The sequence below is a fragment of the Metopolophium dirhodum genome, chromosome 8, assembly GCF_019925205.1.
Source record: "Metopolophium dirhodum isolate CAU chromosome 8, ASM1992520v1, whole genome shotgun sequence".
Lineage (NCBI taxonomy): Eukaryota > Metazoa > Arthropoda > Insecta > Hemiptera > Aphididae > Metopolophium > Metopolophium dirhodum.
Window position 1 is genome coordinate 30,421,982 of NC_083567.1, and position 132,373 is coordinate 30,554,354.

At 30.1% G+C, this 132,373-nt stretch overlaps 8 protein-coding genes and 1 pseudogene across 18 annotated transcripts; 4 read left to right on the forward strand and 5 right to left on the reverse strand.

Moving 5' to 3' along the window:
- The first annotated feature begins 994 nt into the window (after nt 1-994).
- Nucleotides 995-12,836, forward strand: LOC132951497 (uncharacterized). The gene is made up of 4 exons (XM_061023328.1): nt 995-1,357; nt 7,485-7,607; nt 8,384-8,628; nt 12,309-12,836. Exons 1-4 carry the CDS (start codon nt 1,265-1,267, stop codon nt 12,700-12,702), a joined length of 855 nt encoding a protein of 284 aa, XP_060879311.1. The 5' UTR covers nt 995-1,264; the 3' UTR covers nt 12,703-12,836.
- Nucleotides 12,837-16,794: 3,958 nt separating this feature from the next.
- Nucleotides 16,795-20,886, reverse strand: LOC132951496 (protein KRI1 homolog). Its single transcript, XM_061023327.1, has 10 exons — nt 20,654-20,886; nt 20,336-20,573; nt 20,011-20,159; nt 19,691-19,851; nt 19,485-19,620; nt 18,622-18,834; nt 18,422-18,553; nt 18,061-18,342; nt 17,831-17,994; nt 16,795-17,536 (listed from the first exon to the last, which is right to left on the reverse strand). Exons 1-10 carry the CDS (start codon nt 20,729-20,731, stop codon nt 16,813-16,815), a joined length of 2,277 nt encoding a protein of 758 aa, XP_060879310.1. The 5' UTR covers nt 20,732-20,886; the 3' UTR covers nt 16,795-16,812.
- A 118-nt stretch (nt 20,887-21,004) lies between these two features.
- Nucleotides 21,005-27,171, forward strand: LOC132951495 (regulator of nonsense transcripts 2). 3 transcript variants are annotated; one of them, XR_009665329.1, is made up of 3 exons: nt 21,005-24,762; nt 25,706-25,797; nt 25,852-27,171. XR_009665329.1 is itself a non-coding variant. In XM_061023326.1 (2 exons), exons 1-2 carry the CDS (start codon nt 21,383-21,385, stop codon nt 25,719-25,721), a joined length of 3,396 nt encoding a protein of 1,131 aa, XP_060879309.1. In that variant the 5' UTR covers nt 21,005-21,382; the 3' UTR covers nt 25,722-27,171. The 3 variants fall into 3 exon arrangements, 1 of the variants encoding a protein (XP_060879309.1); XR_009665330.1 differs by having other exon boundaries at nt 25,855-27,171; XM_061023326.1 differs by having other exon boundaries at nt 25,706-27,171.
- A 19,534-nt stretch (nt 27,172-46,705) lies between these two features.
- On the forward strand, nt 46,706-61,175 carry LOC132950363 (O-acyltransferase like protein-like). The gene is made up of 13 exons (XM_061021785.1): nt 46,706-47,387; nt 49,070-49,293; nt 49,570-49,787; nt 51,481-51,572; nt 52,641-52,825; nt 55,239-55,402; nt 55,529-55,697; nt 56,306-56,499; nt 57,919-58,060; nt 58,136-58,325; nt 59,134-59,276; nt 59,414-59,523; nt 60,759-61,175. The coding sequence occupies exons 1-13, from the start codon at nt 47,042-47,044 to the stop codon at nt 60,847-60,849; spliced, it is 2,268 nt and encodes a 755-aa protein (XP_060877768.1). The 5' UTR covers nt 46,706-47,041; the 3' UTR covers nt 60,850-61,175.
- Nucleotides 61,176-73,198: 12,023 nt separating this feature from the next.
- LOC132951249 (tRNA-uridine aminocarboxypropyltransferase 2-like) lies at nt 73,199-83,323 on the reverse strand. Of its 7 annotated transcripts, none has more exons than XM_061023042.1 (7): nt 81,628-81,758; nt 80,264-80,429; nt 79,845-80,030; nt 78,980-79,166; nt 77,848-78,118; nt 77,340-77,412; nt 73,199-73,280 (listed from the first exon to the last, which is right to left on the reverse strand). In XM_061023042.1, exons 2-6 carry the CDS (start codon nt 80,353-80,355, stop codon nt 77,396-77,398), a joined length of 753 nt encoding a protein of 250 aa, XP_060879025.1. In that variant the 5' UTR covers nt 80,356-80,429; nt 81,628-81,758; the 3' UTR covers nt 73,199-73,280; nt 77,340-77,395. The 7 variants fall into 7 exon arrangements, with proteins under 7 accessions (XP_060879025.1, XP_060879027.1, XP_060879026.1 ...); XM_061023044.1 differs by having other exon boundaries at nt 80,264-80,405; nt 81,628-81,755; XM_061023043.1 differs by lacking the exon at nt 81,628-81,758 and adding an exon at nt 80,534-80,620 and having other exon boundaries at nt 80,264-80,405.
- A 437-nt stretch (nt 83,324-83,760) lies between these two features.
- Nucleotides 83,761-95,288, forward strand: LOC132951248 (ring canal kelch homolog). Of its 2 annotated transcripts, XM_061023039.1 has the most exons (11): nt 83,762-84,046; nt 86,921-87,060; nt 87,125-87,347; nt 87,421-87,596; nt 87,677-87,770; nt 93,074-93,230; nt 93,300-93,400; nt 93,462-93,737; nt 93,805-93,945; nt 94,012-94,264; nt 94,341-95,288. In XM_061023039.1, the coding sequence occupies exons 2-11, from the start codon at nt 86,921-86,923 to the stop codon at nt 94,565-94,567; spliced, it is 1,788 nt and encodes a 595-aa protein (XP_060879022.1). In that variant the 5' UTR covers nt 83,762-84,046; the 3' UTR covers nt 94,568-95,288. The 2 variants fall into 2 exon arrangements, with proteins under 2 accessions (XP_060879023.1, XP_060879022.1); XM_061023040.1 differs by lacking the exon at nt 93,462-93,737 and having other exon boundaries at nt 83,761-84,046.
- Nucleotides 95,289-100,871: 5,583 nt separating this feature from the next.
- On the reverse strand, nt 100,872-101,501 carry LOC132951402 (uncharacterized). The gene has a single exon (XM_061023213.1). The coding sequence runs from the start codon at nt 101,499-101,501 to the stop codon at nt 100,872-100,874; it is 630 nt and encodes a 209-aa protein (XP_060879196.1).
- Nucleotides 101,502-109,695: 8,194 nt separating this feature from the next.
- LOC132951250 (uncharacterized) lies at nt 109,696-110,402 on the reverse strand (annotated as a pseudogene).
- Nucleotides 110,403-125,042: 14,640 nt separating this feature from the next.
- On the reverse strand, nt 125,043-130,780 carry LOC132950355 (tumor necrosis factor alpha-induced protein 8-like protein). Of its 2 annotated transcripts, none has more exons than XM_061021773.1 (4): nt 130,298-130,780; nt 127,989-128,051; nt 127,756-127,907; nt 125,043-126,219 (listed from the first exon to the last, which is right to left on the reverse strand). In XM_061021773.1, exons 3-4 carry the CDS (start codon nt 127,903-127,905, stop codon nt 125,803-125,805), a joined length of 567 nt encoding a protein of 188 aa, XP_060877756.1. In that variant the 5' UTR covers nt 127,906-127,907; nt 127,989-128,051; nt 130,298-130,780; the 3' UTR covers nt 125,043-125,802. The 2 variants fall into 2 exon arrangements, with proteins under 2 accessions (XP_060877756.1, XP_060877755.1); XM_061021772.1 differs by having other exon boundaries at nt 127,985-128,051; nt 130,298-130,778.
- Nucleotides 130,781-132,373: the final 1,593 nt, after the last annotated feature.

Below are 132,373 nucleotides of genomic sequence, written 5' to 3' on the forward strand. Positions count from 1 at the left end.
AAAAAAAAAAACTTATATTATGATGATTTACAAGTAGGGTTAAGGTGGAATAAACGATACAATCAACTTAATGTATCTTTGCAGAGGGGTTGGAGGAGGAAGGTTCACGAAATTATTAAACAATTGTTATTAAAAAAGCACACATTATTGTAAAACAAATATTCTTTTCTTTACTCATAATCTAATGCGTTCACGAGGATTTTTCCCAAATTTCTCGTGCTGGTTAGGCCCCTTTAAAGGGGTGCCAATTTTTTTTGGCTGAGACACAATTGAGCAAAAAACACGATTGAGCCGAATTGTCGGCGTATCAAAGGAAATCAGAATACAAAAGAAAACCTACACGATTGAGCATAAAAAACTCTGCAACGTTGCCATTTTGCATTTTAAACTATATTATAGAAAAATAATTATAATAATTCAAAATATAACATATCAAAAAAATAACATGATTTTATAGTCATTAAAATAGTTATGAAAATAATAAAATCAAAATATCATACGAATTAAAAAAAATTTGCATGGTTTATAAGTCAAAAATACTATACAGTATGGGTGATTGAACACTGATATTATTTCTATAATAATTTTGGAATTGTACCTTAATTTATTATCTTATATTTCCCTCCAATTTTAAATGTTCAAAACGTCATATTGCTCCGGAACTAATTTATTAATCGATAACATAGTCGATAAAGTTGAGCTGAGCTCACGGCTCGCGTCTGCCGTCTGGTATCATAATAATTGATGTAATAATACGTGAAAATAATAAATTACAAAATTTCGTCCACGTGAATGTGGCAACATCGCATAGGTTGCTAAAAATCGTGTTGCTAAAAAGGTATATATTATGCTCAATCGTGCTTTATCGATTTTTTTTTGCAAAATGTCTAAATGCGGCACTCTATCAGCTATATAAAGTATATAACCTTCACTCTAAGTAACTATACTCTTTTTCACAAGAGAACGGGACCGGCGCGGCAGCCGACCAAAACTGGTTCGCCGCCACGCATCCCCCGCACCAACTATCCGTTTAATAGTTTATATTAAACTTATGCCTGATATGAATTATCTAAATTCGTGGCTTGTACCATTTGGTTTTTATCTACACATGTTTAGTACTTCAGTAGCCGTATATAAAGTAAATATAATATTTCCTATACCATCGTGCGCCCAATCGTTGGATTCATCTCACGATATTGTATATTATTACTTACCGACGTCGATAAAGTCATAAAGAATACACGAGCATCATTCATCGTTCATCATGGAGAGCGAAGTTCTCGAAGAAATGCCCGAAGCAATAATGGAATATTTCTGTGAACAAGTATTGAAACGCGATTGGCCGAACTGTATTCACGTGAGTATATAATATTAAAATCTACATTCAAATCTATCTGAAAATACAGTACAATCTGTAAATATATTTTTATAATATTAAGCATAAATTGTGATTATAAGGTTAATATAGAATAAGTAAAATATTATAATATACATTTTATAAAGGCTTATTGATTTCGAGTGAAGCCATCCATTGATGAAACTTCATGAAAGATACAACTTTTAGAGTTACAATCAAAATTCATTAAGTTGATTTATCTGCTGGTGCAGTTTGCAGGATTTCCGTGTTGTGTTTGGACCCTTTATATTAAAATAATATAGGTTTCCTAAATTCTAGTTAACTGCGTATATAAATAGGGACAAGTATATCTGTGTTAAATTACGAGTTATAATAGTTACGGACACATATTTATATAATCAGGGTTGGGCAGTATCTTAGATACATTTGTATCTTGTATCTTGTATCTCGATACAATTATGTGAAGTATCGAGTATCTTGTATCGCGATACATTTTTAGTCAATGTATCGAGTATTTCATGAATTAATTTAATCGAAAAATACTCGATACATTAATGCGATACTTTGAAAAATTAATTGTTTACGATTATTTTTACTCATCAGAAACCACTTTTGAAAAGTTAGTGGTGTAATGGTTGTATATAAAATATAATATTATGTTACACACGTACTTTGAATTGGACTTAACGTCTGTAAGACTGTACCTTATTTTTCTACCATGTAATAGTACCTACACCTTTCGCGATAAGGTAGGCAATGAACACGATAAAATTAGTAGATTAGATTTTTACACAAACACTGCCGGCTACACACCTGGTGTTCTGCTTTTTTTAATGATAAGGCTAAATTGTTAAATATTCTAAACAATTATCCAATTATAAAAAAACTTTTTATTAGATTTAATACCAGCTTATGCTCCTCAGCACCCGTAGAACGAATGTTTTCCATGGCAGGATTCATTAATAATCCTACCAGAAATAAATTATCCGATATAACCTTTGAAAAACTTGTATTTTTAAAAGGAAACAAAGATAAATTAACTATATAAATGAATGATGTTATGTTACTATTACTATTGAAATTTTTTTAATGTATACTATTGAAAGTGTCAATGTTTTTTATTTTATTTTTCATTCTAATTACTTAATGAAGTGGCCATACCCACAATAATAAACATAATTTTTAAAAATCCAGTGACTAATTTTATTAAAATGTATTGAGTATCGAGTATCGAGTATCTTGTATCGCGATAGTCCAAAGCCAAGTATCGAGTATCTAGTATTTCGATACTCCAAATCCAGGTATCTAGTATCTACTATCTCGATACTGATTTTTGGGGCGTCGCCCGAGTGCGTCCCGAAATGACCCTTTTTTAATGTTCCTAGTGCGTCCAGAATAAGGTATCATCCGAGTGCGTCCCGAGAAAAAAGGTCATATTTTTCACATAGCCCGAATGCGTCCCAGTTCATTTAGAGTTACCCAGGGTGCACCACGAGGAGGTGAACTGGCTTACACCCCAAAAATATTTGGTTATTTGGTTATTTATTTATTATATTATATTATTATTATAAAATTAAAAGTTTATTATTATATAAATGTATTAAATTATTTAGGCTTACATACAATTTTAAAATGCTGGGTTAATATTTAAACTATTTTTTTGGTTGACTTTTTAATGCCATGATTTTCACATAATCATATCTAGAGATATCTAGAGTTTTGTATTTTTGTATATTTTCTTCAATGAATTTAATATTTTTTTCGTTGACTGATCTATTTTTTTTAGGTATTTGATTAGAAGTTTGTATTACAATTTTTGTGTCTATTTGAATTTTTTTTAATATTTCTAAGAAGGAATAAATGTCCGGATGTGGGGTGTAAAAGCATGAATTAAATTTAGAATGAAAGCTTTCACACGCATTTGTTGTTCGTTCACTGCTACTGCTCATTTCTGCCCATGTGTGAGGAGGGAAATCTGACTGTGGATCAATATAGTTTTCTACGAGATAATCCATAAACTGATTTAGTTTTTCATCATCAGGCTTGATAGACATATAATCTTCAGTAAAACTTCTTTCAATATCGTGTTCATTCAGCATGGATAATCCAAATTTATTCTTTAAAAATTGTCCTATTTCTGATGAAATAATGTTAGCAATAACATCGCGGACGCACACGGGATATACCAATATAATTTGTGATAATATCGCGGACGCACACGGGATATACCAATATAATTTGTGATATTATCGCGGACGCAGTTGGGCTATTAAAAAGGTACGATATGATAAACGGGACGCACTCGGGAGTTGCCCGATTTTTGAGTATCTTACCCATCCCTGTATATAATGTATATATATAATATTATATACGAATTACGAGATAATAAAAAGTATGAAAAATTAAAGTATAATTATCATGAACTTACGATATATATGTATTCTATATTAAATTATTTAGTTTGGGTTGGTAAAAAGTACATACACAGGTATGTTATAAGTAGGTAATTATACATATTGTAGACGTACTGATGACCAGCACGGCAGCACACATTATGTAAATGTGGATTTTTTAAGCAGGTAAATTGTGATGACTTAAAGGATTCATTTAATTTGACGTTGCGAGTTCATCATTCAGTAGTTACCTACTACAGTTTTTATCCATAGTTGGGCCTATAATATATAATTATTACCAAATTTATATGATTACGGTGCAACGTTTTTATTGATTAGAAAATGTGTCACACTGTCACGTGCGCGCGGCACACGTCGTGTACACAGGCCGCTTCAAATAAACTTCAGTGATTATCAAAAAAATAATAATATTATTCTGATTATTTTAAAAATAAAAACAGGAAGTACCTATTTTTTTGTACTTAGTATTATTTAAATGTCATAGTATAATTTTTTTTTTTTTGTTTTATTGAGATTTCAATTTAACAGTATTATTACATCTCGACACCTAACAATACGGAAATAATACAACTTAATAAAACTGTGTTTTTCCCGTATGAGCTAATCGGCTTTTCAATTGCAGCAGATACAATGAAAATATATAATATATTATTCGTATTAGGTATTATACAAAAAAAAAAAATTCAATTTGTATGGGTCCCTGGACATATTGGCATACTGGGAAACGAAATAGCTGATCAACAAGCACACAACGCTCAACATCAACCACAACAATAAATTCCATCACATTCGCTGACGCGAAGATCAAAATTAACGCTCACATAAATAATAAATGCCACTTCCACTGGTGAAAACTCAATCAAATTAAAAACAACATCAACCTATGGAAAAACACCAAACTCAATAGAAAATATGAAACCATAATAGAACTTCGAATAGAACACACACACCTAACGCACAGCTACTTGATGAGTAATGACGAATGTCCATTATGCGACACATGCAGCGTCCTTCTAACGGTCAAACACAATATCATCAACGAATGTTACAACCAGTACCGCAATCAATTCCACATCTCCGATCAAATCTGCCAAGCTGCACTTGGACCAAACCCACAGGACACAAACAACTCAATTTTATTCTTAAAAAAATCAAAATTATGTAATTTAATTTAAAAAAAAAATAATGTTATGTAATGTAAATAACACCTAACTTAACACAAAACCATTGTACTAATGACCTAGATGTTGATGTATTTAGTGATCAATAAAAAAAAAAAAGAAAGAAATAAAATAGTAACAGATTAGCGTTATCTATTATCTCCAAGTGGAGTGTAATTATAATGAGCAATAAGTGGTATTGGCGGAGATTATTAAAAGGACGCCACACCCGCATGTGTTGTACAAGCCCGGATTAAGGGGCGGCAAGGGGGGCACGGTCCTGGGGCCGATTGATTTTTGAGGCCCATCTTTGTCCCCAAAATATATTTTTTTAACGCGTCCGATAGTTTTAAAAAAAAAAAATTATTTAACTCTTGTAAATTAGGTATTTAAGTTAAAAGTATTTATGTATATTATATTAAACTTAAGAAAAAATAAAGTCGATTTTATTATTGGTACAACTGCATGTTTAAAAATGTTGAAAATGTTATAAAAAAAATTGCTTGTTAAAAATAAAGAAACAAGCGCCTTTTTTTATTTTAACGAAACTACATATCATTGATCCATAATTGTTAAAAAAACACCCCGCGTACAATGACATAAGATACACTCTGTATATTTTTTGTATAGTAAAAAATTATACAATAATATAAAGTAGTTAATATGTAATGATACAATTATTTTGAAGTTAAAGTTGAATTAAGTGTATGGTGTCTTGGGGCCCAATTGATCCTTAATCCGGGCTTGGTGTTGAATCCGTCTTACAAACACATAACATACCAAATTTACGCTCAGAAATTCACGTTTTATTTCGTTAACTTAAAAATTAGAGTGAATCGACCTATTATGAAACTTAGTGGTAAGAACATTATCTGTGTTTTTTTGGAAGTTTTTTTACGATAATTCAATTTTTAAGTGAGTTATGCGTGTATAATAAATGTAAATTAAAAATGCTCATAACTCACTTAAAAACTGAATTATCGTAAAAAAACTTCCAACAAAACACAGATAATGTTCTTACCATCAAGTTTTATAATAAGTCGATTCACTCTAATTTTTAAGCTAACGACATAAAACGTGAATTTCTGAGTGTAAATTTGGCAAGTTATGCGTTTGTAAGACGGAGACAACACATGTGGCGTCCTCTTAATGAGATATAATGCCTTTAGCAATCAGTGAACTTAGTACAGAAGAGAAGAGGTAGATGAGGGGACTGATTAGTGTGTTAAAGTTAGATATGAAACTTGAAATAATTTCGCCGATATGATCTGGTTGTGAATTTTGATTCCTGATGACTTCTGCGTATGATTTGTTTGTAGTTTGAAGAAGATTAGAAATCTGGCCTTTGACTGAAGAGACTCTCGGATAGGATTTTTTGAAAGTGGCCTTGAATACCAGGCAACCCTTGAAATTGGCGGTGTGGTCCTTGGAGCACAAGGCGCATTTGACGAGACTACTGCGGTCTTGCCAGTGTGGTGCTAAACCTACGTGTGGGGTGGTCTTTTTAATTATTTATTCGCTCAAATTTTTAATAATATTTTTGATTAAACATTAAAATAATGTAAAAACAAATTTCATTATTGATGTTACATGTCTCTGTAACTCTGATCAAAAGTAAAAATATTTTAAGGAATTACAAAAAAAGAAAAAAGTTCTATGTATATCATATCATTTAGTTGGAAGAATGAAAAGTTTCTATACACAGAAATTTTTTATTCTTATACACTTTTTTACCAGTTTTTTGGGTTTTATAATATGTGTGGATGTCTAATACTTAATATTAACAATGTATCTGACAATAATTGTATTTATTTATTCATTAAAATTTTGGTTATATTCATGAGATAACCCGAAAAAAAGATATTGGGTATTAAAGCTATAAATCGCTCTGCTGTACAATTTGATATTGTGACATAGAACCTTTCCATTCTCAGCCCGCGACGTGTGGTTTCTCGATAGAAACTTTTGTGTTGAGTAGCGAAGTGATGCTAAGAATGTCGTTGTAATTGTCTTGAGGTTGAACCTCTACAAATAATAAAGAAAGGGGCTATTTGATCTTTGTTTTTGGCATTGTAAATGTATTTGACATTGTGACCTATTGAACTAATGCGGCCAAAGCGTTAATTATATCGTGGAGTGAGGCAGGTTTCTAATGACACATCTGTTGGTGCGTAGGTGATGGGGGGTGTATGAGTGGAAACTGGAATCAGTTTGGTGTAAATAGTCACTATTATAGTCTAGGCGACTCAGACGTTGAATCTTAAGGTATGACGAAGACGCAATGCAAGTAAAACTATTCGGGCTGGTGATGTTTTGAAGGCGGAGAAGTCCACTATGTTTTTAACGAAGATAGATGGAATCGGTGTATCCCTGATGTGATCAGTGTGAGGCTGGTTCACTGAAGGAACATCCATCGAGTTGTATGAGGACGTGGTTGCAGCTGCTTGGTCGGTGGAGACACTCAATTGTATAATATACATAACAATAAAAAGATAATTCAATATTAAGAACTAGTTCGGTAATAATTACTAATTTGTATTTTTAAATTTTCAGGCATATTATTTCATCAAAAATGCATTTCAATGGATGCGCAAAAATTCAACATTGAGTTACAAATTATACTATATTTCTAATGACGTTGAGAATGGAACGTTTATTGGAATTTTACTACGACCCGTAAGTACGACTAGTAAATAAATTCGTTGAATGTTAATAAGAAAAATTTCAATGTGATGACCATTTTATTTTTATGCAGCAAAACTTAAAACGTACTTATTGGTTACAAATATTTGTTTTATAAGCTGTATCATAGGCGTGTCTACAGGTCATGCCTGTCATGCACAGAAATGACCTGCGAAATTTGATCCAACTTATAGGTACATTATAAATTGCGGTGCATAGTATAAACATTTTTTGTCTAAGTTTCTGATTTTGTATTAAGTTTTTTGATTTTCAACACGTAAAAATAAACATTTATAAAAAGTATTAATAGTATTAAAACTATATATTAAAATTACTAAATTCAATTTCATATAACCTACCTAGTTATTTATTTATCTAATAAAAGGAATATTGTTTTTTATTCCTAATAAAAAAAGTAAAACTGATTTAATTATTATCAGATGATAAAGCTTCTTTAAAAATTTGGGGGTCATATTCCCAAACCTTAGTCTAATTTGTTGGGTGTGGGGGGGGGGCAGTAACCCCTCCCCCGGATATGTCACTGTTGTGCATGACCTGCGGATGAAGTCTGCACACGCCTATGAGCCGTATAAATTGTTATGATTTTATAATGTGATCTACACTGAAGGTTCGGATGTTTTAGATTACTACACGTTCAAACGTCTGATTGTTGATGTTATTTTTAAGAATCTTTTTTAAATTCTAGGATTTTTTTCATTCATGACGCTGGAAGATACATTATACGAATTGCACAGTAATATTAATTTCAGGAAGAAAAATATCCAGACATCATAGTTGCATACACTTGCCCGGGAAACGAAGAACAATTCCGAAGGATGCTGTTTAGCACTGAGTACATCAACTGGCAGAAGAAACCGCTGTTTCGAGCAATACCGTTCAGGATGAAGGCCATCGTGGAAACGATGATTGAGGAAAAGGGACTGAAGAGTAAACTAAACTTAAATGCCGCGCTTAAGTGGATGCCAGCCGATGTAGCCGCCAGATTAGATTATGTGTAAGATATGCTATTAAACTACATACATATATGTATAATTACTGTACTACACATGTGTACGCAGTGGCGTAGCCAGGATTATGAAACAACACAGTTTTTGTGCAGTTTTTACAGTTTTCGTATATAAATAAATTTAGGATTCAGGACTTGACTTTTTGCGCTAAAAATATCGAAATAAGCAGTCAAAATTGTCAAAATATGCTTAAATATATGCAGCTACATTTTTATATTATTTTTGAAAAATGCATAAAACATATTAAAATGTTGGTAATAAAAAACTAAAAAGTAAGTTGGTATATAAACATGATAAAAACAATTTATACACGGGTTTACTAATTTGAATAAAGGTAGGTACTCATATTGATTAATATGATGGACAGATTGAGACAATGAGACTATTGTACGTCTTGCACATTTTTAAACTATTGTGAAATAAAACATCTTATAATTTTTAAAAATAAGTAATATAATGAATAACGTGATATGCGAACACCGTAATAAACCAACACGTATCTACTGATTTTCATTTCTTCGTACAATCTAGAACCTAGATGTCAATTTATTATAGTTTTAACACAGTTTTGTCACAAACAGACTTATAAAATCGTACGTACCTACCATATGCGAAAATATGGCCAACTGTAGCCAAGCTCCACCAACAATTTTAACAGCCCTCCCAAACATTTACTAAATTTTTTTAAGATTATTCAATTTTAAAATAGTATGGTTTTAGGCTTCTGCCTCCCCAAATCTCAAAATTAGAGCCTATTGTACCTAACCAAACTTGATATTTTTTAAGATATTTTTCAATGTTATCCAAATATGATTTTTCCCGACAATTGTAAGTACATCTAAATTTAAAAATGCAAAATATGTACAAATATGATAAAAATTGCTCAAATGTGGAATTTTCCTAAAATTTGATAAAATGTGCAAAAATATACAAAGTTAAACTTTGTATTTAATTTCGCCATTGCCATTTCCAAGACAAATTTATAACTTATCTAAAATAAAGTACGACTACTATACAATAAAACATGCAAGCAGTCCCGAACCCTATAAACAATATATTTATTAGGGGGGAAAATGTCAATGGGGGGGGGGGATTAAACACCCAACCCCCCTGACTACGCCACTGTGTGTACGTAATATAATCAAAATATTTAAATTATAATATGATCTTTGACTTCAGAACTTATAATAGTATAATTTGGATCATGATTTTAATCTTTTGCACACGTTTTAATTTATTTTTCTATTTTAATCTATTTTAAACGTATACGTGATAAATGTTTTATATAATAGAATTATTAAGATAATAATACTGTATTATAATGGTTTGCCTAAATATGTGCACGTTAAAATTCAACTGTATCAATGCGATTAATAAAATGGTTATTTATATTGTGAAAGGACGAAAGGTATTTAATCAATAATGTTAATTTTTATGATAAAAAATTTACAACAGCTACACTATAACTAATTAATGAAGCAATTAATATTACAAAAACAGATATTAATTTACCGTGAAATTTACACTACATGAGATCGATCTGGCCATTATATTAAATTGCACTCCTTAATCTCAAAAAAATTGATTTCAAATTGAAAAAAGTTGTCTGATCGATCTCATGACTTCACGCTAAATTCAAATCTGTATTTATAAATTATAATATTTATCAATACAATAATCTTACTTACTGACTCGAAATTGGCTATTTTTATACTTTTAAGTATATGTTGTACACTCGAAAGACAGTGACAACAAACGTCTGAACCCAGTCCAAAACTTTCATGTGCAGTTATTAATTTCACTGGTACCTAATTCAACCTGTGAACTACACGTATAACTATTTTGACACATATAAAATTAATATTTGTTGTATATATATCTAGCGTGTTAAAACAGCAATCATATTTTTTATACCTTTAATCAACGTGAGTACACCTATTTAAATGAAGTGTGAAACATTAGCGAATGGGTAGAAACAATTAAATATTAAACTATTGTTATTAAATATGTCTAAAGTTCAATTAACAAATAACATTTATAAGAGTTCCTAACTACAATATTATAAACATATTATGAGCTTAGATTAAATAATCTGTGATATAAATAGTTCGTTGTTCTAATTTAATAGTAATAAATCCTTTTTCTATAAATTATACAATCTATATGAATATTAACCAGCTTGACTTGATGTGCTTAAAATCACTTAAATATGATTTGATTCTTTATTTTCGTAGTTGGATAGATATGAAAAAACCTATGAAATACGGACAGTCAATTTATACGAAGGTTCAATAATTATTGAATTTATATTTTAAACTTATAGATTATAATCTATGCATTATACCTATTTTAACAATTATCGAAACTTCATTGGTCGATGAATAATCTGAGATGGGTATGACTCTGGTATACGACTGCCGACTATACAATAACATTATATTTTAGATTTTAAGCGGAGAGATGAATGTATTGATTTTACAATGATAAGTGTTTTTTATTTTATTTTTTGTGTCTGTTATCACCTTTTAGGACAGAAAAAGTGCTTAGATTTTCTTCAATAGAATCTTTTCTGATAGGAAAGTGAATCTAGTTGGTACTTTGGGGGGAGGGTCAAAAGGTTTCCAGTAGTTTTCAAAACGCCGTGAAAAACAAAATAAAATTAAGGAAAAACGGGAATTTTTACGCAAAATCGATTTTTGACTACATCGATTTTGGTTTTTGGTGTAACTCTAAAACAAATGACCGTATATACATTAAATGTTGACTGAATGTTTATATTAGCATTTTATATACACCATAACATTTTAAAAATATTTTGACTTATTTTGAGCTGTTTACGGACATTTTCAGTTTCCATTTTTTTTAGTTTTTTTTCTTCTATAAATATCAATAAAATTTTATTTGTTGGGTAAAAAATCTTGAAAATTTAATAGAAAGCTCCTAATATATTGTTTCAAAGACAGATAAAAAATATTAAAAATCCATAGTTACAATTTCTTTTATAAGCATTTGAAGTTCAAATATTGACATAATACGTAAAATTCACGAAAATGTGTAAATTATTTTGAGTTAGAAATTCATAAAAATGTTTCTATAAGTGTCAATAAAATGTTATTTTTAGGTAACAATGCGTAAAAATGTAATACAAGGCTCCTGATATAATGTTTACAAAATCACTTGAAAAATATTAAAAATACATAGGCACAATTTTTTTTTATAAGCATAAGTTTAAATTTTGACGAAATTTTGTTGTTATAAATGTATAAAATGTTCAAATTTTATATCCTAGGATTGAAAATTTAAAACAAGGTTCCCTATAAATAGGTTATATATAAATTATTTTATTCACAATAATATCATCAAATATACTTAGTAATATCATAGACTGACTAACCGTCTTCGTTTAGAATCGTTTTTCTTATTTAACACCATCCATTACTATGACCCACTTGTAACCTACTGTACAGCAGAGTGACATCAACTTACCCACTTTTTTTTGTTGTTTTTTATTCGATAAATTTCAATAACATTTTATTCGTTTTGGTCAAAAACGGTCAAAAAGCTTGAAAAATTAAAACAAGGGTTCTCATAAATAATTCACAATTATAACATGAATTTTAATTTCTCTGTTCAAATTCGGTTATCTATAAATTATTTTTGTTTCTAGGATTCCAGAAGATGTTTTTATTGACCGATTGAGCGTGGATCATATAGACTTTATTTATTCGGTATGGGATAATAGCGACATTTACCCCAAGTCCGACCTTTGGGATACAGTAAGGCTCAACATTGGTTTAGGTGTATTCAACCGGCATAATGGCGAGCTATTGGCGTGGGCCGTGTGTGGCAGTTACGGAGGTCTTAGTACTTTGATGGTTCATCCAGATTACAGAGGACGCGGATTTGGTAAGCTGATTGTGTTGGCAGTGACAAAGGCAATGGGTGAGAATGGTGTCTCTCCGCATGCACTTATCAGTGAAAAGAACAAAGTGTCATTGGGCTTGTTTGAGAACGTTGGCTACACCCAACCAAATATACCGGTGATTATAATACAAATTTAGGTGGATTTAACAATATGTTTGTTAATATATTATAGCGTTCATACAATGTTTATTAATACATTTAGAAGTACACTATTTGACATATTTTGTTAATTTAAATAATAATTTAATAAAATGTATCATTGATTCTACAATATTATGTTTGTCAATACTTTAGATAAGATTATGAATTAATCGATCGAGGATATATTTGAATCAACCATAGTTTTGTTAATTTAAACACTTTCATTTGTTTAGAAAACAAAATATTTTGTTAACTCTGCAAAATACCTTTATTACGTCTTATATAACAGCTATATTTGTTAATTTAACCAATGAATTATTAAAATGTATTATTCATTCTACAATATATTATTTTATTAATACCAAATGTTAAAATGACGGGTAATTATTCATATATTAGATAATATTGTAATGATCGTTTTGTTAAATCTAAAAAAATATTTGTATTATTCATAAGTACAGTGAAACCTCCCCTAACGAAACCTCCAAACAGCGGACTTTTTTTGGGTATAAACTACAAACCGAACTCTCTGAATAGCGGACAAAATTCAGTGACTGAGAGTGTCCGCTTTATAGAGGCTTCACTGTATAAGGAAATATAATGCCTTTTAATACATAAGACAATTAGAAAATTCCATATAAAAATCTACACCCTTGCAGTAGACCTTTCAAATGTGTAATGGATTTAACAAACAACGTGTACCGCCTATACTAACCATTTTAAAAATAAAAATTAGGTAACTAAAAAATGAATAATTATAAGTTTAATTGTACCAGGTTATACAATATTTAATACAGTTATAAATGTATAATAATATATAGTACATTTCCAAATTCCAGATAGCACGGGAAAAAAATGCTAAGTTTCATGAAATTCCATCCTAAAAGTATTAAGTATAGGTATATAGTCTATAAAGCATTTTAAAAAGTAGATTTTCGTCATAGTATATATTTGTTCGAAAGAAATAAAAACAGAATACATTTTAAAATATTTTTTTAAGGGTATTATCTAATATTATATAATCATTATAAACATATAATATAAATATAATATAATAGTCCTAACGCACGATATACAAATAATTAATATACAAACATAATAGTGTGTAGATATTAGTATATTGTAATTATTAGACAATACACGTAGTATTATAGCAGTAATTAATAAAATATTATGGGTACCTACTACCTAAATGCATAATATCTATTATAGAAATATAGATACATGCAAAAAAAATAATTTCACACATCATCTGTAAGGTCGATGGCAAATCCCAATAGGCCACCCGGAACTTCCCGGCAGGCCAAGCCGTCTCTGTCAACAACCATAGAGAACGTACAGAATATAATATAATATCCTGTGATCTGTTATTATTACTCCAAACGTCCGAACTAGTGAGTCCAAAGGCATTTAGTCTGTATTTAATTATAGCCACCTTGGTCTGTCTTTAGCACGATTATAGATATCTATATAGTAGGAAGATATTTTACAATCGTGGTCATTAATATAGGCCATAGGGTCCAGAATTTTAGATTATAAATAAGTTTAAATACAATGCCAAGTATATTTTATATAAAAAAATACGAATAATCGTCTTATATTCTCTTACAAATGATAATAATATACAATAATAATCAAAATTGTTTTAGCAAAAAGATACACTTAATCACTTGTACCCATTATAATTTGTAAGGTAAACGATTTTTTTAATGATTATTTTAGAGCATAGGCGAACAGGGGGGACCGGGTGGGCCGTGGCCCACCCTGCAGGCGTCACAAGTTTTTGATTTTTTAAATCTAAAAACATTAAAAAGTTAAAAGTAACATTGATACTCATTACTCAATGATAATAAATAAATAATAATTTGGACTCTTGACTATGTTCATCGAGCAAGAATTGACATAAAATATCAATGTCGATGAGATGCTTGAGACATTTAAAACTTCAACTCCAATCTAAAGAAGAATGAAGTTACGAACTGCTATATTTATATTATACAAATGTCATAATGCAATATTATTATTAAAGATTGCGAAATTGTATTTGTTTCAATTTTAAAACTGTGTACAGTTAATATACTTCTTTTTTAATTTTGAAATAAAAATGTATTTGTTTTCATTATATGTTAATGAATGATATGAAAGATACCTATGTTATGCCTTCCATAGTGGATGATAACGAGTAGGTAAATTAAAGTATGAAACATTTAAATTGTTTCTTCCTTCAATGTTCAATTAGTATCTTAATCATTTTTGATTTGGCCCACCCTGCCACAAATATCTGCGCATGCCTATGTTTTAGAAATAGAACTGACATTTTACTGCAGAATATTCCAAGTTATGCTAAAAAATTAAATATTAACTGATCTCTGGAATATTAATAAAAAAAATTCCTGTAAAGCTTAAAATAGTAACTGCTAACTACTAGGTATTAAAAATTAACTATCTTAATCAGTCTACTGAGTCTGAGTAGTGAGTACCTAGTTGCTTACATAAGCGTGCGCACGAGGCGAGACGGCAGAGTCCAGGCTCAACCGGAATTTTTTTAGAGGCATGGTAAAATTTGTGTATACATTTTATTATAATGATTAATATATTCGTGTATATCATGGAAATTCTATTTCCAAGCTATTTAAAAGCTACAAGCTTTAATGAAAAATATGTCACGGTGTTAGCTAATACTATATCAACTATCAGTAATCAGTTATAACTCATAACCCATAGGTAGGTAGCAATTATAAATTAAACATGTATTATTATAAAAAAACATTTAAGGCTTTACTGTGTTGTGTTTGAATTTAAACACTATTTTTATGATTATATTTTGTGAACATTTTTTAACTTGTTTTTTATGGATAATCAAAACTATTCTTGTTAGAATATATAAAAAAAATTAACATTGTACCTAATACCTATATTCAATTTAGTAATTATTACCAAAGACTACTGTTATCTACCTATTTGATATTGAACATAGGTAAAAAATAAAGGGTTATATCTATAGCTTTATTAAATTGTATTTACTGAATTTAAATACATGATTGAAATGGATGGTATTTATTTAACATGTTTGTTGTTAGACGGTAATATTGTTTTATTACTGTTATAGAAGTGTGAAAGACATACATGAATGTATAACACTGCAGGGCCACTCTTTGAAGGGGGCTTGCGGGGTCCATACTCAGGGCCTCACATTTGGAAGTCAAACTTTTTTAGGACTGTGAATTGCAGAAAAAGTAATTTCATATGATATAATGTAATATAATTTATGTTATTGCTCAATTTGAACTTAAAATGCTTATAAAAAAATCTTCACTATGTATTTTTAATTTTATATTGTAGTACTGTGTAGTCTTGTATTACATTTTTAATCTTTTTAACCAAACAAATAAAATTTTATTGACATTTATAAAAAAAATTTTAATTAAAAATGTCCGTAAACACCTCAAAACAAGTCAACATTTTACCAAAAATAGAAAATGATAAAATAAACATATGGTGCACATTTCAACTATCTACGGTTATTCATATTTTAATTGTAACAAAATAAGAAAATCACTTTAAGATGACTTAACATAACAAATTTACGCTCATCAGATCACGTTTAGCTCGTTAGTTTAAAAATAAGAGTGAATTAACCTATTATGAAACTTGATGATAAGAACATTATCTGTGTTTGTACGGAGTTTACAATAATTGAGCTTTTAAGTGAGTTACTGAGTTATGAGCATTTTTAATTTACACTATAGGTATTATGTATGCAAAACTTACTAAAAAATTGAACTACCGTAAAAAAACCCACATACAAACACAGATAATGTTATTAAGATCAAGTTTCATAAGAGGTCGATTCACTCTAATTTTTAAACCAACAAAGCTAAGCGTAAATTTGCTATATTACGCAGTACACTCTTGTAAGACAGAGACAACAAATACCAATGTTATGTCCTTTTAAATAGGTAGAGGTAGACAACAAGGATTTTGTTTTTAATTAGGTGGACATGATTAATTTTAATTTTAATCACTTATTAGTTATCAATAATTGGTAATACATAAATACCTAAATAAATAAATAAAAACAAATTAAATTTAATGAATTAACTGTTTTATTGATTGTTACCAAATCTTAATTTATTTCTAAATTTTTTTGGATTAATTCCATATGCCTTTAATCGGTCATCCGTCATTGATTCTAAAGCACTAGGTTCTTTATTAGGTTTGTATTTTTTTACCGAGAACTTTTGTTTTTTATACAACCCATTTTGAGTATGATCTATTTTTCGTTTTTCACCTTTTTTTACAGTTTTGTTTTTGTTTTGAGTAGAATTTATTTTACCCTTTTCAGTTTTTTTGACATTTTTAATAGTTTTATTTTTATTTGGTGTCTGGTCTATTTTACTATCTTCTGCTTTTTTAGCATTTTTAACAATTTTGTTTTCATTTTGAGTATTATTAATTTTACTATTTTCAGCTTTTTTAACATTTTTAATAATTATATTTTCTTTCTGAGTATTATCAATTTTACCATTTTCAGTTTTCTTAACATTTTTCAAAACTAAGTTATCATTCTGAATATGAACTTTTTTAGTATTTTCAACTTTCTTAACATTTTTAATCATTTTGTGTTCATTTTGAGTATTTTTCTTGAGTTTGGACTTGTCAGTTAACTGTTTGCTATTACTTCCTTTTCCATTCTGAAGGCCATCACTGTTTTTGGGTATAACTTCTTCAACTTTAAAAACATTTTTTATGGGTTTCTTTTTCTTTTTCTTCTTTTTTGTTGTAACTATTTCTTTATTATCTTCCTGGATTTCATCTACCTCATTAAGTCTAAAAAGTAAAAAAGTAAACAAAACATACATTTAAAAATTATTAGAAATAAAGATATTTTTTTTCATAAAATCTACTTTAAAATTTAACAATATTTAAAAGTGTATTTTTTATTAATTAGTAATTAGTAATTACTAATAATTATGAACTGATTATGGAACTACAAACAATTTTACGAAAAGTGATATAAAGATATTACATTAAGTTGAAAGTTGAAATTAAATATTACTATGACTTTTTTATAGTATTGTTAAATACATCAGTAAATTATTTAAAAAATGTCTAAAAACTCACTCTTCTTTAAAAAGGCTAGGTAACATTTTCTTTTTTAATTCAATATCTTTAGCTTTTCGTTTGTAAATCTTAGCTTCAAATTTTTGAACAGCTTCGGGTTGAATTTTAGTCAATTTTCCCAGAGGATACCACTTATTAAGCTCATTATCATCAGCTCTTAAAATCTAAAAACCACATACAATTATGAATATTAACTATGAATTACAATAACACTTTTATTATATCAGAACCTCATCAATTGTCAGGCCATAATCATTGGGAAGAACTTTATTGTAAGTATATCTGGTTGGAACACCACTAACAATATCTTCACAATCCAAACTGTAATATTCATCAATATATTTTTCAAATGATCCTTTCGCTGGATTGTATTTAGGAATCTTTTTAATATTGTTTATTTCTCCTTCATCTTCATCATCATCAATCATTGTTTTCTTTTTTTCTTTGCGTTTTGCAGCCCTAGTTTGCTTTTTGGCTCTCTTATCCATACTTGGATCATAGTCACAGTCCATCTAAAATAAAATTAAAGTATAACACATAGATTTTTTAATTTTTTTTAGTAGATAAATAAGTAAAAATGAAAATACATACAATAAACTCATTTTCTTCATCATCAAATACTGGTTTCTCATCATCCATTTTATCATAAAATTCTTCATCGAATAACTCATGCATTTTACGATCATATTCAGTTGGATTAAAATCCTCTTCTAATTCAGTTTCCTAAAATATTATAGTTAACATATTATCTGAATAATTTAATAAAATATTTTTAATATAACAAAACATACTTCAAATCCTACACGCTTGTTTCCAGTTATTTCTTGAAGTTTTCTAATTCTGTCAATAATTTCTTTTTTTTTAAGCTTTTTAAGTTGTTTGATTTCCAAGGACCGTTTTTCTAATTCTTTTTTTTTTCTTTCAGTTAGTTCTTCTCGCTTTTTCTTACGTTTGTCTTCCTTACGTCTTAAAGAACTTTCCATTGTTCGAGGATAAGTTTTGATCTGAAAATGAATCATTTTTTAGTTCTACAAAGTTACTTAACTTATTGCCATCTGCACATTTATATTTGACTAGTCTTACTTTCTAAACCAAGTAATAGACCAGTAGTCTTATAATTCTAAAATTTATTTTTTTTTATATACTAATTTATTATATAGTCAAATATTATCTCCTCGATCTATTGAATTTTTTTATAACCTAATACATAATATAGAAACTAATTTTAATTTATTAAAACAACTATACTAAATTAAGTAGCAACATTTTTTTATATTATCCTTAAATCAGTCACTGTTCATCATTGATAACACAAACATATGGTGAAACCAAAACTAACTAATCGTAATAATTGTTTATAATTATATATACAGTAGAAGCCGCTTATTAGAAATATGGACAATTGATACAATCGCGTTATTGAAAAAAGAAAGTCTAGGGCTGTCTTACTATAAGTAGAAACCAATCGCCTAGTCGAAACAATCGGTTAATTGACACATTTCCACTTGGTCTAAAAGCGGCTTCTACTGTATATAAATACATATACAGAAGACCATATCAAATATTATGTAGGTGTTGGGTCAAATGACGATTGTGGGTCATCAAAAGTATCACATGTGATATATTATGTTGTTATAATTTAACATTTTCTTACAAATTCTTTATCTGGTTCTTCAAATCTAAAATTATATTTATGTTCAAATTCTTCATGTTTCTCAAGCATTTCATCCTCTTCAGAAAATCTCATTTCATCTTCTATTAAACTTTCTTCTTTTGGGTTTTCTAGAAATCTAATAAATGTAAATATAAAATGAATAATACATTAACATTTAAAACACGTTGGCAATAAATTAATAATACCTTTTATTAAGGATGTAATCACATAAAAACTGTTCTCCTTCATCCAAATTAGGATTGTTCCAGTAATCATGCAAATGTTGAAGATCATTTTTTGTTTCCTCATCTTCAAGTTCATCTCGATTTCCTTTTAACCATTCCAAATAATCTTTTTCTTCTTTTTCCTAAATTGTACGAAATATTCAAATATACTATAGGTAGGTAAATAATTACAATTATTTTATTTATTATCAGTTTTCACCATATATATTTATTATTAATTAATTTTAGTGTTAGGTTTTATACAGATCAATTGAATATTTTTAAAATTTCTTTGAATTTACCTGTTCTTCTTTAGACTTTAGTCGTGGTTTTATTATGTCTTCATCGTCAGAATTATCATCAAGAGCAAAGTTAAAACTTTCTTTAATAGCTTGCTGTTCCTCTACATATGAAGGCGATGACATTCGAACTTTTTCTTTCTTAAGAACATCTAAATAATAGAATAAATATTTTAACTACCTACCTAAGTAGTAACTAGCAAACTAGGTAGATTCTTGTTATTTAAAATTTAACAAAAATTATCTTATATTTCAATAAAAATAACAATTTATTATACAATTTATTTAATATACTCTTAAAAGGCTTAAATCTTTCAAAACTATTTACCATTCATTTCTTCGGTGTCATCAAATTCTGGTCCCCGCTCTAACAAAATTTTCCTTTTATATTCTTCTAAATAAATAGGATTTGAACTTTTGTTATCGCCATCAGTTGATTTTTTGATACTTTGTTGTGTAGTGGACGAGTCAAAAAATTTAACAGATTCATCATAAATCTTGGGATCGTCTTTCTTGAGACAAGACAATGCTTTAAAAAAACTTTTCTCAACGTCATCAGTCAGTTCCTAGACAAACCAACAATTGTATATGTATTATGTATTATCAATTAATTTGATTTAAATATTATAATGAAAATAATATAAACCTTGGCTTCTTCGTCTTCATCTTCCTCATCTGAACTTGTATTGTTATTGTCCTGTGAATTCGATTCAAACGTGTTCATTTTGAAGTATTAATTATTAACGATTAATTTTCTATTTTGTGCTTTTTCGCTAGTCAACTGTTGCTGTAAACTTAAAGTACTGTTGTAGTACTGAAAAACGTATATTACTAAAATCTTAATCCTCAAATGTATGGATGCAGTGTAAACTTACTGTAAACACGAGATTCTTTATCATATCAGTTTCTTATCACACGCTGTTAACCTATAAAATGTTTGAAAAATGATACCATAGAACAATGATACACACGTTTAAATAACGTAAACATTATTCATTCGTAAAACTATCTATCCTTGTGATTACTGATAGTCATTTTATGTTGTTTTTAGTGTCAACAATACTCATCAGTCATCAAATGACAAAATATACTCAATACTTACAACTCAGTGTCTTGGCCCATAAGTCACAGTTTCACTCTTCATAGTTGTGATATTAATATTTTATTCTGTGGTCGAAGTCAATAATGATTGTGAGTATAATCACAGTAATGCAGTTAGTAAGAAAATTAATTTTTATATCGTTCTAGACATTGTTAATGGTTAATGTTAAAAGTATAGTGTACGTTTATTTCGTGTATTCTTCTCAATAGAAATTTATCAAAAGTAACGAAAATATATTGTGAGAAATAATTGTATTTACTCTATTATGAAATCATGAAGAACGACTGTACCAAACGAACTAAAGCGTCTAAAATTCCCGTAGAAGTATCCGAGTCGTTACAAAAGCTTTCCAAAGTTGTCGACAATGTGCGACAATCAATTGGCAATATTCCTGTTGTACCATCTACCAGTGCAAAATCTGAATCTACAGAATTGCCACCTGTGGCTACCCCCCAAATGGAAACTGAAGAAGAGATAGAAAAAAAAGAGAAAGAAACATTGTTGAGCTTTATTTCAGAGTGTGTTACCAGGCAAGAAGAAAAGAAAACATTGAGACAAAATAATCAAGAATGCGTATTCCCTGATGAATCCGATATATCTAAACGCGATTCTAGTTTGAAAAAAAATACAGCATTCATAAGAAAACTTAAAAATTTTCCTCCTCCTCAACTTGATCAGCTACTCAAAGACATGAATTCTTTGAATTTGACTAAATATCTATCAGAAGTTGTGTCAGCTCTTACCGAAATCAAACTGAAAATGACAGAAATTGATGCCATGATATTATTATGCACCCAATTAAATACAACTTACTCTGATTTTTCAAAAATTTTCTTTGAACAGTGGCAAAAAATTTTAAATATTAAAAAAGATGATAAAATAGCAAATATGAGCAAATTCAGGGTTGATCTTAGGCTATTTGCTGAACTTACATCTGCTGGTATTATACCTCAAAAAGAAGGTCTTGTCTTACTTGGCAATATATTAACTATCCTGATTAACTCTGATCTTCAGGAACATAACAATATAAATATCATACTTAGCTTTTGTAAATATTGTGGTGATGACTATGCTGGATTAGTTCCTAAAGAAATGCAAGATCTAGCAGATAGATTTGATGTTGAAATACCTAAAAGTAATATGATTTCCAGCGACAAACAGAAAAATGTAAGAGCATTGTTGAAGGATTATTATGTATCTTTAAACAATCACATTAAAAGAATGCATAATGATTTAGAGTACGCTGAAAAACAAAATGAAAAAATATTACAAACCAAAGGTGAGCTAAGGCCAGAACGTAAAGCTAAAAACGAACAAATGAATGTTACATATCAAAAACTGTATAGTTCGGCATTAACTTTTGCTGATATACTCAATGAACCAGTCATCGTATTAAAAGAAGAAAAAAAGAATAGTTCAACTGAGGATTTGACCGATTCAGAATTAGATATTGTAGGAACACCAACACTGTCAGAATTAACTAGTCTTTGGGAAGATGAGGAAACACAAAAGTTTTATGAAGAATTTCCAAATCTTAGTAATTATATTCCTGATAAAAACAAGAAGATTGAAGAACCTGAAGAGCCTGAAGCTGAATGCAATACAAAGAAAAGTTTATCAGATATTAAAGATGCCGTGGACGTTGAAGTATCCAATATTGGTACCAAAGTTATATTTGAATCATTTATTGAACAATTACCAAAATGTGTTAATCGAGAAATGATTGATAATTTGGCTATTGAATTTCTAATATATCTCAATACTAAGAATAATCGCAAAAAATTAGTTAAAGTTTTATTCAGTGTTCCTAGAACCAGAGTAGATCTGTTGCCATTCTATACACGTTTAATAGCTATTTTAAATCCATTGATGCCAGAAGTTGCTCTTGAACTTTGTTCTTTGTTAAAAAGTGATTTTAGGTATAACGTAAAGAAAAAAGATCAGATTAATATTGAAACTAAACTTAAAGTTGTTCGTTATATTGGAGAAATGGTTAAGTTTAACCTTATGATTAAATCCGAAGCGTTGCATTGCTTTAAAATGTTGCTTAATGATTTCAGTCATCATCATATAGAAATGGGTTGTGCTTTATTAGAAACAGCTGGACGTTTTTTGTACCGTTCTCCAGAAAGTCATCACCGTACCAAAATTTACTTAGAACAAATGATGAGAGTCAAATCTATTTCAGCTCTGAGGCCCGTATATGTCACAATGATTGAAAATGCTTATTATTTTGTTAATCCTACTGATTCTCCAGCTATAATGAAAAAGCAGAGACCTATATTACATGAGTTTATTAGACATTTACTTTATAATGAGCTAAAAGATGCACCTGAAAAAGAAAATATTATTCTAGGTCTCCTTAAACAAATGGACTGGGAAAATTTTGCAGAGAAAACTTATTTAATAAAATGTTTGACTGAAGCTTGGAATGTTACTTATCCAATGATTTCAGATTTGGCATGTTTAGTTGCCGCTTTTGTTGATTATGATGATTCAATTGGAACTCGTGTCGTAGATGGAGTTATGGAAGATATCCGTGTGGGTCTAGAAACAAACTTAGTGAAATTTAATCAAAGGAGAATAGCAATGATCAAGTATTTTGGAGAGCTATACAATTATAGACTAATAGAAAGCAATGATGTGTTCAAAGTGTTATATAGTCTTGTATCATTTGGTGTAGTGTATGATCCAGATTTTTATTCCACATTTGATCCTCCTGAAAATTTATTTAGACTGAGACTTATATGTGTTTTACTAGACACTTGTGGAGAGTTTTTCAATCGAGGACCGGGTAAACTTAAATTAGATTGCTTTATTTTATATTTTCAATACTATTTTTGGTTAAAAAAATCAAGTACTACTTGGGATACTCAAAATCCTTTTCCTGTAACAGTGGATTACTTAGTTACAGACATATTAAAAAAACTTCGACCTAATTTGAAAATGAAAAACTGTTTTCTTGAAGCACAAAAGGTAGTTATTCTACTTCAAGAAAGGCTTATTCAACAGTACAATCTCAAACAAAAAGAAGAATCTCAACTATCAACTATTGACGAAGAGGCCGATGATAGGCAACATTTAGAAGAGGATGACTCTGATGTAGATTATACAGAAGATGAAGAAAGTGATGGTACTGTTTGTAGTGATAAGACTCCAGTTGAGCCTGTCCGTCGTAAAATTGAAGACCCTGAAGACTTTGAGTTTTTAGAATCTTTTGATAAAATGGTCAGCGATAATATACAAGAAAGGACGAAAGAAGCAACACGTCCACAAACAGAAATATCAATACCGTTTCATTTAAAGAAATACAGTAAAAAGACGTATGAGCAGTTACAGAATACTAATGAAGATAACTCTGTAAATTTTATATTGATGTTGAAAAAAGGAAACAAACAAACGTTCAAGAGCTTGCAGGTGCCAGTGGATTCTGAATTGGCATCAAATCTGAAAAGCCAAGAAATGGCTGAACAGGCAGAGCTAAGAAGAGTAAAGCAACTGACTCTGGATATCAACAATAGACAGGAAGAGGAAGATTATAAAGATTTGGCTCAGGTAATGCAGAAACCAATTACTACTGCTTTTAAAGATAAAAAGCCACTACCAACTAAAGGAACGCCAGACGCAGAGACAATATTTGGGAAGAAAAAAAGGTTATCTTTGAAATATTTCATCTAGTCTATACATAATATATTGTCAGTAGTATGAAACACAAATACTCATGTTATAGATTCTACAATGTAGACAATTGTTTAATTTATTACTTACTATTTTTGTTATTAACCCACCACCAGCCATATACAGCCATACTACTATACAGTTTATCTTAGCAGTCTCTAATCTTAAAATGCGATATTTTGCTGTATTAAGATATCTTATATGTAGTTGAGTTTAGTATCTGATACAATTACAGGAAAAGGGTAAATAGTAAATTAATACTTCTAATAATTTGAAATTTTATTTTATTATATTATAATCATGTTGGTATGTTGTCGGCTAAGAATGAGCTTAGGTTAGATATACACTTGTCATATGATACTGAAATTCCATTCTTAAAACAAATAAGATGTGTGACAATGCTAAAAAAATTGCAATTGAATGATCTTTAGGAAATTGTCTAATTTTTTGTTTATTTACCTGTAATAATAATTATTAAGTTTGCTACTATCAATTTTTAATAATAGATTATTATTATTCACTTTTATTTGAAAGTTTTGTTCTGTATATAAAAAAAATTGAGTACATTCATTGGGGATGGTCGCATTGTGGTGGGGTGATAACAAACAAGTACCCTTAACTATATTGTACATGACAATTTAATTTTATAAAATTACAATTTAAAACAGCAACATGCACATTTGTATTTGTGGATATATTGACAGTTATTGGATATTATCAAGTAATTATTAGGCCCTATTTTTGATATCATATGAATATATGCCCCATTAAAAAGTATAAAGTACATTACCTAACATGTATTTATAAATAGTACTAAATAAATTCTTTTCATATGCATTCATGAATAGAGGAAATAGTTACGTTCATTATTAAATGTTGTGTACTAATTTTTTATTCTTTGTTTTTTTTATCTTAAAGTGACAAATGGGTTTAAGTGGATGAACAAATAGCTCCACGTTTGGTCTGAACACAACAAGAAAAACCCAGATTATTTGTGATATTAATTTAAGGTATATTTTGAATAATAATAATAAAATATATTTTTCAAAAGTAATTTTTTTCAGCAGTTCCATAAAGAAGTACAAGTTAACAAAATTAATTATTATAATAATATGTATATTTATTTAATTATTTTTTGTTGCATTAAAAATAATTATTATTTTTACTATAAAATGTATTAATTATATTATAATACATTGAATGTAATTTATTGAACTGCGGTTCTAATAAACTTTATTTTTTTATTTTTGATTTACGGAATATAATTATAATTCTTGTATACTTTTAACTGTATTGTTACTGTTGCTAGAAGGATAAAAATTATTTATACAACTTTTGTCCCAGACAATAATTGACTGATAAATTCTTTTCTTTTTTAATTAATACTAATTTCATATTTAAGAGGACACTACCCATACATTTGTTGTCTCCATCTTACACATGCACGACATAGCAAATTGTCATTAAATAGTTTCAATAGTGTGCTGTTAGTTTTGATACTAGAGTGAATTGATCTATTAAAAAACTTTAAGGTAAGAACATTATCTGTGCTTAAGCGTTGCCGAAATTTTCATTTTCAAGCAAGATATGAGAGTATGTGAAATATCAAAAATTAAAAATGCTCATATCTCGCTTGAAAATTAAATATCAAAGAAAACCAACGCTTAAGCACAGATAATGTTATTATCTAAATCTAAAAAATATATGATAGGTTTAATCACTCTAATATTAAAACTGACAGCACACTATTGAAACTAGTGAACAAAAATTTGCTATGCCGTACATATGTAAGACGGAGACAACAAATGCATGTGTCCTCTTAAACTGCATAATAAAATATACGTAAGGTATAATATATTTTATTTTATGCAAAAATAATGAGATATAAATATTCTTAACTTCACTTTAAAGTTTAAATTACATACTGTCTGTTTAATGTTACAATTTTTAAATTATTATATATTTTTTTAAATATTTAAAAGCTAAATTATTAAGTTTTTGATGAAAATAATGTATAAGTACCTTAATACTTATACTGTTGTTAATCAAATTCTAATTAGGTTGTAAATTTGTAAATATACATAATTGTCTGTTGATATATTAATGTTATTATATTTTAATTTACGAACAAGTAACTATATTGAAAATATTATATTGTCGAAGTATGTGTGTATACTTTATTTTAATAATATGTCTGTTGTCATTTGACTGTAAACAGCCGATAGACACATAGTGGTTCAACAAAATATATTATAATAATTTTTTAGCAGTAAGATTATGTGTAACAAGCCAAATTTAAAATTGCCAAATATTTTACAAGAATAATAAATGAGAAATTATTTTTAATTTTTTATACATCATAATAAATGTAAATTGTATACACTCGTTTTAGTAATTGACTTAAGAATACAAATACATCATTTTAAAATTAACAACATACGTTATACATCAATGTATATTTGAATTTCCTAAAATCAATGAAATTGCAAGGAAAAAAATATAATTGGTTGGCTAAACTAAAATTATATGTGTACATTGCCGCAACTAGGGAGTGCACAGAGGTATTGTGCATCCCTGGGTCTAAAATGTGCACCCTCAAAAAATAAAACACAATCTATTATATTTTGATTATTTTGAAATAAAATTTATCAATAAATACAAAAATGTACCATACTGTATATTGAGGAATAGAATAAGTCGGTAGGTACTTCACTATTATGTTCCAACTGTAAAATATGATATTATGAATTAATCATTTACTTATTTAATGTTGTATTGAACAGGTCATAGATACGAGATACGTCATGACTCATGATCATACCTAATAATATTTTATTATAAATCGAAAAAAAATAACTTTGAACACAGAATACCAATATTTCTCTTGATCTTTAGCAGGGTAAAAGACATGAATGTTAGTGCGTTTACATTGTTTCCTTGTTTATAATTTGTTATAACTTATATATAAGACAAGCGGGAGCGCGTAAAATAGTAGATGATATTTCAGTTAAATTATGCTGTTTAAAAAATGATGGTGTTTTTTTTATGAAAATTAAATATTGTAATGTTTATTCAATAATTAAAAATATCAAATTAATAATAAAAACTATAACAACTAGTTAATTTTTTAGAATATTTTAAAGTATCAATATTTTTTTGAGTAAATTAATTTAGAACGTAATAACTTTTTTTCACAATTTTTGTCATCCGTTTAAGTAGCGTAATAAAATAAAATAAAGTAGCGGCTATCATTTCACCTGCTTAGAACTGGTATACAATCGCCTGCAGGATAAAATCCCACCTAGGGCAAGTTAAGAATCACTTATATCAATTTATTTTATTGATATTAAAATACATGCAGTTAAAAATTCTCAGGGGAAGTGTATATTCTCTTTTGGAACAAAGTAGAATACCATTTTTGTTCACCGGGTCTGTTTAACAGCTCATGGTACTATATTATGCGAAGAAATAATTATTTTGTAAAATGAACAGTAAATTGTGTGACTAAAATGTTTCAAATGTAAATGAGCGATAGTATTGTGAATACTAATATATTTTGTGATAAATAATCCAATAATATTTAATCATTTTACTCGATTTCAAAATTTCTTGAAAAATTATATTGAATATTGTATAGGTAATATGTGAGATGCACTTCAAATACAAATATAACCAAATATGTATAATGTATAATATTAATTAATAATTTAAAAAAGAGCTAAATATGTAAAATAAAAATATTGCCTTAACCTCCGAGTATTTCAAATTGGGTAATAATTAATAAATCCATAACGCCAATGATGATGGTTGATAGATGCTGATATAATTATCGTATATTTCGGATAAAACAAAACTATTTTCTAACCTATAATTATGTGTAAAAAATATATATTGTTTAATGAGAGAAACGTCCAGTACCGCTAAAATCCGGGGGGGGGGGTCACCCAAATACTCAGAATGACACATACATTTATTATTAATAAAATATAAAACCCACATAATATTTCAGATGATTCGAATAACGTATTTTAAGATGACTTCGTTTGGGGCGAAAAAAATTAGAGAGGGAAATTGTATCCCCACCTTTAAGGTAGAAGGACAAGTTTATCACCTCATAGATAGCCTTCTACCATAATCAGGACAAAGCCCTCAATTTTTGAAGATATATTTTATTTCAGATAATTAAATAATAAATAATTATTTATTAATAATAATAATAAAATGTAGCAATAGCAAAGCATTGCCGGAAAAGCTAGTATTGTATTAAATATAAATGTAATAATATGAAGGTATGTAAATTGATCTTTATAACCAATGTAATAAAATACTATACACGGGCGTCAGTCGTTTCCGCCAAAAAACCCGATTTTTATTTCTACCTATGATATTGAGCTGGAGTTTGACAACTCCTAGTCTGTCTGTAGTGCTATCGACCATCGATGTACCTACGTCGATAAACCATTTAATATTTAAGATATCATAAAGAGATAATTGATTTTAAACGTAGAAATACCTACATAGTATTATAAATAAATATAAATCGATTTAACCAATATCACGTGTAGATATATCAACATGTTGCACACTGCAGTGGCTGTGTTATCGGGATCGGAGTTCTGTGATCGGATCTGTGAGTACTGTGGTAAGTGGTAACAACGACGAAATTAGGAGTATTAACCAAATATTACAACATTATTTAGCCGCGTCCGAGTGAAGCGTGAATAATATACGTATGTTAATTATTGAATATATTGGAATATTATATTATGGAATTCATAACAATAGATTTTTTTATTCAATTTACTACCTATTTTATACTATATTTGCATGTAAAAATGGTCAATCAGACATAACTTTGTATTTTTAAATTCAAATAGGTATTCGTAGTTCATACTTCGTACTCAATATAATAATTAATAACTAATAAGTAGTAATTAATCACGATTAACGACAGCACGACAAACAATGACTACAAATATTTTAGTGATTATTTTTTTCAGTCAATACTCAGCTATATTGTAAACCTACCTACTGTATATAGCCACAGAATAAATGAAACGATTTAAATATAAAAATTATCTTATCTCCACTAGGTAGGTATAAACATTAATTAATGATTACTTATATTAATATATAATATTTATAATTCATAATATAATGATATAATAAAATGTTCTGAGCTAATTTTATTGTACTGTTTATTTGAAACATTGAAAATGCAACAATTTCTATACATCCAATATTCCAATATATAAATATTTATATATTTACTATTTATAATTTACTACCTAGTATTTCTATTCGTATTTAACTATATTACACTTATAGCCACCGGTTGGATTATTAAATATTATATTATTTTTATTCATTTATAGGGTCATTAATCATTACCCACTATACACACCGTGGTCCATGACCACCCACCCAACTATAAGGTGTATCACCTTGAGTAGGTATAGGATAGCCGCCACTGAGTACAACAAACGCAATAGACGCGAATACAAAAATAAACAATTTCAAGAATGACATTTTTAAAAAATGTATGCAATAATTATTCAAAATAATAATTAACAATTAATTATAGAAGTATATAAAACTGTTAGAAATAATTGATTTACTATATATATACATATAATATAACACAAATTGACTTAACCTAATTCAAATTCAAATATTTTAACTTTAATCAGAAAATTCAAACAATTTTTTGGGGGTTAATGAGAACCGCCTCCTCGTGGTGCCCCCTGGGTAACTCTAAATGGTTCTCAAACTATAATTTAGACAGGTAGGTAGAAATAGATTTGGCGGAAATGAAAATCGAACTTTTTTCGTTTTGGCGAAAATAGGCAGGGGGCTATGCCCCTCTCCAGCAACCCCCTGCTGGAGCTCTTGGTTTTGAAATTTGAGAGGTTACGGGAGTGTAATAATTGCCTTTCTGTGGAATGCATCAATTTTTTTTGTGGGCCCCGCTATAAGAGTTATGCACCGGGCCCCGCAAATTGTAGGGACGGCCCTGCATACAACACCACTCGAGGCCGAGGTCATTATTAATTTACCAAGCTATAAAATATTTAAAAACGTTTTGTATTTCAAATCAAATAGATTCATTTTCTACAAATAAACTAGATGGACCTACATCACTAACCAGTTATTTACGTGTTCGGACAATGTTTCGGCACATTTTTAAATCGACTGACACTATGGTAAAAATGTATACAGGACAACAATTAACGGAGGAGGAAAAACAAGAAATAATTTATGAACATCAAAATTCACCATTGGGGGGGGGGGGGCATGCAGGTGTATCGCGTACCGTTAAACGACTCAAACTTAATTATAACTGGCGCCACATGAAAAAACACGTCAAACATTATATTAAATACTGTGAATTATGCCGGAAAAATAAATCTCACGTTAAAACAAAACAACCTATGCTAACTACTAGCACAGTGGTTAAACTGTTCGAAAGGATTTAAGGATCTGTCTAGATATAGTAGGACCCTTGCCAAAAACACTAACAGCGAACATGTATTATATTCTAACTTTACTAGCCATAGCTCTATCAGCCACAGACGCACAACCGGTAGCCCAAGCATTCTTAGAATGTTTTGTATGCACATACGGCATTCCCGAATCAATTTTAACAGACCGCGGTACAAACTTTTTGTCCGACGTATTCAAAAGCATGACGTGTAAGCGATTAGACATAAAAAAAAGCTAAGACTACCACCTTGGCATCCGCAAGGAAACGCTTTTCTTGAACGTTCTCATAAAACATTAAAAACTTACTTACGTAGCTTTGTAGACAAAGATAGTAATTGGGATAAGCTCTTACGCAACGCGACTTTTTGTGATAACACAACCGTTTATACCTCTACTATAACTCTACACCACACGAATTAGTATTCGGAAGAAAACCAAATATTCCCTTCGCGTTTAATAAAAATTCAGAACCACAATACAATTACGATAACTATGTATTTGACATAAAGCGTTTAATGCAGGAAGCATATAAAATCGCTAGGGATAACCTAATTAAAAAAAAAGGAAACAAACAAAACTTATTACGATAGGACTTTGAATGCCATCGACATGCATGTAGGCGACAAAGTTCTCATTAAGGAACACAATAAGAAGACTTCACTAAGTCTTAACTGGCAGGGGCCATATGAGATGATTTTGGTTCACGATAACGAGAATATAACAACCCAAAAAGGCAATCGCGAGTGTCGTATACATAAGAATAACGTTAAGCGTTATTATGACGATGACACAAGCGAATAAACGTGTTACGAATTCATTCTTTTTTCTGATTATTATTTTATTTTTTTCTATATATATTTTCAACTTCTCCTACTAAATTCTTTTCTTATTATTTAAGGACAAACGGCGCAATTTTATAAACGCGTTCCGTACCACATTAGAATTACAACAGCACTACCACACGGCTTTATACCCCTACGAAATACCGCGGCTTAATCGACGAAATAGTTTACAGTTAAGGAAAAAAAAAACAACATTAACATGTTTTATTATTCGTACGAAAAACGTATAATTATATTTTGGAAACGGGTTATTTTAACAAACGATTATTATATTATATTACGGGATTTACGGAATTTTATTATTATTTTATTATATTACGGGATTTACGGGATTTTATTAATTATTATATTATATTATTTTATTCTTTTACGAACATATAATGATATTACCCCTCATTAATATTATCCTAAACAATGGAACAGGTATATCGAATACTATTCATTTACACTTTTACTATACCACTATATTTAACTAATAAGCTGAAACGATTTTCAGACTTATACTTCTAATTGTACCATTTACGTCGGGAACTTTCCGATACGCCGACGAGCAATTAACACAACATTCCGGTCTATACTACGAAAATCGGGGACCTTTGAAACTTATTACATCTCAATGAGACCTAACTGCATATAGTAACCTTGCTAAGTATAAGGAACAATTAGACAAAACTGATGAAATGTGTAAAGAGCATATTATATATAATCAGGACAACAATTGTAAAAACTTACACTACCCAGCTAGCAGTATTATAGACTATAGTAAAGGACATACGAAGAAAAAAAACGAGTATTAGACTCAATGGGACATACATCGCCGACACTAAAATATTGTAAGTACTAAGTATCAAATTATTGAATAATAATTATCATTATTGAATTCTCAGAGTAAAAATTATTTTTTGTCACGCCTGCACCGAAAGTTTAGTTTTCGATGACGGTTGAAGCGTCGGAAAGCGATGTTTTTCTGTCTAGCGGGCAGTGGAGTGGGAATCCCCAAAAGTACCGGGCGGTAAAGTGGAATTCCCCAAAAGTACTGAGCTCAGATTCACGCGTATTTTCTGAACAAACTAAAATCCACACTACGGTCCTCATAAAACATAAACTTTTGGTTACATCTTATATTCATATTATAACCTCCTTGCATGACGCGTAAACATTTTTCTTTCAAGAAATTGTTTTCGTACAATATTCATTTTGAACCTAACCTGAAGGCTGAAGTTACTATACCGGACACGGAAATTAGTTCATTTTTCCTTATCGAATAGTAAACCAGTATCATGAATACAGATAAACATATACATTTTGAAATTTCTAAACCTTGCTGTTCAACTGATTTTATCAACCATAGCTTCATAGCTTGTTAGTAGAATCGACTACTGATAAAGAATCCATCGTCCTTGAGTATGATAAAATAAAATAAAAGTTTTATGTATTATAACATTATTTATTTTAATATTTATTTATACATTTAGACGTATCGAAGGTCAACGAATTGTGCATATTAATCATTTATTCGAGCAAATTAAAAAAATCCGATATGAACCATTCAACTGCTCATTTTTGGACTTGGTATTTGCATCAGAAACTTGTAAGGAGTATATGTCTGTCTTTAAATTTAAATGTAAAATGTTTAACATTATTTCAAAAATTACATCAGAAATGTTAGATAATATTGCACCTTACTTGCCCATCAATAAAGCCATAGTAAATGGTAGATTAGCTATTGGCAAGCACGTATCCAGGATCAATTTTCGAGGGGCGGGGGGGGGGGGCTTAAAATATTTTTAATACATGAATTAATCAACTAAAAATACATAATTATATTATAATTTGATTGATTATATTATACACTACAAAATATAATATACTTTATGTATACAAAATAACGTGTAATGACTAATGACTAGTGAGAAATGTACAATTAATACTTAAAATAAACTGCAGTTGTACACTTATACATTTATCCATAAAGTGTGTAGTTAGTTTTTGTTTATTTGTTGTATTGTAAATATATACCTACTAAAAAAATTTCGGGGAGTTTAACCCCCCCCCCCCCCTGTATACGGACCTGACTATTGGTATGTACATTTTATTATTGGGTATTTTTTTTTAAATCTAACTAAGAATGTTTTTAGTATATAGGAATAGGCCATACACAACTCACCGAATTATCAGCTTCAATCGAATTACCGTTTATCTCGTCTACTTCATACATCAGTCATTTATCAACTGTAACTAATTCAGTGCAAGATACTGCTATTGATGAGATAATTAAAGCTGGTAAAGAAGAGAGGGAAATAGCTATTAAAATGGAAATGTCGATGAAAATGGTATAGGTACCCATGTGTATTGTGATAGCTGATGGTCAATGGTCGAAGAGATCATAATATAAAACAAAATATAATTCATTTTCTGGAGCGGTAAAAAACGTATAAAAATAATTTTAAAATAAATCTAATTAAATTTTATTTTAGGCGACTATAATTGGGTTCAACACAAAAAAAGTACTATTTGTTGGTGTGCGTAAATCCGTAATAGTTACTGTTCTGTTTGTCATTGAGCAACAAACAGAAAAACTGAGCCACCTGTTCACGTTTGTTTCCTTCATTGGAAAAAACCATCCACCGCCATGGAGGCAGATAGTATATTGGAAGAGTTTTCTAATAGTTTAAATATGCATGGGCTAAAGTATAATAAACTTATCGGTACGCAATAATTAATTTCAGTCAGTTAAAATATGTATAATTGGAATGAAAAAATAAATACACCATTGTCAAATATTTTTATATGTATTTCAGGTGACGGTGACAGCAGTGACACTAATAAATTAAACGAAGTAATGCCTTATAGACCAGAGTTTAAAACACAAAAAATTGAATTCAGAAATCACCTCCTTCGTAACTACGGAATGAAAATGTCAGCTCTCTCAAAAAATCTGAATATCCAGCTAAAATTCGTAAATTTATCACTACTAATAATTTACGTTTACGTTCAGATATAACTAAGGCTATAAGAACATTACTAAGAACATCAACATTTCAACAAAAAATAAGAGGCCTCGACCCGCATCAATTTACAATTCATTGTTATTTCTTATCTGGCTTGCATATCCACGCAAGCATAATATGCACAAGTCATTTAAAGTCATTAGATCAAAATATTCAAAATCAATTTATGGACGTGAAATAGCCGTCGCATTGACAAAAATTAAGGTACTTAACGGACATTGTCAATTTCCATTTTTTTTTCTATAAATATCAATAAAATTTTATCTGTTGAGTAAAAAAGCTTGAAAATTTAATAGAAGGCTCCTAGGTTATTGTTTCAAAGGCAGATGAAAAAAATTAAAAATCCTTAGTCACAGTTTTTATTTAAAAGCATTTAAAGTTCAAATTTTGACAAAATACGGAAAAATCACGAAAATTAGCAAATTATTTTGAGTTGAGAATTCATAAAAATTTTTCTTTTTAAATCTAAGATTTGAAAATGTAATATAAGGTTACTCATAAGTTTGTCTACCTTTATCAAAAAAAAAAGTCTTAAATATTTTTAATTGTAGAAACTTAAATTACATTTTTATTCGTCTGAAATTTATATTTTTACAACATTTGATATTCACTCGATTTCTCATGTAACAATTTTCTTATTTTATTGTAATTAAAAAAACGAATTTAATATAAAGCTCCTGATATATCGTTCTAATAGCAGTTGAAAAATATTAAAAATACATAGGCACAATTTTTTTTTATAAGAATTTAAAGTTCGAATTTTGACAAAATGTATCAAATTTTAAATTTAATAATTATTTTGTAGTTAAAAATGTATAAAATGTTTAACTTTTATGGCTAAGGATTGAAAATTTAAAACAAGGTTCTGCGTAAATAGGTTATATATGAATTACTTTATTCACAGTAATATCATCAAATATACTTGGTAATATCATATGCTAATAACTGACAGTTTTCGCTCAGAATCGTTTTTCTTATACAATGATATTACATCATTGAATTCAAATTTAACACCATCCATTATAGTGACCCACTTGTCACCTACTGCGTACAGCAGAGCGACATCCACTTACCCACCTTTTTAATATTGAATATATTCAAAAAAAATATCTAAAATATAAAAAATATGCTCTGACCGATGCAAAGTAGACTTGTTGACCAATTAAAACATCTCTACATTGTTTAAATCGAACCACTAGAAGTACTTTAATTTTTGTCAGTTGCTAAGGTTTGCTGAAAAATTAATAGGGTTTGCAGGGGCCTTAAATAAGTAGGTACTGCGTGCCTGCGCGTATTTCTTGTAAATCAGCGCGGTCAATGTTGACGGAGACCAAAATGCTGTAATTTCATTAATACAAAATAAACGACATGAAGCTACGGATGGAAATAACGTGAAAGTAATTTCCACCCGGTCTTGTGTTCCAAATGAAAAAAAAATGTAATTTTTAAAAATATAATAATTATATTTTTAAAAATTACATTATTATAGTACCTATGCAAGGCCGGCTCAAGCGAAAATAGTGAACTCAGCAAAATCAAATTTTTCCGACCCTAACAATATAATACTATCAGTATTTTAAAAATGCCACCTTCTTACTAAAGTGCTGCTTAAGTGCCGCCCTAGGCGTGGGCCTATGTCACCTACCGATTGAGCCGGGCCTGTAGTCTGTACCTATGTGGCTATATTGTACCACTGCAGCAATATACGCGGGCCTATAATACTCGCGTGTCTTACTTTAGAGGTTATATTATAGTTTAAAATGTAAATTCCAAGTTATTCAGAATAAATTTTGATGTGAGCTAGCGGACGGGCGTTACTTTTTTTTGTGCAGACGAATGCGCTTGTTATACCTATAGGCTATTATTACAGGTTTTTTTTTTACCTAAGTTAGGATTTTAATATTATTTAACTGCTGTTGAAACAATATATCAGGAGTCATCTATTAAATATCATGCTTTTTGACTCGACAAATAAAATTTTATTGACATTTATAGGAAAAAAAACTTAAAATTTAAAATGTCCGTACCTATACCTACAGCTCAAAACAAGTTAAAGTATTTTGAAAATTTTATCAAGTATAAGAATTGATAATAAACATATTTACATATGGTATAAATTTCAAGTATTTACGGTTATTCATTTTTGAATTACAACAAAATAAGAAAATCGCTGGGTACCTATATGAGAAATCGAGTAAATATCGATTGTTATAAAAATTTGAACTTCAAACGTTCATACAAATTAAATTTGCACATTTTCGTGATTTTTATGTATTTTGTCAAAATTTGAGCCTTGTATTAAATGTAAAGCTTTTTGAACTAACTATAATAACATTGAACTGACATTTATTTTTAAAAAAACTAAAAAATTTGGAAACTGAAAAAGGGAAAATGTCCGTAAACAGCTCAAAAAAGGGGATATATTTATAGTGTATATAAAATGCTAATTTAAACAATCAGTGAAAATGTCATGTATTGACGGTTATTTGGAGTTACACCGCAATACCATAATTTATTTTGTGAAAAACCGAATTTGCGTAAAAATTCCTATTTTACTTAAACTTTTTTTGTTTTTCCCGGTGCTTTTGAAAACTACTGGGAATTAAAAATGTTGACTCCCCGAATGCACCACCAAATAAACGTCACGTAAGTACCTATAGGTATATATTATTCGATAACATTTGTTGAACTCTACGTCACTGCTTTAGTAAGTTAATATAATTTTGAGTAACCAACGGTTACAGGCCATCAACCGGTATTCTCCATGGTAAACAACTTATCGTTATGCCATTAATTCGTGTGTTGATTCTTGAACTCTTAACAAGTGTTATGGTAACATGTATTATTGTATTTCCTATTACACATTATTTGTACGTACATTTCACCAGCCCCCCCAAATATAATTTTTGACATTTTTTTTTTTGCGAAACATTAGTGTGCCATTAGTGTGAATTTGTGTGACTATTTTCAGAATTTGTGCGATACTGGTTTAACCGTAAATTCAAAAATATATATGGGGGGCTGTAGAAATGTTCCCCAGCCCCCCCTCATAGAAAAAATTACAATTTTCAAAATTTTCTTTTGCCAAACATTAGTGCGTCATTAGTGTGAATTTGTGCGACAACAACCAGAATTCGTGCGACACCCGTTATACTCGGAAAAATCGTTTTTCCATTTTGAGCATTTCCCCAGCCCCCCCTCATGGAAAAAATTACAATTTTCAAAATTTTCTTTTGCCAAACATTAGTGCGTCATTAGTGTGAATTTGTGCGACAACAACCAGAATTCGTGCGACACCCGTTATACTCGGAAAAATCGTTTTTCCATTTTGAGCATTTCCCCAGCCCCCCCTCATAGAAAAAATTACAATTTTCAAAATTTACTTTTGCCAAACATTAGTGCGTCATTAGTGTGAATTTGTGCGACAACAACCAGAATTCGTGCGACACCCGTTATACTCGGAAAAATCGTTTTTCCATTTTGAGCATTTCCCCAGCCCCCCCTCATGGAAAAAATTACAATTTTCAAAATTTTCTTTTGCCAAACATTAGTGCGTCATTAGTGTGAATTTGTGCGACAACAACCAGAATTCGTGCGACACCCGTTATACTCGGAAAAATCGTTTTTTCCATTTTGAGCATTTCCCCAGCCCCCCCCCTCATAGAAAAAATTACAATTTTCAAAATTTTCTTTTGCCAAACATTAGTGCGTCATTAGTGTGAATTTGTACTTAACATTATTGTACTTTCAGTATAATTTTAAATACGATTTTTTGAGATTTGTGTATCATGAAGATACTTATATAGATAAGTACAATCAATTATAATGTTGATGTTATAGTTTAAGGTTAAAACATTTGAGTATTTGACAAGACACTGAGTTGAACCGAATACAATTGTATTTAATGTAGGTAAATTGAAATTGAATGTAATGTTATAATATATTTTACTTCACCGATTATCAGATAGCCACTAAGCCAGCGATGAAACAATACTGCTTTGGGACGCGTATAATATGTAGCGTGTCAACGAGGTCCGTTTCGCCAGCACTGCCACTTTCGAATCATAATACCAAACCTTAATAGTATTATGTACTTTTTTTTGTACAATTTTGTACAACCAAAATTAAATTTTGTACAACCCTCCTAACCCGAGAAAACCCGGTTTTGTTATGCGCGTGCTGGAGAAACGTTTCCCCAGCACTGCCAATGTCGAAAATCTAAAAAGTTCAATTTTAAACTGTACAGTATTATTTACTTTTTTTTGTACAATTTTGTACAACCAAAATTTAATTTTGTACATCCCCCCAAACACGACCAAAACCGTTTTTCCTATGCGCATACTATTATGTACTATACTTGTGTACATTTTAATTGAATGACAAAACAGTTTTTCCATTTTTCAAATCAATTACCTGTATTTTCCTTTATTTCCTATGCCCATACTATTATGTACTATACTTGTGTATATTTTAATTGAATGATGATACAAATATAAAATACATAAAACGTAGGTAGTATACTATTTTATTCCTCTTTTACGTAATACTTAATATACCTTCCATTCTAATTTATTATTTATACATATTTTATCATACCTTTTTTTATCCAATAGATAATGATAAATACTTAATATACTTGCTTACAGTCTCTTCCGTGTTTGAAATTATGTCATTGATATTTGTTATTAAACCATTTAATTTATTGACGTGAATGATGTGATTATATTTTTAATTGCAAAAGTCCGAAATGTAAATTTATCATTTTCTTTATAAATCTATATCAAATATTTTGGTAAGAATAAAAGTATGTTTATAATATTTATATATTTTTGTATACAGTATTATACGCCAGGGTTTTTTGGTATTTTACCAAGTAAATTTACCGGTAAATTTACCAAATTTACAGTAAAATTGGCAAGTTTTTATCAAAATTCAATTTATAGTGTACCTGTTGAATTTTTTCACAATTGTATGTAAAGAAGGCAAAATAAATATAAAATAAAGTATTAGTATTTAATTTCTTTATTAAAAATAATAATTAATAATTATTAATTATAGTAAAACACTAAAATATAAAATAAAAATAATTTTGATCTGTTTCAATTAATTCGTGGTATAACAACTGTCATTACTCATCATCATTTAAAAACAATCCTAATTTGTAAGAGTACTGATAGATAATAATATTATGCAAGTCCTCACTCACTTCTAGTTTTAGCTACGAGTTAAAACTAAAATAGCCAGTTTAGACGTATAAAATTTATAGGTATTTGATGTCACGATCAAAACAATATTACACACGTTTACTGCAGTGAATACATGGTAAATTCGTAATATAATTTATTTGAGTGTTATTTTTTTTCTAAAAGATTAAGCCAAAATGTGATATAATTATACGAATGAAAAGATTATGAGGTACTCTTAAATATATTTGATTAGTTCAGTCGAAAGAAAATAAGTTCATTAATATTTATTTAATTATTTTAAGTTAAACCAAAAATTAATAAATATTGCCGTGTATTATAATATTATATGGCCGCCGCCGCGGCGAACGAATCCGTAACGTCACCCGCAATGTCAAAATTTAACGTAACTAGCGATCGAATAATCATAAACAAATTTTAGTTGTATCATTACCTTAGTTAGATTATATTCTAGGTATTTGTTATGGTAATAAAATAATTATCGATTTTAATTATATTTTATAAAAATATATAAAAAAAAAATTATTATCAGTTGTATTGTCCTTTAAACAATCTTAAAATATGTAATACTTACTGTTTTTGTCCTGTATTATTTCATTTTTAAATTTGATTATTTAATAATTAAAAATATTAATATTATAAACATACTTTTATTCTTACCAAAATATTTGATATAGATTTATAAAGAAAATGATAAATTTACATTTCGGACTTTTGCAATTAAAAATATAATCACATCATTCACGTCAATAAATTAAATGGTTTAATAACAAATATCAATGACATAATTTCAAACACGGAAGAGACTGTAAGCAAGTATATTAAGTATTTATCATTATCTATTGGATAAAAAAAGGTATGATAAAATATGTATAAATAATAAATTAGAATGGAAGGTATATTAAGTATTACGTAAAAGAGGAATAAAATAGTATACTACCTACGTTTTATGTATTTTATATTTGTATCATCATTCAATTAAAATATACACAAGTATAGTACATAATAGTATGGGCATAGGAAATAAAGGAAAATACAGGTAATTGATTTGAAAAATGGAAAAACTGTTTTGTCATTCAATTAAAATGTACACAAGTATAGTACATAATAGTATGCGCATAGGAAAAACGGTTTTGGTCGTGTTTGGGGGGATGTAAAAAATTAAATTTTGGTTGTACAAAATTGTACAAAAAAAAGTAAATAATACTGTACAGTTTAAAATTGAACTTTTTAGATTTTCGACATTGGCAGTGCTGGGGAAACGTTTCTCCAGCACGCGCATAACAAAACCGGGTTTTCTCGGGTTAGGAGGGTTGTACAAAATTTAATTTTGGTTGTACAAAATTGTACAAAAAAAAGTACATAATACTATTAAGGTTTGGTATTATGATTCGAAAGTGGCAGTGCTGGCGATACGGACCTCGTTGACACGCTACATATTATACGCGTCCCAAAGCAGTATTGTTTCATCGCTGGCTTAGTGGCTATCTGATAATCGGTGAAGTAAAATATATTATAACATTACATTCAATTTCAATTTACCTACATTAAATACAATTGTATTCGGTTCAACTCAGTGTCTTGTCAAATACTCAAATGTTTTAACCTTAAACTATAACATCAACATTATAATTGATTGTACTTATCTATATAAGTATCTTCATGATACACAAATCTCAAAAAATCGTATTTAAAATTATACTGAAAGTACAATAATGTTAAGTACAAATTCACACTAATGACGCACTAATGTTTGGCAAAAGAAAATTTTGAAAATTGTAATTTTTTCCATGAGGGGGGGCTGGGGAAATGCTCAAAATGGAAAAACGATTTTTCCGAGTATAACGGGTGTCGCACGAATTCTGGTTGTTGTCGCACAAATTCACACTAATGACGCACTAATGTTTGGCAAAAGAAAATTTTGAAAATTGTAATTTTTTCTATGAGGGGGGCTGGGGAACATTTCTACAGCCCCCCATATATATTTTTGAATTTACGGTTAAACCAGTATCGCACAAATTCTGAAAATAGTCACACAAATTCACACTAATGGCACACTAATGTTTCGCAAAAAAAAAATGTCAAAAATTATATTTGGGGGGGCTGGTGAAATGTACGTATTATTTGTGTTGATTTTGTGACTCATTTTATGGAATGCAAATTACTGCTACCTGAGACTGGGCGTTAACGAGTTAAAAAGTTAAAGTTAAGTTAACTTTTTAACTTAACTAGTTACTTTTGGCTTTTCATTAACTTAACTGTTAACTTACTATAGGTATTTCTTTTTTAATTAACATGAAATTAACGAATTAATTTTTCATTTTATGAAGTAAGTTAAGTTAATTTATTTTGTTTTTAATTTAATTATATTTTACTATTTCAGTCTATTTCGTTTTCATTTCAAAAAATATTTACCGTGAATCGTTAAAAGTTAAAAGCTAAAAATGTATATCATTTGAATCTAACTTATATGAAATACTGTATTAAGTATAAACACTATGGTCTATAATTTAGTTTTGGGTTGGAAAAAATTAAGTACACTAGCGTTGTATAAACGAATTCACTTTTTTTAACTTTTAACTTTTTGTTATTGGTGCATATTGACTTGAGTTAACTGAGTAAAAAAAAAATCATTAACTTGCCCAGCCTTGCTTATTGGTTAGATAATATTATAAACAAATAAATTCACCAAGCATGCTCTCCCCCGTTTATCCATTAATAAAGCATTTCTTCTAATTCTTATTTCTAGAATTACAAAATATAATATATTAAATATTTAAACTTTAAAGACCATATTTTTAAATATACTGAGATTTAATATTACTTTTGAGGTGCCCTGTGGTGATATAAGCATTTTTCCAAATTAAACGAGTATCCCCTTCCCCATATTTACTATATTTTGTTATAATAATAATTTTTTTTTTTAAATGTTGATGCATCTTAATCAAATGAGTAGGTAGTTTTTGAGTTATAAAACTTTTTGTAAAAATAATTGAGGATAATAGTGCTTAAAAGTTAAATCCATTATTAAAATGGTTTTACATAGTATACAAAATAAATAATATAATATTAAGGAAGTCTAGTAATTATTACACTCGGACAAGAACTATTACAAATTATAGAATATGTATGAATTAACTACTACAATTACTATGATTTTCAAATCATATCTCCTACATCTTCTTAAGGGGTCTCGCCATGGCTATTATTTAAGGGGCAACATTTAGGCAATTTCTAATCTAGTCTTAGCCGCGTTAGTTGTAAATGTCAAATGATTAATACTAAAGAACGGATTTATATGCATTTAAAAATATGCACGTAAAAAGCACAAAAATGTGCAGTCTAGTTTTTGAATATTAGTTTATTACAGCATTTTTTAGATTCTGAGCGGAGCGAGGAATGTAATGGTTTTACAATGATGTTTATTTCTTTTTCTTAGGTTAGGTAAAGTATCAATTATAGCATATTTTCTGAAAGGTAATGTTCTTGAGCTGGTCCTTTAGAGAGATAATTTTTCGATTTTCGAAACGCTACTCGAAATAAAAGTGGTTAAAGGAGAAAAAATGTACTATTTCACGATTTTATAATATTAAATAATTACGGACGACGTTTTCTACTAGAAATATTGCTTCAAATGAAAAATGATAAGAGATATTTTTTGTTGTATTTTGGATTTTGTTCCTTACGGTTTAAAGTTCGGAAAATTTTAGCCATTTTTGAGCTAATTATAGACATTTAAATTTTGGGAGTTTTTTATTCTAATTCAGTTAAAAACATTTGTAGAAACTTGAAATTTGGGTTGTTTACTTATATTAGCCTTACTTAGACATGGTAAAATTTTCAAAACATTTGAGTGACTTATGAGCTTTTTCTTTTCTTTTATATTTTTTTTCATTTTTATGATATTTCCTAATTATAATTATATAAATTACCTATTTATATAAATCGTTCTTAAGCAGTTCTTAAAACGCATTGTTTATCATCATAGAAACGAATAAAATTAAATAAAAAAGATTCCCTCGTCCGCTCAGAATCGTTTTTTATCGAATGCAATGATTGCATTCAAATCGAATACAGTAAAATTACACTATCCTGTCCGAGGCCCGAAGGGACGATGGACAAACATCCACCACCAAAATGCGCTGACCTACTTTTTTATTTATTGTAAATTTATAAAATCAAAATATTAATAATGAAAAAATGATTAACTACAATATTATATACAATTTTTTTTTTAATTATGGCGAAAAATATACAATTTAATTGTTAATTGAAAAACAATAAGTAACAATAATATTTTACATATTGATTTCGGTTGAATTATAACGACGGTTTGAAACAATGTGTTTGTACTCAGAAAAACATCGTTCCACATCAACGCTTGTTATGGGTGCCTATTTAAAAGTTTAAAGCCCGACAACTTTCCTTGGTTATTATGATGGATAGAAAAAACCCTTGAAGTCAACATTCTCACCTTGGTGTTAGTGATGATCAAAATTGGTCTTGTTCTTGCGGTCTCTCAAGACTTGTTGCAAGACCAAGACCAAGACAAAGACAAAGACCAAAACAAGACCATCACTGCAAGACTTGCAACCTTGCAAATTTTTATTTTCCACGAAAACACATTAGTCTATCTAGATTTTATTAATTATTAATTTATAACGAAAATAATAAGAAATTATGTGTACCTAATACCTATTGTTGTTAAATTTGATCAGTATTCGAGGAAATGGCAAATTCAGAATTATTGAAAAAAAATTAGAAATAATTGGAATTAATATTACAAAATATTAAATAACATAGTTGTTTCATAGTAATTAGCAATCACTGAAAAATGATTTTATTTTCCCAAAATAGATATGGTGGTCTATTGTCAATATATTACATTAAAAGAAACTTAAACATTTAGTACTTCTGTACTGGACACTGGTGAATAAAAGTTGAATTATAAATAATAAATATTATCATTATAACAAATATAATTATTAAGCAATTTAATATTTGGAACAAACCATACAGTTTTTTTTAATGTTATTATTTGTTAAAGTGAACATTAAAAAAACCAACAATTTAATTTTTATAAATATTTTATTGGTCAATAATTAATAATTAGTAATAACTAGGGCAAAGGACTTGTAGCATTTGCAAATTTTTTTTGCACAGTCACAAAAATAGCAGAGTGCGAAACAAAAGCGTTTCATGCTACCACAAAGCTAGTTTTGAAATTTTATTGTGCATATAAATGCATATTTTGCGTTTTTTTTGGTTTTTAGGGCAAATTTTTTCCATTTTATACTTTAAGATGCATATTTTAAATAATTTATAGGTTTACCAATATTTTTTCTTCGACGTTTTTATTTATTTATTTATACATCCAAAATAACGTTGATATTATCGACGATATTTCTCGAGATTTGCCGATCTAATGCCGCAATTTATCGGGTTATTAATTAATTATATTATCAAATAATTAATTGTAAGTCGTTAAATAAAGTTGTAGATAACATTTTTTCATCAAAATAATAAGTACCAACAGAAAAATTCTTATTTTTTATTCAAAAATATCCACTTTAAAATGCATATTTTTTATACTTAAGTGCATATTTTTAATGCATATTTTGTATATTTAAATGCATATTTGGTGACTTTTTAGAACTACAAGTCTTCTGCCCTAGTAATAACCTATTGATAAATTTTATTATAAATGTAATAGGAACTTACAAAGTTAATTATGGTGGTAAATTGATTCATCAAATACAAATATAAATAAAATAATATAAGCATAATTTAAAATGCAAAGTTTTAAACGAGTATAATACAAATTAAATTGTTTGACTTGTTTTATGGTAATGTTTGAATTTTAATATACTATATAATATATTGGACTTAAGTTTCATCTTAGAGATTCATAGTCAAAACCTACACACAGCTATAACAGGTGTTTTACAAATTTTTAAAATCTTGGTCATGGTCTTGTTTTGATCATCACTACTTGGTGTATTTTATTTTTATTAATAATTTTAGAACATTTATTTTAAGGGAAAAAATGACTATAGTTGAAAATAATGCAATAAAAAATTAAAAAACTAATTTTGTAAACAATTATGTGAACTATATCGATTTTGAATCATATTATTATGTCGCTGGAATGCCATAACCGACAATGGTGATAATATACTGCATGGTAATATTAATTACCAGCATAATTATAATATACGTTAACATTTGAGTTGTACATACATAATAAATTTAGTCGAGTATACGCATATATTATAAGTACGTCACTGGGCAAGAATATAATGTTGCTGTAATAGATATATATTGTATTTAACATAAACGTATCCTACTGCACCTCGCAGTCTCATACCATACGCCGACGGTTATTGTTCAAGTCCACTATAGGGCGGATGACGATCTTGATATTATATTTTATACTCGGGTAATCGTACAGAGATAAAAAAATATATATTATTTTCGTCATCACGTCATTGTATACGAAATTGTCAAAAATTATACCACGGTGTATAATATGATACGAAACGATTTTTTTACTTAAGCGTTTCGCGAAAACGGCTGGTGTATAGGTTTTTAATTTTTTTTTTTACGGTACCTACACGCTATTATAGTTTGTGTATTATAATATTATTGCACAATATTTTCTTCAAGCAATTTTACGTAAAAATCACGGGTTTCAAAACGGATAAAATATTCAGGATGTTTTCGCACTCGTCGTTGCGATGGTCGACGTCGGTGTTCATGCTGTCGACACTAACGTTGGCCGAGTTCGACGGTCAAATTCATCGGAACGACGACGGTGCATTGCCGTTACCGCGGTCGTCACAATTATCGGCGCTCAACGGCTCCGACATGGCCTTTCTGGGTAAAGGTGAAAACGTACCACTGAAGGACGACGACATTTATCCCGAGTCGTGGGTCTCCGATTTGTTTTACCGAGCGTTGGTTAATTTTACTATTCAGCACGTGGGCAGCTCCGCTTGCCAGAGACAAGTGGACATGTACGTTAGAAACCTACAGAATTACACCGATTGGGCCGTCAGAAGTGAGTTAACACTAAATTTGTAATAAAAAAATTATAGTGTTCTAATATATACACCAACTCGTGACTGACGATCCGATTTTAATTCATGAATCACATCTACCGAATATGCCTCCAAAAATGTTATTATACCTAAGCTTCACTATTGCACTAAACACTTAATAGAAACGAGCATAACAATATTTTCCAACAAAATATATTTCAAACGTTATCAATATTTTTTAGAAAATAAAAATTCGTATAAATTAAAAAACAAATGTCACATCATAATAGCTTATAAAATCATTGAAGTGTAAAAAAAAATTTATATTTTGGATACAGAAATCGTTTTGACTGTAAAATCATTATCACGTTAAACTTAATTTTATACTTGAAGTCTCTAATTAAAGTGGAGGGGGTTATGTATTTAAAAAAATACCCTAACTGTAATTTTTATAAAAATGAATCTACTATTATGCGCATATATCGTAAGAATGTAGGATGTGTACAAAAGAATCTCAAATTTCTTGGGTGGGGTTACCCTCTTGCTACCACTCAAATGATTGCGCTGTTGGTGATAGGTATTTAATATTTTTAATCAGCCGATTAAATTTTAAATTATTTAATTTTTAACAAAATTTACCTATACAATTATACGAGTACCTAAAATAGAAAACAATTTACTTTAACATAGCAAAATCCTTACAATCCTTAAAAACCTTCAAAATGTGCAAAATTAAATTTAGTTTTTGAATTCTCTGTGTATTTATATTTATTTTTATACTATACGGCTTCTATGTATAAATACGGAAATGGCATTTCTATAGCCTAAAAATGTCTCAAATTTTATAATATACCTATTAGCCATTTTATAAACAATTAATACGTCGGGTATTATATCATATTATCATAGTTGTGCGACGATGTGCCTATACTTTGCTCTATAATATGTACATATTACGATTATTCTGAGATGTATGAAACTACTGTAATTATATTATTATAATCATGATGTACCTACGTCCTACATTAATCATTATGTAAAAAGGCATAGCAAGTATTACCTATATCACAATAAAGGCATATTACAGTTGTGATTCTTGTGTTCTCAAGAATACAATTTTCAAATTTAAAATTAAGATTATTTTATCTAGAACATCTCGGAGACTATTATTAATATTTTATATCAAAACAAGTTATGGAAACTGTACATTTTTTGTAAATTTAAAAATGATCATCACTTGTTTCAAAATTAAAATATCTGTAAAACTCACTGCAAATACCACGTTTTTAATTTTTCGTCTCTATGCCAATTTTTAGGCAGTTTTATGTCAAATGAAAAATGAAAACTGTTCATAACTTTGGTGCCTTCAATTTTGACAAAATTCAATGAAATCAAAAACATTTGTAAATTAATTTTTAGTTAAAACTTCAAAACATTTTTAATTGTATTATCTAAGAACCGAAAATGTAATATACAAGATTCCTCTTACAGTTGTTCTCACTGCAATTAAATATTATCGAATAAATTTTTTTTATAGGTTAAAAGTTTTTTAAGTTCAAATTCCTCTACCTACCAATAATATAATATTTCATCAAAAACAAAACGAAATTATCTGAATATCGTGATTAATATATGGGTGTACCATAGTTTTTAAGACGTATAGAAACTGCCTATAATACGATTAAAATACATTAATTTTCAGTGGCAGAGTCTTGGAATCGACATCCAATTGGCATACTAGCTGGCAACAAATATCATATGGGTAATTATGACGAATGTGTTGACGTTAATTATCCAGTGAAGGGACAGTATTGTTTGTCCGAAATACATTTAATTTCGCCAATGGGAAAAAATTACAGTTTCCAAAACGGAACAGATACCATTAACGAAGTTGGCGACAATCACGCGTGGAAAACAATACTTGGGGTACGTAGTTGTAATACTTGATCTCCACTTATGAAGTTTTTATCACCATTAACAAATATCACTAACAATTATTAGTTTATATACAGTAAGAATAATAAAATAGAATATTTCGTATAAAATATTAAAATGTTGATTAGTATTCATCATATAAATTAATTGCTGTGCGATCTAAAACCAAATTTGAAAAAAGATAAAAAAAAAACACTGAAAAAATGGGGATATTATTTTACTATGATAAAGGTCCGTTTATAGATACGAGTTAGCAATTTTTTTCAGTGGGTCGATTCTCCGGATCTAGTCAAACGAAACAGTTTGAATTTAGGGATATGCATACCGGATTCTTGTTCAGCGTCAGATCTACAGACTTCGTTGCAAAATGAATTTGATAAGGTGTTTTTACCGGAGACGTTCAAAGCTGTCGTTCAAGTAGACCCGATACTCTGTACTGTGAGTGGAGATATGTATCCTTACGACATGGCGTATTTTTTAACCAGGTAATTCGATGGTATAACTAAAACAAAAACAATATTTTCGTTTTGACAGTATAGGAAGACTGAGCATTCTGATTTCCGTAAAATAAATACATTTTTAGCATAAAATATAAAACACAATAAATTTAGTGAATTATACAAATACAAATATGTAATCAATTATATCTTTCGAATGAGTCAAAAAGCACAAATAACCGGGATATGGACAGCCTGCGTATAGCTTAAAGAGATGCGTCATCAATGTTGTCACATTATACGTACATTACGCGTACCAACATCTAGTACCTATTTTAGTGTTCAATACAATAGCAGAGAGCATTGTGCCATTGGCATGTGCTGATGTTCTGTGAAACAAAACATTTACAATTTACTAAACCACGTTTATTTGGCAAGCATTTAAAATAATATGTCAGTTTTGCTATTATTGATAAAACTGTTTAATAATAATATTTGTTTTTTTTCAAACCTAACGATAGTTTATATATTAATATACCCAGAGTACCCTAACCTACCCAAGAGTATATATTAATAAAATAAAATATATTCATAACTGCAAATGGTGACCATGACATTGGTTAAAAAACCTTGACAATGTACTAGAAAATAGTACATGTTACACGCATTCAAACCGGTTAAGTATATTAAAATTACATCTTTAAGAATATATGATCAGATTTCTTTAAAAGGTCGGTTTACGGTTTATGAACAAACATGGAAATTTATATATTAAAAATCTATTAGATTCCAAGTGGAGAGATGAGAACAGAGAATGTTTGGTTTCACAATGACGATGTGTGTCTTAATTGGTGTCCGAAGTCACTTCTTATAGGTACCTACTAAACCTATTAGAAAAATGCTCCAATCATCAACTTCTAGGGAGGTTTCTGGTAGAAAATTGGATCTAGCTTGTTCTTGGAGGGTTCAAAAGTGGAAACTTCCCAGAAATTTACAAGATAATTTGGAAAAACCAAAAAAATATACGATAAAACGGGAATATTTATTCCACTTATAAGCACTTTCAAATTTTATAAAATGAAAAATATTAACTCTTTTTGAGGTATCTATTTATAGACACTTGAAATGTTCAAATTTTTTAGTTATGATTTGACTTGTGAATAATAAAACTTTTATTTGTGAGTATTTTAGTTTAAAAATGTAATACAAGGTTTCTCATCAGTTTTTCTTATAAGAATTTTAAAAAAATACAGCGGAGAGCCACATTCTTTTTTTATGTTTTAAGATTCAAATGTTGACGAAATCAGGCAAAATATCGTATTATTTTATAGGCTAACAGACTACAGACCGACTGTGTCTTCAAACAGAATAGTTTTTCATCGTATACAATTAAATCAGTGAATTCAAATTTAAAATACATCCATTAAAGTGACCTACTCAATGACGAGGTATACTCGAAAACTACTATACAGCACAGTGTCTTCCCCAGTTTGGATGCTATTGACTTTCCTCCAACCAACCTGGAAGGCTGGAAATAATGAAATAAAATATAATTATATAGGTACTTAATTATAACCAATATTAACGTATCATAGTTATATTATGTTTTTAACGAAAATATTGTATTTGAATTCGATATTATAATATATTACGTGTTTTGGAAAAAATTTATTCTATTGTATGTTATCAATTATCATAATGATTTGAAATAATATTGTTATTTATTTAATTTATTTTTTAGTGCATTTTTCATTCTAGTTGTTATGATTTGTTGTGGTGTGACCGTTTGTCATTTCATAAAACTATCGTGTCAACAAAATAAAACCTTTTCTGGTGAGTGTCTTAACCAATTGCTAACATAATATCAAATATTCGAATACTTTATACTTATATGCAGGCGCGGACTGGTAAAATAGGGCACGGGATGCTACACAATTTAAAGGGCAAATAACAAAAATTTTCGCGGCAAATTTAAAACACGTAGATTATTTATAAAATGTTAATATATTTTATTTTGTCTTAAAAAAATATTGAATATATGTTAAAAACGTAAATAAGTACCAATTTACAACAAACATTCAATCAAAATTATACAATATTATAGATCACTAATAATCGTAAGTTGGTAATGATATGCTGTTCACTAGGTTTCTAGTGTCTTTAAATATACAATAAACAATGTTAGGCAAATATATTTTAGGGCAAGGGATGCTGTAGCATCCCAGCATCCCAGCCAGTCCGCGCCTGCTTATATGTATGTTATATTTAATTTTACATTATCAGCTATAAGCAAGAAATGTATGGTAATGATATTGTGGTTTTTTAATTGGATTATATAAAATTACATTTTATTACCGATTGTAGTTGTAGGGAAGGTCACGAATATAATATATAAGTACTTAAAACCGTCAATAGTGTGTGTGAAAACCTATACATGCATACAATTATACTTATAGTTGATTTGAAAGGTTTTACCATATAAATTTAAAATAATATAACCCTATACTCTATAGACCTGTTATCAAAAAATATACTTATTATACAGTGTTTACAACGATCAGTTATAATTAATAGATACTTAATTTATTTATAGAACAAGCTGATACTTAAATAATGTTTTAATTTTAAAGTTCTGAAAATCTATTATGCAAGTTTATACGCATATTTTGTTATATATGATATATTATCTATAAACTTATTCATGCATTTTGAAAATCATTATTATAATATTTCTACGAAATAAATATAAAAATTAAAAAATATAAAATATAAATTAGGAATGTTTTAGTAAAATTATAATGAACTTAACTTTGATCTAATAAGAGTAATCAAAGTGATAGTTTCGCTCAGTCGTGTAAAAAAGTATTATATTCTGTGGTATAATTTATTTTTGTTTTACAGATGATGAATTCTTTATTTCATTTTCATTTATCAAGTCTGTCAAAGAATTATTAAAGTATGATAAAACAAACGAACTTAATATACTGAATGGTGCGAAAGTGTCAACCATGTTATTCATTTTATTTGGTCATAGATTCATGTTTTTAGTAGGAAATCCTATGAGTCATCCTCAATTGATCGAAAATGTGAGTTAAGAAAATATTTAAAAAAAAAAAATTATAAATTATGTGTTATTTGCCGTTTGTTACATACTTTTATATATGTAAATTATAAATTAATCTATTCCACCTTTCCTTCATTGCACCTTACATCACGCATCAAGAACCTTCGGTTGTTTTCTTCTATATTGATAACAGTATCGAGTATGAGTTCTTGTCTTAATCAACTAACATTCTCGATCAGTGGCGCCGAAGTACAAAATTAAATGTATGGCAAGGATCTCCGACAACCACCCACCCCACCCCACAAAACCCACTAAAAAATGTGAAACCTCCTCACAGGCTCACAAACAATTTGCCATCCACTTTTGTTTTATTTTTGATCAGATTTCTTTTCTTTTTTCAACCAATACGTATGTAATAATATTAAAATAATAATTAATTACCTGCAATGGCTGCAACGATAGAACAAAATACAAAAATATAAACAAAATGCAACCTTTTATATTATATTATGTATACAATATTAATATTGTTATTACTCTCGATGGGCAATATTACTTAATAATTTGTGATCCTATTCCTATAATTTTCATAATTTTATTCTCCTATGAACCCACCTCCCAGCTAAATGTTTATATGTATGGCAGCTGCCATACATAAACATGGACTTCGGCGCCACTGTTCTCGATCCCGACTTCTAGACTTAAGGGGATCGGAAGCAGCGTATTTATTTCACGTTTTAGACTTAAATGCCTGACAAGATTACGCATATCCAAAATATTTAGATTTCAATTCTATACAAATATTTGAGTTTATCGACCTTTTTTCTAGGTTATTGTGGAAATCAATTTTTGATATTTCTTTAAAAATTGTTCCTAAATCTTAGTTTAATTTTTAAATTTTTTTTAAATTTTTAGATTTACTTTAGTGTCTATTTTAAGATAGTTAAACAGTTATTCTAAAATCGACTCCCACAATAACCTAGAAAACCTGTTAGGTCTAGATTTTCTAAAATTAGTTTCCTCGTTGGAACAAAATATTTTCTTTCATCAAATACGATGACTTGCGCATGTGCGTGCAAACCGCTAGTTGTTTCCAGGAAATTGTAATGAATATCCCACAGTTGTTTAATATGCGGGTAGTAGTGGTGGCCATAGATAATATTTTAAATATTTTAAATATTTAACAAAGTTTAGAGTAATTTTCCAGGCACAAGTGGCACAACAATCAAAATACAAACTGACAATTAATATCTAAATATAACTGACTATCATGTTATCATTATTATTTAATAAAATAGTTTTGCACATAACCTTAAAAAGCCCCATATCGTCTTTCTCTCTTTACGTTCTCTCTTCCCCAAAAAAGCACACGGCCCCATATGGAACTGGTATAGGCATGTCCTATCCATTCTTATATTATCTAAGGTGGTGGCGCGCTGGACACTCAACAAATGTTTATTTACTACTCACACAACAGCACAACGCGATTTCAACTGATAAGCTAATTGCCTATCGTTTACTCCTTAGAAACAGAGCGCTTCCAGTCTTCTTAAATTAATACCTTTAGGTATATAGTCTGTCAAATTTACAGCGTAGGTCCTCAGTCACGTTGAAATTGCGGGAAAATGGAAATAAAAATGTCGAATGTGGATATTGCTTAACATATTATTTAACAAAATATTTCATACATTTCCTTCCTTTTAAATCAATATATTATCGTTTTCCTATATTATGTATGAATCAATGTCCGTATGTTTCAATGCTGAATATTATATTATTTAAATTATTTACATTTTTAAATCAGATTTTCTTATTCTCTTTTTTTTATTCTACAATTATTATGTTGGTATGATTATTGTGGACAAAAATATTAATCAATATAATAAATTTTATAAATTAAAATTATTATAAAATATGAAAGTATACCTACAAACATGTATCAGCATAGTCTATAGTAGACGCCGTTAGTATTATATACGTACCTACGTCTAGTGGTGAATTTTATTCAATTTTACTATATTAAATATGTACCTAGCTATGTATATCTATGAATTTTATGCCTTGGAAGAATCAATTCTACCTTTAAAAAAAATATTAATATATTATATTCATAAACACACATTATTTAGAAATCTAAAATAGTTTTTTTTAGATAAACAGTATTCTTTTTAATAATATATATCACCCTTTCGAGTAAAAAATATAAATACATTTTTAAAGTTGCAAAAATATTATTAAGTTATAATAGTATTTTAACGAAGAAATTATTTTAGGCAGACTCCCATCTGTTATTTATTTAGGTTATTTATTAAGGTTAATTTTACTATATAGATTTTAGGCTAATTATTTTTCCAACTATATTACTTAAATTCTGTTAAAATATATGTTATAACAATCTTAAATACCATTAATTAAATTACTCCTAACAATTATAGATGTACACTTATGGACCTGATTCATTATTGACTAGTATGAATCTAGTCGATCCGTTTTTCTTTATTAGTGGTTTTATCTTGTACGCGACAATCTCTCCGATATTCATGAACGTTGGATCAGTATGGATAAAGCTTGCGTCACCGGTTATCTACCGAATAATGAGGTAAAACGATTTTGTCATACATTGTTAAATCGAATGTAATTTTACGTTAATACTGATTCATAATATTAGGGCGTAAGGAAAATATTTGGTATCAATAATAAACACGATCTTAATTTATGATATTAGATTGTTACCGGCTTATTGTGCAATGATGGCGATCACAGCTAATATCGTACCTCATCTTGGAGGCGGGCCACTTTGGCCTCAAAAAACCTGGAGCGAAGCCGAGACATGTAAGAAATATTGGTGGACCAATTTGCTTTTTATAAGTAATTTTATTGACGCCAAGTACGAAGTAAGACTTATAGATTATAATTATATACTTATTTACTTATAATATATATTTGTACATAAAGTAAACTCATTGAAGTTAAAAAAAAATAGTGTTCTAAATAAAGCGGGTAAGTGGATGTCGCTCTGCTGTACAGTAGGTTACAAGTAAGACAATGTAAAATGGATTGTATTAAACTTGAATTCGATGATATAATATCATTGTAAAAGAAAAACGATTCTGAGTGGAGTTGGTTTATCAGTCTGGATTTTTTAAATTGTTATTATTTATTATAGCCTTTAAGTTAAATTAATATTATAATATTATAATTTTTTATTCGTCGCTATGGTGATAAACGCTTGGAAATTAAAATCCTATTTCAAGTGGTTTTTCGTAATTTGTCAGTAGTTTTTCCTGTGGCATTAAATAACTATTCAGAAAATCGAAAAATGACCGAAAAAAATACCATATTGATCCAATTTGATAAAAGATAAGGTACTATTTGTTGAAATCGAAGCAAAATAAATAAATAAACACTGTTGTAAAACCACTAGCTTCCTCGCTCCGCTCAGAATCTAAAACTATATTAGCCTATATTTTAAGCGTACCTAATACCTATTTAATACTAACAGTGCCTCATAGTGAGCTGGTACATATCGTGTGACGTTCAGTTCTTCATAGTTGGAGTTGTTTTAGTTTATGTTTACACAAAGAACATTAAATACGGAATTGGATTGCTCTCTACCATTATTATTTCGTCGATAATTACGCCATTTATAATCACGATTTTGAAAGAAAACGATGGAATTCTTAAAGTACACCTTCCGTAAGTAAAATGCAATGATAATAATATAATATCCACTTACGTAAATTTGAATCAATTTTTGAGGTATCTTATAAATAAAATAAGATACCTTGTATCCGGTATTTGTTTACTACTGGTATCTACGAGGTATTAGTGTATTACCGGTTATACTGTATTTTTGGTTATTACCGAAAATACCGTTCCTAGGTAGTTATCGAAAATACCATACCTCGCAAATACCAGATCTTGGTGAATTAATTAGTGTTCCCATAAGTTTCCAACCTAGGATAGGGCTATTATATTATGTCATATTGATTATATAAAAATAATAAATAATACATGTAGGCATGTGGTATTTTCGGTAACAACGGTAATTACCGATTCACGGTATATCGGTTGGTATTCTAAAATAGCGAAATAGCCGGATACCGAAAATACCGCCATCCCTAAAATAACACCCATACGATTATGTTATACAACTTGCTGTACTTGTGCACTCCGTTGCCCGTAAAAATTGCTACTCTTAGAAAATTAGGATTGTTCAACTCCTTTTGGATGTACCTCGCTGCAGTAAATGCCACTCAGCCACACTGGTAGGCAATCCGACTACGTTGGATCGCGGACAAAGGACACCTCTCCCACATTGGTAGGAAATGTTCATTAATTTGGTGCTTCCTTGCACCTGATCTGCCCAAATAACCAATGGAAATCAATAAATAAATACTAATTTCTACTGTAGACTGTAATCAATGGCAACTATTACAAAATAAATAAAAAAATATAATTTCCAATTTCCATCGTGAACCTCAAGATCCCTGTTTGAGCACCTCTTTAATGGGTGAATTTCGGCAAATCCTTTCTTATTGCATGGTTAAAGTATTAGAGGAACCACTATTACAAATTTCAAGTTCGTACGTTGAATAGTTTTTGAGATACAGTGATCAGTGAGTCAGTGGTATCTTATAGAATCTATATACAGAGTGTATCTTATGTCATTGTATTCGGGGATTTTTAACGATTATAGATCGATGACATAGAATTTCGTTAAAACAAAAAAAGACGTGTTTCTTTATTTTTTCAAAAAATAACTACTATATTTTTAATGGATTCTTGAAATATTTTTTTTCTGAAAATGTTGATACTCAAATCATCAATTTTGGTTCGCTAGTTTCGTAGCTAGTTTCGTAACTATAGTCCTTTTAGTAAAATATGCAATAATACTTTTAACTGAAATAATTGGTATAGGTTTAATTTACAAGAGCTAAATGTTTTGTGGTGCTCTTCTGTTAATGGGATAAACTTGAAATTTGAACCATAAGTTCTCTATATTGGTAGATATCGCATGCAAATTATGAATTTAGCAGTTGAAATTCTTTAAGAATTATTTAATAATCGTAATTTAAAATAGTGCCTATTAAATACAAAACTACCTAATTTCAGATTTTTAGAAAACCCCAGAACTTCTATAACGTTTAATGAGTCTTACAGAGCAAGTCACTTGCGAGCCACGCCTTTTTTTGTCGGGTTGGCAATGAGCTTGGTTATTAAAAAATTGAAAGAGCAAAAAAAATTTTTTTCAGCGGTAAATATCGAGTACAGACATATCTATTATTCGTTTATGAATTGAAACATATAAACTGCGATTTTTATGTTTTAGATTACCGTCTATGGAGGGACGTTTGTTGTAACTGTGGTCAGTTTGTGGGTACAGTTTTATGGTGGTATATTTTATGCTAGACATAGACCTTATTATCTATTTGAACACGCTCTATATTCGACTATCAGCCATTGGACATGGACGGCAATATGTGCGTGGGTCACTATTTGTTATTACACAACTGGTTACGGTAATTTGAATTTTAGTCACATAATGTTATTAAGAGGACGCCACGTCAACATATGTGGGTATGGTGTCCTCTCAATCAATTTACCCTCTTATACCCGTTAAGATAGTACTATATTATTTAATATTATAATTAAAATATTAAATGCAGTCGCTAACTTTTGGTTGCTTTGGTTTGTTACCAATTCAACGAAATCAAAATGTTAAGAGATAATGGGGGACGTTTCAGAATTAATAATAAATGTATGTGTCCGAAACTCCGAACCAAATTTCGTTTTCATACAGACAGCAATAATGTTTTATGATTATATTTTTAAGATATCAATGATATCATACAAGCCTGGAAAAGTTAATGATAATTTTTAATTGAGTTAAGTTAAGTCGATAGAAAGCATTATTTTGAAAAAGTTAAAAGTTAATAGTTATTCTAATTTTTATTTTAACTGAGTTAAGTTAAAAGTCACAAGAAAAATTACAATTAACTTATTAACTTTTGTTAAGTTATTTATTTTTTATTTAAATAGTTTGTAAAATGATTTAAAATAATACAAAGTAAATGTTTATGCAATATGGATCATTAATAATAATTGTATTATATTTATTATTTAATTATTTATAAATTAATGTAACTTGGATTTTATTAAAATTTACTCGTTATTTATTAAGTTTACATCAATAAAAAGTTAATGAAAATTAAATTTAAAAAAGTTAAATAAGTTTAACTTTTTAACTAGTTTATGCCCAGGCTTGAGTCCATCACTATAGTATTGAAATTATGTAGCACGAGTTTTAATTTTTTTCATTGTCTACAGGTCTTTTATCAAAAGTTTATGATAACAGATTTATTGTACCCATTGGGAGACTCTCATACTCCGTTTTCTTGGTGAACCTAATCGTTATGATGATGTCTCAGAGTTCTCAAAGACTACCTAATTATCTATCAATAAAATCATTGGTAAGATAAAAGATAATTTGGAACATCAAATAAAAAATATTATGAAGTCACTAAATAATTTGCATTGTCTTCCATTAAAAAAAGATTGTTTATATGTACGAATACCTATAATATTGTTTCAATTCGTCTGTTTATAGTTGGATGCTTGGATATCCGATACATTTAAAACTTATTTAATGGCCTTAGCATTACACTTAGTTATAGAAGCGCCGTTTGGAAATTTGATTAGACAAATGTTCGGTCGAGGGTAAGTTATTACTTAATTATTATTTTCATACGTGAAAATTAATATTTTGGTTTGGTAAAACAAAATTTTTCCTCTCAGTAGGTACCTATAGTCTACACCAGAGGTCACCAACTAATTTCCACAGGGGTCTGTTTTGAAACTTACCATACTTTCCACGGTCCAAAACACATTTAAATAACGAATGACTTTTTCACACATTAACAATTAATAACAACCATACTAAATCGTAATAAAACGTACTTTGGAAATTCTTAGATATCATCGTTTTTTTTGACATAGAGGCGCGAGCGTATAACGTTACTAACGTACTCATCAGTCATCTTTTTGGAATTATTTTTTGCTCCTATGGGCTTTCAACGTATAACGCTCAGTGAAGAAGACACGTATATAATATTGTATATGGACATAATGCGAACTACCACGAATTCGTTATTAGTTATTAGTTAATAATTTATCCATAATGTTATTGTTTTTATTATAATTATATATTAAATACCAAACGAAAATATTGAAGAAGACAGTGTTAGGCTAATACAATAACATGATAACAGTTGTTAATAATTATATTCTAGCTTAAATGAATATATTTTATGCATAATTTTATATATGACCTAAAGGATGAGAGGGAGCTGGATCTAACTGGTTGCGCAACTGTTTCCTTTTAATAAAAGTTGTTTTTAATTTAAAAAATGTATACATTTTCAAATACAAGGACTTATTTTTGACAATTGTAATTATTCATTTATTAAACGGTATTTATAGTGCTCAACGCATTATATTATAATTATATAGTTGGGGGACGGAGTGGCCGAGCGGACTAAGGTCTCAAAACCTCGGTCACGTGGGCGACAATTTTCTTCGGTCAAGTTACGGTGTCCGGAGAGAAGTGCCGCCATCCCGCACCCGGGCATGGTAGATACCTACAGGTGCCCAATAAAAAATCTGCCAAACACAAAATACACGTGTTTTCTAAACCTACAATTGTTATTGCCGGGCTTTACGATCAATTAAAAAAAAAATAAATAATTATATAATAAAATGTCATTAAACAATAGTTCTAAGAAGAATTCAACCCACTTTCGGAAAACTGGTCTAACACCTTTCACATTAAATTATATTTGATTGATTTGTTATGGCCGATCTTAATGTTAATTATTTTATTTATAAAATTATCATTTGATAATCTAGAATTCAAAAACATAATGTTTCAACAATCTTTATTTTATATTTTTTAGGAAAAAGAGTGACTCGTCCATAAGAAACGAAATACCAATTGAAAAAACTACAACTGCAGAAACTCCAAAAAAAGTTATGACTCATTTATAATAGATATTAGCCTATTAAATCTTAAAACATAAGCTGAATAGATATTACTTTTTTTTGTATATTATATAAACTATATTATAATTCAATTTTCATCAGATATGCGATTTATAATATTTTTTTTTTGTAAATCATAGTTAAGTCTTATAAACATGTATAATAATCATTTTTAAGATTTCTTCTGTACCCGGCCGGGGGGGCGCTGCTGAGTGCCTGAACACTAATGTAAATTCTCTTGTCACTTACCATTAAATTATTAAATTTGCTTATTGTACTTTACGTTGTGTCGATTGTAAATATTTTAAATATAAAATAAAATAAAAAACATCATCAAGGTTTTTTCTCGTATTGTATTATTTACGTATATATAAAAAAAGTACTTCGGAGAAGTAAAAAAAGGATTTCTGAGCGTAAGTTGAAGCGATTGGGAGAAAAGTTAGAATTTTTATGTTAATAAAGAAGTGAAATCAATCTCAAAATTATGTGCCAAAAAGGCCTATGGTTGAAAAAGTAGAATTTAGAGTTTGATAAAGAAATTAAATCAATATCCAAATTCTGTGCCGAAAAGACACATTGTTGAAAAAGTTCGTGAATTTTGAGGTTAACAACGAAATGAAATCAATCCCAAAATCCTGTGCCTCAACTTGAAAAAATATCAATTCACGAAAACTTCAAGATGATCAACTGTACAAACATTGAAAAAAAAATTAGCACATAACGGCGCGAATTACAGATTGTCAACAAAAATTCGAGTCAGACAGATTAACTCGTAAACAAGTAAACAACTACGATTTGTGGTTAATTTCATCATTATAATATGATGCCGTTCTGTGCTAATTTTTTTTCCAATGTTTGAACATGTTGAAATTTTTGTAAATTTATTCAAGGCACATCATTTTGGGATTGATTTCACTTATATATTACGTATGTCGTATGTATATATATTATATTATATTATATCGTATATCATCATAGGTACCTGCTATACTCTTTTTCACATAAGAATGTGAACCGCTTTCGTGCATTGAGCCGCCGAACCGTGCCGACCCCCTAGCCGATAGCTATGCGTTCTGTGATTGGTCGACAGTCATCGCCGGCCGTCGGACGCCCGTGCTAAAAATCCCGAAAAGTACCGGGCGGTAAAGTGGAATTCCCCATGAGTACTGAACTCAGATATCACGCGTGTTCTCTGAACAAACGGACACTAAAATATATACTAGGGTCCTCATAAAATATAAACTTTTGGTTACATCTTATATTCATATTATTATTATTATAACCTCCTTGCGTGACGCGTTAACATTTTTCTTTCATGAAATTACCTTTGTCTTGATTACATTTTAGATTCTGAGTGAAACGATGAATGTATTGATTTTACAATGATGTGTGTTTTTTTTTTTATTTTTTTTTTTTATTTTTTTATTTTTGTGTCTGTGTACACGATAAGTAGTCGAAATAATGCTTCGATTTTCGACTTCAGTATCTTGTTCGATGGGAAAGTGAATATCGTTGGTGCATTGGGGAGGTCAAAATTTTAATTTCCCAGTAGTTTTCAAAAGCGATGTGAAAAACAAAAGAAAAATTAAGGAAAAACGGGAATTTTTACGCAAAATCGATTTTTAACAAAATCGATTTTGGTTATTGGTGTAACTCTAAAACAAATGACCGTAGATGCATGAAATTTTCACTGGTTGTTTATATTTGCATTTTCTATACACAATACAATTTTGAAAATAATTTGACTTTTTTTGAACTGTTTACGGACATTGTCAGTTTTCAGTTTTTTTAAATTTTTTTTCTATAAATATCAATAAAATTTTATTTGTTGGGTAAAAAAGCTTGAAAATTTAATAGAAGGCTCCTAGGTTATTGTTTCAAAGGCAGATGAAAAAAATTAAAAATCCTTAGTCACAGTTTTTTTTTATACACGTTATAAGTTCAAATCTTGAAAAAATACGGAAAAATCACGAAAATTTGCAAATTATTTTGAGTTAGAAATTCATAAAAAATTTTCTTTTTAAATCTAAGATTTTAAAATCTAATATAAGATTCCTCATAAGTTTGTCTAACTTTATCAAAAAAAAAATTTCTACAAGAAAGTCAAATTAAATTTTTATGAACGTTTTAAATTCATATTTTTACAACATTAGATATTCACTCGATTTCTCATGTACCGATTTCCTTATTTTCTTGTAATTCAAAAACGAATAACTGTAGATACATGAAAATTTCACTGAATGTTTATATTAGCATTTCCTATACACCATACAATTTTGAAAATATTTTGACACTTTTTGAGCTGTTTACGGGCATTTTCAGTTTTCAATTTTTTTAGTTTTTTTTTCTATAAATATCAATAAAGTTTTATCTGTTGGGCCAAAAAGTGTAAAAATTTAATACAAGACTCCTGATATATTTTTACAATAGCAGTTGAAAAATATTGAAAATACATAGGCACAGTTTTTTTTTTATAAGCATTTAAAGATCAAATTTGGACAGAATTTATCAAATTTATAATTTAATAATTATTTTGTAGTTAAAAATTTATAAAATGTTCAACTTTTATAGCTAAGGATTGAAAATTGAAAACAAGGCTCCACGTAAATAGGTTATTTATAAATTACTTTATTCACAATAATATCATCAAATATACTTGGTAATATCATAGGCTGACTGACCGTTTTCGCTCAGAATCGTTTTTCTTATACAATGATATTATATCATTGAATTCAAATTTAACACCATCCATTACAGTGACCCACTTGTAACCTACTGTACAGCAGAGCGACATCCACTTATCCACCTTTTTTTTATTCTTATTTTATTTTAATATAATAATTATTATTTATACTGAAATCTATACCACGGTCCCTACAAAACATAAGCTTTTGGTTACCTACATCTTATAGTCATATTATAACCTCCGTGCGCATGACGCTTAAAATAAATAAAACCAAATCGTTTCTTTCATGAAATATTGTTTTCGTAGAATAGTCTGGTTGTTGCATAGATCCTAATTCCTAGCCCGAATTACCTTTGCCGTGATGGCGCGATCAATGAACGCAGAGGCATGACAAAAAAATAGTACGTGTGGCACGTGCGGGAAGGCAATTTCAGTCTTGGGCGAACTGAAATAGCTCACTTCCCACCATTGCCACACAATATACTATTTTAAGTGTGAAAAATATACATTTATTTAAGCTGTTCGTTCTACTTTCTACTTCTAATTCTACAATTATTCTCGACAGCATTGGTAATGATAATAATGACTCAAATAATTACGAAAACGATCTTGTTGAACAACCGTAAGTTTTTATTTTGACATAAGTATTATTTTTTTTTCAATATAATATAAGTATTAAAGTATGTAATGTACCTATATGCAAATTATATTTATTGATTTTCGTATTATTATTATTATTCACTCGTAAAATAATGATTTAGTACTGAACGATTTTAGATTTTTGTTATTATTAAAAAAGTTCTAGTCGTAGAAACTTGAAACTTGAAACTTTTACACTTTAAAATTTAATGCAAGTTTCAATATACTTCAATTATTTTTCGGCAAAGAAACTACCTTTTAAAATGTCATTGTCGTATGTATAAGATATGATAATATCTAAAAGTTTCACATACCCACAAATAATATTTTTTTGTCACGCCTGCACCGAAGTTTGGATTTCGATGACGGTTGAAGCGTTGGAAAGTGACCTTTTTCCGTCCAGCGGGCGGTAAAGTGGAAATCTTAACGTGGAAATCTAACCTAACCGGGTGGTAAAAGGGAAATCTCCAAAAGTACTGAGCTCCCGATATCACGCGTATATCCTCTGTACAAACAGACACTAAAAGATATAAGTACTACAATCTTTATAAGACATACACTTTTGGTTACATCTTATGTTCATATTATACCCTCCACGCACGACGCTTAAAATAAATAAAACCAAGTCGTTTCTCTCATGAAATACCTATTGCTTTCGTAGAATAGTCTGGTTGTTGCATAGATCCCAGCCTGAATTACCTTTGCCGTGATGGCGCGATCAAGGAACGCAGAGGCGTGACAAAAAATAGTATGTGTGACTCGTGTGGGAACTGGGAAGGCAATTTCACACAATATACTATTTTGTCACGCCTGCACCGAAGTTAGGTTTTCGATAGCTGTTGAAGGGTCGGAAAGCGTTCTTTTTTCGACCAGCGGGCGATAAAGTGGGAATCCCTAATAGTGCTGGGTGGTAAAGTGGAAATCCCAAAAAATGCTGGGTGGTAAAACGGAAATCCCCAAAAGTGTTGAGCGCACATTATACGCGCGTATCCTCTGCACAGACACTAAAATCTATAGTACGGTCCTTACATAACATAAACTTTTGGTTGTATCTTATATTCATATTATATTATTATAACAATACAATCTCCTATTCGTATTATTCTCAAGTATACCAGCTGTATTTACCTAAATGTATATATATAATAAAAAAAAATCTACTTTTCTCCTTGAACGACGCGCAAACATTTTTATTTCATGAAATTGTTTTCGTAGAATAATCTGAAATAGCTCACATCCAGCCCTTGCCACACAATATACTATTAAATTACAACACAATAACTAAAACCGTTATTCTTGATTTTAATAATTAACAAACGCGGAACATGTGTTTTCGAATAAATGTTTTCCTTGCTGATTTCGAAAAAACCGCTCAGAAAGCTATATTAAAAAAGTTTCCAAATCGTTAATTAGTTTGTTGTAATTTCCATCTTGGGCAAAGTTGGTATCGACGTATTCAACATAATACACAATACATTCATCGCTCTCCTCGGAATCTAAAACGCCGTGATGGGCGTCGTGCGATTCTCCATTGTATAGTTTCGATCTTCCGTATTTTTGTTCTTTACCTAAATATAAACATGATGAATTAGAAATTTAAGATATGTTGAAGGTGAACACTGAAGACTGGACGACTTACTAATTATTGAAGTCTGAAAAAAGTTGAGATTTTTCCCGAAATGAATCGATTCACCAAAAAGATCTGATCAATAATTTGTCAAATCAAAAGATCGATTCAGATCGCTGATTAATAATGTTAGCCCCCTTCCCCTGAAGTTGTAATGGATTTCCACCATGCACCATGCAGAGGACTTATTGATTTTCCCTTACTCAATCTTTTACATTTGTAATGAAAAATATAAATATTTAATAGATAGATAAGATATAACCATACATTGTGCTTCATAAGTATTGTTTACAATGATGTGTGTTTTTTTGTGTTCGTCGTAAACTTTTTAAGCTATAAGAATACGCTGATTTTCTACTTGATCGTCTTTTTTGGCGTCAGGAAAAACAATTAAGGAAAAATAGTACTGAATTTTTAACAACCATACTATTACGTCTTGTATAATATAATACTCAAAGAGGATATTATTTTATTAGGTATCTAGTATAGAATTATTATATATTTTTTACGATTTTGTTTATTAGTTTTTCTGTATTACTGGATTATTTTTATGATTAAAATCCTGATTGTTATAGTTAAGTACCTGGTACTCGTATTTATGTATAACATCAATTATTATATTATTATTACTTTGAGGTCGTCCACATTTAAGCAAATTTTCATTGCTTAATACTTTATGACGCAAAAAACCAGTGTGGCAATGTGCCAACACGATCTCGTGTGTGTGAATACGCGTACACACAACTTAAATTATATAGTGTGGACACGGCTTTACATTTATTTTTATAAAATCCATTAAAATACTCAATCCGTCTAAGCAGTGACGTATTACGAATTTTTTTTGTGGGTGGAATAATTATTATTTATTAGGAACAATTTTATGAACCCGTACACTTTCGAAGAGGAAGCTTTAAGGATCTTAGTCTGCTCTAGAAATAACTTTAGTATAATTTTGGCCTTATATTTTATGAACTTTTTTTTAATACTATATTATGTTTTAATCGTATAATATTTTTTTCAGTCAGTTTTAAATAATGTGATTATAAAATAATGCTAGTTTTAGCTAATCAACGATGATAAAAGTAATTTAAGGCTTTAATTTTAAGCTACCTAATGGTCTTCAACAAATGAACCGCGGTATACTTACTTTCAACAGTTATATCAATAGATATCATGAAATCATTTTAAATAAGTTAGTTAAGAATTGGTATTTCCTACATTTGTATTCTGAACCATATATTTTTATAACCCATATAAAATAGTATTTTTCTTTCGGCCATGGCATAGAAAATTGGATTCGTTTTTATTTAGTTATTATTGTTTGGTCTATCATAAAGTTACGAAAAATTTACGCATCCGAATATGAGTAGTGAATCAAAAAAATGTGTAAGACAACAACAGCTTACCTCGCCAAATACTCAAAACACTTATGACTATAGTCGTACACAGCTCGTGTGTGACGGAACTATTCACAATATATTATATTAATGATAAACTCGAATATAGATGACGGTTATACTCCAGTGGGCCTGTTGTTCACGTGAGACTTGCGTGGTATCGAGTCAAACCTGGATTAAGGGGAGATCCAGGGGGAGGAATGGCCCCCGGGCCTCGATAGTTAGAATTTATTTATAGGGGCCTCAGATTTTTCCATTACTTTTTTCGTTATAGGCTATAACACTGCATAAATCACCTAAAAAAAATCGATGATTATTTAACGAGGAAAAATTCTTGTAAATTATAATTTATAAATAAAGTGATACATTAATTATTATTTATTGCTATGTAGGTACCTAATATACCTATATATATTTATTATGACAGTTACCTAATACAGTATTACGTAAATAACTAGCTGATCCCGTGCACTTCGTTGCTTATTAAAAGTGCTAACTATAATATTATGTTTTATTTTATGTAATGAATTACTCGACGTTGCCCGCCAACCAGTAATGATGTATTCTTTCGTAATTCGTATACGTGTTGAAATTATTGTCAATGTTAAACAATAAATTCTCATTTATTTTTATCGCCCAATAAAAAACACATTTTTTTTTATAAGTTTTTGAATCAATATAATTATTAGAATAATTTATATATTATTAGAAATTTATTTATTTTAATCATTACATAGGTAAATTAATAACAACAATTCGTAAATTATATTATTATCTTCCATTATATAATAAGTATAGCTGTTGCCCGCGACTTCGTCCGCGTCAGTTTCTGTTATTATGATATTATTATCTTCCATTATATAATAAGTATAGCTGTTGCCCGCGACTTCGTCCGCGTCAGTTTCTGTTATTATGATCGCGATTAAGAAGTTTTTAAAAGAATATATTTTAAAGTAGTTCGGCGTAAATGATATTTTTAGTTTTATTTTCTTGTGACAGAAGAACATACTGATTTTCTCCACAACCTGATCTTGACAACGCGACGGGTTGGCCGTGTGAAAATCAGTCTTGACTCTTGACGTAAATCGATTCCCACGTGTTTAAATGTTTGCCCCTGTGATTTATGAATTGTTACGGAAAAACATAACTTGTGAATGTAATTATGAGGTCTTCCAAACTTCCTGACGTATGTCATGGCACCTTGACTTTTTTCATTATGTATCTGGGGGATCCTGACGACGGCAATATAATCAGTTTTAACACATTATATGCGCTTCATAAATACTGTGGCACTCAACAACATATTTATTTGGATAAGGACTAATATTATGTTGATAAAACTCTTGGGCAAATAATTGGCAATGATGCATTAATTTCGATCAAATTTGATTACCATAAAAAAGGTAATAGTGAGTCAATCTTAAAAGATAGCCATATACTGTCACGGACATTTTTTTAGATCATTTAAAGAGGAATAATTCTTCCATATATATTTTTTTGATAACTTGGACCGTTTACGCAGCGGAAGCCTTCAAATATGAATATTTTTTCACGGTTTTGCAACATTTTTCACTCATGCTTCGCTCCTATTGGTCGCAGCGCAATGTTATATAGCTTAAAGCCTTCCTCGACAAATGGACTATGCAAAACAAAAAGAATTTTTCAACTCGAACCAGTAGTTCCTGAGATTAGCGCATTCAAAAAAACAAACGAACAAACTCTTCAGCTTTATGATATTATAGTATAGATATATTATGTGTATACAATATACATTATTATTTTTTTTTTCGTACAGAGGCCTAATTTAAAACTTTGGCCCCTGGGCCTCAAAATGTCTTGACCCGGGCTTGTATCAAGTGGTGGTATAGTATAAAGCTGCTTATCCTGGTACGACTCACATATTGTTCACTTCGCCCGAGAGCACATAATAATTTTTTTTTAATTTTTTAATTTTTTATTATAAAATTAACGCCAATCGGCTTTTATAGAATGGTATACAGTATATACATATTTAAAAATAAAATATAGGTATAATAATATACCTGTGGACTGTGAATACGTTCTTATGTATTATAATATAATGCGTGTTTACGGTGATAGGCTCTTGAAAAACCTTGATCTATAGTTTATGTGCGATGTCAAGTTAATAGTTTTGTTTATATATGAATATATTTTTTTTTCTTCGGCGTCTTTTTGTTTTTCCTTTGTTTGCACAATACGTCATCTTAGTCTGAGGGAGATTGAGTATAGGTATACCTATTTTAAATATATGGACATGGATGAATCCGTATCCTGTGATGATTTTATTTGAAAAGAGATAACTCGAATTTCCTCTAGATTTCGTAACTATAATTTACTCGAATTGCTTTCCATATTATAGGTAGTTGCTCTTTAGTAATCAAATTGCCTCCGTTAAATAATGTAAATCGCCAATTTGAGTAATATTATTACAATTTTTAAACATTGCAGATTTAATAACTGAGGAACATTTTCTCTTGTATCGTCGTTTTGACATATTCTGTTGTGAAGCTGAATGATTGGCATCTTGAGCGTTGTCAACACCAGGTTCAGATGCCCAACTGAACGAGTATGATCTTTCATTTTTGGTGTGGACATTTTTTAGTCATAAAAAGGACGTAATTTCCAAACTATATATAGGTACGAGTTTCCGCATTTATTATTATTTTTTTAATTTTTTGGTTGCCATAATAAATTATTATTATTTTACGCGTTTAGAGCTCCTGTCTTAAACCGTCATTTATTTTAAGAAAATTGCAATTATAGATTTTTCCTTTGCTTACACTACTAACATGATGAATCTCTGTGCCAAAGTTCACGTTTCTACCTATATGTAAAGTGCCTTACAATTTTAATGGTAAGTGTGTCAGCAAGGCAGTAACAAAAATATAAACTTTAAAAGTTTCCCATATGTGAAATGACTTAAGATTATGGGTTCAGTCTTCAGTGTCTTACATTGTCCTATTTTTGTTTAATCAATATAAGACATATTTCAAAAGCCATGGAAGCCGGGAAGCAGAGATATGAGGGTGAGAATAACTGGATGAATTGGTTCATGTAAGATGTAACACAGCGTGCTGCTTCGACTTGGTCTGGCACACTAACATACGTCATAAGTTTAAATTAATAATAATAAATAGCTAAGACATTGCATCTTAATTTAATTTTTTTTTTTCGAAACACTCGAAGTTTTTTGACGACCAATGATCTTGAACAATATATATTTAAAAAATGCACATAAATATTAAATAATTACATTTTATTTGTAAATAAATAAAAATAAAATAATTGTATTTATAGTATAAATACTATATTTTTCATTGTAATGAGTACTATATAATGACTAGAGTGAGTAGTGATATGTGACTATAGGTTACAATTAAAACCTTACATATAACATATTTATAATTTAATTTGCGGCGTAAGGACAGAAATGTATATTGTAAACGCAAAAGTACCTACCTATAAGTGTACCTTGCAAATCGTAGATATAGCAGCTCTGGTAGTTACATACTATAACATAGTAGCCAATATTGGTATGTCAGAGTGTCAGACTTTTCAACGTACTATACCGTGCATGACGACCATCCACTCGCGCCACACGCAACACGCAGCACCTTTTGGGCAGCTATAATACGATTTATGATAATAATGAGTATGCGTTCTATTGAAGATATTTTAAAATCAAAAAATACATAATACAACTCATTCCAATACACATAAGAGTATAGTATAATATTTATGTTATCCGTGTTTTTTCATTTTATATTTAAAACCATGCGAGTCACTTGCACATTGGAAGAAGTAAAAAAAAATATACGGGAGGTAAGTTCAGTGTTATAACCACACACCACTGCTCTATTCACTTTGGGACGATCGTCTCTCAGGATCATCAGTCGGACCCTCCGGGACCGACACACAGCCGCGGCGCAGAGGGGTGTGTGTCACTCTTCATACCTCCACGACGTTATGCGACCAATTTGTCCTATATATATTAATCGTTCAGACCGGTACCGACACAAGGTAGAACGGACCATCGTTGTTTCTACATTTAACGACAACAGGTGGTTATCTGAATATCTGACCGGTAGATGTCACTGTATGCCATGCCTAATCTTTCTCGTGAGTGATCATACATTCTCAATCCCATTGTTTTATACATGATAATATTTAGATTTCATGAACCCAGTAGGTATAATGTATTATTAAAATCTGTTTAACTCAAAAGGTTGTTATTTACTCATTTGTTTTTTTTTAATTACTATGAATACTATTATTTAAAATTAGTACATTATAATGTATTATTTTAATAATACCATTTTATATATAATTAAGATTTTATTAATGAACATCTACGAGTTTTTTAGAGTTACAATAAAAAACAAAATATATAAAATCTCAGTTTTTTATTATTTGGTTTTCAGACGCTTTTGCAAACTATTAAGACATTTTTACTTTCAATCCTCCAAATTACCAACTAGATTCACTTTCCTCACAAAAAAGATGCTTTTGAAGAAAATCGAAATTAGGACACAAAATTAAAAAACATTGTGAAATCAATATACCTATAAGAATCTAAAATTTAAAATCCACTCAGAATCTAAAAATTCAAATTTCAAATGTCTGTAAATAACTTAAAACGTGTCAAATCTTTTTTTGCGTATAGTCGAATAGAAGATAACAAAATAAAGATTTGGTCTATATTTCAAGTATCTAAGACCGACCTGGTTTACTAATTTATGTGCCCAGCACTAAAGTAAAATGTATGTATAATGTATTTTTAAATTAATGCCGTATGTAATTAGTTGCTACTTCAGCTACTTGCTTATAATATATAAGTAGTTGGAACATAAAATAAAATTGTAGGTATTGTTAAAAATTTGATTATTTAATAATTAATATACAAGAATTTTACACTTTCACTGCGTCTAATCAATGTTTAATATTTATTCAATTAAGTATACAAATTAAAAAACAAACTTTTTTTAAAAAATTATTATTTTTGAGTATTACACTTACCTATATATCAAACTAAATGCTTTTAGATATGTTTAATGTTTTAAGTCAAGTTTAATTTCAGCTAATCAACTTTTACAAACATTTCGATTGTGCGCTAGTAAATAAACTGTATATATAGTTCTAAACGTAAATTTTCTAAACTACTTTGTAGTGTTTTTGTCACGTTTTTTTCATCGTCAGTCTTTAATTTTCTCTACATTGAACCACTAAATTCTTTTTTCGACATTTTAAATTATTAAAAATAATAAACAAATCACAAACAGTATAGAATTATAAATACATCTGACGTATATCACGTAACTACCCGGGCCGTATTACTGTATTAGCGCATAGGCACTATAGGCACTGTGCGGACTTGTGCACTATACGGACTTTTTGGAGCCGCGTCCCTACGAAAGTAAAATGTGTGACTACAATTTTTTTGTAATATTTTATGTTTTTTTTTTATTATTATTATAAGTTAATCTGTACGATTGTACACGTTAGCACAACAAGTAAAATATAATGTATTTAATAATGATATCCCGATTACTGTTTAGAGTATCTTAGAAAATAATAATAAAAAATAATATCGTTTAAGTAAACAATAGTTTATTTTAACACTATCATAGGCCCTAGGCACAGTACATTTAGACCATTTAGTGCATAAACGCTAATATGGGCCTGCAGTCAGTGCCGCATTAAGCCAAATTGCCGCCCCGGGGCAATATAAAATTTGCCGCCTCTATATATTTAAAAAAAATATCATATGATTTTCACCTCTCTTTTTTCGCTATCATAAACACAGCAGAATTATATTTTAATACGTTTCTCCGTTAGTTTTAAAATATTAAAGAGTTACCTAGTAAGTACTTAGTAACCTATACAATGAATTTATACTTAATTTTTCTTTTTAAACATATTATTTATTAAATATTCATAATACAATTAATTAGAATTATAATTAAAAATTAAAAATTGTAAATTAAAATACATTTTTATTCAACTTATATTAATTTTTTTCTTGATTTCAAAACTGCAAATTTATGTATTATGTCCGACCAATCAATCTGTTGTAAAATATCGCTTTCTATATTTAATATGGATAATGATGACATCTTTTCATCAACTAAAGCAGACCTTAGATAATTTTTTATTCTTTTTAATACAGAAAATGACCGTTCTCCACTTGCATTGGATGAAGCCATACAACAAAATATTCGCAATACTATTTCTACATTTGGAAATGTTGTCAAAAGGTCAGAGTTTGTGAGGCATTTTAAAAGACTTATAAAAGATAATTTATCTTCTTTTGAAAACAAATTAAGAATATTTTTAAATTGTACCAGTTAGTCTATGGATGTCTCGTTTAAATCTTCAGGATATATTTTCACTAGGTTTTTAGCTTTTTCACGTATTCCGTTAGTATCCAATGTATCTAATTTTAATATAAATCCAAAATTATTATTTATATCAGTGTAGGACAGTTTTCTTTCACGTAAATTCACAACTAGCCTGTCAATAATAACATAGAATACTTCACATTTCATTTTTTGTTCTCCTTCCAATAATTCATCGTTACTTTCAGTTTTATCAAAAAACTTCTTTCTCTTTTTTTGTCTCACGCCATCCCAGGAAAATAATTGTTTTGAACACATCGTTTTTGCTTGTTCTAAGTACACATCAAATCTTTCTCTAAAGTCTTCCACATATTTTTCTAAAGATTCGTACAGTGTAACAACTGTGGCTAGGTCTATATCTATAGACTTAAACTTATACTTGTTTCGTTAAATCTTTGAAGTATAGGTGTCCACATACAAATCATAAAACAAAAATTTAAACTCTCAATTTTATTTTTAATTGAACGAGCTTCGTGTCTTGTATTTTTTTTTGTCCTTCGTCATCACAAATAGTAGTTAAAGCACGGAGTACTTGTGCATAACCATTACACATTGCTTTACATACATCGTACCTGGATGACCAACGAGTTGAACATAGTTTTTAGATTCTGAGCGAAGCGATGAATGTATTGATTTTACAATGATGTGTGTTTTTTTTTAAATTTTTTTTATTTTTTTTTATTATTTTTATTTTTGTGTCTGTCATCATGTTTTAGGACAGTAAAAGTGCTTGGATTTTCTTCAACAGTAACTTTTCTGATAGGAAAGAGAATCTAGTTGGTACTTTGGGGGGTCAAAAGTAAAAATTTCCCAATAGTTTTCAAAAGCGACGTGAAAAACAAAAGAAAAATTAAGGAAAAACGGGAATTTTTACGCAAAATCTGTTTTTGAGAAAATCAATTTTGGTTTTTGGTGTAACTCTAAAACAAAAGACCGTAGGGACATAAAATTTTGACTGAATGTTTATATTAGCATTTTCTATACACCATAAAATGTTGAAAATATTTTGACTCTTTTTGAGCTGTTTACGGACATTGTCAGTTTTCAATTTTTTTAGTTTTTTTTTCTATAAATATCAATAAAATTTTATCTGTTGAGTAAAAAAGCTTGAAAATAATATAATATAGTATTCAATAACATAAATTTAACAAACACAACACTGTTGTCTACCGAAATTGCGTCGAGACTGTGGTCGTAGACAGACGACAGTCGATGATAAGATTACTAAAATGATCGTCAAATACGTATTTTTGCGATTATTATTAGATCATACATACAGCCCGCATTGCCCGCAACTGCAAACAGGCGACAGGAAACAGCTCTTCGATGTGATTGAGTCACTCGCCGAAAATTAAAAGCTATAAATAACACAGACACACAACTGTGATGCATTTACTTATTATTGAATCGTTGATAGATAAAATTATTATTGGTATTAATATTTTTAATATAATAATAATTATTTAAAAAATTTAATACGAAATTCGTAACGGAGACGTATAATATGATATATTTTCTAAAAATCTGCCGCCCCTCAAATCACCTTAAAATTGCCGCCCCGGGGCAATCGCCCCCCCCCCCCTTGAATGCGGCTCTGCCTGCAGTTCCCTAGTGTTTAAATGGTTAAGAAACCTTCTGTTTGGGAGAGGAAGTATCGAATCTTAGTGTTAATCCTTTAAAAACAAAAATATTTACAGCATAAAAATCAAATCTAAACTTTTATTACTTTTTATATGATAACAATTTTAACATATCTTAAAAACAATTCAGTTTAATCCAAATATATACAATTAAACTGTCAAAAACCAATGCTGGGCATTAACGAGTTAATAAGTTAAAATTAAGTTAACATTTTACAGAGTATTTTACATACAGAGACACAGAGTATCGATATTTGTTAGTCTTTAAAATATTTAAAATTCGTTTTTTTTTTAGAACGTGTTTGAGCGAAAATTAAAAACATAATACCTATTTTATTACTTTATTACTAACTTTAATACTTTTATATCATTATAGGTACCTACTATAATGTTTACACTGAATAATAATATGCCATAGCGTATAGCTCATACTTCTTTAACACATATGTCTGTATAAATTTAGAACTATAGATTATATTTTAACAATATTTTATAAGATCGAAAAAATTCAACCAATTTATTGAAATTATAATTTTATATTTAGAATTTAATAATTTCTATTTTATTTATTGACAATCTTTTATAATATCGTAATTTTTAAATAACTACTTATATGAAATATTATGTCATACCTATAGCCTAATTTTGTGTGCCTGAAGTTGGTGGGCTCAGTTGACGCGGCCTGCATTAGCAGCAAGTACAATGTATAAACACTTTAGCGGCCTGTCTACCTTATCTTCAAACACTGCAAAGCAGCGCGACCCGGTGACTCTCCCACCGTGTCGGTCACGACAAGGTGGGACGGAGGACCGTGTCGCGTAAGACGTATGGTCGGCGAAAAAGGCCGGTCGGACCCATAGAGTTTATAGGTCTATGGTCGGCCGATAGCACGAGTGGCACCAGTGTATTATTTGGTTGTGCTTTTTATCACCTCAATCCAAACCTACAACACTACGATCAACCCCCGATTCAATCATCGGGACAGCGTCACAGTGCAAATGTCCCATTTGTCCTTGCATAATTAATATGTCACTGTATCTAGGTACGCTCATAAAAAAATGATTGCGGATTTACGCTTAACTTTTTTTTTTAATTTCCACTAACAACTTATGAGAAACCTTGTATTACATTTTTAAGTTTTATGACCGAGCAAACATTTTTTAATTTGAAAAAAAATGTATAAATATAAAAAATTGCATATGCCTATAAATAGCTCAACATTATGGTGTATATAGAACATTCTAATATAAACGTTCAGTATGTAAATGTTAATTAAATGCATTAACGGTAATTTTTATTAGAGTCACACCAAAAACCAAAATCGATGTTGTCGAAAACCGATTTTGCGTAAAAATTCATGTTTTTCCTTAGTTAATCCTTATCATTTGTGCATGACACGTAATTTATTGTGTGATCACACTCATTCAAACATTATTAATGGGGAAAAAATTACACATTTTTTAATTAGGTAATGAAAATGTTTTAAATGAAAAAGAGTAGTGTAATAAATGTGGAAGTAGGATGACATCAATTTTTACATCAATAAGGACAAGGGGAAGAAAATATAATAGTTTTATATGATGCAACTGGCAAACGAAAAAGATGTCAAAATAACAACAACTAATAAGCCATAGCTTAAGAATTCAATTTTAATTTTTGATGAACAATTGTTTTGTATAGTTTAAGTGTGGTACTTTTTCGATTGAGAAATTTAATTTTTATAAATGTATAAGTCTATAACATAGTAGCATACTACTATTGGTACTTATAACTTCGTCGGTAGACAGCATACTATAAGACAGCCTTTTTTAGGGCTGGCCGGCTAGGAAGGTGTTGAAGTTCATGACACTGTCATATATTGTGGACAGTCGTCAATGTATGTAGTATAGGTAAGAATATTTTTTATATACTAATTAATTAAAATAGGTCAGGCCAGCGAAGCAAGATGTACTGAAGCAACACTAATATTTTTCTATATAACATCGTGGCACATCTAGGTATGAAAAGTACCGCTGTTGTCGTAAAATTTGGGAAGAGCGTAGGTGTGATAGTTATATCTTTGTCGTAACCAACATTTTACATGTGTTGTCGGCTTTGCCAAACCATCAGATGGACCATAGGATAGCTGCCACTAATTAAATATCTTGTTATTTAACCATAGGTACTGTGTAATTAAAAAATGAAAAATTAATATGAGCATCCTATATTGTCATTTGATGGTCAATATTTCTTAAACAATACATTTTACCAAAATAAATGTGCTTACATAGTATACTTGAATTATTTTTAATGATTAAGAAACAATTATCTAGGAATTATAACTAACTAGATATAATTAATATACAACTTACTATACCAAAATATTTTTATGTGGGTATTATTTATCATGTTTAAAAATTGAGATTTAAAAATGTATTTTTCAGTATACTTAAGATGGATAATTAGTAACAAAAAAAATTATAAAACTATTTGAAGAAAGCACCTACTTACAATTGTCCTCATCACATAGATGATAATTAGGTATTAAAAGTTAATATAATATAAATATAACCATGATAATTATTATTTATCATAAAGTAATTGCATTAATAATCATCACCATTATCTAAATACTGTCGAAGTCGTCTTCCAATTAGTTTAGGATAAGTTCGATTTCGTTTTTTAAATTCTTTGCTTTGATGTGTTACAGCACCATGCTGTAGTTGAAAATTACATAGAGCATTTAAAGGTTTCAGCAATATATTTTTGTATGATTCATCTTTTTCTAATACTGTTAATGCTTCAATTGCAGTTTCTAATGTAGAAAGACATCCATCCGTTGGTTGGGTCCTGATAATATAATGACTTTCATATTTGTGCATAAATTTTACCTAAATTATTAAATAATGAATTAGACAGTTGTTAAAGTGGAATGTATGAGTACATAATATATTATATAATGTTATATTTATTAATTGTTATATTATATGTGTTGGCAAAATATAATTGAATAATTAATGTAAAAATGAATATTACTGTAAGTAAATGGTATTAAAATATAGGTAGTAATACCTGGCTTATTCCTATGCAACTAATAATCAATACCTTAAACTAAACTAGCCTCATAACACCTGGCATTTCTTGAATCAACTTAGGGGTAGATGTATTCATATATGAATACCGATACTTCAGTTTTATGGTAAATACTAGTATTTTAATATTTTTTATATTTATTTTGATACTTTAAAATTTTAATAATTTTATTAAATATAATATAAGTAATAAGTCTGTTATAACTTATAACTTACAAATTAAATTAAAAAAAAAAACATTAGTTATTCAGAATTCTATGACATAACACATAAGGTACAGTTAAGGTTGTTGAAAGCGGGTCGTTTTTTTTTTTGTGCATTTAGAAAAAAATATACTTCCAGAAGTTCAATTTTAATTTTGAAAATATTTGAATTCCTTTTTCTCTTTTCTAGGTTATGTAAGAAATGGATTTAATTTTTTTTTTATAAATAAAAAAGTAAAAAAAATTTTGAAAAAAAAAAAATACTAGTACTAATTAAACAATATGAAAAAATTGAAAATTAATTTCCTACATAACTTAGAAATACATAAAAACATTTGAGGGGTTCCAGTATTCCACTAAAAATGTAAAAACGTTCATGATAATATTAATAGTATCTCTAGTCTATATTGGTTTTGATTATTTACATACAAATAAACTAAATTATAAAGATACTAACATGTATCATTGATTGCAGCAATGGTGTATTATTGTAAATAGCTTTTGCTTGTGGCCAAGTACCATCAAGTATAATCAAATTATGAAGTTCTGTTTCTTTTGGTAAATCAACTATATCCATTGCTTTTTTAGAAGGATACAATAAAACTGAGTGTTTAGATGATAATATATCCCATAGGCCAACATGTCTGAAAAAATATAAAACTTCAGATATTATTTGTTTTATAATATTATATGCAGTACCTACTGATAACTGCAATCATACTCAATAATTAATATAAATTAATTAATAATGAATCGAAACAAAAAAAAATCATGTAAAACAAAATGTAAATAAATATTAGTACTTATAGTAATACTAACTTATAAGCTAAAAATAAAGCAATGAGTTATATTGTAGAATGTAGATAATGTTAAGATGAAATATTTAAGTGAATTTGGTGACAATAAGAGACCATTAAACCAAAAGGGGTAGTTTTTATTAAAATATCAGTTTATAAAAGAATAGATGAACCCTAACACTCATATAAAAAGATAATTCGGTAGATGAAAAATAATTCATAACTTTTGATTTCAATACTATCATTATTGAAATTAATTAATAAAAGTTATACCTATTATTGGTTAAATACAGAACACATCATATTCTTACGTTTATACCATGAAATCTGTAATTTCTAATGTAAACATGTAGTCTGTAAGTAATTCAAATAAAGAAAAAATATTGTGATTTTATTAAAGATTATAGTAATTATTCATCTACTTTTCAAAAGTAACAAGTCTAAAACTAATGTGTATATGAAACTAACAAGTAAACATATTAAATTATCAAAGTAAATAATAATAATATTATAATAAATAATTACTTTTTTGTAGGGAATTTTTTTCCTTTATAAACAACACAACTTTCTTCTGCCAATCCCAATGTCAACATAGGAGCGGTACGAAGACTTCTTTTTTCTTCTGCTGGGTGTTGCAGTAGAATAATTCGACATTTAGGCTTTAGCCTTGTTTTAGGTAAATAATTACACCAACATACATTTTGAGGTCGCCTGAAAATGCAAAATCAAATTTATATGATAAATGTATAAATGTGTTTATAGGATAATAATATACTTTATACATTAAATTAATTAATTGTTATAAAGGATTATATTAAAAGCTATATATATATATATATCTAATTATTAATGAAATAGTTATTAAACTAATATCATTCATAAGTGAACAAATAACATTGGACACAGTATACTAGTTAATTCTTAGTATTTTAAATTAAACTCACTCGCATGAAAAACAGATTTGACGCATTTCAGGAGGGTCTGCAGGTAAATTTATAAAATCATCCCAGATATCATCAACCTCTTCATTAGACATGATAACAAAAATATTATATTTGTTTGATTTTATGCTCCTTTTTATAGTTCCTATATTTAAGTAACATTGGTTCACTGTAATATTAATATTATATTAATCAAAATCATTTGAATCATTAAAAACAAATTAAATAATACTTTCTTTAAGCAAATTAATAAATTATACAGTAGTAACTTACCAAAATTAATAAATTATAATATATTATGCATCTAATTGATTAATAAAAATACACAGCAAAAACTACTGCCACACAAAATATAGTCTCCTAAAACAAAAAAATATTTTCTATTTAATACTATTTAAGTACACCAAGGCTGGGCAAGTTAACCATTTTTTTAACTCGTTAAGTTAAGTTATTTTAAAATTATAAAATTAAGTTAAGTTAAAAGTTACTTGTATTTTTTTCGTTAACTCGTCAGGTTAAAATTTAACTTAGAAAAAAAGTAACTTAACTTAGTGTAAAGTTAAAATTTACTAATTAGCAAAAATAAAAAATTCCAGACACATAATATGGTTTGTTAGATAGTTTTATTTACGAAAATTTTCGGGGAAATTTAAAATGATACATCAAAGTAAATAACCCATTCGAAAATTTTTATTAATCTTAGACAAAAATTAAATTTATAATTTAAATTTTTAATTTAGATGCTTTTGAAATAAAATTAACTTGAAGTTAACACGTTAATCTTGAAAAAAAATAACTTATTAAGTTAAAAGTTAATTTGAAAATAAAACGAGTTAATTAACTTAACATTTTAACTTTTAACTAGTTAATGTCCAGCCTTGAAAGTACCTATTCAATTATTATATTTTCCAAATATATGATTATTAGTTAATAACATTTAAAAAAAGAAAGTCTAGTTAGTATAATATGATTGATATTAATATCTAATATTTATTTATTTTTAAATTATCTAATTAAAAAAAAAATGTAATATCAACATTTATTCAAAAAATTAGTTACTAATTTCAAACAATAATCCTCAAATTAGCCATCTATACAGCTAACCTACTAGATAGGAAGAATTATTAAAACTTTTCATATGTGAAATTATTAATAATTGTTATTAAGTTAATATTTTATAAGTTAAATAAATACAGTGGAGATTAATTTAAAAAAGTTTATGTTATGTGTTTTTTGGTTGAAATATAAACTTTTAATTTTAAAATAAATAAAATATAAAAACTGAAACTTATATTATTAATATTTATACATGCAATATAAGCATTGAGAACTTTATTTATTACTTAAAAATATTTTTATGAATTTACATTTAAAAACTTATCAGAGGCTTGTGTGTCAGTATCAGCATCCCAAATACAACGAGCTCCAACTCTTGTACCAGCACCGTGTCGTTCACCCAAAACAACTTGTACCATTGACTTGTAACGATTTTCCAAACAATGATCTATAAATTAAAACACTGTATCACAAAAACTACAAATAATTGTTAATTTTATTTCTTAAAACATACAGAAATACAAAAACAATTAAAATGTATTTAATTTGTTCAATAAAATATAGAAGTTATTATTTTAAAACTAAAATAAAGTGCCATTTTACAGTAAAAATATTTTCAAATTATATTTTAATAATACTAATGAGTAATGAACATATACAATTTGTAAAGGATAATAAATAAAACCTTTAAGTCTGTCCTTGATTTCTTTAGCAATAGTTGTGCTAAGTGGTTCAGCTTCAATTTGACTATACTCTTTATCCTTCAGGTATTTAAGAAGAGTCTCTTGAATAGCTTCCTTTGCAATATGTGTATTGAATCTAAAAAAAAAATCAAATTACAATTATTTATGAATACAATTATAATATAAAGTATACCTAGACAGGGTGTCTATGGTATTTTATTGTTACCAAGTCTTGTATATATTACCATTTACAATGCACTATTAATGGTATGAGAATAGGTACTCAAATTGCACAACTATACTTATTAATTATAAATTATAATCTAGATATTAACAAAGAACTGCACGTCTGCAGTAGAGATAAAAATAAAATGTTTCAAGAAACATAAAAACAATTCTTTTTAAATGTAAAAATGTTAAATTATAATTCGGAGAAGCATTTTTATAAAGAGGAATAACCTTGTTCTGGAATGAATGTAAATTGAACTATTTAAAGATTGACATAATATAGAATTAACATAAAGTAAAAATACTAATTTTGCAAAAAAAAATTATATTGTACTCCCAAAATTGTGTAAATCTACTATATTTTAAATACAATTATAAGCAGTTCAAATTAATGACCTATAATTGGCACACATAATGTAAAAGGTAATATCGTAATGACATAAAAATTTTACATAAATATTTATAAATTGTGTATAGGTACAATATTTTAATATAGGTATTATTGAAAATGTATTATTTAATATTTTCACTTGAGTTGAACCACATGAGTTTTAAAAATGTATTGAAAATAACACAGTATAATTTTTTTTATATATATAATTATGTGTACTTATATAACCGTATAGACTAGCAAACGTTTATAATTTAATAAATTATGTTATTATCATAATTAATTGTATGACTTACTTTTGATTGTGTGTAGGTCTGATTTGGAAATTATGAACTTGTGATTTGTTATTATCCACTTCGTTCTCTACCTCAATTTTTATTGACATAATTTTTAAACGTTTAAAATATCTTGTCCGTTACTAAAATTTATTATTTGACATTTCATTTCAGATTCAGACATGAAATTGAAATTCAAAAAATCGTTTTATTATGTAATTTTGGATTAAGTTCTTATCTTATTGATAAACAGCATAATACCTATTATCATTAAATGCAATCGCAGATTTCTAAATAGTGTTATTATTTTCTTGTCGGCACCACTGTAGTTGTACTCGTCTATTCTGTAAATTGTACTTATTAAGATATACTGGATACGGAACGGAATGTGATAAACTGAATAACACTACCGTCCTATTATAATAAAATTGCTAAGACGTGTCAAACCAACTAGCGCTATTTTAGCCCTAGTGTATAATGTATGTACTTATTATCAATACTATCGTCTATCACCACGATTTAAGATATACATGACGATATAAACCACTTACCACGGTTATCTGCTTTTGATACCAATAATACCTATAGTATATAGTATTATTGAATCTTTAAATTTGTCCTCAGGGTGTGCTAGTAGTACTGGGAACAGCTGTTTCAGATAGTTAGTTCACCGGTCAAATTATGGGAGTTCGATACGCAACCTGTATATCTTAAATCGTGTCTATCACAGAGAATTATTCAAAAATCATTTATTTATGTTACCGATGTATATCTTAATTCGTGTGCAACACTCACGGTTGTAGATATCTTAAACCGTGGCAACACTGTCTAGCATAGTTTACATTTAGTTTACACAATCATTAAAATCTCACAGGGCCGGTAACAAATGTACAGACTGTTCTTTACGGCTACTTTTTATTTTTTAACACCAGTCCACTAATTCCTATGATAATACATTAATACATTAATTTATTGTGAGAGCGTCCATTTTTTATTTTATAAAGTTGTCCCATCTCAGACAACAACCACATTACCACAAAGGCACAAAATAATTATTCTGTGGCCTGTGCTACAACTACAACCGTACAAGACGTCTGACGTGTACAACCAGTAGATTAGTACACCGAGCACCGACAACCGTTGAGCCGTAATAGTAAGTGTTAGCCGCTGACAATGCTGATGTAGAGTTTATTATTATATTTAGACATTGATTTAAAATACTCGCACTAATGCACAATACATTTATCACAATAAAAACACTTCGTCGAACTCGTGTAAAGGTCCCCACACACTGCATCAGTGGCGGTAGCGGTTACGGCATAATGATTAATGTCAATTTAATGAGTTCGTACACAATTTTAGCGCCACCGCTAAGACAAAAGAATTTTACCGCCACCGCTACAGTAAGTGGCGTCCTTAAAACAAGATTTAACCTAGATAATAATAGTTAATTTGACGAGAAATTATTTTGCGTAGAAATGTCCATTATAATATTTTAAATTATTATGAACTTCTACTGCCTTTTGTTTATTTTATTCACGTTATTTCGTGAACTGTGTCATATAACAAGGTATATAATTTCTCGCCATATGAAAAATCGAGTAATAAATTATTGAAACAAAATACTTAGCATTAATTTATGATATACCTAACCTCTTTTTATTGCTTTAAGATCTGTTTTTTTTTATTTAGTCATTCTTTACACGGAATTCGAACAAGTGTTTTTGTTGTGATATCACCAATATTTTAGAAAATTGTCGGGACAACAGGTTTCTGAGCAATTTATTTTATCAGTTAATCTTTTTTTATTCAATAAGTACTTTCCCTTCTTTTTTATTCTTTGTTTGTTTTATTCAATAAGTACTTTCCCTTCTTTTAGATTCTGAGCGAAGCGATGAATGTATTGATTCTACAATGATGTGTGTTTTTTTTTTAATTTTTTTTTAATTTTTTTTTTTTATTTTTGTGTCTGTCATCACCTTTTAGGACAGTAAAAGTGCTTGGATTTTCTTCAATAGTAACTTTTCTGATAGGAAAGTGAATCTAGTTGGTACTTTGGGGGGTCAAAAGTAAAAATTTCCCAGTAGTTTTCACAAGCGACGTGAAAAACAAAAAAAAAAATTAAGGAAAAACGGGAATTTTTACGCAAAATCTGTTTTCGAGAAAATCGATTTTGGTTTTTGGTGTAACTCTAAAACAAAAGACCGTAGGGACATGAAATTTTGACTGAATGTTTATATTAGCATTTTCTATACACCATAAAATTTACAAAATATTTTGACTCTTTTTGAGCTATTTACGGCCATTGTCAGTTTTCAATTTTTTTAGTTTTTTTTTCTATAAATATCAATAAAATTTTATCTGTTGATTAAAAAAGCTTGAAAATTTAATAGAAGGCTCCTAGGTTATTGTTTCAAAGGCAGATGAAAAAAATTAAAAATCCTTAGTCACAGTTTTTAATAATAAGCATTTAAAGTTCAAATTTTGACAAAATACGGAAAAATCACGAAAAATAGCAAATTATTTTGAGTTGAGAATTCATAAAAATTTTTCTTCTTAAATCTAAGATTTGAAAATGCAATATAAGATTACTCATAAGTTTGTCTACCTTTATCAAAAAAAAAATGTCTAGAAGAAACTTAAATTAAATTTTTATGAGCGTCTGAAATTTATATTTTTACAACATTTGATATTCACTCGATTTTTCATGTAACAATTTTCTTATTTTATTGTAATTAAAAAATGAATGACTGTAGATACTTGAAAATTTCACTGAATGTTCATATTAGCATTTTCTATACACCATAAAATGTTGAAAATATTTTGACTCTTTTTGAGCTGTTTACGGACATTGTCAGTTTTCAATTTTTTTAGTTTTTTTTTCTATAAATATCAATAAATGTTTATTTGTTGGGTAAAAAAGCGTGAAAATTTAATACAAGGCTCCTGATATATCGTTCTAATAGCAGTTGAAAAATATTAAAAATACATAGGCACAATTTTTTTTTATAAGCATTTAAAGTTCAAATTTTGACAACATTTATCAAATTTATAATTTATTAATTATTTTGTGGTTAAAAATGTATAAAATGTTAAACTTTTATGGCTAAAGATTGAAAATTTAAAACAAGGCTCCGAGTAAATAGGTTATATATAAATTAGTTTATTCACAATAATATCATCAAATATACTTGGTAAAATCATAGGCTGACTGACCGTTTTCGCTCAGAATCGTTTTTCTTATACAATGATATTATATCATTGAATTCAAATTTAACACCATCCATTACAGTGACCCACTTGTAACCTACTGTACAGCAGAGCGACATCCACTTATCCACCTTTTTTATTCTTTTTTTGTACTTTTAAGTTGGCATATTTATAATTAAATAATACCAATATATTATTGTACACCAGGTGCGCACATAGTAATAACTAACAGCAGTAATTACACTAATCTAATACTATATAGTAATAATTACAATTTAACAAACTACATTAAATAAAATATAACAAACTATAAGAGGATTTAATGAAGCAATAGTAGATAACAAAATGAAACAAATAAAAAATATGTGAAGTCGTGAAATAGCGCTAATGAAAATGCGTCGCGTACACAAAATGAAGTGAGGGACCTGGTCAGCTTAACAATGCAAGATGCGGCCGCCGTGATTCCAAATTTCATTATAATTTCTCATTAAAAAGTTTGCACGTTTCCTTTAATAACTTAATTTATAACAGTATGAGCAATGATTTTTGCAAAAGGATCATCTGCACAACTTTTCTGATTTTTTCCAATTTAGTAGGTATTAGTTGATTCAGTAGATAACTAGTTAGGTCTGGTTAAAAAACATCAAATTGTACAATGTTTAAATGGGCCACTCCTGCTCTTCGAGATAATATTATACACGGTCATGACGCCACTAATTTTTTTTTACTTAGCTCGCGCCACAACTGGCGCTGAATATATAATTATTATTCTCAATTTTTATCATATTTTAAAATCGTCTTTTGTCCATACAAATAGATGGATGCCAAATCCAGTTTATTTATCCCATCAACTAGTGAAATTATTGCTGAACCGAATGCTGAGAGATCCAGTGAATCAACCTATATAAATGAGTCTCACTCTGTCATAGCATTTGAAGTCCTACAATCATTACGAGAGTATGTTATGAAATATTAAGAACTGGTAATTTATTCATAAAATCATAATAAATGTTTGTTTTAGAGATTCATGTGATATACAATTAAAAGCTGATGATGATACAATTGTTTTTGGACATAAAATTGTATTAATGTCTGCTAGTCATTATTTCCAGGTTATGTTCACTAATTTTAGTGAATGCAATAAAGATATTGTTTATATTAGAGATGTAAAATCCACCATATTAAAATTAATCGTAGATTATTTCTACACTCGGAAGATTGTTATCAGCGATAAAAATGTACAGGTAATAATAAATATTTGCTTTGTTTTGGACATTCATCAAAATCATTTAAATGCATTTTTATTTATTTCTCTAGGACTTATTACCGGTGGCTGATTTCTTACAACTAGACTGTATTAAAGGTGCATGTACTAAGTTTTTAGAGAAACAACTGGATCCATTCAATTGTATTGGTTTTAGATCATTTTCTGATTTTTATAACTGTTTGGAATTGTTTTCTACTTGTGACTTATACATAAGAAAAAAGTTTATGTATGATAAATTTAATTACATTTTCTAGTTTTGTCATTAAATTGTATAAAGATATAAAGATTAATGATTATTATTTTCAGAGATGTTGTTAAAGGTGAGGAATTTCTTTCTCTAACTACAGAAGAATTAATTAAGATCATATCTGATAATGTTCTTAAGGCATCTGAAGAAAAAGTAAGTAAATTTAGTAAACCTAAATTCATAATAGTTTTTTTTTTTTTTATTAAGCAAAACAAAAAACATTGTTGTATCTACTACCTTTTAGCAGAGCTTGTGTTGGTAGTAGAGAGTTACATGTAAAAAACTTAAATTATATACAATTTAATTACCGCAGCAAATTAATTAATCGAAATTTAATTAAACATTATAAAAAGAGGAAGTACAAAGAAATTGAATTTATTAACTTAATCTTACATAGTACATACATAATATTTAGAAATTCCTTAAAAGCTAGGAAAAAAATAAAAATTTAAATTATATTTCTTATAGAAGCCAATTGTAGATAATTATTTTATGATTAGATTTGGGATTTGATCTTATAGTTTTCTTGATAACGAAAGGCATTGCGTTGAAAAAAGTTGGTCCTAAATAGTCAACAAATCTTTGTCCAAAATTTTTTTTAGTGTAATTATTTGAGATGCCGTGTTCTATTACGTTTTGAATATACATTATTATTTATAAGAGTCTTATTAACAATAAACATGATCGCAAATTTTTTGGTAAGTAAATTGATAGGTAGAACGCCCCCCAAGCATTTATAATTTAATTTAGTTGATCCTTCTAACGTGTTATTATCAAGGCACCTACAAACTATTTTGTTTTGCTGTATAAAGGCTTAATAGCATTTTTATACGTACCATCCCAGGCAATTATACCATACTGAAAAATAGCTTGGTAGAGAGACAAGTACACTATACGCATAGTTTCTAGTGAGATTATTTTCCTCAAAAAATATATTTTGTACATAATTGTCCTTAGGCGCATAGTCATACTGTTTATGTGGAGTTGCCATTTCATGTTTTGGTCGAAGATAAGCCTAGGTATCTTACCCTAGATACTCTTTTTACTTTGCACCCATTATGGTTGTGTATATTATCTGTGATTTCGATTTCATCAAATGGACTTTGACAAGAGTAAATAAAAAAAGTTATAAATTCTGTTTTATCTAAATTTAAAGTAACTTTTATTGTATTTAGTTTTCAAATAATTTGGTTTAGTCCAGTAGATGCTTTATCAGTGTGTTCACTGTATCATTAGTCAGTGCCGTATCTTGAACACTTAGGGCCCCGGTGCAAAAAAAAATGTAGGTACCCCTAATTTAAAAATGTTATAAAAAAAGCTACAAGTATACTAAACAACTATGATAACTATGATCGTGTATCGGTCAATTGGTGTACCAGCGTACACGATAATGTGTAAAATAAATACAAAACAATCAATCAAACATTAATTATAATTCACCACCGATGGGAATAAATTAAATATACTTTCAATGTAAAATTAACTAAATACACCATTTGAAAAAACAAAACATACATAATGCCATGTACCTACCAATTTTATTTTATAGTACTCGATATCCATGACATCGGGGCCCCCAAATATTTCAAAGAGTCGGGACCCCGGTGCAATGCACCACTTGCACCGGCGGTCTATCCGGCACTGGCTTTAGCATAGACAGAGTCGCATGATGTATCAAAGTACAGTAAACATGTATTGTCTGCATATGTAAATATTGAACCATCTGTCTGCGAGTCGCGAATGCTGTTAATATATATTATAAATAAAATTGGGCCTAAAACACTTCCTTGAAGAACACCACAGTTAAATACAAGTTCTTTCCCTAAAAGTAATTTAACCATTGCGTTCTGTCTTTTAAGTAACTCGAAAACCAGTTAAGACTATTATTTTTTATTCCAAAATTTGGTAATGTTTTAACAGGATTTTATGGTCGATAGTATCGAATGCTTTGGCGAAATCTAGGAATATCCCTATAGTTTTATCACCACGATCCAGCCCTTTATATATATGCAATATGCCTAGAAACACTATAGATTGCATCAACAGTACCTACACCCGGCCTAAACCCAAATTGGTTCTTTGAGAGAAGATGATGTTTTTCCAGGTAACTCATTAGTGATTTCACAATTTTTTCTAAAAGTTTAAAAAATTGCATATCATTGAAACTTGTCTATAGTTACTCATGCTTTCTTTGTTTCCCTTTTTGAAAAGTGGTTTGACTATCACTAGTTTAAATTTTGTTGGAAAAATACCTTCTGATAAACTCATGTTATACATATGTACTAGAGGGCTAGTATAAAAACTGAAATGTTTTTTAGTAGTTTGACAGATATTTTATCCAAGCCTGCAGCAGTATCGACTTTTAAACTGTTTATTAAGTCTATTACTTCATTGCTATCGACAGGACTTAAAAACGAGGTATCAAAAGATGTTTCATATGGTTTTTTAGATTCTATCCGTTCAGAACTACTAAAATTATCTTGCAATTTCTGTCCTATGGAAGTGAAAAATTCATTAAATGTATCTGCTGCTTTATTTGGTTTGATTTGTGCATTTATAATTAAATCATTGACTTAAAGATGTTTTATAATTTCTTTATTTTTCAAGTTACTCCCCCCTGTAATATTTTTTATTAATTTTCAAGTTGATTTGGGATTATTTGAACATAAATTGAACTTATTTTTATAAAAGTTGTTTTTAGCTAACTTAACAATTGTATTAAATTTGTTTCTGTATTTTTTGTAGTAATTAAGTAGATTTGTATTAAGAGGATTGTTTTTAGACTTAAGAGAAAGTGATGTGAAGAACATAAAAGCCCGGCAGTCATCCACTCTTTAAGTCTTTTATTTTTTGATACAGTTTTTTTATTAATAGTGCACGCATTAATTATATAAAGTAATTTATCATAGAATAGGTTAAGATCCATATTTATATTGTTCTCATTGAGGACTGATTCCCATTTCTCGTCTTTTATCCTATCGTTTAGAAATTTGTAATCTATAAATTTGATCAATTGTAGAATATAAGTTATCATTGAGCGGAATTGCCGTGATTGTAGAAGAGTGATCAGATATATCAATTTGGAGAACCCTTGCTTCAGTATTATCTAAAAGGTAATTGTTATTGAATTTGAGAAACATACGGTCTATACAAGAGTGTTTTATTATTAGGAAGTCTACTGTACACATTCATCAGTGAATGAAAGCCATTAGTAGCTAACAAACATATCTAAGCATTCGTTATCTACATTGTAATTTACCAATTATACCAATTACCAATAATATTTATGTTCATATCACCTGCTAATAGTGTACGATCGTTAAACGAGGTATCTGATATAATAATATTATTTAGTCGAACCAAAAATTCATTGCTATTTAATGAGGGTGATCTACAAGTACATAACAAATTAAAAGGAGTTTTACAAGAGTTACGGGTTAAGGATATTTTAAGAAAATTGGCTTCTATAAAACCATACTCAAATGAGTCTACAATTGTTAAAGTATTTCTAATAAAAACTATAATGCCGTAATTTTGATTTCGTTTAATTTTTGTGAAATAAATTTGAAACCCAGGTATACTATATGAACAGTTATTAATGTCATGCCATGTTTTAGTTAGTATAATCATGTCTAATTGCTTAAAATTAACATCATTCTCAAAAGATAATAACAAATTATCAACGTTTGCATTAGCACTTCTAATATTTATACATAACCTAACCTACACTTGAAAACTTACTGCAAGATAAATTAAAGGTATTAAGAATATCCATGGAAATTGAGAAAATAAAAAATACAATACAAGTGTTACGAAAAATTAGAATACAGGATAAAGATATGTGTGAATAGTATGTGTATAGATTTGTATTAGTTTATTATTTTGGATGGAAAATCAATTTACATACATATTATTATATTTATATATAATATTGCCCTCTTCAGTGGATGCTTGATGGGAATATATTATTATCTCAGGTTTCACAAAAAATATATGTGTTGGTGGTTGTACCATGTCAGATAAAGATTACCTCAAACAAGAAAACGTGGAAAAGTGGGTGTCGCTCTGCTGTACAGTAGGATACAGGTGGGTCATGTAATGGATGGTGTTAAATTTGAGTTCAATGATATAATATAATTCTATAAGAAAAACCAATCTGAGCGAAGACAAATCTGAGTATATTTGATAATATTATTGTGAATAAAGTAATTTATAAATAACCTATTTGCATGGAACCTTGATTTAAATTTTCAATCCTTAGCTATAGACATTTTATAAATTTTTACCTACAAAATAATTATTATATTTTAAATTTGATAAATTATGTCGAAATTTGAACTTAAAATGCTTATATATAGAAATTGTGCCTATATATTTTTAATTTTAATAAATATTATTACCTAGTTGAACATTTTAATTAATGTAATGCTTCGCAAAAAAAATGGACAGTATTTTGATCCATTCTCATTACATTCTTATGTAAGAGGATTGTCACCACACTATTTGTTTTCTCTCTCTGATCCATGCACAATATAGACAAAACGCATTAACGCAGAATCATTTTTTCTATGTTTTTAAGTAATCTTAGAGTAAAATCACCCATTACAAAAAAGATAGAGAATATTATTTTTGAGTGAATTTTTTGTTACATAAAAAGGTTGAACATAAAATACATACTGCTTTATCGCCTTTTCTAACCATACAGTCCATGAATTTTGAAATTCTCTGCCACTACAACTACCAACATTTAATTAACTAATTTTTCTTTTTTTTGGTTCAGACATATTAAAATATTAAATAATGTTAAATAAAATATAATAATCGCACACGAAACACGCATGACGCACTTACAAATTGACAGACGTATTTGTACTGATTAGTGTTTACTGAGGTAGGTTTATTATTCTCAATAAACGTAGATAACATACTAAACACAATATTATATAATTTATATATATTATTATTTTATCTGCGATAAAATTGAATAGGTAATCGTTATTGACCGATAAAAGCCGTATGCTCAAAATATTTTTACCTATTATAATATTATATAATAAAATATATATTATAGCAAAAATATTTTAATTTTTCGCGTGTGCTCAAAATCTTTTTGCGTTCCATGGATTTGCCACCCCTGATCTAGGGCATCTCATCGGATTTTTGTTATATTTTAATTTTAAATTAAGTTATGAGTATTAAAAGATGTATAAGCAATTTATAAAATACAAATATAACAAAAAGCCGATGAGATGCCCCAGATAATATTCTTACCTTTAAATTTTATAAGAGGTCAATTCACTCTAATTTTAAAATTAATGGGGCGAAGTGTAAAATTGTACGCGTGTAAGACGGAGACAACATGCGGGTGCGATATCCTCTTAATAAAGAGTATTATTATTATAAGTGTATAATTGTATTTCAAAATATTTTAATTTAATTTAATTTGTTTGTCTTAGGTATATGAAAGTGTTATTAATTGGGTTAAGCATAGATTAAATGATAGATGTGATAGCTTGCCTGAATTAATGGAACATGTACGTCTGCCATTAGTATCTTTAAAGTACATATCAAAAAATGTAGCCAATGAACCTCTTTTTAAAAATCTTCCTAAAAGTATGTTTTTTTTCATAAATACTTTTATTATAAATTTAATCTTATATAGTTATAATATTTTGTTTTTAGGTGAAGATTATTTAACTGAAGCTTTTAAATTTCGTAAACTTAAGGAACAGCTAACTATTCCACAAACTATTCGAAATACACCTAGAATAAAAAGACAAAAAGTATTATTGTGTTTTGATTAATTTAACTTAGAAATAACATTTATTTATTTAATCTTATCAGGTTATTCTATTGTTCACTAGTCCATCTATAAACTACTGGTATGATCCAACAACCAAAGAGTGGGATGATTTACCAGATGAGTGTCTGGATATTATTAGTTTGAATACCTTTGATAAGTCAGATTTTATTAAAGAACATTATGTTGTTTCTTTGTCACACCCATCATGTTTAAGTGTACTTATATTATCTTTAGAATCAACAATAATAGTTTGGGTTGACACTTTAGTTTTTAGAAAAAATTTTGGATTTATTTTATTAGATCATTATTTATATGCAGTAAGTTGTACATATTATAAATAACTTATTTTATATTTTAAATATATATTATAATATAAATTGTTAGGTTGGCGGATGCGGAAATGATGGATATATAAATAGTGCAGAGGTTATAGATATGAAAAATCGAGAACATCGAATGATAGCTAATATGTCCACTAAGAGAAGTAACTTGGGTGTTGGTGTGCTCAATGGACTTTTATATGCAGTAACTAAATATTTAAATATATTTTATTTTCAATTTATAAAAAATGTATATTATTCATTTGTGTAGGTAGGAGGAAGTAATAATGATTCAATGCAATTAAAATCTGTCGAATGTTATGATCCAAGTCTTGATACATGGACACCAGTTGCTGAAATGAGTACATGCCGGTCTGATGTTAGTGTAGGTGGAATGGATGATGTATTATATGCCATTGGTGGTAAAAATGGAGATAGATGTCTTTCAAGTGTTGAAGCATATGAACCAAGTACTGGAGTTTGGACTTCTATTGCTAATATGCATGTTGCTCGAAGCGGTTCTAGTAATTAAAATCAATACTTAAAAATAATATTAATGTAAAATTGTACTGTATTAAAAAAAAATTTTTTTTTATCTAGGTGTATTCACATTAGATGGTTTGTTGTATGTCGTCGGTGGATATGATGGTAAAACTGTTATGTTAAATAATGAAGCGGAACCAATCCCGTTGAAGACTGCAGAAATATACAACCCTGACACTGATACATGGTCCATTGATGATACTTCGGGGATGGAAGATATTCATTCTGGTTTAATTGTTAATAAGACATTAATCACTAAATGTCTTGAATATAATTCGTGGTAACCCTAGTATTGGGATTAGAATATTAGATAAGGTAACTAAAAAGAGTGCTCTTAGCACAAACAATTTTTTGTAGAATCCATGACTCCATACCCCACGAAACTGTGATAAGGCGAACTATGATAACAGTAATAACAAGAATATTATCAATGTTTTGTTTTTCAACGGAAATGTGAATAAATTATTATTATACGTTAGGTATATATATATTAATTAATTATATAGTTAATTAATTATTTGATATAATTTAATTATTAAAGATTTGATAATTTTTACTTTTCTATATCGCTTGTTTGCTACAACAATGACATAACACGAAAACCGTGATTTTACACAAAACGCATTTGAAACTTTTATTTGTAATTATATGACGATAAAATCATATTGAATGTTTATACTGCTTTAGAAACTTATTTTAATTGAAGTAGAGTGTTATAACATACTATATTCATACTTTATTCTCACCCACAAATTTTTTGTTATTTTAAAATTAGGAGTTAGTTTAAGTTTTTTAACTTATGACACTATTGATTTAAAGATTGATGTTTAGTTACGAGTTATTTTGTAATATGTCGTTATGCAAAATTTTTATTTTTATTTTCTACTCAATTTTATGTATTTTTTGTTGTTATGACATTATTGTATAACTATTAATATTAACACAAATTGTAATAAATCCTTCAACTTTATTAATTTAAGAACAATACAATATTTTAATCTTTAAGTAACAGAAATTGAACTCTTTTAAATATAATAATATTATAACATAACAAAATCTTTTAGTTTAGGAACATAACGTCACAATATTTAAATAATAAAAACATAATTTTTAATCTTATGGATAAATTAACACATTAGATTAATATTATAGTATCACAGAATATTTACAATTGTTCATAATATGGTTTATAAAAGTTTGGTATACAATTTTTCTTAACTAAGTATAATAAGTCTTCTTTTTTATTTTCTGAGATCCCTGGTTTTGCAGAAAATTCTTTTTTTAACTCAACAGCTACAGTTTTTTTTCTTCTGATCACAATAGCTTCTTTGAATTCTACTTGAGAGTATGATGTTTTATAAAAAATGGATGATGGTGATTGTTTCTCAACTTTCATAATTTTTATACTCGTAAACTTCACCGCTTCATTTTCTGTGTTAACATTTACACCAATTTGAGCACACAGACTTTTTATATCATAAAAATCTTCGTAGCATAACTCATGAACGTAATATGGCTCTCCAGTTTTTTTAGTAGCACAAATTATTGAGACAAATGCTTCTGGAGTGTAAATAGGCCCACTTTTTAACTGTTTTTTACATTGTCTCTCTATTAAAGAGTGAACTGAATCACCTTCATTTTGAGTGTGGCCTTTTATAAGGTATTTGTGTGTGATGGTTTTTATATTTTTAAATTGACAAACTGCATGAAGGTATAATGCACTTATAATTTTACTTTTATTTTGCCCGGGACAATTTTCGGAATAGAAAATTACATCCCCTTCATTTTTATCAGACTTCATTTCCAAATATTTCCAAATACAAGTTCCCAACCCATTCACACCTCTGTGACCATTTGATTCATCCCATACATAGCAATCAGCAATATTTTCTGCATGTCATAAATAGTGATTTTTTTTATTATTATTTAATTAGCTATTAGTAGAAACTATGATAAATCGACAATTACAATTGTACAGGTACAAAATTAAACATTGCAATTATTTGATATAGACTAAAATGTTACAGTAATAATATGAATTGAAGACCTATAGGTACAGTAATTGCATTTACATAACTGGCAATTAAAAATATTTTAATTCAATTTAATTATGTGATAAGAAAGGTAATCAGAGTATCGGACTATGGAACAAGCTGTTTATTTAGAACAGCTGAAAGGAGCGTAATGAGGGGAGTAATTAAAGAGGAAAGTTCTGATATAAATGTAGTTAGTGGTTTATCAATTGCGTGGAAATTGGGTAGAGGTATATTTTTGGGATTAGTAACGGAGGCGTAAGAAGTTTTGGGTGGGTGGTGGGGGGGTTTGGAGATGATGAGAAGTGGGTACCGGAATCGGATTCTGTGGTTTTGATTGAGTGGTTTTGCGTTGTTTGAGAAGAGCTTTGAAAATTTGACATCCTTTGTAATTAGAAGTGTGATGCGCCCTATGCATGGGTAATCACACTTCTATGGGTAACCACACTTGGCTGGACTGGTTTTGGATTTGGTGCAGACTTCAGTGTGGTGGTCACTCCCACATTTGACACATCGTAAAGGATGGTGGCAATAATTTGCGGTGTGACCGTAGTTCTGGCAGTTACGGCACTGAGGTGGACCAATCTTTGTCCTATATGGTAGTTCGACTTTTATATATGTGTGCAAAATTGAAGACAAGATTAGAATATCTTTATTGTAGGTGTTGGGATTTAATTCCACAAGAAACAGTGGGCATGGGTGCCCATTTTTTATGACATTTGTGACTCTTCTGGTGGAGTGACCTAACTCCGAGAGTGCGTCAGATATATCGGAGATGAGTGTTGTGTGGTGCAAGTTTCTGATGATGACCTTGTAGGGTCGATGTGGTGGAGGCATGAAGGTGTGAAAAGAGGCACTGGTCGAATAATCAGAGAGGAAGAAGTAGACTTCCAAGAAAAAACCGTTTAGGCCGGTGATTTGTATTAATGCATTTTTGAATGCGGAGTAGTTGGTGATATTTTGAATGTATATTGGCGGAGCACTGATATTGTCCTGTTGATGATGAAGATTAGACTCGTTGGTAATATTGGTAATATCACTAGAAGTATCGAGTTGGACATTGTGGTCCTCATCGTTAGCTAGGACAGCGAATTTATTTGGAGAAACAAATGATTTGGTTTTTTTTGGTTTCCGTTTGAATAGGTGAATTTGGAGAAGACTGCAGCAACCGTTTGGATTTGGAGGTTTTCGGAGAGGAATTCATATTAGAATGAAAACGTGTTCAACGGAGTGAAAATCGTGAACTGATTAACTGCTTACATAATAAAATGCGATAACAGAGCGAACAACCGTACATACGTGCGGCCGCACTGCAGGTCAACAACGAACTGTGAAAAAATAGTGAAATTAAGAACATTTAACTTTGACCTGTAATAAAATGTAGAAACATCTCCTTTTGGCAACGGCATCACAGCTTGTAAATCATAAACAGTATTCATAAACTCTTGCATAATGACTTTCAATTTTTGGTATTGAAGAAAAATGTTTTTTGATACCATCCTTTAAGTTATCGTCTAATTTAACATGTTTGCCATGTTTTCCTCTTCTATCTGCTTCTAATAGATTATTAACTATTTTATTTTGTTTTTCTAGGACAGTACGAATAGGTCTATCATTTATATCTAACATATTCTTAAAAAATAATTTACATACTCTTACTCTCTGTTTATTTAAAACAAAATAAAATGCATTATTATTATTTCTTGGGCTTCTAGTGCCACCTTGGCGAATATAACGATACTTTGGCTTTATGGTCTGCATACTATTTGAAATAAATTGACTCTGTCTTTCAACATCACCCAACTCCCAAAATCCTGTAAACAATTCTTTTCTTATTTCATCGTTGAACTCGGATGAACATTTGAGCTTGCACGTTTCCTTACATGGAGATTTCATCTGCCTTTCTTTTCTTATTTTTTTGCTTGCACAATGTGATACATATAACTGTTCTTTATTTCTCAACTTTTTATCTATATTTCTCTTCCATTTATCTTCATTTCTCTGACGTTTTCTACCTTTTTTCAACGGACTAGTTACCACCAAAGTATTTATCCCATTTACCTCATTAGTTGAGTTTTCAATAGACACGATGCTCTGTTATCTTCTTTATCAATGTTTAATTCATCCTCACTAGAGCTATGTGAAATATCATTTTCTTTAAAAGGTACATACGTTTTATCACCAAAAATATCATCAAAGTCTACCAAACAATTGCTTAAGGACTTCTATGACTGCGTCACTTGTTTTATTATATAATTTTAATATTTCAATCCACCTTGAATAATAATCAACAACGACTAAATAGCTTTTTCCCTCAAACTCTGCTATATCAATTGCAATTTTATAAAATGGAATGTCTGGAATTGTATGAGATAGCATTGGTTCCTTAACTTTAGATCTACTAAATTTCAAACACACAGCACAAGAAAGTATATAGTTTTCAATTTGTGTATTGATACCAGGAAAATAAAATAATTGTCTAGCTCTTGCCTTAGTTTTTATGATCCCTAGGTGAGTTTCATGTAATTTATGAATTATGTATTTTCTTAATGTTTTTGGAATTAAAATTTTTTGACCATAAATTAATGAATGGAACTTTGCACAGGCAAATGATATTGCCAACATTTCCTTTTCTATCTGAGCATACGCAACCTCTGTTTCACTCAGGAATCTGGATGTAAAATTAATAGGACTTTTCATCTGTGAAATACAACAACCAATTGCTTTTTCAGATGCATCGCATTGAATTTCCAAACCAGATTTAGTATCAAAATTTTTTAATGTAGGTATTTTACAAAGCAATTCTTTGAGTTTAATAAAAGTCAATTGACATTGTTTATTCCAATTTCACAGAGCATTCTTTTTTAATAATTCCCTAAAGGGGGTGACAACTTCTGACAAGTTTGGTAAAAATGATCTTAGGTAATTTATCATACCAAGAAATTACTGAAGATCTTTTTTATTTTTAGGTTCATTCAATTCCTGAATTACCCTAATCCTATCAGGATCAGGAGTAACACCAAACTCATTGAATATGAAACCTCAAAATTCGACCTCAATAACACAGTATTGAAATTTTTTAATATTGAATTTAACGTTAAACTTGCGGGCATTTTTTGTTACCTTTTCTAATATTAAATCATGCTCAGACTTACTATCAGAACAAATCAATATATCATCAAAGTAAATCTGAACACCTCCGATTTCCCCAAAGTATTTCACCATTAATTTTTGGAATATTTCAGGAGCCACAGATAAACCAAAGGGTAATCGTTTAAACTTATATGAACCAAAAGGACTACTAAAATTACAAATATTACTAGAGACCTCATCCAACTCACAATGATAAAAACCCTCTTTCAAATCTAACAGACTATGGAATTTTTTATTAGCAAGCGCAGGCCTTATTTCTTCAAGCGTAGGTATTTGGTACATTTATCTTATTACATTAGCGTTAATGTCCTTTGGATCTAAACATATTCTTAAAGTGCCATTAGGTTTTTCAACCACTACTAGGTTGCTCTGCCATTCACTCGGTTCACTGCAAGTTTCTATCAGCTCTAGTTTAACCATTAAATTTAGTTGCTCCCTTAATTTATCAAATATTTTGATTGGCACTCTCCTAGGTGGATTACACACCGGATTTGGGTTATTCTTTAATTTAATTTTAATCCTGTCTGGAAATTTTCCAATACCTTCAAATATGTCCTTATTCTTTTTAAAATAATAAACAAGTAAAAAAATAATTATGAATTAAACAAACAATTAGTTTAAACACATGTTAACTTTTCCTTCGAGAAGAATTAAACACAAGTTTATAAAGGCTTAGAAAAACAACAATTTATTAAAGTAAACGAGGCAATCGAATAATGTTGCGTCACCAAGGTCACCAATCGCTACGAAACGCGCGACAACAACTAACTATAGTCGGGGACACGAAAAGTGGCGTGTGACCGACGCGATCCAAGCGGTTAAATCGTCTAATGGGTTCTTAAACAGACAATACTAAATGCCGCGCTTTTTTAAAAATATTTACATATTATCTATAATAATAAAAACCAAAACAACAAAATCGTACTATTAATATAAAAAATTTTATTTAAAAACATCTTATCATTTTATATGCTTATGTTATATATTTACAAATTATTATTTTTACAAAATACTATAAACAACATTATATATACAATTTTAATTTACCTAATTAAAGTCGAAATTAGTTACCAAATATGTCTTCATCATTATCTGTGTCTTCATCATCACTTGAATCACTATCACCTGGTAATATGGTCAATATAATAGGTTCTAATATGGCATCCCTGTGAACTTCTTTTTCATAGTCTTGCGATTGAATAGTTTCTGCATGTCGTACACATTTCTCCCAGTCTTGTACAGTCACTGAATCTAACGCTTCATGAGTCAAACGTTCAATGTCTACCATCTTGAAAGTGTTATTTTTTTTGGCAACTTCATTTTTAACTTAAGCCCAAATCAACTCAATAGCGTTATATTGGCAGTGATAGGGAGGAAGTCGTATCACCTCATGACCTCTTTCTTATGCCAACTGATCAAGGAGATACGATTTTTCACGTGGCATTATATTTTTCACCTTCATTTTGAGTTCGGCTAATGTTTCTAGATTACTGTAGGGAATATTTTTATCTTTAAGCCATTTTTGTACATCCGATTTTCTAGAATTACTCTTAGGATAATTTTCAGCCAAGGTCGAATGATATGAAGCGTTATCCATAACAATAATAGAGGGCTCTTCAAGATGATTGAGTAAATCAAAAAACCACTCTTTATACACCTCAGCATTCATTTGGTTATGGTAGTCTGTAGTATTACCAGTGTTACTACGAAAAACTAATTTTGAATCCTTAATAAAATCGTAGCGGGCGCATCCTGCGTGACACACAATCAGTCGACCCCCCTTGCCAATTGGAACCTTTAATCCTTCCGTACCTTCATTGTTCTGCCAAATAATGGATCGTGAGTGATTTTGATTAACCCAAGTCTCATCAACATAAACAACAGGGCGACTATCGTTATTTTTACGCAGTGTGCACATTTTTCTGAGGAATGTGCACCGTAGAGCAACTATGTCTAAACGTTCCATTAAAAATTTGCGCCCGTCATTACACTTCTTAAATGAAAAATTCAAATTTTTAAGAACGCGTCGCATTGACCTAACGCTTCCAGTGTAATTATTTTTTTCTCGGTAAGTGTTGAGTATGGAAAAGGCAGTCGGGTACTCACCTCTATCATAAAAGTCGTGAATAATTCTTCTGACTATATCTCAATAAAAATCGTCCAACTCGGTTTGAATTTTCGCGCGTTTATATGTTTTACGCGGAGATTTAAAAAATGGAACAACTCGTTGTTCATCTTGCGTGTTTTCTGATTTTTTTGCTTCGGAGCAAATGCGGCTTACGGTGCGAAGTGAAATTCCACATGCCTGGGATGTAAGGTCTTGAGCACATTTAAAAAAGTCTGGCGTTAAATCCGGTTTTTTAGATAAATTTTTTAAAAATATATACACGCTATGTATAATTTTTTTAGATTGACTATGAATATCTTTATCATTAAAAGACATTTTAAAAAATTACAAAATAACAGCACAGTAAATAAATAACTAAAACGCACAGGCAATACAACACTAAACAGTTAACACACGAATGTACCTACTCGTCAACCACTTGCGAGCTACTAAAGGTACATGCTATAGTATTTCATTGTACATTTAGTATAAAAACAACCCCTCTTTCCCCACACAATGCAAGGGAAAATAACAGCTGCAACAAACCATAGACCTATATAACAGGTATATGCAACAAACAACCTGAAAGCCATAGAATAAAAAAAGTAACCTTATTTTTTTTATGATGTGTACAATGCACAAAATGTTACGCTGCGCGCGCGAAATACGCCGCATGCGCCGCATGTTGAGAACCACCGACCGCAGGCCGGGTGTGGGTTGGGGTACAGTCGAGGTCACACGCCACTTTTCGTGTCCCCGACTATAGTGACAAAGACAAATAATTAACAATATCAAAACCCACATCTCTTCTAGATAGCATCAAGCACATACGCCGCCATCTAGGGGAGTTAACACTCGGCCTTCCTGCTTAGGACTGTTGTCCTCAACAGTTACATTTTTTTTTTATATAATACAGAATAACAATCCTACAAAAAAAAAACCAATTAAATAAAAGTAGTATAACTAATCAACATTTTAACTAAGCATCTTTTCATAACAAACATAACATGTAACAATTCAAAAGTTATTAACAGTTTTAAATAATACAATATATAACAATTTAGTTTCTAATAAATTAATAATAATTATACAAGGACAAATATATATACCAACCAAATAAGGTAAAAGAAATGTAAAATTTAAACATAGTCTCGAATCCAACCTGGAGGGCGCCTTTTCCCGATAGGTCTACCACCTGCTACTTCCATAGCTTCCTCTCTGGATTCCACCACAGCTTCTTCTACTCGATCGACTCCTGTCTCTTCTCCGCGATTGTCTCCTATCTCTCCATCTTGATCATCATCCGTATCTTCATCTTGGTCATCATCCGTCTCTTCATCTTGCTGGTGCAGCTTCCACGACTTAAGTTGTACAACGTGAGCAGTGGTGGCGAACCGACTTTTTTTTTCTTGGTTCAACTCAACCACTCTGTACACATCACCAGGTAGCCTCTCAGTCACGACCAGGGGACCCCGATAACGGTTTTGTAGTTTCGTGAATTCTCCAGTGGCCGTAGGTCATCGCTTCATAACCACTACCTCTCCCACAGAGTAGCTCGTGTTGTCGTACGGTTTTTGTCAAACGCAGTCTTTACCTTCTGCTTGGACCTCTCCATTTGCTCCCGTGCTTCTTGCCACAACTGATCTGGCATCGTCCACTCATCGGCTGTCTTAGAAACTGCCCTAAGTGTTCCAAGACGGAACCTAGGTCTATATCCGTGTAGAAATTCAAAAGGCGTCCTAGACGTCACCTTGCTCTCACTGTTGTTAAGGTAACGCTGTATCCTCGGCAGGTCTTGGTCCCAACCATCAGGTTCGCTGCCCTCAGTCATTAACGCAGCCAAAACCACACTATGCACCCTTTCCACTTGGCCATTCGCTCGTGGGTGGCGCGACGAAGCCAACACTAACTGGACTCCCTGGTCTCGAACAGCTTAGAAGTGTAACACGATCCGCGATCCGTGATAAACATTTTGGGCAAGCCATAAGCTTCCACGAACTGGCCCACACAGGTTAACAAAGCTTCAGCTGTAGTGCCTTTCACTGCAAATAAGACAACAAATTTTGTAAAGTTGTCCACCAATACTAGGATATACTTATTTTGACTAGGGGTCGTCACAAAGGGCCCTACATGGTCCATGTGTACAACCTCAAATGGTCGTTGTCCCACCGGTATTGGGTGCAACAACCCTGGTCGTCTGCCCCTCGAGTTCTTCGACAGCAGACACTCAAAACACATATGGATGTGCTGCCTCACATAACGCCTCATCTTAGGGAACCAGAAGTCCTGGAGGAGGTTACTCACCGTCCGATCGATAGCTGGGTGGCCGCTTAGGTCATGCGCCTTCACCAACAAGCTCTTCCGCATTGCCTTGGGCACGACGAAAAGAAGCCGGTCTCCATGCTTCCTGTAAAGCAACCCGTGCTCAACCTTATAGTTGTCGTTTTCGGCTTCTGGAGTAGACTTGACAATTTCCAACTCCCTAGCCACTTCAGGATCCGCGGTCTGGTACATCCGCACCCTATCTTCTTCCGTCATTAATGTACACACCTCGTATCACCCACCCAACTCCTCATCAAAGCCCCGTTCATTCATTGCTACCGGCGCACGTGACAGCGCGTCCACGTGACACATTCGAGTGCCCGGCCGATACTTTACTTCATAATCATACTTATGTAAAGAGTCATGCCAACGTGCGACTTGTGAATTGGTACTTCGGAAGTTTTTCAAGTACACCGACGATTGGCAGTCGGTATACACAACAAATCTCACTCCCAACAGGAACTGTCTTAATTTGTTCATTGACCACACTAAGCACAAAAGTTCTAGCTTACTAGAATGATACCTGGTTTCCGCATCACTGGTCTTTCGACTTGCATAGTAGACAACACGTAGTGGGTCACTCAACTTCACCGATTGCAATAACATGGCGCCCAGACCAATCGTACTGGCGTCTGTGTGCAATTCAGTTGTAGCAGCAACAGGTCTAAACAAAGTCAAAACAGTATCGCTCACCAAAGCTGTCTGTTACTTACGAAAAGCTGCTTCATTTTCTTCACCCCAACGGAACCGTTCTCCTTTCTTGGTCAATTTATTGAGCAGCGCGGCCATCTGGGCAAACTTGGGAATGAACCGTCTGAAAAAGCACGCTAATCCAAGGAAGCGCCTCAACGAATGTGCGTCTTCCGGAACAGGATACTCGTTGATCGCAAGCGTTTTCTTCAGTCCTGGTCTAATTTCACCACCTCCGACTACAAATCCAAGGAACTCAATACTCTTCGAACCGAAAAGACATTTTGACGGTTTTAAGGTCAATGCTGCAGATTTGAGTCGTTCCAACACGGACCTCAACTTAGTTAACAGATCAGACCAATCCGAGCCATCAATCACCATATCGTCCAAGTAATTGTGCACTGTTTTACCTTGCAGCGGCCCTAACACATACTGCATCAGCCTCGTAAATTCGGCGACTGCGCTCGACAGCCCGAATGGCATGCGCGTAAACTGACCTGTCGTGTTAGCTGTGATAAACGCAGTCTTTTCAGCAGCTTCCGGTGTTAGCGGTATTTGGAGATATTCGCTCGCCAACGCCTCAAGCTGTTCCGACATATCCGGCAACGGATAATGTTGACGAATGGTTTGCTTGTTTAAACGCCGATAGTCTACACACAGTCTGTTTTTGCCATCTTGCTTTACAAGCAGTACCGGGCTCGCATAAGGAGAGACCGTATCGACGACCACTCCGCTCGATTTCCACTCTCGCACGATCTTGGCGATTTCTTCACGATCGGCGCGCGTTGTCTAATACGGCCTGCAAACTACTGGCCGACTATTGGGTACCTCATGAATTCCCACGGTCATAAGTGGCGTGCACCCAAGTTCGTCCAAATTCGTTGCGAAACAATCGCGATACTCGTTGACCAGCCCTAACAACGCTGCTTCGTCGTCGACGGACAATTCGGAGTTTACATACCCAAAATCCGTTGTGCGCAAAGGCCTCTTTACCGGCAGGACGTCCACCTCGACGGCATGCAGGTAGTCCGCCTCGTTCCCCAAAGTATCAACTGTGACTTCAGTTCCACCATCATACGGTTCCGCTTTATATATGTGTAGTCTTCCGCCGGACTAATGATAAGCGACCTCGGGTAGGTCTAGCCATGCGCGTCCGATGATGACATCTGGAACCTGTACCGTGTCGCTTACAACTAACAATGTCACCAAACCTGGACATACGTCGTCAACGGCGACGACGGACGCTTGCGTCATGCCAACAGCTCGCACCGACAGCACCGTCGTACTGCCGAGTCCGTAAAGTGGCTTATCCACAGGCTTAATGGGAAGCCCACAGATCACGGCGACACTCGCCTTAATCAATACCGGATGGCAGTCCATGTCAAGCAACACATCAACCTCGCGCCCGTTTATCCGTCCAACGCAGCGATATGGATGCGTGGCGACCTCCCGACACACCACGGCAACGCTAGCTTGGTCCCGCGCGAGACAATTCGGGCGTATATGCCCTTCGGCTCCGCAACCGTAACACGTGTTCTTACGCTTACCGGGGCAATCCCTTGACAGATGTCCCGTTTTCCTGCATACCCAGCAGCAGTTTGAGGTATCCTTGACCGGAACACTTTCCTTCGTTTTCTCTTCGACCGGCTTGGTTCGTGTCCACGCGTGCGTACTAGGCTGCTTCGACGCGTTATAGTCAACTTTCTTTGTGACCTGTTTCCAGTGCCGCATTAAGCCAAATTGCCGCCCCGGGGCAATATAAAATTTGCCGCCTATATATATTTTAAAAAAATATCATATGATTTTCACCTCTCTTTTTTCGCTATCATAAACACTGTGAGTTGATCTCGTGTTGTTAAATCAGGAGTCGAGTCTACTATAAGTGAAAAATATTTAAATAATTTTTAGTTTTTTTTTCTATAAATATCAATACAATTTTATCTGTTGAGTAAAAAATCTTGAAAATTTAATAGAAGGCTCCTAGGTTATTGTTTCAAAGGCAGAAGAAAAAAATTAAAAATCTTTAGTCACAGTTTTTATTTATAAGCATTTAAAGTTCAAATTTTGACAAAATACGGAAAAATCAAGAAAATTAGCAAATTATTTTGAGTTGAGAATTCATAAAAATTTTTCTTTTTAAATCTAAGATTTGAAAATGTAATATAAGATTACTCATAAGTTTGTCTACCTTTATCAAAAAAAAAATGTCTACAAGAAACTTAAATTAAATTTTTATGAGCGTCTGAAATTTATATTTTTACAACATTTGATATTTTCTCGATTTCTCATGTAACAATTTTCTTATTTTATTGTAATTAAAAAACGAATGACTGTAGATACTTGAAAAATTCATTAAATGTTTATATTAGCATTTTCTATACACCATAAAATTTTAAAAATATTTTGACTCTTTTTGAGCTGTTTACGGACATTGTCAGTTTTCAATTTTTTTAGTTTTTTTTTCTATAAATATCAATAAAATTTTATTTGTTGGGTAAAAAAGTGTGAATATTTAATATAAAGCTCCTGATATATAATAGCAGTTGAAAAATATTAAAAATACATAGGCAACATTTTTTTTATAAGCATTTAAAGTTCAAATTTTGACAACATTTATCAAATTTATAATTTATTAACTATTTTGTAGTTAAAAATGTATAAAATGTTTAACTTTTATGGCTAAGGATTGAAAATTTAAAACAAGGCTCCACGTAAATAGGTTATATATAAATTACTTTATTCACAATAATATCATCAAATATACTTGATAATATCATAGGCTGACTGACCGTTTTCGCTCAGAATCGTTTTTCTTATACAATGATATTATATCATCGAATTCAAATTTAACACCATCCATTACAGTGACCCATTTGTAACCTACTGTACAGCAGAGCGACTTCCACTTATCCACCTTTTTTTCTTTTGCTGCTTTTTGGTAAGCTGCACCAATTAATTTAATTCGCTTACCAGACATAGTATAGTATTCAATAACATACATTTAACAAACACAACACTGTCGTCTACCGAAATTGCGTCGAGACTGTCAACAGACGACAGTCGATGATAAGATTACTAAAATGATCGTCAAATACGTATTTTCGCGATTATTATTAGATCATACAGCCCGCATTGCCCGCAACAGCAAACAGGCGACAGCTCTTCGATGTGATTGAGTCACTCGCCGAAAATTAAAAGCTATAAATAACACAGACACACAAATGTGATGCATTTAGTTATTATTGAATCGTTGATAGATAAAATTATTATTGGTATTAATATTTTTAATATAATAATAATTATTTTAAAAATTTAATACAAAATTCGTAACGGAGAACGTATAATATTATAATATGATATATTTTTTAAAAATCTGCCGCCCCTCAAATCACCTTAAAATTGCCGCCCCGGGGCAATTGCCCCCCCTTGCCCCCCGTTAAATGCGGCTCTGCCTGTTTCGCGTCGTTGGATTTATGTTCAGGAGAATGAATAGCAGCCATCCTAGCCCACTCAAGTAAATCTCCAAGCAGATCTTCTTCTGTCCGATGCGTTCGTCCTAACGCGTACAACGCCATCTCGCGTGAGTACAACCCTTTTAAAGCGTGATCTCGGACTTCATCAAACGGTAGAGCTATACTCTAATCAGAATAACCTTGCCCACTTTCGCGCACGCAACTGAGCCGCCGGCAGTCGTCAGACCCCCCGGCGAGAGTCAGGTGCACTGTGATTGGTCGTTAGTTGTCGACCGCTACCGTCATGCGTCGCTATCGACAGCCGCCGCCGTGTATACAGATGTTCATAATAACACGATCGTAATAATTAATAATTATTACCTATATCATGTTATAATGTATAGTTTTTTTTCCTTTACCGTGTTTTTTGTACTTTTACCTTATTTTTCTGTACCAAACACAATGCTTACGTAGTATACAATTATTATCAAAACCAAGTACCAATGTAATTAATACCTATGTAATTTGAGAAGGAAATTAAAACTAATAAATAAATACAACTTCATATTTACAAAAATTACTCATATTTCTAAAAAAGTCATTTTTCTCTAAACAGTAAATAACAAAAATCAAATTCATGTTTACAAAAATTATCGTTATATACACAAAAATTATAGTTATATTTACAAAAATTACTCATATTTCTAAAGAAGTCATTTTTTTCTAAACAGTAACTAACAAAAATCAAATTCATGTTTACAAAAATTATCGTTATATACACAAAAATTATAGTTATATTTACAAAAATTAAGGTCAACATTATTCAGTATCGGAATCCGTTTCAGAAGATGTGTCTCCCGTAATAGTCATCAACAAATCATCTTTCTCCGCGGACAACATCTCATCTATTTTGTTATCGACCTCATAAAATTTTATCTCTTCTTTTTTCGTGTGGCTTATAAAATTTTTCCACATTTGTGAGTCAACTCGATCTATGCCCTCTACTAGTAATTTTTTTACATCTTGAAGTTTATAAGTTGTGTTGTTCATTCGAACATGGTTCTTCACTGATGACCAAGCAAGCTCAATGGGGTTAAGCTCACAGTGGTATGGGGGGAGTCGTAATACTGTATAACCACTGTTTTTTGCTAGTTCATCAATAACATACCTATTATGTTGTGGTTTTAAACGTTTCACTATGAGCAAAAGTTGAGGGATAACCATAGTTCGGTCTACCACTTCTATCCTCCAACCACTTAATTATATCCGCCTTTCGTGTATTCGATGTTGGGGCCTTGTCTATTTTCACGGAATGGTAGGACGCATTGTCCATAACAATTACGGAGTTCGGTTTTAGGCGAGGTAGAGTGCCCTCCATCCATTCACGAAATGTGTCCCCATTCATCTCGTCGTGGTAGTCACTCGTATTTTTTTTCGATTCAAAACACAACAAACCACCGGGGACAAAACCATCTTCAGAGCCGATATGGAGAACAATAAGTCGTTTCCCTTTGCCAGAGGGATTAACAGCACCTGTCGATAGACCTTTTAAGAATGCATCCCGGTGAGACCGTACTGTTGTGTCGACCCACGTTTTCGATGTACAATCGCCAGCATTCACCCATGTTTCGTCGAGAAAATAAATATGTCGACCCTCTTCCCGGTATTTTCTAATGCTATCCAAATACGTTCTTCTCCACCCAACAATTTCATTTTTTTCAGTCCTAGCACTGTTCCTACTTCGCTTACTGTAACGGAAACCTAAATCTTTTAAAAGATGAAATAAATTTGTGCGCGATACTGTTGGCAAACTGTCGTCGGCTGACACGGCTTGGTGGATTTTATCAATCGTAGGAATTTCACGGCGAAACCAGATGCTATGCACGTGCCTACGTACTGCGTTTTTTGAAAAATCGTCAAAAAGATCGCGAAATGATTTTTTCTTACGTGTTGTTTTTGCGACTGGCACCGTCTTTGTAAGCCTTAATGATCGTGTGGATTGAACGATCGCCAATAGACAATAGTTCTGAAATTTGTTTACGAATTTGCCTCATGGAAATGTTAGGTTCGTCCATTATTATACTTTTGTACATATTAATAATACGGATTCTTAAATCCTCACTTATAGCCTGAAATAAAAATATTTAAAAAATAAGTCTTAATAAAAATGCTGTCCTGAAAGACATTTCAAACAAAAAACATGTTTTAATCGATTAAAACCATTTTTTTTGTTGAAAAAAACATGCTTTTTATAAACTCGGAATTTTTATATTATACATATAATACTCACTTTTCCACTTTTCTGCTTTTTAATTGGTGATGGGCCATATTCAGCATTATCCTCGTCAGAACTGCTTGCCATTTTGGATGAATAATTCACAAAATAGTATTAAAAAAAACGAGATCAAATATCGGAAGGCGGGCAGTGTTTTTATGTGTTACGGAATGAAAGCGTAAACCACTTGTGGCATAGCAACGTGGATACTATAGTTCACTACGTATACAGCTGCAGCGCGTCGGCGGCAGCAGCACAGTCGACATCAGCGCCGACGGTGGCAACAGACATGCGCGAACTCGACGAGTTGTCGTCGATCGGGTGGGCAAGGTTATTCTGAATAGAGTATAGATCTCGACACATCCTCACCTTAGGTTGGAAATAATCCATTACATGTTCATCCTTTCTTTGAACTCGTGCTTTAAGGAGGTCATAGCGATCGGACGTGTTCATAGAGCGAATAAAGGTCGATCTGAACCGTGACTCGAAGCTAGGCCAGTCATCAAAACGTCTACCGACGAATCAGTCCCGAGCAGCTCCTTGCATATTCGACTGGACGAACTGTAACCGGTATCCAATCGGCCAACCGTTTGCCGAAGCTATACCATTTACATCGTCAAGCCAATTCTTGGCCTCATGGGACGACTCTCGTCCAGGAAATTGGCATATCGTCTTATTCAAATCAGGAATTACACGAAACTCAGCCACTTCCGACCTCGCAATCGACAACGAGTTCGGCGACGCAACTCGCTCAACCGGCGGTGTGACACTTCGAGCGCTCAACTTACTGTTCGACTTGTTCACGAAGTTGCGAAACGAGATTAATTAATCAGCCGGGACTGTACATCGTTGCTGTTCATTATGATAACGATAACGACACGACGTAAAAACAAAACAATCACAACAGTGATAACGACGATTGATAATCGAACGATACCTCACTCGATTCACTGTAACCGCGGTAACCGGACTGGACAACCACAGGAACAACAACGTCCCGATACAACAACGATTGAGGTTATGTCCAAACTCAAAACGACGAAGCCCCGTTTTTTTTTTCAATTGATCGAATTTCACCCGATTTTCGCGACGCACCATGAAACACTACCACAAACGGAACGAACTGTTCGGAACTCGTTTCCGAACATGCGATTTCGAATGAACGATCTTCAACGTCAACGGATGACACGTGATCTATAGTCTGTACCAAATAAGAGCGCACCGCGCTGGCGCATACAAATGAATCGCGGAGCGACGTCCGGACCCCCCTGGACGGGTCTATTAGCTATGTGATTGGTCGCCTTAGTCGGCTATGATCGGCGTCGTCGACGATGTTGCCGCCGTCGGCGACGCCGCCGTACATACAGGAAATTGTAGTCACAATGCGCTATTGCGTATTACATTGCGCTACCGCGTATTACATAGTAAAATAATAGACCTTTTTTTTGTTTTTTTTTTTAAACAACAACAAGAAAAATTCAATAAACAGCGAATGCGCACAAAAAACAAAAATACGTGTTACCGCTAAAGACCGTTAAAATGGTGTGACAATATAACACACTCTGTATAAGCGGTTGACCCTGGTGGCGCTGGAACGCACGACGGTAGCGCTCTCTGACATGCGCGTGATATGACCGGTTTTTGTGCGCCGCCCGGTGCGCTCTTATTTGGTATAGACTATAGCGCATTACGTTCCACTAATCACTTTCGATATCCCACTTCTGATAATTTATGTTAACTTTTCCTACGATAAGAATTCCTAAGAGCAAGTTTATAAAGGCTTAGAAAAACAACAATTTATTAAAGTAAACGAGGCAATCGAATAACGTCTGGTCAACCTCGCAACGGCGCAGCCGCGCAGGTCACCAATCGCTACGCAACGCGCGACAACAACTATAGTCCGCTTCACGCAAACTGGCGGGTCGCCGCCGTCGTACCCCGGACCTCACCCAGCCTGTAGACAATGGTTCTCATTCTATGCGACCACCTGTTGCGGTCCGGGTCAGCGGCGCGTAACTATTAGCGCTATTGTTAAATTTCAAAGGTTTGGCTCTCCTGCGGACTACATTCCACGTTTATCCGTTTTTTTAAAACGTATACAGTAAATAGAGGGGTGTTTTATATTGCTGTTGTATTTGCAGCCTTAACGATGATTATTGAAATTAATTGTAATACAAAATGTTAGTTAAAAAAATTATATATTTTTACTTGTATTATTAGGTTAAGTTTTTTGTTTTTTAAGTTTTGATTTTTGTAATTTGTTGTTATATTGTATTGTAAGTCAGTATTCAAGTATTATGTAAAATTATAATTTGTATTTTTACTTTTATTATTATACACATTTGTCGAATACTATAATAAATAATAATAATTAGATATTTAAAAATTTAATATCATTTTTATTTTAAAAATTAGTATGTATTATTTATAATAGTTGAAAAATATTAAAAATACATAGGCACAATTTTTTTTATTAGCATTAAAAGTTCAAATTTTGACAACATTTATCAAATTTATAATTTATTAATTATTTTGTGGTTATAAATTTATAAATTTTTAACTTTTATGGCTAAGGATTGAAAATTTAAAACAAGGCTCCACGTAAATAGGTTATATATAAATATAGTATTATATTACAATAATATTGTATTATATTATTATACATTAGTATGTATTATAAATAATACATCCTTTATCAAACAAAATCGATTTTACGTTTTATGCATAAAAAAAGCGGGAAAAAAAGACGAATACTTATTGTTTACGGCGTCCGTATTTGAAAAGCGCGGCAAATTGTTTAATAACCACTACAACAAATAATCCGCTTGAATCGTTGCGGTCACCCGCCAGTTTTCGTAAAGCGGACTTTCTAGGACTTACTAGGAGCCTTCTATTAAATTTTCAAGCTTTTTTACTCAACAGATAAAATCTTATTGATATTTATAGAAAAAAAAAACTAAAAAAATTAAAAACTGACAATGCCCGTAAACAGCTCAAAAAGAGTCAAATTATTTTATCGTGTATAGAAAATGCTAATATAAACATTCATTGAAATTTTCAAGTATCTACAGTCATTCGTTTTTTAATTACAATAAAATAAGAAAATTGTTACATGAGAAATCGAGTAAATATCAAATGTTTTAAAAATATAAATTTCAGACGCTCATAAAAATTCAATTTAAGTTTCTTCTAGACATTTTTTTTTTGATAAAGGTAGACAAACTTATGAGTAATCTTATATTATATTTTCAAATCTTAGATTTAAAAAGAAAAATTTTTATGAATTCTCAACTCAAAATAATTTGTTATTTTTCGTGATTTTTCCGTATTTTGTCAAAATTTGAACTTTAAATGCTTATAAATAAAAACTGTGACTAAGGATTTTTAATTTTTTTCATCTGCCTTTGAAACAATAACCTAGGAGCCTTCTATTAAATTTTTAAGCTTTTTTACTCAACAGATAAAATTTTATTGATATTTATAGAAAAAAAAACTAAAAAAATTGAAAACTGACAATGGTCGTAAACAGCTCAAAAAGAGTCAAAATATTTTGTAAATTTTATGGTGTATAGAAAATGCTAATATAAACATTCAGTCAAAATTGCATGTTCCTACAGCCATTTGTTTTAGAGTTATACCAAAAACTAAAATTGATTTTCTCAAAAACAGATTTTGCGCAAAAATTCCCGTTTTTCCTTAATTTTTCTTTTGTTTTTCACGTCGCTTTTGAAAACTACTGGGAAATTTTTACTTTTGACCCCCCCCCCCCCCCCCGAAAGATACAATCGCTTCGCTCAGAATCTAAAATGGAAACTGAAAATGTCCGTAAACAGCTCAAAATAAGTAAAAATGTTATGGTGTAAAGAGAGTGCTATATACATTTTTTTTTTATATTTCAATCATTGATTGGTCAAGTTCACTATAGGGTGGATGACGATCTTGATATTATACTTTATGTTCGGGAAATAGCACAGCGATAAAAAAATATATATTATTTTCGTCATCATGACATTGTCAAAAATTATACCACGGTGTATAATATGATACGAAACAATTTTTTACTTAAGCGTTTCGCAAAAACGGCTAGTCCGACTAGCCGCTAGTGTATAGGTTTTTCATTTTTTTTTTTTTATGGTACACGCTATTACAGTTTGTGTATTATAATATTATTGCACAGTATTTTCTTCAAGCAATTTTCCGTAAAAATCACGGGATTCAAAAAGGATAAAATATTCAGGATATTTTCGCACTCGTCGTTGCGATGGTCGTCACAATTATCGGCGCTCAACAGCTCTGGCGTGGCCTTTCTGGGTAAAGGTGAAAACGTACCACTGAAGGACGACGACATTTATCCCGAGTCGTGGGTCTCTGATTTGTTTTACCGAGCGTTGGTTAATTTTACTATTCAGCACGTGGGCAGCTCCGCTTGCCAGAGACTAGTGGACATGTACGTTAGAAACCTACAGAATTACACCGATAGGGCCGTCAGAACTCAGAAGTGAGTTAACACTAAATTTGTAATAGAAAAAATATATTGTTCTAATATTTACACCAACTCGTGACTGACGATTCGATTTTAATTTGTGAATCGCATCATTCGTATCAACCGAATATGCCTCCAAAAATGTAATTATACCTAAGCTGCACTAAACACTTATGTAGAAACTGGCATAACAAATTTTAAAACAAAATGCATTTAAAACGTTATCAATATTTTTTAGAAAATAAAAATTCGTATAAATTAAAAAACAAATGTCACAACATAAAAGCTTATATATCATTGAAGTGTAAAAAAAAAACTACTGTAATTACATTATTATAATCATGATGTACCTACATCCTACATATTAATCATTATGTAAAAAGAAATAGCATGTATTACCTTTACCTTTATCAGTGGTCTTCAACCGGTGGGTCACGACCTATTTTTGGGTCGTGTAAGCTTAAAAATTGGGTCGCGAATCGCGAGACGTCTTCTTTTTAAAATAAAAAATAAGTTTATATAGTATAACTAGCTGGTTTACCCATCTTCGCCAGGGAGGTATTCAACTTTTTTATATAAAAAAAATGACGATGAAAAAAACTACTATTTTCTTATATTGTACCTCTTTTATTTATTAATTTATATATTATCTCTGTACATATTTCTATTAAGGTTATAATACTTCTTTGTTAACAATATTTTTTGTTCTTTGGTGAGGTGCATACACGTAGATTTTTTGCCGAGCTGACACGGGAGCAAGCAACATAAAATTGTCCGTGGGTAAAACAGGGATTCATGATGTCAAGGCCTTCAACCTTCAGTGTCTGTCCCTGTGCCTTATTGATAGACACAGCAAAACAAAGCTTTATAGGAAATTGTACTCGTTTAAATTCGAACGGATATTCATTAGTAATCATCGGTATCCTGGGAATGAAAACAACTTGACCTTGGGCTCAGCCGGAAAGAATTTTAGCTTCACTCACGTTCCTCTGCATAGTTACTATCCGTAATCTAGTACCATTGCATAATTTCGGTGCATTTAAATTCCTCATAAGTATTATTGGAGCCCCAATTTTCAAGTCCAGCTTATGCGGAGGAAGTCCTGATGGATTCAAAGAATTCAAAAATTCAATTGGAATATCAATAGCATTATTTTGACCAGTCAGATTATCAATAGAAAGATAAGTTTGTTGATGGGCCTGAAACATTGAAAAAAAATTATTATTTATACTTGTAACAGAATCGTTTTTAGGTGCTAAAATCGCTCGTTCACGTAACCAATCATCCGTTTTATCCGAAATTTGGGCGACTTGCGGGTAAACATTGGCTATTAATTCGTCTTGTCTAGTGACGCTAGTTGCAAATGTTGATGCTACTGCTAATGCAATTTTTCCTTGCATTCTAAATTTAGCAAGCAAAAGATTGATCAAGAACGTTTTTCCAGTCTCGCCAGGTGCATCAAGAAAGAACATTTTACCACTGTTCTGCATCATGTTGTCGATTATAGTGTTGTATTCAAGTCGCTGTTCGTCGGTTAATTTTTGTTCATTTTCTTGAACGAAAATTGAAAGTTGGTTGGCATCATACGTTGTTTTTGAAAGATAATCCCTGTCCTAAATAAATTGTCTGTCACGTTCTTCAATCCGTGTAGGAGATTCCATATCAAAGTCTGACATCATTTTTCCTGATATTTTTAGAAGTTGATATTTAATCAATATGAATGCCTCATTCAAAATTTGTGGCGTGATTGCTAATTCCCGGTTGTTTAAATTATGCCTGTGTTGTTGCAATATATCAGATGCCATATTTTCTTTGTGTTTATTCCATAATTCATTCAAATTTGATATATGACAAAAGATTATCATGGTTACAAAAAGTTCGCGTAAATGTGATGCAGAGTGGAAAAGAGCTGCTTCTGTTAAAGTATCGTCCCAATGTTTTTCATCTTCCAAAAGACTCGGTCATCTCGGCCGAGAACAGTTGATTTTTTAATTCCAGGATACCGAGCAACTGGTTCTCCTTGCTTCCTTCTACTAAATTTATTGTTGCTAAATGTATAGTAAGTTGGGACTTCAATGTATAATAATGTTTTATCTTTGGTAATTAAATCAATCAGTTTGTTTATATTTAAATTAAAAACTCGTGAAATAATATCATGTCGATTAGTCGCTTGTTGATTTAAAAATAAAGATGATTTAATTTCTGGCCATTGTGGATTGCAAGTCATTGTGATAAACAGATCAGGGCGTCCAAAATTTCTTACATAACCCATACCATCTTGTTTACGTTGCTGCATATATCGAGGGCCACCGGTGAATGAAGCTGGTAAATAACTCTTTTTCCCATTTCTGTAGGATCAGCGTCAGCTTGAATTGCATCGTGAAGAATATTGTAATTTTCGGCTCGTAATTTAGTTTGACTTGCTCTTAAAAACTGAAGCCGCTCAGATTCAATTTTAGCGTACATATCGACAATATACTGACTGAATAATTTCCCGCAACGAAGTAAAATATTATTGGAGTTTTCTCTGACTTGAAGCCTGTAAGAGTAAAAATCCATTGCTGACACAGTTTTTTTTTGAGGAACTCTTGTTACTGGATGAACTTGTGGTACGTTAATTGAATAACCGTCTTCACCATGACTAAATATCAAAGGGTACCGCAGTGCATCGTAAGACCGGTGTATTTCACTTACACGTTTTAGAGTGTTATCTCGTGCTCGCAAAACGATATCCCTTTTTGTAAATTCTTGTCCAACAATTAATACGGCATTATTAATTAATATCTCATCAACTTGAGGTGCATTATAACGACCTCTGTGTTCTGTCTGTGGCGCACGGTCAGCTCTGATAATGACTTGAAAATTTTCTATATTTGATGGCATTGCTTCAAAAGCACTCTTGAAGCTACGCACGTAAGGATTGTGACAATGTAACAAATATTGCAAGTCGTATAATAATTCTCTGTAAGTATTTGGGGCTATCGACATTCGCCGTTGTACTTCACTCACCGAATCACCCATGAAATATATTTGCAAAAATTTCGGTTCGTCAGGGTTGTTTGGTAAAAGAGATCCAGCTAAATGATAGACTTGACCCTGAACTTTAAATGAAGGCATAAAATCTCCATGTCTGATTTCATTGGCACCGAATGACGTAATTTGGAAAGCAGAATTGTAAACACGAATCATATCAAGAAAATGTTTAGAATCTCGATGAGAATGATTCAAAAGACTTTTTAATGGTTCCGGTGGATCAGCAATTTCTGCCAATAAAACTTTTCCTCCTGAACAGCAGAGACCTGGTGGTTCCTTAGGCCATTTGAATGCACGACAGAAATTGCACTTGGTATTCATATTTCCTATCGAAACGTGAGAATCATTTCTATAATCAATCGATTTATTATAATTGAAGGCTTACGCACGTCCGAACTGCTGGTAGTGCGGAGTGCAAATGAAATGAACGTGTTTAATGTTTTATCACACGTTGGCTGGTGAATCCCACGATGAGCATCACCTTCCGGCTGACCCAGGCTCTGTCTGCGCACGGCTGTTTCCGCAGCTACCTGCTGAGGTTCAACCGGGCCGAAGACAGTTACTGCACGTACTGTATGTACCCCGACGACACGGCGGAGCACACGCTCTTCGCGTGCCCCAGGTGGGAGGACGAACGAGCTGTCCTGTCCAGGATTCTCCGACGCCCACCAGATCCCGGGGACGTGCAGGAAATCCTGTGCGGCCCTCGGCCCGACGAACTACCCGAAGAACCGACAGCCCGGTGTAGGATCGTAGAACAGGCCACGACCAATAGACGTGAGTTCATGGTGATGGTGGAAACAATCATGAGCACAAAAGTAGCGGACGAACGGGAGGAGCAGCTGCACGACTGACGTCAGCGCACGATGAAGAACGGCTCGTAGACACTATTCGATTTCGCAACAGCGATACGTCGGAGGTGTCACCGACCACCGTTCTTCATCCCCCACCATGACATCACGGGAGGGATCTAGACCACACCGGAAGTCTGGATAGGACGGACGAGACCACCAGGGCGGCGGACTCCGGTCGGCCCTAGAAGACGGGGAAGGCGTGGAAGTCGTTAAAACTTTATAAAATGCTATAAATGTCATGTTTTTAGGGGGGGTAAGTCGGGGTATTGTCCCGTTTACCTCCCCTGTATGTATAATAAATATTTGTTGTCAAATAAACGATGGCGGTGCCGTGGAAGCATTGCGAAAGCAGTTCCCGCAGCGTCGTCGGTTCAAAACAGGAAAAAAAAAAGAAAAAAAAAGGTATCTACGTTATTATCTACATAATTTAACAAAAAATTACAAATTTCATATAATGATACTATAATCTTAATTCTTTATACGAGGTATTTCGGTTATAATTTGTGAAATGTTGTGTAGTACTCTCGTACTACACTTGTACACTTAATTTATTTAATGACGAAGTCCGACGTCTAGTTGTTGGGCCTGGTTGTAGAAATAATATGAATAAAAGGTTTACACGAATAAAACTAGTAATGTAGTTATTATATTATATACAGTAGAAGCCGCTTATTAGAAACACGGATTATTGATACAATCGCGTTATTGAAACAAAATGTACCGGGGCGGATCGCCCGTATATTATAACATTTAAAATAAATCGGATTATTGAAACATTACATCGGGGTTATTTGAAACAATTAGGCGAAGGTCAGTTGACATATACACCGGTTATCCGTGCGATAACTAATATAATTTAATCTTGTCTTTGCTGTCGTTACTTTATCTTACGTCCTATACGATGAGCACTTTTCTGTACATATCGTTAGTTCAACTTCGGCGTGTGTACGTAAAGTGTTTCGTTATTTCGTTTGTATTCTAAAAATCTAAAATCTAAATCTAAAAATGTCTAAACGCCAAGATTTAAGTGCTAAACAGAAGTGCGATTTATTAAAATCATACGACGTGCTTCCAAAAATTAGTTTACGATCATTCAACCATGCGACCAAGGTATCATACGCACCTTCAAAGTTTATTACAGATCAGAAATAAGGGGAAAAGTTCTCGCAGTGATTGATAATGGTCTACACGATGCATCTTGTTCCTTGCAAGCTAACGATATAGCAAAAAAAATAACCATTCTTGATGCTATTCATCTAGCAAAAGAAGCATGGAATAAAGTAAGTGTGGAGACAATTCGAAATTGTTTTCTTCACGGTGGATTCAAAACAGATGACAAAACAGACGAAGAACACGAACATAGTTTGCCTGAAAAACGAGTCGATCTCTCGGATGAAGTTTATGGCGATTGGGTTGATGTGGACTCACACCTCGATGTGGCAGAGATTCAAACAGAAGAAGAGATTTGTAATGCGGTAATGAATCCTCAAACAATTGAACGGGCCAATACTGACGATGAAGAAGAAAACAGCGAGACACCCCTGGCACCGCCATCAAACAAGGAAATTGTAGAAGCTTTAAGTGTCCTCAGGAGAGCTGTTCAGCACCGTGCGGATGAAATAGGTTTTGAGCAGCATTATTCATATGAAAATATGGTTATGGAGTTACTTGACGCAAAAAAACAAACTTCGATCGATAAATATTTTAAATAATATAGTAAGATAAATATTTTAAATATGTAATATAGTAATTACTAAGATAAATATTTTTAATATGTAATATAGTAATTAGTAAGATAAATATTTTAAATACGAAAATCGTAATATACATATACATACATACATACATAGTTAAATAAATACATACATAAATAAATTTTCCGCGTATTTTTCATTTTTTTTTTCACAGTAGAAATCTAACAAATCGCTTATTAGAAACAATCGGTTAATTGACACATTTCACTTTGGTCCCAAAGTGTTTCTAATAAGCGGCTTCAACTGTATATTAAACAATAAGTTTACAAGTAAAATTTGTAGACAGAGGTTACGCTCGTGCCCGACAACTAAGTGCAGTTAAGCTAAGGTAAAATAATTCTAACTTAGTGACTACTTAGTTGCTATATTTATATCAATGTATGCCCGTGGCGTGATCTCTAAGGAGCCACGGGATTGGCTAATAGAAAAGTACATGCTTAGAAGTGTTTTACGTAATAAAAGTAAGTTAATTTAGCTGTTTCCATAAATATGGAATTTGCAATAATAGAATCAATGACAACAGGTCAAAAAGTTCAAAGTACAAGGATTTACTCTGCATCATGGAAATGTTACCTATTTATACATAATTAAAGTAAGCCGTGTATTTACGTAATACGGTTTACTACATGTCTCCCCTGTAAAATTGGAGCCGTATGTTCCAATCAATAGCATGTCTTGAGGGTCGGGTAGAGAGTGTATGCGTGTGCTGCTTGTGCTTCTTCTGTGATAGTAGGAGCCGTTGCTTAAACTATACAACTCTCACTAATTGTGAATATCAAATGTTGCAAAAATATGAATTTCATACGCTCAATTTAATTTGACTTTCTTGTAGACATTTTTTTTTTTGATAAAGGTAGACAAACTTATGGACAATTTTGTATTACATTTTCAAATCTTAGATTTAAAAAGAAAAATTTTTATGAATTCTCAACTCAAAATAATTTGCTAATTTTCGTGATTTTTCCTTATTTTGTCAAAATTTGAACTTTAAATGCTTATAAATAAAAACTGTGACTAAGGATTTTTAATTTTTTTCATCTGCCTTTGAAATAATAACCTAGGAGCCTTCAATTAAATTGTCAAGCTTTTTTAACCAACAAATAAAATTTTATTAATACTTATAGAAAAAAAAAACCAAAAATAATGGAAACTGAAAATGTCCGTAAACAGCTCAAAATAAGTCAAAATATTCGGAAAATGTTATGGTGTATAGAAAATGCTTATATACATTCAGTCAAAATTTCATGTACCTACGATCATTTGTTTTAGAGTTGCATCAAAAACCAAAATCGATTTTCTCAAAAACAGATTTTGTGTAAAAATTCCCGTTTTTCCTTTATTTTTATTTTATTTTTCACGTCGCTTTTGAAAATTACTCGGAAATTTTTACTTTTGACCCCCCAAAGTACCAACTAGATTCACTTTCCTATCAGAAAAGATACTGTTCTAAAATCCAAGCACTTCAACTGTCCTAAAAGGTGATGACAGACACAAAAAAAATAAAAAAAACACACATCATTGTAAAATCAATACATTCATCGTTCCACTCGGAATCTAAAATTAACGTATTCTATATTTGTAAACATTAATAATGGTTGCCACTTAAAAGAAATATATGAATTTTGCATATAAATGATTGTTACATAATTTCTAAAGAAAAAACTGATGAAATTTTTGTTACAGGCCAAAAAACTATTATTTTGAGGATTATAGGCGTTTCCAAGAATCGATATCGTTTATGAGCCGTTTCACTCAAAATACCGATTAGATGCAAGAAAAATAACAAAATTAGTTGGAAAGTCAGATAAGAACCTAGGTATTTACTATATGTAATATAGTTATACAAGTTATGCATGTGTTAAAAAATGATTTTAATTTATAATTTTGACTTGAACTTGTCAATAATGATCTCATATAACAAATAACAACTATAATATCTACCTCTATACTGCATAACAATTATTTAGTAGCACGGTTGTTAAATATATATAATAATATACACAATTAATAATCTCATAATATAGAGCTATGATTCGTGGCAAACCACATGGACCTAAATCACATACCTAGTCAATAATAATAATAATAATAATAATAATATAAATATAATATAATATCGCAAATTGTAATATTACTATCAGCTCGGTCGACGGTCCCGCTACATAGGTAATCAAAACGATCAAAATAACATATTATTATTATTATTGTTATGAAATTCAACAGTTCAAAACTGAAAACTGTCATATTATATTTTTCCTGGGTGTGACCATATTCTGAATACTTTGAAGTTTGAATGTAACAATAATTACCAATAATTACGTGCGTCGGTCATATTATAGTATTATTATATCACATTTAATCAGTAGCGTGACTTGTATATTATTATTATTTATTATTAGGTTCTACGGCTTCTACGAGTGCGGTGCAACACTCAGAGCAACACACGCTATATGTATATTATACAATCACTCGCGCTTCGTAAAATCATTTACATTATAATGCCGGATGATTGGTGATTATTTGAACAGTTAGCGTTCGTCGTGTGGAAAAGTATATGAACTTGTTTACAACCATTTTTCCGATAAGAATCTATAATATTGCCCATGTCAAAAATGAAAATCGACGTGTTATTTGTATTCTTCTATTTTCGTATTAATATTTTTTTCTAAATACTTCTCGCGAGTGTACATACTGTTAAAAGAATCACGTTGTATATGCTCGTGCATTGACACACGCTGTAAGTTGCATCGGCTAATCCGCTAATGCGCATTCGTATTAATAAATGAGGTTTTGTAATTATTTATAACCCATATAATATATGATCCTTTAATAATATATTCTATACAACATGTATAGGAGCATATATCGTCAGCTACAGTTTTTAATTTTGCTGCGATAGGTAAAGACTATATAGAATCTATACTCTATACCTATGGCAGCAAAATAAAATACTGTAGCTGATGATAGTCCTATTTAGACAACATAAATTTGTCTTTATTTTATTTTAATTAATTCATAACATCACATATCTCTAATATTATATTAATTGTATATGGATGCCAACCATCTAGACGGATGTAATACCTATAACATGTACGAGTGTCGAGTATATTATAATAATTAATATAAGCTAAACCTAGGTGTATATATATATATGATGTTGCATAAATGTATATTTACCATAATCACGTAGTCTTATAATGTAGCAGTGTACGAATATACCAGCAGCATGTGTACCTATTTTAATAATTTTTATTTAGGTAGGTATTTGAAAATTTTTTGAATATATTTGAGATGAACTATGAAGTAGGTCATAAACTTATAAGTATTTAAATTATACGTATTTTGCATAGGTTTTTTTGTATTTGTTATTCATGTGAAAAATACGGCATATGTATATATCTTAACATTGATATTATAATTATTATTTGTGAAAAGAACCGTCTGTAACTGAAAATATACTATTTGCATTTAAATTTTGTTTTTAATATTTTAAACCAAATTTTTCAAAAATAAAAATAAAACGTGACACTATTTTTAAAAATTGACTAACATTATTTTTAAACATAATTACATTTTATAGTTTCAAATAGCTTATTTATTTTTAAAACGATTTTTATTAATTATTGTGCTCGTCTAAACTCTACAGTTGTTCAACGTGCCCCCCACAAGTCATAATATCAAACCGATATTCCAGTTCATATCACACGCTTTCAAACATATCGGGAGGGACAGTTTGAAACGCAGCCACTAACCTAATTTTCTATAACCATCGAGTTATTAGATTTATCCCTATTGACATTTCCGCTTACGTACAATTTTGCATTGTCACTAAAGATAATCCCCAAACAGAACTGTTCAGCAGTCTTTAAGCGTCGAGGATGGTCGCTGCGTAACTCGCAAGCCTCAAAACTCCAAATAGCGTGTCTTATTATATCTTCGTCGAAGCACCTGAATTTTGTGCGGGAACACGTGCAGGGGATCACATCGAATGAATAAACATTTTGGGAACACCCGAAAAAGTTTCTAATAAAAACGGTTCTTGGATTTATATAGATTTTACCGTAAAGCTCCAAAATTAATTTTGTTACAACCCGCATAATATGAATAAATAATTATTAATTACTTATAGACATTGGTGAAGCTAAGGATTTTGTAGAGGGGGAGAGACTAAGACTCCACTAAAAACTCTCCATTAAACTTTCCTCCACTTGCATATTTTATAAAATCATTTTTTTAAACATAAATATCAAAATAAAGGCAAAAATAAACACGGTCAATAGGAGTAGGGCTATAGCTATTTCCCCCTTAGCCCCCTTGGCTACGCCTCTGCTTATTATTAAAGAAATCTTGTATTGCATAAGTGACATATAACCATGATAATTTATATTTGATAAGTAAAGAGTAGGTATATTCAACTTTTAAGGTAACGAATTATTTCGACTGAATGCGACCTTGCACTTATAGTTTGAGTTATTTTCATTGGAAGAAGACGTTAAAATACATATTATTTAATAAATACGCATTTGAATAAATATTCTAATTACTTTTTTTTTGTGATTTTTATTCAAATTCAAATAATAGAAATAATTGTCGATGAAAATAAATACAAAATTAATTGTGTGAAAACACTGTTATATACGTTTATTAACAATGTAGTAGATGTATATACAATATACATATAAATATATAATACAGTGAATAATTCACAGTATACAATTTATAGCTATGAATTATGATAATTTTACAATAATATATTAGAAATTGAAATGGAAAAAAAATATATAAATAATGAGAATAATAATTAAATTAAGCAGGTAACTTAAAGTATGAGTTTAATTAATTTATATACTAGTCGTAAATAGTATTGTAATTTCCATATTTGTGTTAAACACATATTGTGTTTTAAATATATTTCAATAGCATATTTACCTATTTAGTTCCTGATAGATTATAACCGTGGTTGCTATCAAAAATAGTTATAACATTTTTCTTAAACAATATTGTTGGGGCGTCAGGCTCAAATCAATAGATAATATTATAATTATTAATTATTAGGAATAGGTTGGCCGGTACGTATATTACTATATTATTATATTATTATGTTTAGTCTCTACAAACATTGAAACATTGAAATTGATTATCTGATATGACATGTTGAGTATAATAACATCAGATAAATAAAATATGTAATATTTAGATAGTTATATAGGCTATAGTATGATTAATTAATGTTATACAAGAATGGAGTATAAAGTGTCCAGCAGTATCCTATATCGCATATTATAATACATAAAATATATACAGAATCAATATAAAAAATTGTTTATAAATTATAGTAGGTGTAGGTATATTATATTATACTATAAGTCTTTATCCAGTAATTCCTTTAAATCGTTAATTAAGATTTGCACGGTTTCCGTTAATTCGGAAACTGCAGGGTTAATAAAAATTGAATCTAAAAATACAGAATTTGAAAAAAAATCAAAAATTTTGTCTACCCTGGACAATGTTTTATCTGTGAGATGTCTTTTGGTTAGCTCTTTTAGTATTTCTCTACACTTAAATAAATAATTTATTAAATAATTTTTGTCATAACTGAATTCTATTTCATAAAAACTTACTGCAATCATAGTTAATTCTCTAAATTTATCTTTAAAATTATTTGCTAATTCCAATTCATTACTGTCGAATTGATCATTTCTATATAAAATACTTAATTTAACGATTATTTTGATTATATTTTTCGTCAACTTCTCGGATTCTTTCTTATTTCCCGTCTGAAAAATATAAACAACAAGTAGAATTATATAGTTGTAAAAAATTCTTCATACATTGGATTGGCTGTACGGATTGGTAGACCACATCGACTAATATGCGATATTTGCGATTATAATATATTAAATTAAGTTTTTAAATATTATTTTAATCACTCATCAGTCATCCACAGTGTTGTTTTTAATAGTTTAATCGAAGGAAAATAAATGCAAATGTACAAACAGTGTTTTCTGGTTTGGTTAGTTAAAAAATAAAACAACGAAAACAAAAGTCAAGAAGTTTAGAAATTATTAAAAATTAAAAACCTTAATCTTTCAAATTACATAGAATATAATATATTTTGTAAATTCTACTATAATTAAAACCTGCAATTTACAATGAAATTGTAGGTAAATAATACCTACCTAAACGGATATTGATCCGTATGAATGGTTTTTAATTAGTTTATATTGAGTGTTGTATAATATTGTATTGTTTCCGATACTTTGTACCTACAGATTACCTAATATTTTATTTAATAGTATAGGTACGATATTGTCATATTGAGTACTTTTGAAATGAATATTATCTAATTAATTTAAATACAAAGTGAACGTGAAGATCTGTTTCTAGTCGAACTTATTGAAATAATAATGAATCTTGTTTCGTTTAATATAAAATATAAATGTGACCAACGATGAAATTATTCCAGCAACGAGTAAATTTGAAAGTTATTTTACATTTTATCATATATTTATGTACCATAGTAAATTGTTATGTTTTTTTGTGTTTTTGTTTTACTGTTTCTAAAGTCTATACTTATCGTTATGTAATTTAATTTACGTATTTTTTTTTTTTATCAATTTATTGACCCAAACGGTGACCATTTTACATTTCAGAAACATGTGGGTATACCAAGGTAGTTTTGAGTATTCACACATTCAATATTTCAATTTGAAAGTACTAACTATTATGGTTCCAAAAAAATTGTACAAAATTCTAACAAAATCTGAATTTTTATATTTTGCTATGTTATATAAAGTAGAATCTTACCATACGTAACGCTGTAAAAGAAACTGTGTATAAACTGAATAAAAAAAATTTTAATATTTATTACATACCCATTTATGTTTTTAATTTCATAATATGATAAACTTAAAAGTAAACAATTTAAAATAGAATTGGCAATAGTGAAAAATAACATGATAATATTATAAATTGAAATATGAGCCACTCGGGGGCAAAAATAAACTATTATAAATGGATTTCTTTAATGCATTCAAATATAGTAGACAGTTAAATTGCATATAATATACACTGTGGATATAATGATGATAATATTGAAAAAATGAATATGTTAAAAACCTAATTAAAATACACAGTTTTAACAATATTATCAATTATTTTGCGTTATGTATACCTACTTATTCATACTATTTTATACTTAACAACTTTTTGTTTTTGTTTGTTGTAAAACAAAATATTATTTTGGTTTAACGTTTCAACAATCACAATATTATATTAGTATTTAAGATATATTATACAATTTATGAACTCACGTAAATTTTCGCAAGTCGATACAAATTATCCAAAATATTTGCATTGCGTTCGTGTATAAATAATTTTATAACATTTTTATTGGTTACTTTGCCCAAAAATTTTTTTTGAGCTTGTAAAATAATTTCTTTTGATTTAAATCCTTCCGTCATTCCTGAATTGAGTGCATACAATTGGTAAATTAGTTTAGCATGGTGACTATATTAAAATATTATTATTTATTTAACTCACCCACTTATGACGAAAAACGTTTAAACGATGAAATGTCTGTTATGTCTTTATTGCGATGACCTGGAATCTGGAAATAATTATAATATACATTACACACATTGATTGATTGATGTATAATAATTATAAATCAATTATTATTTATTTTCTTTAAAATGTTATCGTATATTACTCATTTAATATTATTTACTTCATACTATTTGTTATACAATACTACATCATATATTATGTATGTTAAACGCATAACTAAATTGGGTATTTTAGATAAACCTAATCAGGGGAGGATGGGTCATGGGTACCTAACTATATATACATGTATTATTATGTATTTACTATTTAGGTACCCACAATAACATTTATCTGATACGATATAAAATTATCAAGTTTGAGTTTAATGTACAAGTGTACACCGCAATAAAATAAATAATAATACATATTTATTACACTGATGTATGTGCATTTTGTAAATACAATTTGTTTGATGGTATAATACTATAATGTACGATGTAGGTACATAGTACCCCCAACCTATGATAATTACCATAATATTATAGCCTATGCAGGCTAATGTCGAAATGTCAAAATGCCGAACATCATTTACCTATATTTGTATTGACTAATGACTATAATATAGGTACATTGCCTACTTTATTAATTCGAACCTGATGTGTAATAAATAATAATGTTCATATTTTTATATTGTGTTCATATTATAATAGTATGTTTATCGAGAATTTATAAATGTGTTTAATATAATACAAAATCATTTCAAAACTAAGTTCCTATATTATATTCTTCTTTTATTCGAGACAATCACGAGATAAAATGCACTTGTTGGAAACTACTTAAATTCATATATTAAGCTATTCACTAATTATTAGTATTATAATATGTTTTCAAAGAATGCATATTATACATTATAGATACATGTATCATAATTGTATATTGTTTTTAATTGACATCACCGGGTATTCTTTCAAGGTCTACTTCATTTAGCGTCATTGAAATTAATAAATAATAATATTCGAATAACTTATATAATATTATTAAGTAGTCAATAATATTTGTTTAAAAATGTATACCTACCTACCGCTATAATAACCTATATGCATTATTATGAGAATCGTGTTTTTAAATTACAGTTTTTTGCCTCCTATAATTATTTAATGTAAATTATTGCTGTTTTATTATAATTATCGTTATTTTATACTTTTTACGATCAGGAGAATCAGGTCAATGCTTCGCAATTGATGCATATTTTATTTGTTAACATTTGCGTTCCACAGTACAGTAATAACTAATATGTATAATATTAGTCTAGTCATACATATGTATAATATAACTACGTTAAAAATAGTAACAAGTTTTTTCCTTTGTTTTTCTATTGATGGCTTATAATTATAGTCTTTTAGACACTATTACACCAAGACTCTGTAGTGTGTCACAATATTGTTTTGTATGTGATATTTTTTTTGTATTATGTCGTTTTTATGATCGGTAGGTACACGCCTTTTACACCAATATTTTATAATATAAAACAATTTGGGTACAAAATTAGTTTGTTATATAAAATTGAGATCAGCACTCAGCATTCCCGTTATTTTGGGTTTATTTAAAAATAATATTTTAATAAATATAATAGCTAATAGCCAATAGGTAGGTAAATATAATAATATAATATAATAATTATTGCCTATTGGTACCTATACTAAATAAAATATACCTATATAATATATTGATTTATAGGAAAAGTAAACTTTGTTTTATTAAAATATAGGCATTCTCGAACTTCGGAGATTGTATAATATCGTTGAGTTTAAATCATAATATAATAGGTGTCGTGCAAATCAACGGTGCTTCGTATATGAAAATATTATTCTAGCACACTAAAACAATATTCTTAATTATATTATTTTTGTATTATATTGTACCTACTTTTTTTTTTGGCGTAGATCGGATGTGTATCATATGTATTTTATATATATTTGTTATATTCATTTTAGTCGTTACTCATATAAATTGTTGTTTAAAATTTTTATTTTATACCGTAATTTAAAATGCTAACGATTAAAATTCAACCAATCAACCATAAAAAAATACGAATCTGTTGGTACAATATTATCGCAGATTACATGCTAAATTATGTTTGATAGAGTTTATCATTTATTTACAATAAGCGCGCATGTTATTTTTACCAATGTATAATAAATTATAATATCATAAGCAATATATAATAATACCTATACCTATATAAGTACCTATACCTATAAGTATAAGTACATTTTTATTATGTTTTCATAAAACGATTGTACTTACCAATAAAATGTTTTGCCGTTCAAATGTTCAATAATGTATTATTGCAGTTTATGGACATAGCACCTATATCCAATTCGGCGCCAATCGTGATTGTTATTTGGAGCCTTATAATATCGTAGCTATAATATAATAGCTAATATAATATCGTCTATGTACACGCCGTATGCGATTCAATCATAGCACGTAGTATGTACCTAAATTCGCGATAAATTATGGCAAACCACCTTTTTAATTTTACTATATTAGTATTAAAAAAAAGGGCCGCAAAAAATAAAAATAAAATATTTCAAATTTGGGGCACCTTTCTCGGTAAAATGTTTGCAAAAAAAAATAATTTTATTCGCTGTGTGAACGGTTCGTGCGCGTATATAGTGGCGGTTGACGGTTTGGTACCGACACAGGAACTAGACTAAAACCGTTTGGTGGACGAGAGACGGAAACGAAACAGCTGCCTCCTTGATAGTCGTATACGCCGCGGACGACGATGACGACGACGGTTATTGTAATAATGACTGCTGCAGTGTATAATGGGGAAAAAAAATCGAATATTGCAGCTGCTTGCGCCTTTGCACGCATACGATGACGACAATATAAATATATAATAATAATATGATGATGATGATGATGATGATGATGAACTCATATTATTGGTAGGTAGCCGGTACATAAGTTATACATTTAAACATAATATATGAAAAAATATTTGAGAACAAATAATAATAATATCTATATATCGTAGCGAGATTATAATGTGTCGAAAGGTCTGTCTACGATATTTGTCTATATTTCAATAAACTAAACGACTTACGCTGGCCGTAACTTCATTTATGTAGATACCTATATATAGGTATTAGCTTACTATATTAGCTTACAAGAGCTGGGAAATAAACCACATTACCTACTCATGTGTATATAGTTATATGGTATTATATAGGTACCATATTGTTAACTTTTGCAGTGAACATAAATACATAATAATTATTCCTATTACTTATATTAATTATTTAATTATATTAGGTATAGTCATAAGATATATATAATATGGTATACCTATAATAAAATTCATACACTGACTATACCAGAAAAATAATCTTCAGTACGTACCTATAAAATGCGTATATTATTAGTTATTACACACCTGTCGGACTCGGCTGTCACCTGCTATGGTTCATTTATGGATATAACCTTAAAAATTATTTTCTATTGTCAATTGTCATCTTAATTGTATATATAAGGACAAAGGGCCTATAACAAAACTACTGAACATATTTTGTACAGATTTGTAGTAGACGTGTATGGTGAATATTGCGTATAATAATAATTGTAAGTACATTAATTGTTCAAAGTACATTTATTATTTATAAAACACCTATAGAAATTAGAAATCTTGTATAATAGGTTTTTAAGCAATAAGAAAATTAAATTAAAATTTTTTTTCAAAAAACCCGTTGAAAAATTAGTAGTTGGTAGTCAGTACCTATTATTAGGTATATAGGTACTTTATACTAATTTGAAAAGTACAACAGGTAATATTATATAAATATAATGTTCGGTTACCAGTTTTAGTTTTTACTACTACAACTAAATAGATATAAAACAACAACTTTAATTTTAACGACAGTAAAAATAACGAATATATAAAATATATAGGTATTCAGGTTTTGTTTTAAACATCTCGTAAATTCTTCATATATTTTGAATTTTGACTAACTGAATAATAATATAGGTACCTGTAAAATTTAATTTTTGACACTTATCTTTCTTAATTAAATGACACGTTATAACAATAATTAGTATATATAGGTACATAAACAATATTTGAAACACTTAAATAATCCTTTCTGCGTTAAAACGTTTGTATTTACTAATTAGTTTTAAAATATGTACCTATGTATTTTCATTGTTTTTATTTAGATTTAATTTAGTGTCTTACAAAAATATACTGTGACTCACTGAAAAAATTCGTGTGGAGGCCAGGGTATTGAATATTTTTACAATATGTTGCACAATATTATGGTAAGTATAACGTATAAGGGTTATGAACTTGTTAAACTAAATTAAAAAAAGCTGTTGTTT

Coding starts and splice junctions, on each gene's coding strand:
- LOC132950363 (XM_061021785.1), top strand. CDS start 47,042: ATGTTTTCGCACTCGTCGTTGCGATGGTCGACGTCGGTGTTCATGCTG. Junction 58,061..58,135: donor AAAAAAAATTTTTTTCAGCG/GTAAATATCGAG, acceptor TTTATGTTTTAG/ATTACCGTCTATGGAGGGAC. Junction 59,277..59,413: donor ATCTATCAATAAAATCATTG/GTAAGATAAAAG, acceptor GTCTGTTTATAG/TTGGATGCTTGGATATCCGA.
- LOC132951496 (XM_061023327.1), bottom strand. CDS start 20,731: ATGAACACGTTTGAATCGAATTCACAGGACAATAACAATACAAGTTCA. Junction 18,343..18,421: donor ATGAAGAAAATGAGTTTATT/GTATGTATTTTC, acceptor ATTTTATTTTAG/ATGGACTGTGACTATGATCC. Junction 17,537..17,830: donor CCTAGCCTTTTTAAAGAAGA/GTGAGTTTTTAG, acceptor TTTACTTTTTAG/ACTTAATGAGGTAGATGAAA.
- LOC132951497 (XM_061023328.1), top strand. CDS start 1,265: ATGGAGAGCGAAGTTCTCGAAGAAATGCCCGAAGCAATAATGGAATAT. Junction 1,358..7,484: donor ATTGGCCGAACTGTATTCAC/GTGAGTATATAA, acceptor TTAAATTTTCAG/GCATATTATTTCATCAAAAA. Junction 7,608..8,383: donor TTGGAATTTTACTACGACCC/GTAAGTACGACT, acceptor TATTAATTTCAG/GAAGAAAAATATCCAGACAT.
- LOC132951495 (XM_061023326.1), top strand. CDS start 21,383: ATGAAGAACGACTGTACCAAACGAACTAAAGCGTCTAAAATTCCCGTA.
- LOC132950355 (XM_061021773.1), bottom strand. CDS start 127,905: ATGACGGAAGGATTTAAATCAAAAGAAATTATTTTACAAGCTCAAAAA. Junction 126,220..127,755: donor ATCGACTTGCGAAAATTTAC/GTGAGTTCATAA, acceptor TATATTTTTCAG/ACGGGAAATAAGAAAGAATC.
- LOC132951248 (XM_061023039.1), top strand. CDS start 86,921: ATGGATGCCAAATCCAGTTTATTTATCCCATCAACTAGTGAAATTATT. Junction 87,597..87,676: donor TACATAAGAAAAAAGTTTAT/GTATGATAAATT, acceptor TATTATTTTCAG/AGATGTTGTTAAAGGTGAGG. Junction 93,946..94,011: donor TCAATGGACTTTTATATGCA/GTAACTAAATAT, acceptor TCATTTGTGTAG/GTAGGAGGAAGTAATAATGA.
- LOC132951249 (XM_061023042.1), bottom strand. CDS start 80,355: ATGTCTAATGAAGAGGTTGATGATATCTGGGATGATTTTATAAATTTA. Junction 79,167..79,844: donor AAAAAATTCCCTACAAAAAA/GTAATTATTTAT, acceptor ATATTTTTTCAG/ACATGTTGGCCTATGGGATA. Junction 78,119..78,979: donor TGCTGCAATCAATGATACAT/GTTAGTATCTTT, acceptor TTAATAATTTAG/GTAAAATTTATGCACAAATA.
- LOC132951402 (XM_061023213.1), bottom strand. CDS start 101,501: ATGCGACGCGTTCTTAAAAATTTGAATTTTTCATTTAAGAAGTGTAAT.